The sequence below is a fragment of the Grampus griseus genome (genome assembly GCF_964374135.1).
Source record: "Grampus griseus genome assembly, chromosome: 3".
NCBI classification, from domain to species: domain Eukaryota; kingdom Metazoa; phylum Chordata; class Mammalia; order Artiodactyla; family Delphinidae; genus Grampus; species Grampus griseus.
Genome location: NC_139019.1, coordinates 167,947,018 through 168,090,531, shown reverse-complemented (window position 1 = coordinate 168,090,531; position 143,514 = coordinate 167,947,018). Strand labels below are relative to the sequence as shown.

At 51.1% G+C, this 143,514-nt stretch overlaps 2 protein-coding genes across 2 annotated transcripts; one reads left to right on the top strand and one right to left on the bottom strand.

Annotated features, from left to right (window-relative positions):
• Nucleotides 1-20,186: 20,186 nt before the first annotated feature.
• Nucleotides 20,187-51,113, top strand: ACSBG2 (acyl-CoA synthetase bubblegum family member 2). The gene is made up of 13 exons (XM_082652434.1): nucleotides 20,187-20,348; nucleotides 24,074-24,162; nucleotides 24,927-25,047; nucleotides 27,320-27,406; nucleotides 32,439-32,588; nucleotides 37,273-37,449; nucleotides 41,776-41,957; nucleotides 42,090-42,323; nucleotides 44,527-44,744; nucleotides 46,580-46,719; nucleotides 46,808-47,054; nucleotides 48,328-48,503; nucleotides 50,778-51,113. The coding sequence occupies exons 1-12, from the start codon at nucleotides 20,202-20,204 to the stop codon at nucleotides 48,399-48,401; spliced, it is 1,866 nt and encodes a 621-aa protein (XP_082508560.1). The 5' UTR covers nucleotides 20,187-20,201; the 3' UTR covers nucleotides 48,402-48,503; nucleotides 50,778-51,113.
• A 26,043-nt stretch (nucleotides 51,114-77,156) lies between these two features.
• MLLT1 (MLLT1 super elongation complex subunit) lies at nucleotides 77,157-141,708 on the bottom strand. Its single transcript, XM_082650899.1, has 12 exons — nucleotides 141,660-141,708; nucleotides 131,830-132,010; nucleotides 123,717-123,799; nucleotides 95,445-95,588; nucleotides 92,169-92,294; nucleotides 87,800-88,354; nucleotides 83,474-83,561; nucleotides 81,734-81,842; nucleotides 80,603-80,702; nucleotides 80,265-80,336; nucleotides 79,927-79,998; nucleotides 77,157-79,715 (listed from the first exon to the last, which is right to left on the bottom strand). The coding sequence occupies exons 1-12, from the start codon at nucleotides 141,669-141,671 to the stop codon at nucleotides 79,587-79,589; spliced, it is 1,671 nt and encodes a 556-aa protein (XP_082507025.1). The 5' UTR covers nucleotides 141,672-141,708; the 3' UTR covers nucleotides 77,157-79,586.
• Nucleotides 141,709-143,514: the final 1,806 nt, after the last annotated feature.

Here is a 143,514-nt window from a genome sequence, read left to right as displayed (position 1 = left end):
CCGATCTTTCTGATAAGCAACAACAACAACAAAATAATGGGTATGAATTATCAATGGGTATTAATTAAAAAGTACAACTCAAAAACCAGGGAATTCCATCTCTGCTGCCTGCTGTGGACACCCCAGATGCTGTGCTGTGTTCCCTCTGGGCCCGGTGCGTGAGATGGACGCTCCCACCAGGGGGAGCTGTGAGAAAAGTTATAGTTTTCCTCTGGAAAAATAAAAATGAGAATCACCCTGGGGAGTCTACAGTAGGAATCTCCGAACTACCACTCTATGTATCCAATCCATCCCTCTGCCTAAATTTGTGGGGGCAGGTTTCTTTGCTGTTTTTTCAAATTTTATTTGTATCGAGGTATAACTGACATGTTAGTTTCAGGTTTACAGCATAATGATTACATATTTGCATATACTGCAAAACGCTCACCACAATAAGTCTAGTTAACATCCATCACCATACAGAGTTACAATTGTTTTCTTGTGATGAGAACTTTTAAGATCTACTCTCAAGAAATAGAGATGGCCAATAGGCACATGAAAAGATGTTCAACGTCGCTAATTATTAGAGAAATGCAGGTCAAAACTACAATGAGGTACCACCTCACACTGGTCAGAATGGCCATCATTAAAAAGTCTAAAAATAACAAATGCTGGAGAGGGTGTGGAGAAAAGGGAACCCTCCTACACTGTTGGTGGGAATGTAAGTTGGTACAGCCACTATGGAGAACAGTATGGAGGTTCCTCAGAAAACTAAAAATAGAGCTACCATATGATCCAGCAATCCCACTCTTGGGCATATATCCAGACAGAACTATAATTGAAAAAGATACATGTACCCCTATGTTCACAGCAGCACTATTAACAATAGCTAAGACATGAAAACAACCTAAATGTCCATCGACAGATGAATGGATAAAGAAGATGTACATGTATACAATGGAACATGTATACAATGGAATATTACTCAGCCATAAAGAATGAAATAATGCCATTTGCAGCAACATGGATGGACCTAGAGATTATCATACTAAGTGAAGTAAGTCAGAAGGAGAAAGACAAATACCATATGATATCACTTATATGTGGAATCTAAAATATGACACAAATGAACATATCTACGGAACAGAAACAGAATCACAGACATAGAGAACAGACTGGTGGTTGCCAAGGGGGAAGGGGTTGGGGGAGGGATGGAGTGGGAGGTTGGGATTAGCAGATGGAAGCTTTTATACATAGACCGGATAAACAACAAGGTCCTACTGTATAGCACAGAGAACTATATTCAATATCCTGTGATAAACCATAATGGAAAAGAATATTTTAAAAAAAGAATGTATATATACATATATATATATACACATATATATACACAACTGAATTCCTTTGCTGTACAGAAGAAATTAACACAACATTGTAAATCAACTATACTTCAATAAAAAATATATTGAAAAAAAAAAGATCTACTCTCTTAGCAGCTTTCAAACCTGTAATAGAGTGTTATTAACTGAAGTCACCACACTGTGACTGACTTACATCCCCAGGACTTGCTGATTTCATAACTGGAAGTTTGTACCTTTTGACCACCTTCACCCATTTCTCCATTCCCCACCCCCACCTCTGACAACCACCAATCTGTTCCCTGTATCTGTGAGTTCCGTGTTTCGTTTTTGTTTGGTTTTGTTTTTGTATTCTTTTTTCTTTTTTTTTAACATCCTTATTGGAGTATAATTGCTTTACAATGGTGTGCTAGTTGTTTGTGTTTTTTTTTAAAGAAACACAACTGTATTTCAAATGCATGCCATAACTACACTGAAGGGGGGAAAAGTTCTAATCAAAGCAATTTTCTTAAAATACATCTTTTTTGGAGTATAATTGCTTCATAATACCGTGTTAGTATCTGTTGCACAACAAAGAGAATCAGCTATATGCATACACGTGTCCCCATATCCCCTCCCTCTTGAGCCTCCCTCCCACCCTCCCTATTCCACCCCTCTTGGTCATTGCAAAGCACCAAGCTGATCTCCCTGTGCTGTGCTGCTGCTTCCCACCAGCCAACTATTTTACATTCGGTAGTGTATATACGTCAATACTATGCTCACTTCGCCCCAGCTTTGCCCTCTCATGTTTTGTTTTTTATAAATTTATTTATTTTATTTTTGGCTGCGTTGGGTCTTCGTTGCTGCACGTGGGCTTTCTCTAGTTCTGGCGAGCGGGGACTACTCTTCGTTGCAGTGCACGGGCTTCCCATTGCGGTGGCTTCTCTTGTTGCAGAGCACGGGCTCTAGGCACGCGGGCTTCAGCAGTTGTGGCTCGCGGGCTCTAGAGTGCAGGCTCAGTAGTTGTGGTGCACGGGCTTAGCTGCTCTGCAGCACGTGGGATCTTCCCGGACCAGGGCTCCAACCTGTGTCCCCTGCACTGGCAGGCGGATTCTTAACCGCTGTGCCACCAGGGAAGTCCCCTGTGTTTTGTTTTGATTCTATATATAAGTGAGATCATACAGTGTTTCTCTTTCTCTGTCTGATTTATTTCACTAAGCATAGTGTCCTTAAGAACCATCCATATAGTCTTGAATGCCAGAATTTCCTTCTTTTTTATGACTGAGTAGTATTCCATTATACACACACACACACACCCCCCACATTGTCTTTATCCATTCATCTGTCGATGGACACTGAGGTTGTTTCCAGGTCTTGGCTATTGTGAATAGTGCTGCAGTGAACATGAGAGTACAGGTATCTCTTCAAGACAGTGATTTCATTTCCTTCCGATATATAACCAGAAGTGAGATTGCCCAATCATAGGGTAGCTGTATTTTTAATTTTTTGAGGAACCTCCATACTGTTCTCCACAGTGGCTGCACCAATTTACATTCCCACCAGCAGTGCACAAGGGTTCCCTTTTCTCCACACCCTCACCAACACTTATTATCTCTTGTCTTTTTGTTGAAGCCATTCTAACTGACTGACGTCTAGTGGGTGACATCTCATTATGATTTGAATTTGCATTTCCCTGAAGATTAGTGATGTTGAGCACCTTTTCATATGCCTGTTGGCCATTTGGATATCTTCTTTGGAAACACGTCTTGTCAGGTCCTCTGCCCATTTTTAATCAGATTATTTGTTTCTTTTGAATTTTAAAAACCATGGACATGTATTACTTTCATAACATTTTTAGAAATTAGTCTAAATATAAAAAGGTAATGGATTAGTCCTATAAAATACTGAGTTGACATAATACAGGGGAAGGAAAAAAAGGATATATGTTCTAAAATTTTGACAAATACAGCCAAACTGTTCTCACCAAAGCTGTACTAATGCACTCCTACCAACAATATACGAGCATCAGCAGTGGGTTTAAGATTTTTATCTTGAGAAATTTGGGGTTAATTACTTAGATAGATGATATAGCCCATCATAAACTGTTAACCTCTAAAGTCAGCCCAGAAATATCATTTTAAGATTGTAGCAGTTAGCATTTGACTACATCTAAAAGAAAATCTAACCAAAGCAGTTTACAAAATGAGTTTTATTTTTTTCACTACGCAGGAAATCTGCATGTAAATGGTTGCTGACTTTGATTCAACCACTCAATGTTGTCAAGAGCTCAGGTTCTTAATGTCCTAAGCCGCTGGCTTCTTGTGCCCCTTGCTTGTTGACTCATGATTACAAAATAGCTGCCATGGCTCCAGGCATCACATCCCCATTCTCAGCAAGAAGAGGGGGAAAGGGGAAACATCAACAATTTTTCCTCTCCTGCTGTCCTTTAAAAGCAGAAAACTCAATCACCAAGATGAATAACATTTCAATGCAATATTTAAAAAAAACAAGACGATGCCAAAAAAACCATGATGAACAAAATGTCAACATTTTAAATAAAGATAGGATGCAACAGGGCTAGAATCAGAGAGAGGTGAGACATGCAAGTACAGGGTCAGATTCTAGTTAATGATCTGAAGGATGCAGAAAAAAGGAGAGCTGGGACACACAACGGATTCAGTGTCACCCACGACAGACCAAAGATCAGAGAGGTGATGTGCGTCTAGAACTGGCATTCTCAGGCACCCTGCCTCTGACCAGTTGTGTGCCTCTGGGCAAGTTACTTAACTTTTCTGTTTTCCCACCAGTGAAATAGGAGACAGTCCTGCTGTGGTGCAGCTGCCAGTCTGTATTAAGCACCGTTTGGTTCTGGGGACCACAACTCAGAGGCTCTCTGAGGGCTGGGTTGCTCTGTGAAAAGCTGGGGTGGAGCAAAGTTACAGAACTAAGCAGGATTTCTGTGCCTCCATCACTTGCTTGCTGTGTGACCTCAGCCAAATGGCTCTGCCTCTCTGACCTTGAGTTGCTCTAATGGAGCACATCCTGAGTGTTAAATAATGCTGCACAGTCAGGATAATCTATTTATTTATTACTTAAAAAAATTTTAAAACTCCACATTTGAACGTGGACAACTCGGGGACATTCAGTACATTCACCGTGTTGTACAGCCATCACCTCTATTTGGTTCCGAGACATTTTCATCACCTTAAAAGGAGGGTCGGGCTTCCGTGGTGGCTCAGTGGTTGAGAGTCCGCCTGCCGATGTAGGGGACGCGGGTTCGTGCCCCGGTCCGGGAGGATCCCACATGCCACGGAGCGGCTGGGCCCGTGAGCCGTGGCCGCTAAGCCTGTGCGTCCGGAGCCTGTGCTCCGCAACGGGAGAGGCCACAACGGTGAGGGGCCCGCGTACCGCAAAAAAAAAAAAAAAGAAAAAGGAGGGTCCACACCCATCAGCAGTCACTTGCCCCTCTTCCCTCCCCCCAGCCCCTGGCAACATCTATTCTACTTTCTGGCTCTATGAATTTGTCTATTCTAGATTCCCCATATAAGTGGAATCAGAGAGTATATGACTCATGTGGCTTTTTCACCCAGCAAAAATGTCCTTGACGTTTATCTGTGTTGCAGTATGTATCAGAGCCTTATTCCTTTTTTTTTTTCAAGATGTTTTCTTCTTAGCTCCACGACCAGGTATCGTGGTATCCCCCTGCACTGGAAGGCGAAGTCTTAACCACTGGACCTCCAGGGAAGTCCCCAGGAGCTTCATTCCTTCTGAATGGCTGCATAATCTTCCCTTGGATGGATACACCATGTTCTGTTTATCCATTCACCCACTGACAGATATTTGGTTTGGGGGCTATCATGAATCACGCTGCTGTGAACGTTCATGTACAAGTTTTTGTGTGGATGTATGTTTTCGTTTCTCTTGGGAATACACCCAGGAGCGGGATTGCTGGATCAAATAATACCTCTATGTTTAACCTTTTGAGGACCCGCCAGACTGTCTTCCAAACGGGCTGCACTATTATTTTATTCCCACCAGAAATATAGGAGGGTGGGTATCAGGTCTTTTTTTTTTTTTTTTTTTTTTTGGTATCAGTTCTTGAACCTCAAATCCCCAGCCCTTTACTTCAAGCCACAGACTTTCCTCTCTGCTTCTGCTCTATTCATCCTCCCCCCAGCTCCCCAGGCAGTGAGTGATGCTTAGATGAAGCACAACACAAACAACACAGGACACAGGACCTGGGTTGGAGGTGGGTTGGTGCCCAGAGAAACTTTCGGATGTGTGAGCATTCCAGTATTTGACTGGTCATTGGAAAAAGTCATTTAAGGCAGGGATTCATTTGGCTTTTTGTTTCCCTTTGTCCTAGAGATCTTCTGTACCCTTTTGATGTGTGGCTCCTAAGTCCTTCTCTTTGAAGATGGATCTGCCCATTGGAGATCCTTAGGTATCTCTTGCATAAATCAACCTCTACATTTTCTGATTTCAATTTCTTCAAGATGGGGGGAGTCTCTTCTTTAGATGCTTCCTAGCCTGAAACCCCAAGCAGAGGTCCAAAAAAGTTCTTGTTCGCTTGATCTTGAAGGTCATGGCGATCATGGGATACTAGGGATGGGCCCACAAGGACAAAGGGGTGCCAAGAAAAGAATTCTTGGGTTTTCAGCAAAAGCTTGGGAACTGTGGTGAGGAAGCCAATGTTGAGAGCTCTACAACTGAAGTTTCTGATGATACAGATTATCACCAAGAAAAGCAAATTTGTTTTAATAAATAGATAGTATAAGAAAAGAAGGAAGGTGTTGAAATTTCTCACATGACCAACCAACCCACTGAATACGTGAATAAGCTTTATCAACTTTTCAATAGTCAAATTACTATCCCATCTTTAATGTTCCTGACTATCATGGAGCTTGTAATCACAAGAGTGTAGTAAGAGCATAAAGATACTTGAAGAGCACCCTGGATATAGAGCTGGTCTGCCAGTCCAGTCTAGAGCATGTTGGAGATGCCCTGCATCTGGGTTGTCCAATATGGCGGTCACCAACCACGTGTGGCTACTGAGCCTTTGAACTATTGCTTGTGTGACTGAGGAACTGAAGTTTAAATTTAAGCTAATTTATTTTTAACTGTAGCAAAACAACAGTCAATCTATCCTCTTAACCATTTTTAAAGTGTACAGTTCTCACTTTAATAAAAATTTAAATCTAGATATACACACAGGTAGACACTACCATATTGGATAGGGTAGATTTCCAGTTTTTTCCCAGACGCAATATACCATCTTGCTTAATTCATCAGTCTTTTTTTTTTTTTTAAATTGTGAATCACTATTGTGAATCACTTTTTTAAAAATGGGGGCCATGTTTTTTAAAGGCTTTATTGAATTTGTTACAATACTGCTTCTGTTTTATGTTTTGGTTTTTTGGCTGCGAGGCATGTGGGATCTTACCTCCCCGACCAGGGATCGAACCCGCACCTCCCACACTGGAAGGGGAAGTCTTAACCACTGCACTGCCAGGGAAGTCCCTCATCAATCTTTTTTTAATCACCTGTACTTTGGGCTTAGAAACAATTATTTTTTTGCCCTTGTATTGCATTGGTGGGTATAATATTTAATTAAATCATGCTGTTAGGGTAACGAGTACAACTGGCGTAAACAGGTTTGGGAATAAACACCTCACCCTCACTAAGCACACAGCTCATCCCATATGGGATAGATGCACGTGCATCTCAGAGTAACCCCACGAGGGTTCTATATGAACCAGGGCCATCTGTATGCTTTGTAAGGGGGACAGAACCTGAGTTAGTGGGTGAGTTGGTTAATTGGAGAAAGTTGGAGGTTGGCTGAGAGCTTCCCCCTGTTCTCATCCTGAGAGACGGATGTGGAGCAGATCCTGAAAGCAGCCCGAAGTGCTCGGGGTCCGACTCCCCCTTGCCCAGCGAGGGGGGTGGAGGACACCCAGGTGAGTCACCCCTTCCCCGATGTCCAATGCGGGCACCTGGGTCCTTTCACAGAGTTGCCCTCAGCTTCAGTTCGTTTTGCCCTTGGCTTTGGGGGAGGGGGAGTCTTCCGGGGTCAGCGGGGTTGGGGTAGACGGATTTTGCCAAATCAGGGCTTTTCTTTCTGTAGCTGCTGCCTCCATGCAATCCTGTTTTCTACTGTCAGACTTTTCTCGATTAAAATGTGCGCAGTGGCCTGGAATAAACTCTGTCCCTCTGCTTGGAGGAGGGGCTCCTCCACCACTCAGAGAGCATGGTCACTGCTAATGGCCAAGACTTGTGGGGAAAGAAGGGTCCCTGCTGCTACCTTAGCTGGGGCAGGTAAGAGAAAGGTAAGACAGGGTCAATGGAGGGATTCGAGTGGGAGACGATTACTGCTTTTGCACTATGTTGGGCTCATTGCGAAGCAGAGGAAAACTGAGCTTGCAAAATGGTTTATTTAGGGAGCATTCAGGATGGACACTGGTGGGAGGGGAGGAAGCAGGACTGGGCTTCCAAGGGAGAGAGAAGGTCACCTGCCCCCAGGGAGGCGGCTGGGACGGCCTCTCAGAGTTGCTCTGAGTTGGGGTGACAGGCAGGGACTTTATGCCATGACGTGGATGTGGGCTGCCCTGAGAAGGGAGTGTAACCCTACACGCTGGGGTGCTATTCAGCGGAGGCTGATCCCAAAGGGCTGGCAGCAGAGGTCTGCTTAGCATGTCCGGAAGCTGGCAGCACGCCCTTTATCCCTGAATGAGATCTGGGCAAGCACTGCAGCATCTCCCCTGTCCTCACCAAAGCTCAGCTGAGATATCTCTGCACAGGTCTTTCCCAAGTGGACTTTTCTGTGGTGAGAAACTTGTGTGTGCATGTGTGTGAGAGTATGTATCCGTGTGAAGACGTGTGAGTGCACGTGTGTGAGCATACATGTATGCAATCATGTATCTAATGAGGATGCACGTGACTGTGAGGTTGTCATGCATGTGTGTGTGAGCGTGTGTATATATAATTGTGTGTCTGCACAGAAGTTTGTATGTGTATGAGTGCATATGTATGACAGTGTGTATATGTAATTGTGTCTATAAAAGGGTGTGTGTGACTCAGTGTGTGGCTGTATGCAATTTTGTGTCTGTAGGAGGGTGTGTCTTAGGATGTGAGTGGGTATGATTGTAGGAGCAGGTGTGCATGCATGTGTGCACGTGATTGCATGTCCATATGAAGGTGTGTTTGAATGTGTGTGTGTGTGAGTGTGCATGGAACTCTGTATTTGTCCAGGACTAGCCAGGTGGCTCCACAGTCATTAGGGACCCAGGCTCCTTCCCTCTTGTTGCTCTGCCTCCCTCACTGTCCAGCTCCCCTCTTGTCCAAGGTGTCTGCTTCAGATCCCAGCCTCCCACTAGGGAACTGGGGTGCCATCTCCTTTCCATTAAGGGCATAACCCCAAAGTGACCCCCACCACCTAGGTCCACATCCCACAGGTCAGGATTTAGCCAGACGGCCACATGTCGCAACAAGGGGGTGAGGGGTCTAGAAAAGAAGGGGCAGAATGGCTCACGGCGGATGCTCACTCTCCCAGCCACAGCTGTCTCACTGCTCTGCAGAGTGACATTGGTCAGTCGTGGATGGGAACCACCCAGAAGGGTCCAGAGACAATGGAACCCTCCTTATTCTTCTCTCTTGGCAGAGCAGAATATTTGGGTAATAAGTCTTTATTTATTGAGCACCTGCTGCGATCCCTGCCAGGCACTGTTTTAGGCACTGGAATGCAGCAATGAGCAAAGCCGACGCGTAAAGCAGGGCAGCGTGATAGAAAGTGGTGAGGTCGGGGCTGAGACCCGCCCAGCGTTTAGACCTCAGCTTGAGGAACCTCTCGCGACCTCCCTGCCTAGGTCAGCCCTCCCCCCAACACCAACACCGTCTTGACCAACATACATTGGGTCTCCCTGTTTGCATGACTCTAGGTTTCCCCGCTGGCTCCGTGAGCAGACCTCATCTGGTTCTGCACATCTTCACGGTCCCAGCATCTAGCAAGATGCCCAGCGTAATTTTCATGTGGCTCCATGAAAACGTCACAATCAGGTGCAGGAGTGCAGTGCGTGAACGAATGGATCCGTGAAAAGAGAAGCAGGAAGTGCCCCAGAAGCAGGAGTGGGGGCAGGGTGGAGAGGCAGGGACAGCCAGTGATGTCACAAGAGGTGGCTGGGAGGAAGGTTCCAGAAGTGCTGTCAGGGAGGGGAAAATCCCTGCCTTCCTGCCTCTTGTCACCACCACTATCCTGGCTGGACCCGGTAAGTGACGAGGGCCGGGAAGGGGCAGCACATGTTCAGGCTCCCAAGAGGAGCAACTTGTTTATCATCTCTGTGGAAGAAGGAAACACCCTGAGTGCCCAGGTGTCTCGGCAACCAATGCCTTGCTGTGATGGCCAGAACCACACCTGGTGAAGAGTGGCAGGTGCCAGTGGTATGGGAGAGGGGCACACGAGGGTCCTCTGGGATTCGGTGTCTGACTATCATACTTGACTTTTCATGTATCAATACGTCAATGTAGCATCCAGGCATATTTCGGTAGAAGCCGGATTCACCATAGACACACATTTTGGCCTTGGGATACTCTCAGTATCTTTTTCTACTGCTTTTTTTTTTTGCGGTACGCGGGCCTCTCACTGTTGTGGCCTCTCCCGTTGCGGAGCACCGGCTCCGGACGCGCAGGCTCAGCGGCCATGGCTCACGGGCCCAGCCGCTCCGCGGCATGTGGGATCTTCCCGGACCGGGGCACAAACCCATGTCCCCTGCATCGGCAGGCAGACTCTCAACCACCGCGCCACCAGGGAAGCCCCTCTACTGCATCTTTTAACTTGTTGCTGCTGGTGTGCAAGAAAGTTACTGGTTTTTGAATATTGATCTTCTATCTAATCACCTTACAGAGCTGTTTTTATTTCTAACAGCTTTTCAGTTGACTGAACAGTCTAGGTAGTCGATCACATTGTTTGCAAAATGGCGATGCTGTCTGTTTCCAATCTTTATTCCTCTCACTTCCTTTTCTTATCTTATTGCATTGGCTAAGTGCCTCCAGAACAATGCTGACTAGTAGCAGTGACAGCTGATCTTAGTCTTATTTCTGACTTCATGGAAACTCTTCCAATACTTCTGCTGCCATTGTTAAGTATAATATTTATAGCTCTGGCAGGTAGCCTTTACCAAGAAATGGAGAGTCTTCCATTGCTTATCGGCTAAGGGACTGTCATTTAAAAATGGATATTTCATGAAATTCTCTCTTGAGGAGATGATATAGTTTCTCACACTTGTCCCTTAAATTCAGTGAGAATTTGAATGTTGAATAACTTTTGCATTGCTATAATAAACCCTACATGGCTTTTTTAAATTGTGAAACACATCTTGCGTACAAACTGATGCACAAAACATTTTAACGTACAATTTAATGAATAGCAATAAATGTCTGTGTACCTACTTCACCTTACGAGACAGAATATTATTAGAAGATAGAATATTATTAGAAACTTAGAAGGCCTCTGTGTCCTTTTTCTCATTTTCCTCCCTCGCCTGAATGAGGTAACACTGTCCTGAACTGCCTGTAGAGCTTTTCCTTCTTGTTTTACCACCTAAGCGAGGACTAATTTATGTTGCCTGCCTGTGAACTTTATATTAATAAAATCATACTGCCACCTGCCTCTTTATCAGCATCAAGGCTGGGAGATGCACCCAAGTTTTTGTGTCTGTTCCTACATTTTCATCACTGCATAGCATTCCATAAAGGAGGCATGCATTCTCCTGCTGATGAATATTTGGGCTGTTTCCAGTTTGGGGTTCTTATGAACACGGCCACTGTGATCATCCTTGTCCATGTCTCCTGGGGCTGATGTGCAAGAGTTTCTCTTGGGTATATTTATAACTGGGAGTGAAGATGCCAAGTCAGGGATATGCATGTGTTCACTTTTAACCATTAACACCACAGTGCTTTCCCAATGGGACATGTCATCTTTAGTTCCCCTGGCAGTGGAGGAGGGCTCCCATTCTTCTTTCTCTCTAGCACTTGATGCATTTTTGTACATCTACTGGGGGTGAAATAACATCTCATTGTGGTTTTAATGTGCATTTCCCTGATTACCAAGGAACCTTAGCATCCTGTCCTGGGTTGATAGCCTGTTCATGTTTCCTGCTCCGTGAACTGTCTGTTCATGGTTTGCACCCATTTCCTATGGGGTTGTCTTTTTAAAACGAAAGAGGAAGTCTTTTCATGTTCTGTATATGAATTCTTTCTTGGGATATAAACAGCCAATGCTTCATCTTGGTCAGTGACTTATCTTCACTTACTGCTTCCTGATGTCTTGATAAACAGACATTCTCCATCTGGCCAAGATTCTTTTAATCTATAGCTTGATGTGACCTTAGCTTTGTGGAAGAATCATACTGCCTCCCCTTATTAGCTGCTCGTGAATGATGAGCTGGTTTCAGGTTCAAAGGGGAAGTATTACACTGTGACCACAGGCAAGCTCAGTTTGCCAGGCTCTCGTTTCCTCGTTTGTAAAACGGGGGACAATAACAGTAGCTGCCTCGAAGGGTTGTGAAGATGAAATGAGTCAGTACGTATAAAACTCTCAGAATCGTGCTTGCAGAAAGACCCACGTTATCTGGTTTTATTGCTTTTGTTGGTTTGTATTAACCAGAGTTTAACTGTCCCTGGTTCTACAGGGAGCCTCTCAGCCCAAGAACACAGGGAAATGCCTCTCTTCGTAAGGCTCCCTCTACTACTTCTGTGTATAGAAAAGACGCTGACTGTGCTTGCTATTTTCACGTTATAACTGCCGTGTCTAGTCCAGGGTTTCTCAGTGTCGGTGCTTTTGACATCTGGGGTCGAATCGTTCTTGGTTGTGGGGTGCTATCCTGGACATTGTGGGATGTTTAGCAGCAGCCCCAGCCTCTACCCGATAGATGCCAGTAGCACCCCCAATGTGTGACACCCGAAACTCTCCAGACACTGCCAAGGATCCTCTGCGGGGCAGGGGTGGGGGAAGCACAGAATTACCACTGATTGAGAACCATAGGTCTATTGAATCAATATATATACATATATATTCATTCAGCTAATATTGATTGAACCCCAGGTGCTGTACGAGGCGTTAGGGATATAATGATCAACAAGATAGTCGCATACACACACCCATACACACACAATTACAAAGCTAGATGGTGCAATATAGGGAAAGAGGGTGTAATGAGAGGGTGTAGGGTCCGGCCCAGCCTCGGATAATACAGGAGGTTTCCCTGAAGAACGGACTCATAAACAGAGGAAGCCATAGGTAAAGATTAGTGAGGACAGTGTTTGGAGCAGAATGAACAGCATGTGCAAAGGCCCTGAGGTGCAAGGGAGCTTGGAGTGTGTGTGTGTTGGGGGGGAGGGGTGCAGAGAAGGTTCCAGTAGCTGGAGCTGAGTAGATGAGGGCATGTGGAATGAGGGGGGGGGGCGTCTCTGTATTTATCTCCATATGCCCCTTGCTGCCTGGAGGCCGGCCATGCTGCATATTACCTTCTGCACCGGGAACATGCTAAGCTGCTTCCCACCTCACAGCCTTTGCCCTCACGGTTCCCCCTGCCTGGAACACTCTCTGCAGTAGAACTCTGCGTTCTTCAGGTCTCAGCTCAGATGTCACCTCCTCCAAGAGGCCCTCCCTGACCACCCCAGCACTCTCTATCACAACGCCCTGTTCTATTGTCTCCATTCTGGTCATCATTAATCTGAATTTTTCTAAATTAATGGCAGACACACCGAACACAAAATTCACCATTTTAAAGTGCACAATTCAGTGGCATTCAGTACTTCCACGATGAGGCACAAACACCACCACTATCGAGTTCCAAAATACTTTCAACACCCCAAAAGGAAACCATACTCTCATTAAGCAGCCACTCCCCACCCACCTCCCCCAGCTCCAGGCAACTATGAATCCACGCTCTGTCTCTGCGGATTTGCCTGTTCTGGACTCTTCCCATAAATGGACTCACACACTCTGTGTCTTTTGGTATCTGGCTTCTTTCTCTCAGCCTGACGTTATCGAGGCTCATCCTGTTACCGTCTGAATTGATCTCTGTTTGTTTCCTGGCTGTTTCTCCCAATTAGAATGTCCGTTCCAGGAGGGATTTCTGTCCATCTGGTTGCCCGGTGGCTAGAGTGCTGCCCGGCACACAGCAGGTGCTCGGGAAGCACCAGGGTCAGGAGAGTGGCTGACCCCTGGGATGGAGCCCCTCCCTTCCCCCTTGCTGGGTGTGCAGGATGGGTTCTTGGTGGTGGTGAAGCTGGAAGAGACCAGCACAGGCCTGCTGATGGCCACAGGCCCCTGGGGACTCTGTGATCTGAGACCTCTCTCTCGTCGTCCCATTCTCAGGGCGTCAGCGGTCAAATCTGGGGTCAGATTGCTGGCATTCTGCACTGGGTCCACCGAGGAGATAATGACCTCTTAGACCGGAGACGCAGAACTTTCCTCTTGAGTCACACACACGTACCCGTCTGCCTGCCCGGTCACCTTCTTTATCCGTTGTCCTGCATCTTGCTTTTGAAATTTAATGTTACGTCTTGGAGAACGTTCCATTTCGGGAACCATGAATCAACATTTCTGGTGTTTCTTAATTGAGGTGAGATTCACGTAACGTAAAATCAACCATTTTAAAGTAAACCGCTCGGTGGCATTTGGTACATTCACAATCTCGTGCAATCATCTTTTCTATTTAGTTCCAAAACATTTCCATCACCCCAAAAGGAGATTCTGTGCTCATTAAACAGTCACTCCCCAGCCGTCCGGCAACCACAAACCCACTCTCTGTCTCTATGTACATTTATATAAATGGAATCACATACTGTGGGTCCTTCTGTGTCTGGCTTCTCTCACTGAGCATCGTGTTCTCAAGGTCCATCTGCGTTGTAGCGAGTGTCGGGGCTTCACTCCTTTCGGGGGTCAAATAATGTTCCATTGTACGAATGGACCACATTTTGTTTAGCCATTCACACGTTGAGGGGTGTTCCGGCTGTTTCTACCTTTTGGCTACTGGGAACTGTGCTGCTGTGAACACGGCTGTGCGTTCCTGGTTCCTGGTGTTTTCTTACACAGTTCTAGAACATTCCACCATGTGGAGATTCCATAGTGCATACTACCAGTCCTTCATTGCTGGATATTTCCATTTCTTCCAGTCTTCTGCTGTCCAAACAGGGCTGCGGTGGCCATTCTTTGTATGTAGTTGAAAATTCTGTTAGGTGAATAATACTTTGGTGTTTCCAATTTACTTTGATTTTTTTTTCTCTTTGGCTGCGCTGCAGCCCGCGGGATCTTTGTTCCCCGACCAGGGATCAAACCGGCGCCCCCTGCACTGGAAGTGCAGAGTCTTAACCACTGGACCGCCAGGGAAGTCTCAATTTACTTCAGTTTGCCCTCAAGTGGGAGTTCTATTCCCGATTTTAACTTTTTTTTGTGTGGAAGCAGATACTTTCTGAAAGTCCTTTACGGTAGCCCCAAACAGCTTGTCATGGTGCTTGGCATGGGGTAGATCTTTTATTACATTAAAAAAATTTTTTATATTTTATCAAAAATTTCACATTGGGGTAGGGATATAGGATTTTGGTGTATAGTACGTCTTTTCTTTTCTACTTTGCCAAAGGAAAACTTTATTTATAGAACATTAATTGACTGGAGGAAATTCTTCTCTGTATGCTATCACCACGTAACACATTCAGAAAAGTGATGAAGACATTTCAACAATCAACACGTAATTGATATATTATGAACAAGACCTAAGTCTATATTGAAAATGGGAAGCTACTGCTCATATTATTTTCTCCTTATATTTTATCTCTAGCAACACCTGGAAGCCCAGTGAAATTAGCCACAACATATTTTTAAATTGTCCATCCTAAGCATAGTACAGGTTTTTCACATATCAGAGAATTTATTTTTGGTGTAGAGTTCTATGAATTTTCAATCACGCACAAACAGAGCTGGCGGTGTCGTGAACCACAATGCACCCACTACTTGGCTACAATAATTGTCAACGTGAAGTTGACCTTGTTCATCTCCACGCGACCACGCCCCCCGCCTGCTGGTTTTAAAGCCAACCCCAGACAGCACGCTATTATTCCAGGTTGGGAACGCCTTAGCGACAGGGATTCTCTTCTGTAACTGAGTCCCAGAGCCGTTGTTATCACACTTTCAAAAGCTACCATCCTCTCTTCGTGTCACCTGAGATCCAGGCAGCGTTCAAATCCTCGATTGCCTCACGAGCATCTCGTTTGCGCTGGGATCCAGCCAGCAACCACACAGCGCATGCAGGTGATGGGCCCCACCTTGACTGGGGTCCCTCTGGCTCACGCGAGGGAGCCCAGGTTCGAAAGCGGTTGGTTTGGGACTGATTCTGAAGGCTGAACTGATAGGATTTGCTGGTGGACCAGATGTGGGGGGGAGGGGGAGGGGGGAGGAAGAGAGGGGGAGGAAGAGAGGGGGAGGTGGGAAGGGAGGAAGGAAGGGAGGGAGGGAAGGAAAGGAAGGTGGGGAGGGAAGGGTGAATCCAGGGTGACCCTCAGGTTCTGGACAGATCCAGTCGCTCCATCCGGACCTTGGACCTCCTTCTAGTTTCTTCGTTTGCCGCATGCTTTGGGCACGTCTTCACGTGCATGTTTATAGCTTCGTCTAAATCGGCTGTGCTTTGCTCCGCGGATTGGTCTCCTTTGTGTGTATAAGCTCCGCGGAGACTCAAGTTCATCTTCTGAGGCGCCTTTTTCTAGCTACCTGTTTTCACTGAAATACAAAGCCGGTATCTGCTAGTAGAGAACCCTGTGTAGGTCACGGGGCTCCATTCCCCCTGGTTCTGATAGAAATATTTGGAGTTGGTAGAACATTAACCGCAAATCTAGAATTTATAACAACGGCTTGATTCTTATACGGAACACACTGTGGATCACAAACAAAATAATAGTTTTCCTCGTGGAAACCACTGAAACATCACTCGCAACCAGTGTCGACCAGCTAGTTTGCTCTCCAAGGGGACAGCTGAGGATGTCCGGAGATACCTTTTGATTGGAACAGATTCATGTATTGGACTTGTGAGTTTAATTACATGCTTGGGGGGGTGGGGTTGATTAAGGAAACATGTGTGGCCAGTGTTGAATTGTCTGGGAATTTTAAAAAATATTTATTTATTTGGCTGCGCTGGGTCTTAGCTGCTTGTGGCATGCGGGATCTTCATTGCGGCATGCGAACTCTTAGCTGGCGGCATGCATGTGGGATCTTAGCTTCCCGACCATGGATCGAACCTGGGCCCCCTGCATTAGGAGCGCGGAGTCTTAGCCACTGGACCACCAGGGAAGTCCCTGTTTGGGAAATTTTGATTCAATTCACGAGCTCATTAAACAACATTTTTTAAGGTATTTATGTAATTGTCTGCTAGGGCTGCCATAACAAAACACTGCAGAATGGGTGCCTGAGTAGAAACTTATTTTCGCTCAGTTGCAGGGGCTGGAAGTTCAAGATCAAGGTGTCAGCAGGACTGGTTTCTGGTGAGGGATCTCTTCCAGACGGCCGCCTCCTTGCTGTGTCCTCATGTGGTAGAGAGAAAAAAAGAGGGCTGGTTTTCTCTTCTTAGAAGGACATCAACCCTGTTGGATTAGGGCTCCACCCTTGACTACCTCCCTCAAGTCTCCATCTCCAAATACAATCACATTAGGGGGGTTGGGGCCTCAACATACAAATTTTGGGGAACACAATTCAGTCCATGAGAATAACTATTAATTCATGTTATGTAGATGTTTAGAAAAATGTTGTTTAATAGATTTAAGGATTAACACACTGAAAGTCAAACAAGCTTAAGGAGTGGTGCTTGCCCCTCATCATACACAAAAGGCTTCAAACAGTAGTGTCTATCAGTTCCTGAGTGTGAAAGGACCCTGGGCAGCCAGGAATCTGCAGTCCTCTACCAATGGATTCATGGCCATGTGACCTTAAGCTTGATTACTAATACAACATCCTCTAAAGGGGCTGCATCAACTTTTACCACAGTATTTGAGAGCCCCTGTTATCCCACATCCTCAAGAATATAAGGTCTTTTTCAACCTTTTTGGTCTTACTTCATCTGATAGCTGAAAATTGCATTGTATTTTCTATTGTGTTTCTCTCTGGACTGAGATGGAGCATGTTTTCCTGCTTTTAAAAGTCATTTAAAAATGTGTTTTCAGAGAATTGTCTGTTCAAGCCTCTGTCCCATTTCTCATTGGGTTATTGATCTTTTTCTTATTGATTCTTTGGCGTTCTTTACATATTAAGGAAATCAGGCCTCTGTTGATTAGATGTGTTGCCTATATTTTTTTTTTCAGTTTGTTGCTGATCTTTTGATTCTGTTCATGGTATTCTCTGCTATGTGAAAAATTTTAAACTTTTTATGTAACAAGATTTACTCTGTTTTTTCCTTTATGCCCTTTGGGTTTTCACGTTGTACTATCTTTTTAAAAAAATATTTATTTATTTATTTTTGGCTGTGTTGGGTCTTCGTTGCTGAGCACGGGCTTTCTCTAGTTGTGGTGAGTGGGGGGCTACTCTTCGTTGTGGTGCCTGGGCTTCTCATTGCGGTGGCTTATCTTGTTGCGGAGCATGGGCTCTAGGCACACAGACTCAGTAGTTGTGGCTTGTGGGCTCTAGAGTGCAGGCTTAGTAGTTATGGCACACAGGCTTAGTTTCTCCGCAGCATGTGAGATCTTCCTGGACCAGGGCTTGAACCCGTGTCCCCTGCATTGGCAGGTGGATTCTTAACCACTGTGCCACCAGGGAAGTCCCTCATGTTGTACTATCTTTAAGGCAACCAACCAGATCAGAACTCTCTTGTGTGAGTTGCTTTCCTTCAGGAGACCTCAAAATGTTTTCTCACCCAAAGGATCACGTGTGGACTTGGCCCCTATATTCTAACTGTTTAAGCCACTCTTCTGGAAACTCAAAGACTGAACACCCTTTGGACTTTACAACTGCTCTATGATCTGGCATACAGGCCACTCTCCTCTCCTCCTAGGCCCAGGACAGGCATGACTAATCAACCCCAGGGTTCTGGGAAGACATGACTAAGAAGACATGGGAGTTGGCTTCAGACCTGCAGCCCCTTTGCCGGGCCTGCTAAGTTCCCTGCTTTGTGCCTTGCAGCACTGTGAAGAATGGTCTCTGTGGACCTGGAAGGGCTGAAACATCAATGACTCGAGAAGAGAAGGCCAAGGACCTCAAGGCAGGCATGAGTCAAGAACGAGGTATGCTGTGTGAGAGAGAAGGGTGCACTGAGTCAGCCATGGCTTTTTATAAAGCGGTCTGGGCCGGGAGAGTCAGGCACAGTTTCTCCCTGCCCCAGCTGCTGGCCTTGGCGGAGGTGCCCGAACCTGGGAGGCCAAGTCTCTATATGTGATGGGGAGCAGAGGCGGCACAGGCAAGTGGTTGACAGCTGGGCCCCGTCGTTCAGAGCAGAGCTCTGCTAGCCGGTGACAACGGGCGAGTCACTTGCTCTTTCGAAGCCTTGTGTGTATTGTTGGTACTGGGGGCGGGGCAGGGGGGCATTGATAATAGCACCTCCTTATTAGGATGGTGAGCCTGTGTGGGTAAAGCACATAAATATATAATATATATAATATTGTACGTTACATATTACATATATATTATATATAGTGCAGATGTAACTGTGTGTGTATATATATGTGGCAGATGTAATATGTAATTGTTTATATAGTACAGATGTAATAATATTTAGACTGAGAATATAACTATATAGTACAGATGTAATTATATACATATATAGTGTAGATGTAATTATACATACGGTACAGATATAATTATATACAGTGCAGATGTAATAATAATGTAATGCAGATGTGTATATATATATATATCATTTGTAAATAATGTGGAATTCTAGGTAATGATTCAAATACTAAAGGCTGACTCACACCAAATGATTAAAATGTTTTTAAAAGGAGTGAAATAATGCCATTTGCAGCTCCATGGATGGCCCTAGAGATTATCATACTAAGAGAAGTCAGAAAGAGAAAGACAAATACCATACGATATCACTTGTATGTAGAATTTCAAATATGGCACAGATGAACCTATCTACAAAACAGAAAGACTCACAGACATAGAGAACAGGCTTGTGGTTGCCAAGGGGAAGGGGGGTAGGGAAGGGAAGGATTGGGAGTTTGGGATTAGCAGATGCAAACTATTATATATAGAACAGATAAACAACAAGGTCCTACTGTGTAGCACAGGGAACTGTATTCAATATCCTGTGATAAACCACAATGGAAAAGAGTATATATATGCATAACTGAGTCACTTTGCTGTACAGCAGAAATTAACACGTTGTAATAAATCAACTATACCTCAATAAAATGTTTTAAAATGATTCAAATGTTGAAGGGTGAAATGGATGGACAGCTGCAGTTTACTTTGAAATGTATCAAAAAGTAAGATGGAGGAATGGATGGATAAACAGAGGGATGGCTGGATGGAGATGTGATAAAGCAAATACAGCAAAATGCTAGAAGTTGTAGAATTTGGTGGTGGGTAGAGGTCATTAGCTACACAATCCAATTTTTTGTATGCTTGAATATTTTCATAATAAACTGTTGAGAGGGTAAGGAAGAAATAAATGAAAGAGGAAGCTTGAGTAGACCAGCACTGACCATGTGACTTCACTCAAGGTGTGGGATTAATTCAGGTTCAAAAAGACAGCCCCCCCCCCGCAACTCCTGAGTTATTAAATGAATAAAAAAAAGTCTGCCACCCAACCCTGGTGACTATTTGCAGTTACTCCTGGGCTGTGGACCATTCACCGAGATGGAGAAGTCCTTATGAGGCTTTCAAAACACGGGCCAGGCCATGAGACCCCCATGACCATCCCTGAATTTTTTCGGGAGTCAGTCAACCGATTTGGGACTTATCCAGCCCTCGCATCAAAGAAGAATGGAAAGTGGGAAGTTCTGAATTACAACCAGTACTACGAGGCTTGTCGGAAAGCTGCAAGAGCCTTACTCAAGGTAAATGAGTCATTCATTCATTCCTTCATTCGTTCATCATGTATTAAATCATTCCTTTTATGTATACATACATATGGGACAAAATGCACAAGGCACCCCAAGATACAAGGTTAACTGGTGAAAAATTTCCTTCCAATCTTTGTCCCCTCTCTTATGGAGGTAGCCATCATTTTCAGTTCTTTCTATGCTATTCTGCGGAATAAATTATGTGTACATGTTATATAATTCTATAGAAGTACATTTTTACACACATGGTAGCATACTCAAGAGTCTACAACCTGCTTTTTTTTCTGTTAGCACAGTATATGTGTGTTTTAGTTAGCTACTGCTGCATAACAAATTACCCCAAAACTTAGTAACTCAAAATGACAGAGCAGGCTTCCCTGGTGGTGCAGTGGTTGAGAGTCCGCCTGCCGATGCAGGGGACACGGGTTCGTGCCCCGGTCCGGGAAGATCCCACATGCTGCGGAGCGGCTGGGCCCGTGAGCCATGGCCGCTGAGCCTGCGCGTCCGGAGCCTGTGCTCCGCAACGGGGGAGGCCACAACAGTGAGAGGCCTGCGTACCGCAAAAAAAAAGAAAAAAAAATGACAGAGCTTTATTATCTCTTGGTTTCTGTGGGTCAGGAATCCAGGAGTGATTTAGTTGGATGTTGCTGGTTCAGGATCTCTCATGAGGCTGTAGTCAAGCTGTCATCCTGGGCTGCATCATCTGTACATGGCTTCTGTACATGGCTGGCTCTTGGCAGGAGGCCTCAGTTCCTTGCTCCATGGCCTTCTCTGTAGGGTTGCTTGAGTGTCCTCACAATATGGCAGCCAGCTTCCCCCCAAATGAGTGATCCAAAAGAGAGAATGAACCAGATGGGAACCGTGATATCTTTTATAACCTGATCTCAGCGATGACATACTATCACTTCTTTCACAAGGTTAAGCAGACCTTGATACGACATGGGAAGGGATTATAGTAGAACACAAATACCAGGAGATGAAACTCATCCTGGAGGCTGGTTGCTGCATTCTGAGATCCTTCCATATTGATTTACTTATTTTTTTTAAAATCCATATTCTTTTCAACAACTGCAAATACGTATGTAACAGTATTGACTTAATCAGCCCCCTACGGGTGGGCATTTAAGTTGCTTCCAGCCTTTGCTACGATACGTGGTGCCATATTGAACCTTCTTTGTACAGTGAATTCCTACAAAGCCAATGTCCTTTAAGCCCACTCACAATGTATGAGAGAATCTGTTTACCTATGGTATTGTCAACATCATATTATCAAAACTGTTCATCTGGGCCTATTTGATAAGCACGTTAGGCAGAATTCTAAGGTGACTCCACTGAGATTCCCAACCTCTGGTGTACTTGTGCTGTATAATCTTCTCCCTGTGACTGTGGGCTATGATGGGATTTCCCTCCTGAGATGGCCAAGGTGAAGGGATTTCACAGATGTCATTAAGGTCTCTAATCTGTTGACTTTGAGTTCATGAGGACGGGCAGGTGCTCTGGGTGGGCCTGACTTAATGGGGTGAACCATTAAGAGAGATTCTCCTGCTGTCTTGGGAGCAAACTGCCATGTTTGGAGAGGGCCATGTAGCAGGGGATGGCATACAGACTCTAGGAGTTGAGAGCGGTCCTCAGCTGGCAGGTAGCAAGAGAAGAGGATCTCAATCATTCAACCACAAGGAAATGAATTCTGCAAACAACCTCCAAGTGCGGGGCCCCCAAGCTTCGGGGGAGGTCATGGTCCCCACCGATCCCTTGACTGCAGCTTTGGGGGATCCTAGGCAGAGAACCCAGCCGCGCCACCCCCCAGACTCCTGACCTGTGGAAACTGGGATAATAAATATGTGCTCTTTTAAGCTGCTACATCTGTGATGATGGGTTACGCAGCCACAGATAATGAACGCAACAGACATCTCGTACTGTAAAAGGGCACCTCCCGATGGTTCTGATTTACAGGAAATCCGATCACATTCTGACCTAGACCCAAGCTCCTCTCTCCCCTCCTCTGATGCCCATGTGTCTTCATCTAGAGACTGTGAGAGGTCGGAATTAGGAACCACCTGCTTGGGCTGGATTTCTTCTTGGCTGCCCTTACCCCCACGCCATAGTGCTGTAGCTAGTTCACCCTTCCTGAAAGATGGTCCTCTTTCCCTCTGCCCTTAGTTCTGGACTTCAAGGACCCCTGCTCTCCTAGATCTCAGGGATCCAATCAGAAAGAAGTCAGTTTATCTACACATTGATGGAGACAGTGTCCACAGTGAAGACAGCCTTCCTGCCACTAAGCATAAACATGTTGCATCACGTTCTGAAGCATCAGCAGGCAGATGCCTTCCAAATGCTTAGGTTTTCCCCGGGGACAGAGGGTCACTGCCAGCCTTGCCCAGGTGACTAAAACAGCCAACAAAATTGGAGTTTCCAGGACAAAAGGGGGGGCGACCACCAAGCATGATCACTTTCACGTCCAGGTCTCCTGATTCATCCTCAACCACGTTCAGATCAGGGCTATGCCTTCAAAAGTGCAATTTATTACCACTATAGGGTATCACTCTTTGAGTACTGTTATGATTAAAACTAAAAATGAATTCATTAGGATGGCTAATTAAGAAAAAAAAAAACAGACAATAACAAGTGTTGGTGAGGATGTGGAGAAACTGGAGCCCTCAGTCACTGTCAGCGGGAATGTAAAATGGTCCAGCCACCCTGGAAGACAGTCTGGCGGTTCCTCACAAAATTAAACTTAGAATCACCATATATGATCCTGCAATTCCACTTCTGGGTACAGACCCAAAAGAATTGAAAGCAGGGACTCGCACAGATATTTGGACACCCACGTTCACAGCAGCATTGCTCACAACGGCCAAAAGGTGGAAGCGACCCAAGTGCCCATCAATGGATGAATAACCAAATTGTGATCCGTCCATACGATGGAACGTTAACCTTCAAATGGAGTGAGATGCTGACACCTGTCACAACACGGATGAACTAGGGGACGTTAAAAGAAGCCGGACACAAAAGGACAAATATATGATTCCACTTATAAAAGGTCCCTAGAGGAGTCAAATCCATAGGGACAGAAAGTAGATGGTGAAGGCCAGGGGCTGGGGGAGGGGGTGGGGAGTCAGTGTTTCATGGGGACAGAGTTTCCATTTGGGAAGGTGAGAAAGTTCTGGAGATGATGGTGGGGATGGTTGCACAACAATGTGAATGTGCTTAATGCCACTGAGCTGTGCACTTAAAGTTGGTTAATGGTTAAAAAATAAAATACATAGGGGACTTCCCTGGTGGCACAGTGGTTTAAGACTCCACACTCCCAAGGCAGGGGATCCAGGTTCGATACCTGGTCAGGGAACTAGATCCCACATGCATGCCGCAACTAAGAGTTTGCATGCCACAACTGAGGAGCCAGCGAGCCATAACTAAGGAGCCTGCCTGCCACAACTAAGACCTGGTGCAACCAAATAAAAATAAATAAATATAGAAAAAAATACATAAAAATTAGAATAAATAAAGGGGGTATTACAGAGAGGGAGGTAAACCGGCCTCCCAAGAGTCACACACAAAAAAATCACACTCCGGATTTTCATCTCAACACGGGCTGTCCCCCTTGTGACTCCGTGGGCTCTGGGGTCTGCTTTCACCTGCCAGTGAGCAGATCCCATCCGGAAGCAAACCACCTCTGTTGCTTCTGTTTTCTGTTTGTCTGTCTGGTTTTGCCTTCCCAGCTGGGCTTGGAGCCTTTCCACTCAGTCGGCATCCTTGGGTTTAACTCAGTCGAGTGGTTCCTTGCGGCTCTTGGCGCCATCTTCGCGAGGTAAGACCTCGGGCCCGGGTCCCTGTGGATGTTGGGTGGTGCTACTCCGGGACTGGCAGCCCCAGGCTGGTTCCCATGGAGATGTGAATGGGGGTTGCAGAAGCAGCCGCAGGCGAGCCGGCGAGATAGACACACACATCCCCGTCCAACAGGGGACTAGTATCTCAAATACACAAGGGACTTCTACAACTCAGGAATAAAAACACAAAAAGAGGGACTTCCCTGGCAGTCCAGTGGTTAAGGCTCTGCACTTCCACTGCAGGGGGCACAGGTTCGATCCCTGTTCAGGGAACTAAGATCCCACATGAGACTTGCACAGAAACATCACTAAGGGAAGTAGCAAATAGGCACTTGGAAAGATCCGTGATGTCATCAGCCAGCAGGGAGATACAAAGGGAACCCACAGCAGAATGGTTCAAAGCAAGAACGAAAGGTTGCGAATGAAGGGAACGGGTGGAGGGGTGGGGGGGTCCAAACCCCGCCTCTTATTTGCTGTGGGACCCTGAACAAGTGACTTCCCTGCCCTGAGCCCCAGTTTCCTCATCTGTAAAATGGGGTACTGTGAGGGTTCCAGGTCATAATGACATCCCGGGAGCCCATCCTCTCTCATCATCACTGTCCAGCTGTGGAGGGAGGGAAGCTGGTGCTGAGGCTGCAAACTCAGACCTTCCCTGCAGACCCTCCCCCTCCCCCCACCTTCCAGGACGTTCGTTCTCGACTTAAGGTGTGTGGGGCACACTCGTGCATGTGTTTTCTTTTCCCAGGGGCTTCTGTGTTGGTATTTATGCCACCAACTCTGCGGAAGCCTGTCAACATATCATTGCTCACGCCAAAGTGAACATCCTGCTGGTGGAAAATGACCTACAGCTGCAGAAAATCCTTTCGGTAAACCCCTCCGCCCCCCATTGCTGCCTGCCAGTCACTGGAGGAAGGAGGGGGTTGTGTATGTGTGGAGTGGATGTGCGTGGAGTGGATGAGTTTAATTTCCAATGCGTATTCATTTCCTACTCAGCCTCTGTTTTTAAAAATGTGTTTGTGTGTTATTTTATATACCTTTCACTGCTTACCAGTTTTCTTTTAGAAACAGTTATTTTGAACCTTGTCATCCTTGCTATGTTCACCTCTTATAATTGTCCTCCTTTCGGGAATGCTTTTGTCTTTCTTTTCTGTTTCTTTCATAAGTCCGACCACTTCCTGTTTCACTACTTTCTGATGTCTGGCTCTCCCCTCAGGGCTTGTATGTTTGCTTTGTGTTCTTCCTTCCCAGCTGCGTTTACCCCATTACGTCCTAGGTTTTACGTTGGAAGGTTAGGGGGCAATTTTCCTTTGCTTTGCAGTGACTTTTTGCGCACAGTGAAATCTGACCCTCTCTTATTCCTTTTTTTTTTTTTTACCCCCCCTTGTGTTATCTTTGTAATGTTGCAAGAAACGTTTCCGATGACTTGTGTTTGAATGAGCTGCAGTTGCCTGAACCAGCTTTGGGCAGAAGGATCCTGAGGGGAGGGGAGTCCTTGGGAGGGGTGAGCCTCGATGGCCAGATTCACGGCTCACCCCAAGAGCCACTGCACCGCGTAGCTTGTGGGATCTTAGTTCCCCAACCAGGGATGGAACCCGGGACCCCAGCAGTGGAAGCGCAGAGTTCTAACCACTGGACCACCAAGGAATTCCTGCGACTGTTTCTTTAACACCATATTTCATCTTTCCTGCGTTACTTTTTGACATTTCTCGAGTGGAGATGTCTCGCCATGGGTGGCATCCTCTGAACGCCGTGGGCCACGTGTTTCCCCACATTTTAACTTTCTGAAATCAGGGCAGATTTGCCAGCCTCAATGGAATCCAGCCAGACTCGGGGAAACAGGATATTTTGTGCCACCAGGCCTCCTTCGACACCTAATTCCTGAGCTGGTTCAGTGAGGACAGACGTCCACTTTCTGAAATTGCTTTCTGAAAGCATGCTTCTTTGGTCCCTGGTACTCATGTCATGCCCTGTCTGTCCTGTTCGCAGCAGAACACACTGTGGGGTGCGTGACGGGTGGGGCCCTTCTCCTTCTTGCCGTGAATACCGGTTTCCGATTTGGGTTTTTCCAGCGTTAGAAGAGGTCACGTGCCCCATCCTTTCCCCTGCAGCCACCTCATTGCTATGGCTTCTTGTCCTCGTTCTGGTATATTCAACCTCACATGCATGAATTATTTCCATCTCTTAGTTTCATCAAAGATGCAGTTTGTGGGAGATTTCTTGTTCTGGTTCCTCTGCATGGAAGATTCAAAGCCAGGCTTCTGATACTCTCCTCCCAAACTGGACGTTCAGCTCCACTTGGAAATCTTTGATTCTGGGGGACAGTCACGGCTCATAACCCTCCAGTGCTTCCCTTCTTCCTTTAGAATAAACTGCAAACTCCTGCTCTCACCTCCAAGGCATGGCCTACCTGGCCCTTCCACCGCTTCCTGAATCCTCCCCCGGGCTTCTCCCTTCCATCCCCATTCCAGCCAGTCTGGACTTTTTATATCCCTCCAACATCCCGGCTACTACCTGCTTCAGGCTTTTTGGATGTCTGTTTCTTCTCTCTCTGGAAAACTCTTGTCCAGCTGTTACAAGCACTTCTGGCATCTTTTCTCTCCAGGTCATGCCAGAGACTTGGTTGTAAGGAGCGTACTGGATGTTGGAAATGACTTCTTCACTGGATTGGCTAGAAATGTCATACAGGCACACTCCTTCCTTTGCACAAACAGGGGGGGGCAAGAATCCCACAGGCCTGGGTACCTGAACCTTACAGGTCTAGGTTCAGGAAGAGAGTTCTGAACCCCCGCCAGTTCCAGCCACCTTCATGGAGGATTTCTGTAGCCCTGCTCCAACCAGAAGGTTAGCTGGATCTTGGCCGTGGAGCATAAGGTGCCAGGAGACAAAGGGCCGGGAGGGCCTCCTTCGACTCACCAACCCAAACCACAGCTCTGTACAGCAGAATTCAGGAGGCTTTGCCCTCAACCCTCTGTGATGGTTGCAGTCTACTGATACCGACCTGTCAGTCAAGACAAAGAGCAAAAGTTTTCCTGCATGGGCAGGGGGAGGGAAAGAGGCTGAGGTCTCTGAGGGAGAGAGCTTAGAATGCGCTCTTCCAGGGCCCCGTTACCATGAGGTCCGTACACAACTGTTTTTCAGATTCCAAAGACCAAGATGGAGACCCTAAAAGCAATCGTTCAGTACAGGCTGCCAGTGAAGGAGAGCAAATGTAACAACCTGTACTCTGTAAGTGTGAGAGGGGGCACTGAGCAAAGGGGAGGGCACAGCCTTGAAAGGGAAGGAGGGCACTCCCAAAGTAAGTGGGTGGTGAGCAAGGGAGAGGGTGAGGCCAAACCAGGGAAGTGGGCAGGGGCTCACAAAGGAAGTGGGCGGTGAGAAAGGGAGAGGGCGGGGCCTCACCAGGAAAGTGGGCGGGAACTCTCAAAGGAAGTGGGTGGTGAGGAAAGGGGAGGGCGGGGCCAAACCAGGGAAGTGGGCAGGAACTCTCAAAGGAAGTGGGTGGTGAGCAAGGGAGAGGGAGGGGCCTCACAAGGGAAGTGGGCGGGGACTCTCAAAGGAAGTGGGTGGTGAGCGAGGGAGAGGAAGGGGCCTCACAAGGGAAGGGGGTGAGGCTTTTGAGATAATTTTTTTCTGGCATGAAGGTTCTGATTTACCAGAAGGTGTCTGTTCTGGTTATTTATTGCTGTGTAACAAATCGCCCCAAAAATTGGTGGCATAAGACAATACCAATCATTTTATTATTAGTTGCTTTTCAGACCATTAGGGTAACTGAAAAAATACTGCATCACTGAAAATTAGATGTGCTGGAACTCACAACATTAAGTTTAAATATTTAATTTGTATTCAAACCAGAACTTATTATAAATTTACATTCCTGGTTTTCATAGATGCAAAGTCATCAACATTTTTATTAAAACCATTAGCCAGTTTCAATATATACAAATAGGGACATAGGGGTGCACATTTCTGCAATGGCTCGGACCAACAGTACTGCTGGAGCCTTTTTTTTGGGTTTTTTTTTTTTTTTTTTTTTTTTTTTTTGCGGTACGCGGGCCTCTCACTGTTGTGGCCTCTCCCATTGCGGAGCACAGGCTCCGGACGCGCAGGCTCAGCGGCCATGGCTCACGGGCCCAGCCGCTCCGCGGCACGTGGGATCCTCCCAGACCGGGGCACGAACCCGTGTCCCCTGCATCGGCAGGCGGACTCTCAACCACTGCGCCACCAGGGAAGCCCTGGAGCCTTTTTTAAACTTTTGATGTTTCATTCATAATGAATTTGCTCTGCTTTGATAGTGACTTTTAAATTATTGCATTAAAGTACTACATATCTTGATTACAAGCTTTTTCTTTTTTTTCCGCATCCGCTAAAATTTTGCACTCAAGGAGAAGCCCCTGGTCCTCACTCTGGTCCCAACCCTACAGCTGGGGCTCCCCCAGCACATTTCCCTGTCTCTCTGTGGTGTCTCCGTATGCTGCCTCCGGCATGATGACTTCAGGACCTCTGGACTTATTGGTGGCTCAGATCTCCAGAGAGAATGTTTTGAGGGAGAGAAATATCCAGGTGGAAGCTGTCCTGCCTTTAACGACCTATTCTTGGAAGTAACACACTGTCCAGCAAGGCCAAGCTGCATGAGGGCCCAGACTTCAGCTCTTACTGAGGGAGGGGCGGGGCCCCTGAAGAGTGGGTGACACCGTAAATGTTGTCGCAGTCATTTTTTGGCAAATTCACTCTGCCTCAGGGTCTTCTAGAGTCAGAAAATGCTTGGGTGCAAGCAACAGAAACCCACTTAAGCCAAAGGAGGGGGTTTGGGTTTTGCTTTTTTTTGTTTGTTTGGTTTTTAAATTTATTTATTTATTGATTTATTTTTGGCTGTGTTGGGTCTTCGTTTCTGTGCGAGGGCTTTCTCCAGTTGCGGCGAGCGGGGGCTACTCTTCATCGTGGTGCGCGCGGGCCTCTCACTGTCACGGCCTCTCTTGTTGCGGAGCACAGGCTCCGGACGTGCAGGCTCAGCAGCCATGGCTCACGGGCCCAGTTGCTTCGCGGCATGTGGGATCCTCCCAGACCAGGGCTCGAACCCGTGTCCCCTGCATTGGCAGGCAGATTCTCAACCACTGCGCCACCAGGGAAGCCCTGGGTTTTGTTTTTAAGGATACAATGAGTTAACTCACAGAAGTCAGGGCAGGAGGTCTGTGAGGGGCCAGGAGGAGCCGCTGTTAGGCCAGCAAACCCATGTCCCAAATCAGAAGTCCTAAAATGTCATGGAGTTTATTTGGTTTGCCCTCCACGCAAACGGGAGGAAAGATGTCAATGATCCTTTCTGGCCAAAACACTCACCAGCTCGTGCACCTTTCAGAAAACATTTAAATGTTAAGACCAGGACAATGCCTAATTAAGTAAGACAACCGATCAGAATTACAGACCTTTCAGAGGTTAAAAATGACCAACGCAGAAACAATATCTTAAGCCTGGATAAGTTAAATCAACTCATTTGTTAGAAACAGTATTTACAGCAGGGTTTCTCAGCCTTGTTGGACATTTGGGGTGGATAATTCTTCATCGTGGGGGCCATCCTGTGCATTGTAAGATGTTGAGCGACATCCCTGGCCTCCACCTACTAGATGCCAATAGCACCCTCCCAGTTGAAACAATCAAAACTATCCTCAGACACTGCCTAAGTCCCCTCGGGGGCAAAATCACCCCTGGTTAAGGACAATGATTTATAGGGAAGAGTTCTGTGACACAGATTAGTATCTACTTCTCTGCAAGGGTGAGTAGGACCTACCGTTTTTAGGTTCAGTTTAGGAAGACATTCATTACAACTGAGAGAAAAAGAAAGCGCCTGGGAAATCAGAAGGTGAAATTCGGGGGCAGGGGGATGGCAGAATAAGACAATTAACTGGGTAGGTTATGATGCCTGGGATGGGACTCGGGACCAATTCCAGATTGCCAAGAGAGAGGACTGGATTGGACAGGACTGGGTCTGGGGTCTACCTAATCCAAACACTTGTGGCCATGGGAGAATGAGGTCTTCACCAGCAATTAGGGGAGCATCCTTTGCGGGGGAGGGCTTGAGGCATCTCTCAGAGAAAGGACAGGGTCCTGCAAAAGGCTTCTGTGTGCTGCTCCTCTCACCATCACCCTACCCTGTTAGAGATGGTCTGGGTAAAGGTTCTTCCCTTGCAGATGGGGCCAGCATTGCCCTGGCAGGCTACAGGCAATACTGGCCATTTCTGGAGGACCTGGAGTGCCCTCTGTCTTGCAGACAGGACATTACCCTCAACCAGGGCCTCACTAGGGGCTCAGAGGTAGAATTTTTGCAGGTCCCAGGTGAAATTTGGTTCACACAGCCCAACAGTTCCTTCTGAGGCACCAAATTCTAAGCTAATTAAGAGCACAGGCTCTGGAGTCAGACAGTCTTGGGTTAGAATGATAGCTCCTCTGTCTACCTGCTGTGTGACCCTGGGCAGGTAACTTACCACCTCTGAGCCTCAGCTCCTTCATCTGCCATAGGGAGATGATGTATCTCTTATCAGTAAGGATGTCTTTGGTTGCAAGTGACAAAAGCCTAACACCAAATGGCTTAAGCATAAAAGACCATTTATTGGCTTATAGCCGCAACCTAGGGTGTGGATTTCAGGCACGGCTGGAACCAGGGGCTCAAATAATGTGACCGAGACTCCATTTTGCTCTCTTCATATCTTGGCTCCATGCCAGCCTTGATTCCCCCTAGTCCTGAGATGGTCCAGCAGCTCCTATGGCTACATCTTATTCACATTCAGATGACGCATTCATGTCCCAGCACTTCCAGCAAAAGCCCCGACCTTCACTGTGATCGGACCACCTGAGGTCACATGCCCAGACCCAGTCTAACCACTGGGGCCCAGGCACATGGGACCTTCTAGCTTAAACCAATCACAGTGGCCCTCAGCCACATCAATCTGGTAACTAATAAGTTTGAGGTGCTGAGTGGCATCTGGGAGGGCACAGCACAAATAATATTGAACTCTGCTGTTCTGAGCATTTTACATATATTAACCCATTTACTGCTTAAAACAACCCAAGCAGTTGGGTCTTGATGTCATTCCCATTTTACCTATGAGGAAACCGAGGCACCGGTGCTTGAGTAGCCTGCCTGGGAAGTGGAGGAGAAGAAGCAAACGTCTTAGGGCTTTTGTAAGACGTGCCTTTCCTCCTGCTGGGAATCACCAGCTTCGGGAGAAGCTGGTGGGGCAAGATCTGACTGGGGAAGGGAACTCCTAGGTGCTGAGGACCCCACTCACACACCCTGAGTCCCCACCCTCCATTTCTTTTGTTTGTTTGTTTCTTGGAGTAGAGTTGCTTTACAGTGTTGTGTTAGTTTCTGCTGTACGGTGAAATGTATCAGCTCTACGTATACATAGATCCCCTCTTCTCTGGATTTCCTTCCCATTTAGGTCACCACAGAGCACTGAGTAGAGTTCCCTGTGCTATACAGCAGGTTCTCATTGGTTATCTGTTTTATACATCGTAGTGTATATATGTCAATCCCAATCTTCCAGTTCATCCCACCCTCCCATTTCCCCCCTTGGCGTCCATACGTTTGTTCTCTCCACTGTCTCTATTTTGGCTTTGCAAATAGGTTCATCTGCATCATTTTTCAAGATTTCACACATATGTGTTAATATATGATATTTGTTTTTCTCTGACTCATTTCACTCTGTGTGACAGTCTCTAGGGCCATTCACAACTCTACAAATGACCCAATTTCGTTCCTTTTTATGGCTGAGTAATATTCCATTGTATATATGTACCACATCTTCTTTATCTATTCCTCTGTTCGTGGACATTTAGGTTGCTTCCATGTCCTGGCTAGTGTAAATAGTGCTGCAGTGAACACTGGAGTGTGTGTGTCTTTCTGAATTATGGTTTTCTCAGGGTATATGCCTAGTATTGGGATTGCTGGGTCATATGGTAGTTCTATTTGTAGTTTTTTAAGGAACCTCCATACTGTTCTCCATAGTGGCTGTATCAATTTACATTCCCACCAACAGTGCAAGAGGGTTCCCTTTTCTCCACACCCTCTCCAGCATTTATTGTTTGTAGACTTTTTAATGATGGCCATTCTGACAGGTGTGAGGTGATACCTCATTGTAGTTTTGATTTGCATTTCTCCAATGATTAGTGAAGCTGAGCATCTTTTCATGTGCCTCTTGGCCATCTTTTGTGTCTTCTTTGGAGGAATGTCTATTTAGGTCTTGCTTGTCTTTTCTTTCCGCAGTGGGATGACTTCATGGAGCTTGGCAACAGCATCCCCGAGTCCCAGCTGGACCAGATCATAAAGAGCCAGAAGGCCAATCAGTGTGCTGTGATCATCTACACTTCTGGGACCGTAGGCTATCCCAAGGGGGTGATGCTTAGCCATGACAACGTAAGTGCTGTCTCTGCTGACAGGGACGAAATTTGCAGCATCCAGGGTCCCGTCACTCCGGGGCAGTGGTCTTCAGGCTAGTTTTGTTCTTGACCCACAGGGCCACAGTGGCGTTTAGGGGCCCAGCACATGGGGGGATCCTTGATCTGTGGGTCATAGAGAGTTATGCAAATGCTTCCAAGGCTGGGGGCAGCATAGTGCGGGGGTTGAGATCAGGGATTCTGGGGCAGACCTGGCTCTGTGATCTTGGGCAGGGCATCTGACACCTCCAAGCCTCAGTTTCCTCATCTGTAAAATGGGTGCAATGGAACAGTCCCTGCCTCATGGGTTGTTTGAGCTCAGAACTGTGTTTGATAAAATAAATACATAAAAGGGCAGTATACACATTGTGTTTCAGAGGTAAAGCAGAAGCTGTTTTAGTTACTTGAGGAAGGCCGTGTGCTTGGGGAAAACTTACTCATGTGTGGGTGGAGTCCAAATCTGATGGTTATTTAGGTCACTGTTAGGAAAGAATAAGGAGAATACATGCTAAAAGATCCTGTTTATGGGGGACATCCCTGGCAGGCCAGTGGTTAGGACTCCGTGCTTCCACTGCTGAGGGCCCGGGTTCAATCCCTAGAAAACGCAAACTTATCTACAGGGACCGAAAGCAGATCAGTGGCTGCCTGGGGAGGGCAAGAGAGAGGCATTACAAAGGCGATGGAAATGTCCACCATCTCGATGGTGGTGATGGCTGGCTTCACGGGTGCAGACATAGTCCGTATGTGCCAAATTGTACACTTCAAATGCGGTTCCCTGTATGTCAATTACAGCTCGATAAAGTTGTTGGGTTTTTTTTCCCATAAATTTATTTATTTATTTTTGACTGTGTTGGGTCTTTGTTGCTGCATGCAGGCTTTCTTTAGCTGCATCGAGCGGGGGCTACTCTTCATTGTGGTGCGTGGGCTTCTCATTGCGGTGGCTTCTCTTGTTGCGTAGCAAGGGTTCTAGGCACGCAGGCTTCAGTAGTTGTGGCATGCGGGCTCAGTAGCTGTGGCTCGCGGGCTCTAGAGCGCAGGCTCATTAGTCGTGGCACACTGGCTTAGTTGCTCTGCGGCATGTGGGATCTTCCCGGACCAGGGCTCAAACCCGTGTCCCCTGCATTGGCAGGCGGATTCTTAACCACTGCGCCACCAGGGAAGCCCTGGTGTTTTTTTAAACAAGAAAGACAGTGATAGTTCATTTCTGTTGCACACTTACTATGGGGCCAGAGGCCATCCCGAGAATTTTACACTTTGTAAATCCTCACAGCGATTCTATGATTCTATCTGTTCTATCAGGTGGACGCTGTTTCTACAGATGAGAAAACTGAAACCCAGAGAGATTAAGCTGCTGGGCGCAGGTCACACAGCAAGCAGCATGGCAGGGCCAGGAGCTGAAACCCAGGCAGGCAGGCGCCACAATCCACATTTTCAACTACACTGTAGGTCTATGGGGCTAAGGTGTAAAAATGTCCAAAGATGCAGTCGTTACAAATATGTTAAAGCTGGTTGAAGAACAGCACACAGAGCACAACGCAATTTTGTTAAAAACTGAAAAATGGCGGCGAGTGACGTACATGTGTGTAAGTTTTAAAAGCAGGAAAGTGTCTGGCAGGACTTGCACCCAACACGCTCCGCTCTGTGAGTCAGAAAGACTGCTAGTTTTTTTTGTTGTTTTTTTTTTGCGATACGCGGGCCTCTCACTGTTGCGGCCTCTCCCACTGCGGAGCACAGGCTCTGGACGCGCAGGCTCAGAGGCCATGGCTCACGGGCCCAGCCGCTCCGCGGCACGTGGGATCCTCCCGGACCGGGGCACGAACCCGTGTCCCCTACATCGGCAGGCGGACTCCCAACCACTGCGCCCCCAGGGAAGCCCCAAGACTGCTAGTTTTCAAATGAAGCATTTCTACTTTATAAGGGCTTTCCCCACCCGCCCAGCTTAACAGCTGGCAGCACACACTGGCCTTTGTACTGGCTGTTCCCTCTACAAGGAATACTATTTCCCAGAGACCCACATGACTTGCTCCTTCACCTCCTCCGGGTCCCTGCTCAAATGTTACCGCCTCTGTGAAGCCCTCCCTGACTTCCACGTTTAAAATAGCAAAGAAAAATAAACCATCCCATTAGCCCCCAAGCCCCATTTGGCTACTGTTTTGTCTTACACTGCCATATTATACAGTCACGTGTTTATCACGAACAACAGCTCCTTGAGGGCAGGGGCTATCTGTCTGGTTCATTGCTGTGTCTCCAGTGCTTGGTGTACAGGAGGATTCAATCCATTTTGTGGACTGAATGAATGGAGCCTGATGAGGCGCCCACCCAACCCTGGCCAGCGTCCACGCTCCCAGTGGCTTCATGTCTAGTGAGATCATGTCCTCACAGAGGGCAGACAAAAGCCGAGCCCCTGGAGCAAGTCTGCCTGGATCTGCATCCTGGCTCCCCCACTTGCTAACTATGGGACCTGAGAAGATTTCCTTAACTTCTCTGGGCTTCAGTTTGCCCATCTGTAAAATGGAGACAAGAATGGTTGCTACCTCTCAGAGTTGCTATGAAGGTTAAATTATTTCCTATACTGTGTCAGTTAGCTACTGCCGTGTAACAAACCGTTCTAGAACTTAGCAACTTAAAACACCAAGAGTGTGTTATTTCTGGGTCTGGAATTTGGGAAGGGCTTGGCAAAGTGTCTTTTCTGCCCTACAGAGTGTCAGCTGGGGTCACTCAGCTGTATTCAGCTGGTGCCCAGGCTGGGCTGGCAGGTCCAAGCAGGGCTTCACTCACGTGTTTCATGGGGCTTGCACTTCCTCAAAGCATGGGGGCATCGAGGCCGTCGAACTTCTCAACGTGGCGCTGGCTCCTCCGAGGGCAAGCATGCCCTGATACAAAGGCAGAAGCTGCAGTCTATTAGGACTCAATGTCAGAAGTTTACACGGTGCTCCACTCTGTGGGTCAAAACCAGTCACTAGACCAGCCCTGTGAAGGGAAAGGAAAACAGACTTCAGCTCTGAATGGCAGGGGTGGCAGAGAATTTGCAGCTGTCTTTAACCTACCACACAGACATAAAATGCTCAGAGCAAAGCCTTGCACATTGGGATTAAAAAATAATCCCTGTCGACTATTATTTTTTAAATCATCATCATCTTTACAGCAGGAAGTCAAAGCTAGTCCCATGTTCTCAACATATGTCAACAGCTCAAAGCTTCTCCCGTTTATAGGATACTATGCCATGCTGAGATAAACACACTAACCCCTAACAGAAACCCCACAAGGTAAGATGTGTCATTAATCCCTTTCAGAGATTGGGAAACTGAGGCTCAGAGAGGGGAAATGACTTGCATAAGGTCAGAGAGCATAGAAAGGTCTGAGCCAGGATCTGAACCCAGGAGTGTCTAAACCACTGTAAATCACGGTCTACACACACCTAGCCCCTTTTCTCAACAAATGGGCACTGGGTTCCTTGGGTCACTGTGGGTGACAGTGCTTATGGGTACAGACGGAAAAGCCCTCCATCCTGAGGCCCAGAGAAAGAAGAGGGACAAATCTTGAGGGCTTACTACAGGGCGAGTGCTTTGCATATTTCATTGCACTTAAATGTAACTTTTCTTTCCTCATTCATTCATTCATTCAACAAAAATTTACTGGGCACCTACTATGTGCCGGGAAAACCGCTTTGAGTAGAACAGACCCGATGGTGGCGCTCGGGAAGACAGCCAGGGAATGAACAAAGGAAACCACTCAGACTGTGGCAAGTAGTACGTAGCGGATTAGAAAGATGCTGGAAACTTCAGTTTGGGCGATGTGAGACTGCTTCCGTGAGGAAGCGACATTTAACCAGAGTATAACATCTTGAGGAGTCAGTTGTGGAGACAGCTAGAGGATGCCCATCCCAGGCAGCGGGAACAGCCCGTGCAAAGGCCCTGAGGCGGGACCTTGCCTAATGTGTTGGAGGAACAGTGCAGAGGCCCGTGTGGCTGCATTAACGAGACGACTGTTTGCCAGAGACTTATGGCACCAGTAAAAAATATAGATTGCAAAATCATAGGTACGCTAAAACTTTCCATCAACGTATGCACCGGAGAAAGAAAAACATTAACATACTAATTGTTGGGGTATTAATGCCACGGGATTATGGGTGGCCTTTTCGTTTGTTGGACAGTGTTGGTTTTATAGTTTTATGTTGGGCACGAGGAAGCTCTGTGCCCCTTCTACAGATGAGCAAATACAGGCTGCAAAGGATTTTTAAGCAAATAGCCCAGGGTCACACAGCTAGTAAATGGTGGAGTCAGGATTTGATTCTGGGACACTTACTGAATCCTTCAGACTTCTGACTATCCCGGATAGACATTCTAACTCTAGGGTCTGTTGCTGGATCCTAGGGCGTCTGGTAATCCCCCAAAGCTTCCCATCGAATTTTACTGCTCCTTCCATCCTCAGGCAAGTCAGTGAACCTCTCTGTGCTTCTGGTTCCCCATCTGTAAGATGGAAGAATCGCAGTTATCAACCCCAGTGTGTGCAGATGAGGACTAAGGGACTCAATGTTTGTAAAGTACAAGAGCGGTGCCCAAGCAGGTGCTTTGTGTTTGTTAAATAATTGTATTTAAATGGCCCTCGGGCAAGGATGAGGCGCGCTGAAGGGTACTGGATTGTAAGCTCGACGTGTGTTCTAGATCACGTGGACGGCGGGGTCGGTGGCGAGGGACTTCCATCTGGCTTACGCTCCTGAGAAGCAGGAGGTGGTGGTCAGCTACCTTCCTCTCAGCCACATCGCAGCTCAGATGATGGATGTCTGGATACCCATGAAGGTCGGGGCTTTCATCTACTTTGCTCAACCAGATGCACTCAAGGTATTAAGGCTAAGGGCAGCCCGGAGGTGTGGATGGTTCCTTCAAGTCCCAGATCTGGGGGTTCCTTCTCCATCCTCATCTAATGCTCCCAGGTAGCAGCGTTTGAAACAGTCAGCCGCCTTCTTTTAGTTTTTATCTTTTTCCAAGTCATGGTATCCATGGTTGTGCAGACTGTACACTGAACAACCTAAGATGTGAATGGTATTGAAAGCAGAATGTGTGTGTACGTGTGTAGTTTTTTTTAAGTCAGTATTCCCAACTCCAAAAAGCTCCCCAAACCAAACGTTTTTGGCAGTAAAATCTGACCTAAACTGATGGGAAGCTATCTGGAGTCTTCATTTTTATCCCACTTATTGGGGATATGTGTATCTGCAGAAATATTAACGTGAACGATTTCAGCTGGCTTGCCAAGACACCGCCGTGGGATTCATATTACAAATGAGATAAGCACCATATTACCTTTCCGAAGGCCGGAGAATCCTAAATTCCAGAACACGTCTGGCCCCAAGGGTTTGAGATAAGGGATGTTGGACCTCTTTTGAAAAACAGCAGTGTCCTATCCACCCTCCAGAGGCAAACTCTCCAGAATTTTCAAGAGATTTCTTCCGGCATTCACCTCCAGTTTTTTTTAAAAAATGTAATAATTTTCTTGATTCATGCATTTTTAAATATTATCTCTTACTTTTCCATTGCAGTAGGCAAGGATTTAATCCTCTTACACCCCCATCTTCACTTGCTTCCCCTTTTCCCACCCTCTCAATGAAAAGATTTCTTAGTTAACGGAGCCATGCAGTTTACTACGTGATTACGTTGCCTGTCTGGTACAACCTTTTGTTTTCCCCAGAGTTAATAGTTGCCTTTCTTTTCCAATTTGGTGGAAGTTTTCTGTATACCTGTCCAGTTGCTCCATCTCAGCTGTCACATGCTTATCAGGATTTTCCAAATGTTCTGATACCTAGTGCATTATTTTCTCCTCCATCCTTCTGCCCTGAGTAGGACTGGTTGTTGTTTTAAGTTGTCCTAGATTGGGCCCCCTAGAAGCAGAACCTGAGATGGGATGGAGGTTTTTGTAATTAATTGAGTAGGAACTCTCAGGTGAAAACTGTAAGGGAGGGAGTGAGGGGAGCAAGATACGGCAAGGGGAGAAGACAGGATGTAAGTTCAGCTGGCGTGCAAGTGGAATTGCCCTTACGCAAACCAATCCCATAGGAATCTCTGAAGCATGAATGGCACCACAGTGGTACTGCTTTGAGGCAAACAAGGGGTCTGGGCTTTTGTACCCCCATCTCAGAGAGTCATTGGCGATAGGCTTACGCACTCATGTGGTGCGTAACTTCCCAGGCATTTCTGAATAAGGGCAGGTCTCTGAAAAAGAGGGAAGCTGTGGACCATTAGAGGTCTGAAGAGGACATCAACAGTAGCTTCTACAAGCTGTCATGCAGGGATATCCCTTCCTCCCACTCCTGTGCTGAATCCTCTGTTTTCTAAGGTCCTTGTGTTCTTTTTTGGGGGGTTACCTCTTCACTTAGCTGGAGTTCATCTTTGGGAGGTTTTTCATGTTAAGTAAGTGAAAGTATTCTTGTATGTCCTGACCTTGTAGACTTAACAGAGCCAGAAAAGAACTCTGCACTTTCCTCAGCTACATCCTCTGTATTTGCTTACTATGATTGCTGGAACAAATGACCACAAAACTTAGTGGCTTAAAACAACATAAATATATTATGCCACAGTTCTGGAGGTCAGAAGTCTAAAATGGGTCTCAATGGGATAAAACCAAGACATGAGCAGGACTGTGTTCTTTCTGGAAGCTCTTGGGGAGAATTGGTTTCCTTGCCTTTTTTAGCTTCTAGAGGCTGCCTGTGTTCCTTGGCTTGTGGCCTCTTCCTCCATTTTCAAAGCCAGGAGCACATAGCATCTTCAAATCTCTCTCTCTCTCTCTTATACACACACACACACACACCACACACACACACACACATACCCCTACCTCTGTTCCCACTGTCACACCTCTCTGATCCTCCTGCCTCCCTCTTATAAGGACCCCTTATGTCATCCAGTGATGACAATGGACCCACCTGGAAAATCCAGGATAATCTCCCCTAGGCTAAGTCTTAGGGCCTTTGTAATTCCTTCCAGGGGGTTCATTCTCCTGTCCTTCACATGGCTGGCTCCTCCATGTCATTTAGTTCCCTGCTTAAATATCTCCTTGACTCCTTTCGGTCACTCTCACATCCCCCATGCTCAGTATCTGAGACACATTAGACACTCCGTAAATGAATACTTTGTTTTCCGGCTGAAAACATAATGTATACACACTCGCCTACAGGGCCTGAGAAGTTCCCAGTCTCCAATATCCTTATCAACCCCTAGTACTGTCAAAAAAATTTTAAATTGTCAACCAGGAAACGAAGCTGTCTTAACAGTTTTTTTTTTTTTTTTTTGGCTGCACTGTGCGGCATGTGGGATCTTAGTTCCCCCGCCAGGGATCGAACCCGCGCCCCCTGCAGCGGAAGCGTGGAGTCTTAACCACTGGACCCTGGCTTTACATCATAAGTAACTGACAGAATGTCTTCAAAGTGGCTGTGTCATTTTACATTCCCAACCAGAAGTGTACGAGAGGTCCAATTTCTCCACATCCTCACCAACACTTGTTTTTGTTTTTATTAGTATTGCCATCCTAGTAGATGCGAAGTGGTATCTCCCATATTAATTTGCATTTCTCGAATGATTAATGGAGGTGAGCAACTTTTCCCGACTTACTGGCCGTGTGTATATCTTCTTTGGAAAAATGTCTGATCAAATTTTTAACCATTAAAAAATCTGGTTGTGTATCCTCTTATTGTTGAATGTTAAGGGTTCTTTATACAAATCCTTTATCAAATATATGATTTGCAAATACTTTCTCCCAGTTCCGTGGCTTGTCTTCTCATTTTCTTACTAGTGTCTTTTGAAAAGCAAAACGTGTTTACCTCTAGTGAGTGTTGACTCTCCAATTTATTGATTTTTTTTCTTCCATGCTTCTGGTGTCATTTGTAAGAAATCACTGCCTACTCCAAGGTCACAGAGATTTTCTTCTATGTGTCCTTCTGGAGGGCTTTTAGATTTAGCTCTTACTTTTAGGTCTGTGATCCATTTTGAGGTAGTTTTTGCGTTTGGCAAGAAGGCTCTAAGTTAGCTAAGCCCTCGTTTGTTTGTTTGTATACACATATCCTTTCCTGCATTAAATTGCCTTGGCACTTTTATTGAATGTCGATTGACCATAAATGTGCAGATTCATCTCCAGGTTTTCAGTTTTGATCCACTGAACTTTATGTCTATCCTTACACCAAAACTACACTGACTTTATTTTTCTGGCTTTATGGTAGTATGACCACCTTGTCCCTGTTTACCTGGGACTTACCCGATTTCATAAGTGAAAATCCTACATTCCAGGAACGCCTCCGGTTCTGGGCAAATCAGGACAGTTGATCACCCTACTTTGTAGTAAGTTTCAAAATCAGGTAACAAGCCCTCTGACTTTGTTCTTCTTTTTCAAAATTGCTTTGGTTATTCCAGATCCTCTGCATTTCCATATAAATCTTAAGATCAGCTTGTCAATTTGTATGAAATAGCTTGCCTATTTTTTTTTATTTTTTGCGGTACGCGGGCCTCTCACTGTCGTGGCCTCTCCCGTTGCGGAGCACAGGCTCCGGACGCGCAGGCCCAGCGGCCATGGCTCACGGGCCCAGCCGCTCCGCGGCATGTGGGATCTTCCGGGACCAGGGCGCGAACCCGTGTCCCCTGCATCGGCAGGCGGACTCTCAACCACTGCGCCACCAGGGAAGCCCAGCTTGCCTATTTTTGATAGGGATTACATTGAACCTATAGATCAATTTGGGGGAGAATCGTGCATAATACTCCACTGCATTCTTGGACCACAGTTTCTTTAGCCAATCCCCCATCATTGGCCATGAAGTCTGTTTCCATCCTGTTACAAAATGATGCACAAAGAATATCTCACACGTGCTTCTCTGTGTACCTGATCTTTCATTCAGCTGAATTCTGTCACCCACAGAAGTGAAGTTGCCAAGTTGCATTTAAAACGTTAATAGTACTCTCACGCTGCCTTCCAAAAATATTTTAACGGTCTGTGCTCTCTACCAAATCCCGAGAGAGAGCATGATAATCGGATTGGCCACTGGCCAGCCAATGGATTGGCTCCCTTGGGTCAGGAGCTCGCCCTGGTCCAATAAGCCAAGAGAAGGTTCTCCTGAGCTGAGCTGAGCGGCTGAGGAGAGATGGACATCTGGGTTGCAGGTGTGGCTAACCCAGCTCTGCACCCTGCAGGGCACTTTGGTCAACACTCTGCAGGAGGTAAAGCCTACCGCCTTCCTGGGGGTGCCCCGAATTTGGGAAAAGATGCATGAGAAGATAAAGGAAACTGTTGGCAAATCTTCAAGCTTGAGGAGAAAGGTGTTCTCATGGGCAAGAAATATAGGCTTCAAGGTCAACTCAAAAAGGATGCAAGGGTAAGTGGCGGGTCCAGCGGGGCCAGGCATACAGGGCAGTGGGTGAGGGGGCTCAGCCTTCTCCAGCTGGGTCCCATCAGCCCCCTTGTGGCCCCATGGCTATAGAGCTCTCCTTGGCATTCATGTTCATAGGGGACATGACAATCCCATGAGCTACCGCATGGCAAAGGCCCTCGTGTTCACCAAAATCAAGAATTCCCTTGGCCTGGATCGCTGCTGCATTTTTATCAGCGGGGCCGCACCCCTCAACCAAGAGACTGCTGAGTTCTTTCTAAGTCTGGACGTACCTATAGGTGAGGCGTACGGTATGAGTGAAAGCTCAGGACCCCATTCCGCGTCCAGCCCAGAGAACTACCGGATTCTAAGGTACTGGCCTCCTGGGCAGCCTCTGGGTCCTTTAGGGTCAAAGGGATGAAGATGGGAGGGTCGACAGGCCTCTGGGCTAAGACGAATCCTGACTTGGTGTCTCCAGAATGATCCCTGTTCTCCAGCCTCCAAGCCTCAAATTTTCGTGACCGTGGGAAGCCCCAGTTTGAACGAGAGCCCATGGACAAAGGGGAAGGGCTCTCAGACATTCTGTGGACTCTCCCTATTTGCCATTTGCTAGCTCTGCCTCCAGACGGCCCACCCCGGGCTCACCCACCCAAGGTTCACCTCCCTAGACCTCGGGACAGTTCATCTCCACGGTGCTTTATGTCACGCACGTCCCCAGGCCCCTCCTGGCTTTCTCCCAAGCTCAGCTCCCCTCGGGCTGCAGGATGGAGCCCAGTGACACTGACACAGTAAGAACATCCAAGCCAAGCTCCACGTGGAGTCTCAGAACCGTGTTCCTACACAGGGCCTCCTGGTTGTGCCGCTCCCTGACCCCCGCCCTGCCGCCATATTGCAAGGCTGGCTCTCCTCTCATGCTCGGCCAAGTTCCGGCTGCCTCTGAACTTAGCGAAAACTAAATTCAGTCTTCCCAATCTGGCAAAACCATCTCCTGCCTCTGACTTTACCTTGCACATCAGTATCTCCCCTTCTCCAGTCCATAATCCCATCTGGGTCTGTTTTCTGCAGAACCCAAACACCCACTGGAGTTTTCTTCCAAAACCAAAGAGTGGTCCTTCCTAAAAGAGTGTTTTTCGCTGTGCAGAACTTTTTTATCTTTACCTGGTTGAACTCATGAAACTTCTATAGCTTCTGAGTTTTTCCATATTCCTAGGAAAGCTTTTTTTTTTTTTAAAGATTTAATCGTAATTCTTAAGTTTTGGTGTTCAGAAAGGACCTCTTGTAGATCCTGGAAATGAGATACCTTGTTGATAAACATTGAAATCAAGTTCGTTTTTTTGTTTTGTTTTGTTTTGTTTTTTAGCCATGCAGTATGTGGTATCTTAGTTCCCCAACCAGGGATCGAACCCTCACCCCCTGTGGTGGAGTCTTAACCACTCGACCACTGGGGAAGTCCCCCTAGAAAAGCTTTTTTTTTTTTTTTTTGCGGTACGCGGGCCTCTCACTGTTGTGGCCTCTCCCGTTGCGGAGCACAGGCTCCGGACACGCAGGCTCAGCGGCCATGGCTCACGGGCCCAGCCACTCCGCGGCATGTGGGATCTTCCCGGACCGGGGCAGGAACCCGTGTCCCCTGCATCGGCAGGCGGACTCTCAACCACTGCACCACCAGGGAAGCCCTAGAAAAGCTTTTAATGGAGGTCGTAAGGAGGCTCTTTATAAATTTTAAGCTTCACAGGCCTGCCTTCTTTTTCCTCTTACTAAGGGAATCCCTACACTTAAACCTAAAACCACTGGCCCTTCTAACTGCCAGTAAAAAAGACCTCAGCAAGGCAGTAAGAAAATACCTCCTTTTCTGCATCTTAAAACCACCCTCCCGAGTAGTATCACTAGTGAAAGGAATTTCACGAAAATCCAGATATCAGCCGGTGCTATTCTGTCTTGCGGAAGTAACTTTAACCTCTAAAGAGATTCTGGTTGGTTGATTTACTTAAAATCAGCTGTCCTGGTCATTGCGTTCAGGTCCACATACCTGTTTCCTAGAGGGGGTTTTGTTGCTTCCTTTTTTTGGGGCCGTGCCATGGGGCTTGTGGGATCTTAGTTCCCTGACCAGGGATTGAACCTGGGCCCTCGGCAGTGAAAGCGTGGAGTGCTAACCACTGGACCACAGGGGAATTCCCCGTTGCTGTTTTTAACCCGGGAGCACTTTGTCCTTCTCCCATTTATGTGAAGATAAAAACAATCTAGATTCACTTTGCTGTACACCTGAAACTAACAACTATACTCCAATAAAAATTTCTTTTAATTCCCCAAAACAGTAATAATAAAACAATCTACAACTCTGCTGGGTTTCCCAGTTCGCCAAGTGTCTGGGAAGTTGGCTCACTTGACTGAACAAGCCCTCCTTCCACTCGGTCAACACCTCTCATGCCCGCCGGGTCCTGGGGAGGGTGCGGCAGCAGGTTCCAGCCCAGGCCAGCTGAGCAGAGCGTTAGGAGCCTGGGCCACAGACCCAGGCCCACCTGGGTGGGTGACCTCGTCTCCCCGAGCCTCAGTTTTCCTCCCTCCTGTCCCCTGGCAGTTCCGGCAAAGTCACGACTGGGTGTAAGAACATGCTGTACCAGCAGACCAAGGACGGCGTTGGGGAAATCTGCCTCTGGGGCCGGCATGTCTTCATGGGCTACCTGGAGAGCGAGGACGCGACCGTGGAGGCCATCGATGAGGAGGGCTGGCTCCACTCTGGGGACCTCGGCCGCATGGACAACCAGGGCTTCCTCTTTATCACAGGCCGCATCAAAGGTACTGGGGCTGGGCTCTGCAGGGGCCTCCTGGGAGCAGGCTCACCTTGAACGTTGAAGGCTCCCAGCCCCCGCCTTTCACGGGGCGGGCTTACACTGATGTACAGGGACACCCCAGTCCGCGCATCCCAGCTCTGTCCCTGTGCCCAGCCTGTGGCCCTCGGCAGGGAGCCAGAGAAGAAGCCCATTCTGGGCCTGAAACCTCTGTTCCCTCCCCTGCCAGTCGAGGATAACAATAACTACAGAGCTGTAACGATTCAGTGAGGATTAACTGACATGACGCAGAGCAGGGATCAGTCAACTTTTCCCATCAAGGGCCCACTTGTAAACATTCTGGATTTGCAGGACGCAGGGTCTCTGTCGTAGCTGCTCCACTTGGCCGCTGCAGCAGGAGACGACGTGCAGACCGACGGCCATGGCTGTTTGCCAACACAAGCGTCACAGGATTTTCATGTGTCACGAATATTATTCTTCTTTGGATTTCCTTCCGACCATTAAAAAATGTGAAAGCCGCGTTTAGCTCGTGGCCATACAAAAACAGGCGGACGGTGGGAGTTAGCCCACAGGCTGGAGGTTACCAACCTCTGAGGGAGACCATTTGGCATGGAGCCTGACATAGGCAGTCATTATACAATTAGAGGGCTGTGTTAGCATTATTTCCAGGATAAGCAACAGAAAACCCTTCTTAAGCAGCTTTGAGTGAAAAAGGGATGCTACTGGCTCAAAACCAGAAGAGTCCAACAGGTCACGCTTCCGGCATGGCTGGATCCAGGTGCCAAAATGACATCGCAAGGAATCTCTCTATCCTTCTGTTACCATGCTGTCCTCCGTGCTGACGCCGTTCTTAAAGAGGCTTTTCCAACTTGGTGACAAGATGGCTGCCGACGGTCTAGGTTCATCCTAACACCCAAGGGACGAGTAAGCGTGTATTATTCCCAGTCGTGTCGGCACGTTTTAGGCCTGATTCTCACTGGATCTTCTTGGGTCGCTATCACATCTCAGAATGAATCACTGTAGAGGACGGAATATGCCGACTGGTCAGACCCGGTCACATGCTCACGCCGGCAGTCCAACCCCCCCAGACCACACAAAGATGGAGAGTAGCTCCCTAAAGAAACCCAAAGGAGTCGTCACTGGGCAGATGATATCAGAGATGTCCATTATGGGATCAAACTGATTATTACTAGTGCTGTAACCACCTCGGCGAGGGTGACTGTGAGATCGTGGGATGGGAAGGAGAGAGTTTGGGTGGGTGGCACAGGAAGTAGCAAGCATCCCAGGGTGAAAGAACAAGTAAAGATTGTGTCTGGGGCAGGAGGAGGGGCTCCTGAAGAATTTCAGAGGCAGCGAGAGAAAGTGACACAACTCTTAGAGCTTGCCAAAATTAGGGGTGCGACACCCCCCCCCCAGGGAGAGCATGGACTTAGGGTCTTTGGGAGTTGCCAAATGATGGGAGAAGGAGGAAGCAGAGAGACAGGGTGTGGTCAGAAACACCTGACTATCTTCCAAGCAAGACATGCTGGAGGGCCTGGAGCAGGGTATGGGGGACCAAGAAACAGGCAAGGAGTTCGTAAGACGCTGTCCAAGTGGAATGCCCAGGACTCGGATGCTTAATGGAAATTTGAAGATGGGGGATGAAGGGCAGAGTGACTTTGGGTCTGTGTCCTGGAGAAGGACAGAGAGAGAGTCCTGGCCATGGGCGGAGGTCTTCCTCTGCTTCTGCGGTTTTCTAGGTGAGCGGTCATTGGTGCCAACCTCTGTCCCCTCTGATCCACAGAGGGGCAGGGCTTTTGGACTGTCATGGTTGAACCCAACCCCAGCCATGCTTTGTTTCAGAAATTATCATCACTGCTGGCGGCGAGAATGTGGCCCCCATTCCCATCGAGAACCTGGTTAAGGAGAAGATTCCCATCATCAGTAACGCCATGTTAGTGGGAGATAAGGCCAAGTTTCTGAGTGTCCTCCTGACGCTGAAGGTAACGTGGGTATTCTAGGCGAGAGGGATTCGCTTCTTGGTCCTCAGGGCCGGGTGCCAGGCGTTGTGACAGGGGTGTCTCGGGGCAGTGTGAGGTCGACAAGACGACTGGAGAGCCGCTGGACAGACTGACCTGGGAGGCCATCAGGTTCTGCCGGGATGCAGGCAGCCAGGCGACCACCGTGTCCGAGATCTTGGAGCTGCGAGACCCTTTGGTCTACACGGCCATCCAGAAAGGCATAAATGCCGTGAATCAGTGTACCATCTCCAATGCGCAGAAGATTCAGAAGTGGGTCATCTTGGAGAAGGACTTTTCCATCAGTGGCGGGGAGCTAGGTGAGTGGCCTGGAGAGCCAGTGGCCTTGAGACTTGGAGGCTGGTCCCTTGCTAGTGTCCAGGGCCACTGTGGGCTCTGAGGAGATGTATCTTTTTTTCTGGGAGTCACAGTGTCTGTGGGACCAGCTGTGGACCGGGAGGGGGATACGGCCGCCTCCAGCTAACTGGTGTCCAGCTCCCCACGGCCACACACACACACACACATACACACACACACACACACACCCTTCTCCCCAGGGCCTTTGCACCTGCTGCTCCCTCTGCCTGGACTGCTCTTCCCCCGCAATTCTTTGCCCGAAAGACTCCTTCTCATTGTCCGGGTCTCACCCTAAAGGCCACTTCCTGAGAGCAGCCTTCCCTGGCCATCCTGGCTAAGGCAGCTTGCCGTCCCCCCTAACACACTGACCCTACAGTCCACCGTCACACCTACTGCACCGCCCTGTCTTCTTGCTTCCCTAATAGGTCAGAGTCTGAAACTACCCTACATATTAGTTTAGCTTTGCCTATCTCCCTGCCGAGAGGGGAGGGGTCGGGGTGGGGGGGTCTTGCCTTCCCCTGAGGTTCCCCCCTGGGGCTTGCTTTCAGCACTCGGCTGTACTTCCACAGCGTGGACCGCAGGGAGCTGGGAGCATGGCAAGCATGCAGTCTTTAACAACCTGGGTTCAAATCCTGTGCCCGCCACACAGGGTTGGGACTTGTCCCTCCAAACCCTGGTCTTTTTATTTATGAGTTGGAAATGTGATCCAGGGTCAGGTGTGTGTGTGTGTGTGTGTGTGTCTGTGTGTGTGTCTGTGTGTGTGTGTGTGTGTGTGTGTGTGTCTAGGACATCAGGAGGGAAGCCCACACCCCCTGGTGACCGGAGCCTACAGGGCGTCCTGGGCTGCATATGAAACAAGTCTCAAGTTCGAGTGTTCACCCTGCCATGCACTTGCTGGGTGACCTTGGAGCAACTGGCCCTGAGCCTCACCTATTAAATCAGAGGGTCAGGGGCTGTCCCTCCGTGGTCGGGTGCAGCATCCCTGTCAGGCACAGAGCTCACTGTGCTCTCCACCTGCCGGCTCATGGAATCCTCACCGCGGCCCAAGGACAAGGCGGGGGTGGGGAGGGGTCCTCTCATCCCGGCGGATGGCAAAGGGGGTGCCCCCAGGAAGTCAAGGGCACAGCCAGCCACCAGCCCGGCCCCAGCCATGAGACCCTGTCTCCTGGTCACGCCTGGGGCACGTGGACTCTTATTGCATCCCCACGTCTGAACTGGTTTCTCCTTCCTCGGCAGGTCCAACGACAAAGATTAAAAGACATTTCATAATGCAGAAATACAAAAAGCAAATCGACAACTTCTATCAGTGACGTCATTGGCAGAGCTGCTCCCGGCTGCCCCGATGGTGAGACTGGCTTCGCTGGGCTGTGCCTCAGATGAGTCCAACACAGCTGGTCTCCCCCGAGCGGCAGGTAGGTCCCTGAGCAGAACTGCAGAGGCCTCGTGTGCACACACACCCACGCGCGGCTGCCACGGCTTCTAGGTAGTGTCTGCCCTCAACTCACGCTCTTCCTGGGTCCCAGCAGGGCATGCAAACTCCCTCCTGCTTGGCCACCAACTCTGTTAGCTGTTCTTCCTGCCTTTTACTTGTCTCGTAGAAGGAGCAGGGCAGCCTTCCCATCCAGGACCAGAACTTTTGGTGAAATGCCCAAATGTTTCATTGTGACTTATTTGGAGAAGCCCTTTTGTCAAAAACTGTGGGTGGGGGACTTCCCTGGTGGCGCAGTGGTTAAGAATCCGCCTGCCAATGCATGGGACATGGGTTCAAGCCCTGGTCTGGGAAGATCCCACATGCCACAGAGCAACTAAGCCCGTGAGCCACAACTACTGAGCCTGCACTCTAGAGCCCGCGAGCCACAACTACTGAGCCCGCATGCCACAACTACTGAGCCTGCACTCTAGAGCCCGCGAGCCACAACTACTGAGCCCGCGGGCCACAGTTACTGAAGCCTGCACGCCTACAGCCCGTGCTCCACCACAAGAGAAGCCACTGCGATGAGAAGCCCACGCACCTCAATGAAGAGTAGCCCCCGCTCACTGCAACTAGAGAAAGCCCGTGCGCAGCAACGAAGACCCAACGCAGCCAAAAATAAACAAATAAATTTATATATTAAAAAAAAAAAACAACTGTGGGTGGGAGAAGTTCTACTAGCCAGGAACCCAAGGAATGAGGTGTGTCGACCCACCCGGGGAGGTAAAGGACAGAGACTTGAGCTCCTCCCACCTACCCCTCTTCTCCCCCTTTTCCCCCAAGTCTTGTTCACAGGGAGCCCTGACGACATCAGGAGTCACTGATAGGATTTTAGAACCCCAGCTAGAGGCACAGTCCAGGCAGAGAGGAGGATGCAGCTTCGGTTGTCCCAAGGGTCACCTGTAACCCTTTAGTGGTCAAATCATTCTCTTCTGATGCCCACAGCCTACCCACCTGTATTAGTTTCCTAGAACTACCATAGGACAAAGTTCCACAGACTAGGGTGCTTAAACAACAGGAATTTTTTTTCTCAAGGCTCTGGAGGCTGGAAGTCTCCAAGGTCAAGGTGTCGGCTGGGTTGGTTCCTTCTCAGGTCCCTCGCCTTTGCTTGTAGACGGCCGTTTTCTCCCTGCATCTGTGTCCAAATTTCCCCTTCTTATAAAGACACTGGTCCTATTGGATTAGGGTCCACCCTAATGATCTCATTTTAACTTGATGACCTCCGTAAAGACCCCATCTCCAAAGACACTCCCATCCTGAGGTCCTGGGTGTGAGGACTCCAACATACGAATCTGTGGAGGGGAACACAATCCAGCCCATGACACCACTGTATCCATTTTCTTTTCTTCATTGTTAACCGATTCAACTTCTCCACACCTTTGTTTGTCAAAGTGCCGTGGGTGAGCCCAGCAGCTAAACACATCACACTCATCATTCCGCGTCTTTTGCAAGATTTCAGATTTCACTTTGTGGTTGGGTAAGAGGTCATCCGACACTGACGTGGGGGTGGGAGGTGGACCCTCTCTGCACCTGTGCTGTCCAGTATGGCAGCCACTGGCCCACAGTGTGGCCCGTCTGAACTGAGATGTGCTGTGGGTATAAAACCCACACTGGGCTTCCAAGTCAGTGTACGAAATACAGAACATACAACACCTTATTCATATTTTAAAGTACTGACTGAATGTTGGAATGATGCTCTTTGGGACATACCAGGTTACGTTAAATATAGCACCTAAGTCAATTTCACCAGTTCCTTTTTTGTGTGGCTATTAGAATTTTTTTTTTTTTTTTTTTTTTTTGCACGGGCTTCTCACTGTTGTGGCCTCTCCCGTTGTGGAGCACAGGCTCTGGACGCGCAGGCTTAGCGGCCATGGCTCACGGGCCCAGCCGCTCCGCGGCATGTGGGATCCTCCCGGACCGGGGCACGAATCCGTGTCCCCTGCATCGGCAGGCGGACTCTCAACCACTGCGCCACCAGGGAAGCCCTAGAAATTTTTCAGTTAGCTCGGTGGCTCACGTGATACTCCTCCTGGCGAGTGCCACTCTAAAGTTCATGGGAGAAGGATTCTTTTTTTTTTTTTTTCTCATTTCTAAGTGGATCCGTTCATTCTGGAATATTTCCATCTTACAGCACCTTGTGGGGTCTCAGGGAATGAACATATAATACATGTACCAAGGATCCCCACGTGATAACTTGTCTTTCTCTTCTCTCTAGCCTCCAAGAGGAAGACCCCATCACGACGTGATTTGCTGCTCTGGGCAGGGACTTGAGTCTCTCGTGTTTTTAAGAAGTCAGATTCCCCATGGGTCAGTCTCTTTGTCATCCACCTGTTGAAGAGGTACCCCCCTCTCAGACCTGCCATGCCTCTTGAAGCGACAGGGCCATCACAGACCTCTGAATTCCCATGAACCTTCAGGGCGTGATCCTGGGAAAGCTGATGGGGAGGTCTCTGAAGAACTGCCTGTTTTAAAGAAAGATCTGACCTTGTGGGTTCCAACTGGCTTTTTTTCCTCTTCGGAGGATTGACTTGAGATATCAGAGAAGAAAAGCTTTCACACGTGTGAAGAAGAACTGGGCCCCCGAACCTACTTGCCTTCCTGGGAGCAACTTGAAAACCCTTCCACTAAGTTCTGACAATAAAGCACTTCAACACCCCGTGTTCTGATTTTTGGCCAGATGCGAACGTCTTGTCCTTTGTTGAGAAGCTCAGACTCTAAAATCAGTTCTGGGTTCAAATTCTGACTGGCTGTGTGAGTCCAACCTTCTGAGTCCTGGGAGGGGACGTTATCTGTAAAAACAGACCCCCATCTCACAGGGTGGCCGTGGAGGGGCATCAAGATGACCAGAAGGGGGCAGTGTCTGATGCCCCAAAGCCCCTCACACGCGTTAAGTGATCATCACAGCACCCCGTTGGTCCCAGTTAACAGCTGGGATTCTTTTTTTTGTATATATAAATTTAATTTATTTATATTTTATTTTTGGCTGCGTTGGGTCTTCGTTGCTGTGCATGGGCTTTTCTCTAGTTGTGGCGAGCGGGGGCTACTCTTGTGGTGCGCAGGCTTCTCATTGCGGTGGCTTCTCTTGTTGCGGAGCACGGGCTCTAGACGAGCGGGCTTCAGCAGTTGTGGCTCGCGGGCTCAGTAGTTGTGGCTCGCGGGCTCTAGAGCGCAGGCTCAGTAGTTGTGGCGCACGGGCTTAGCTGTTCCGCGGCACGTGGGATCTTCCCGGACCAGGGCTCGAACCGGTGTCCCCTGCATTGGCAGGCAGATTCTTAACCACTGGGCCACCAGGGAAGTCCAGCAGCTGTGATTCTTGATGAATTCCACCTTTCGGGAAAGATGAGTTTGCTGTTGTCATAAGGTCCAAGACAGCAGCAGTTTGAAAGAAGACAGAACTTTCTTCCTCTCTCATCCAACAGTCCGTGTATGGACAGACAAAAGCTGATACTGCACGTCCACAGTATCTGGCCCTGAAAGAGTATCGGCGGGAGGAGCAGGGAGGGTCAGCCCATCAGGACAGGAGGAAGAAACCCTTCAGTGTCCCTTAAGGTTCTAGATATCCAGAGGTACCCCTTTTCTTTTAGTTTCAAACATCAAATTATAAATCAGTAAGAAATGTATGAAGACGTTCTCCTCGCAAAAAGCATTTGATGCAGATAAGGCTTAAAGCCCGCCTCCTCAATTTGGCAAGTCTTTATGTTTTTGAATATGTAAGTATAGTCGACCCTCTTTATCTGCAGGGTCCATATTAACAAGTTTGCCTGCTCACTAACATTACTTGTAACCCCCCAAATGAACGCCTGTGGTGCTTTTGTAGTCACCTCTGGAAATGCTCACAGCACTGGCAAATTCTAATGACCCAACGTGCACGTTCACGGCTGAAGGTCGAAGAAGGTGCCTCCTCGCTTCGGCTCAGACTGTTAACGTGTGTCTTTTGGGGGTCTGTTTAGTGCTCTGTGTTTTTGCATTTTTGTTGGTGATTTCACTGTTGAAAATGGCCCCCAAGTACAGTGCTGAAGTACTGACTAGTGGTCTTGAGTACAAGAAGGCTGTGAGGTGCCTTATGGAAAGATTATACACGTGTTATATAAGCTCCATTCAGGCACGAATTATAGCGCTGTTGGCCATGAGTTCAATGCTAGTGAATCATCAATATACCTTAAGGTGTTCCCAAACAGAAATACACATTACACAAGGTATGTACCGATCAGCAGATAAAAATGTTGTGACCGGGGGCCTTCCCTGGTGGCGCGGTGGTTGAGAGTCCGCTTGCCGATGCAGGGGACACGGATTCGTGTCCCGGTCTGGGAGGATCCGACATGCCGCGGAGCGGCTGTGCCCGTGAGCCATGGCCGTTGAGCCTGCGTGTCCGGAGCCTGTGCTCCGCAACGGGAGAGGCCACAACAGTGAGAGGCCCGCGTACCGCAAATAAATAAATACATCTACACGTGGGACAATTCTCTCAGCAAACCGACTGGAAACTGACAGAAGAACCCCTATACGACCAAAGCTGCAGGAAAGATCTCTCTATAACTGGGTTGGACAAGAAAGAAAAAAAAAGCATCAGGACAGGACCGGCAACCCTGGGAAGGATCTGTAAGGAAGAGAAGGTCCACACGGGCAGACCCTCGCCCTGGGGAGCCCCGCTGCCTGCTGGGAAACTCGCTGGGACAGATAGAGGGGCTGGAGAAGCCCAGACTCCACTCACGAGGAGGGCATGCATGCCGGATTGCTAACAGTCAGGGTGAGGAGAGACAATCAGAGGGCTGGCGGCTGCCGCCTCGCTGCACTTCTCCAATCCGAAGGACCCAGTGTCCTGGCCTCACACACTCCACCGCAGAGCCTGGTGTGAGATCAGGGCAGAGATTCAGTCTAGCTGCGCAGAGACAGACCGGGGCGCCTGGGGGGTGATCCGGGCCAAACCACAGAGACCACTGTCCGCACACGCACGGGAGCGGCGGATGGAACTGGGCGGACACTGTCAGCGTGCACATGGGGCGGGGCCACAAATATTCACAGCCATGAAGCACTGAATCTCGGGCAGACAGGCCCTGATCTACCTGCAGGGGACAGCCCAGAAGGCCTGGGGTCTCATCCGGGGGGGAATCGTGGAGCCCACTGTCAGCACGCACACGGCAAAGGGGGTCTGGCATTGTCGGCCTGCACACCGAATGGTGCCACGGAAACACAGAGCGGCTGGGCGCTGAGTCTCAGGCAGAAAGGCCCTGGGCAGGAGTAGGTGGTGATTCGTTTCCAGCGGGAGCACCCCAGCTCCACCCACTCTACACAGCAGCTCGGAGTCAGATCTGAGGCGGACAGGTCTTGGGAGAGGCCTGCCACGAGGCAGCCCAGGTCTACTCCACGACATAGCCCGGCACTAGGTCTGGGATGAACACGATGGAGAAAGGGATGTGACCTTGGGCTACACTCCGGGCATTGCTGTGACCACAAGGGCCTCACTTGCTTCAGCGGTCACCTCCTTGAGGGCAGGCACTCAAGGGCAAGGGAGACTCATCAAACCCAACCCTCAGGACTTCTACCCCAATAACTGGGGAGCAGACCCCACCCCAGCAGGGTGGTGACAGCCATGGAGCAAAGAGGAAGCCCTGCCCAACACCCAGCACAGGCTCTGGATACCACAACACCAACCAAAGCCCCTATCAAGGGGGTAGCTGCTAGCACACCCCAAGGAAAGATGTGGTTGGTGTCCATACCAAAACCAGCCCTTGCGCCAAAAGTACCGGACTCAACACAGTCTACACAGGGACGCTCCCACAGAAGAACTCCCCTTCAAGACCACGGTAGACAACTGTTTCTCCTAAATTCATGGAGACAGAGAAACTTAAATAAAATGAAAAAGCAGAGGAACTACTTCCCATTGAAAGAATGAGAGAAATCCCCTGAAAGAACAAATAACGAAAAAGATGTCACCAGTCTACTAGACCCCAAGTTCAAGAAAGAGATAATAACAATGTTAAAGGAATTAAGAAAGATTATTAATAGAAATGCAGATCCCTGTAACAAGGAAGTAGAAACTATAAAGATGAACCAGTCAAAATCAGACAATTCAACTGGTGAGATAAAAAGCAATCTAGAAGCAATGAATAGCAGCCGAAATGACACAGAAGAACATATAAGTGATCTAGAAGACAGAACAATGGAAATCACCCAATCAGAACAGCAGACTGAAAGACAAATTAAAAAAATGAAGATGACATGAGAGTTCTATGGGATAATATAAAGCATGCCAACCTATGCATAATAGGGGCTTCAGAAGGAGAAGAGAAAGGGATCAAAAATGTATTTGAAGAAATTATGGGACTTCCCTGGTGGCGCAGTGGTTGAGAGTCCGCCTGCCGATGCAGGGGACACGGGTTCGTGTCCCAGTCTGGGAAGATCCCACATGCCGCGGAGCGGCTGGGCCCGTGAGCCGTGGCCGCTGAGCCTGCGCGTCCGGAGCCTGTGCTCCGCAACGGGAGAGGCCACAACAGTGAGAGGCCCGCGTACCGCAAAAAAAAAAAAAAAAACAAAGTCCACAAAGAATAACAATGAAGAATGTTATATGATGACAAAAGGACCAAAACAAGAGAGGATATTACGTTCGTTAACATATATGCACCCACCGTATGAGCACTTAAATATATAATACAAATACTAATAGACATAAAGGGAGAAAATGAAGGAATACAATAATAGTAGGAGACTTTAACACCCCACTGACATCAATGGACAGATCTTCCATACAGAAAATCAATAAGGCAACAGAGGTCCTAAATGATACAATAGACCAGTTGGACTTAAATGATGTCTACAGGATACTACCTCCAAAAAGAAAAAAAAAAACCAGAATACACATTCTTTTCAAGTGATCACTGAATGTTCTCTAGGAGACCACATAGTAGGTTACAAAACAAGCCTCAGCAAATTTAAGAGGATAGAAATTATTTCAAGCATCTTCTGACTACAATGGTATGAAACTAGAAATCAACCACAGAAAGAAAAACCAGAAAATGAACATATGGAAACTAAACAACATGCTGCTAAAAAACCAATAGGTCAACAATGAAATCAAAGAAGAAACCAGAAAATATCTAAAGACAAGTGAAAATGACAACACAACCTTACAAAATCTATGGGATGCAGCAAAAGCAATTCTCAGAGGGATGTTCATAGCAATAGAGGTCTTCCTCAAGAAACAAGGAAAAAATCGAAATAAAAAATCTGAACTACCCCCTAAAAGAATTATAAAAAGAACAATCAAAACCTAATGTCAGGCTTCCCTGGTGGTGCAGTGGTTGAGAGTCCGCCTGCTGATGCAGGGGACACGGGTTCGTGCCCCTATCCGGGAAGATCCCACATGCCGCAGAGTGGCTGGGCCCGTGAGCCATGGCCGCTGAGCCTACGCGTCCGGAGCCTGTGCTCCACAACGGGAGAGGCCACAACAGTAAGAGGCCCATGTACTGCAAAAACAAAAACAAAAACAAAACCTAATGTCACCAGAAGGAAGGAAATAATGAAGATCAGAAAGGAAATAAGTAAAATAGGGATCAAAAAAAAAACCCAGAAAAGATTAAAAAAACCCAAGAGGTGGTTTTTTTGAAAAGATAAACAAAATTGACAAACCTCAAGCCAGGCTCACCAAGAAGAAAAAGAGAGGACCCAAATAAGTTAAGAAATGAAAGAGGAGAAATAACATCTGATACAATAGAAATACAACAACAACAACAAAAATACACAAGAGAATACTATGAACAGTTTTATGCCAACAAACTGGACAACCTAGAAGAAATGGACAAATTTCTAGAAACATACAGCCTGCCAAAACTGAGTCAAGAAGAAACAGATAATTTGAACAGACAGATCATTAGAAGTGAAATAGGATCTGTAGTTTAAAAACTCCCTGCAAACAAAAGCCCAGGACCAGATGGCTTCACTGGGGAATTCTACCAAACATACAAAGAAGAACTTATACCCATCCTTCTCAAACTACTCCAAAAGATTAAAGAGAAGGGAAGACTCCCAAATTCATTCCATGAAGCCACCATCACCCTGATACCAAAACCAGACAAAGACACTGCAAAAAAAGAAAATTACAGGCCATTATCTTTTTTTTAAATTTATTTTTATTTATTTATTTTTGGCCACATTGGGTCTTCCTTGCTGGGTGCGGGCTTTCTCTAGTTGCGGCGAGCGGGGGCTACTCTTTGTTGCGGTGCCCAGGCTTCTCATTGCGGTGTCTTCTTTTGTTGCAGAGCATGGACTCTAGGCACGCGGGATTCAGTAGTTGTGGTGCATGGACTTAGTTGCTCCGCAGCATGTGGGATCTTCCCAGACCAGGGCTTGAACCCGTATCCCCTGCATTGGCAGGCAGATTCTTAACCACTGCGCCACCAGGAAAGCCCCCGGGATGTTATCTTTGATGAACACAGATGCAAAAATCCTCAACAAAATATTAACAAACCGAATCCTACAATACACAAAAAGGATCATACACTATGATCAAGTTGGATTCATTCCAGTGTTGCGAGGATGGTTCAACATATGCAAACCAATCAATGTGATACACCACATTAACAAAAGTAAAAACAAAAATCACATGATCATCTCAATAGACAAAGGAAAAGCATTTGACAAAATTCAACATGCATTCATGATAAAAAAAACTCTCACCAAAGTGGGTACAGAGGGAACATATGTCAACATAATAAAAGCCACTTACGACAAACCCACAACCAACATAATACTCAATGGTGAAAAGCTGAAAGCGTTTCTGCTAAATTCAGGAAAAAGACAAGGATGCCCACTCTCATCACTTCTATTCAACATAGAATTTGAAGTCCCAGCCATAGCCATCAGAAAAGAAGAAGAAATAAAAGGTATCCAAATTGGAAGGAAGGAGATAAAACTCACTATTTGCAGATGACATGATACTATATATAGAGAACCCCAAAGTCTCCACACAAAAACTATTAGAATAAATGAATTGAGCAAGATAGCAGGATATAAGATTAATATACAGAAATGGGTTGCATTTCTTTACACTAACAATGTAATATCAGAAAGAAAAACTTTTAAAAAAAACAATGCCATTTAAAATCGTGTCAAAAACAAAAACAAAAAAACCCACCTAGGAATAAAGTTAACCAAGGAGGAGAAAAACCTATACACTGAAAACTGTAAAACACTGATAAAGGAAACTGAAAATGATTCGAATAAATGGAAAGATATCCCATGCTCTTAGACTGGAAGAATTAATATTGTTAAAATGGGCATACTACCCAAAGCAATCAACAGATTTAATGCAATCTCTATCAAACTACCCATGACATTTTTCACAGAACTAGAAGAAATAATACTAAAATTTATATGGGAACACAAAAGACTCAGAAATGCCAAAGCAATCCTGAGGAAAAAGAACAAAGCTGGAGGCATAACCCTTCCAGACTTAAGACATACTTCAAAGCTACAGTAATCAAAACAGTGTGGTACTGGCACAAAAACAGACATATAGATCAATGGAACAGAATAGAGAGCCCAGAAATAAACCCACACACCTACGGTCAATTAATCTATGACAAAGGAGGCAAGAATATACAATGAAGAAACAACAGTCTCTTCAACAAGTGGTGTTGGAAAAGCTGGATAGCTACATGTAAATCAATGAAATCAAAACACTCCCTCACACCATATACAAAAATAAACTCAAAATGGTTTAAAGACCTAAATATAAGACAGGACATCATAAAACTCCTAGAAAGAACATAGGCAAAACATTCTGGGACATAAATTTTCTTATATCAGTTTCCCAAGGCAAAAGAAATAAAAGCAAAAATTAACAAATGGAACCTGATCAAACTTAAAAGCTGTTGTATAGCAAAGGAAACCATCAACAAAACGAAAAGACAACCTATGGAATAGGAGAAAATATCTGCAAACAATGCAATCAACAAAGGGTTAATACCCAAAATATACAAACAGCTCATACAACTCAATGTCAAAAAACCCCAAACAACCCAATCAAAAAAAATGGGCAGAAGATTCAAACAGACATTTCACCAAAGAAGACATATAGATGGTCAACAGGCACATGAAAAGATGCCCAACATCGCTAATTATTAGAGAAATCAAAATCACAGTGAGGTACCACCTCACACGGGTCAGAATGGGTACCATCAAAAAGTCTACAAATAACAAATGCTAGAGAGGGTGTGGAGAAAAGGGAACCCTCCTACACTGTTGGTAGGAAAGTAAATTGGTGCAGCCACTGTGGAAAACAGTATGGAGAGCCCTTAAAAAACTAAAAATAGTGCTACCATATAAGCCAGCAATTCCTCTCCTGGGTATATATATGGAAAAAACAAAAACTTTAAGTCAAAAAGATACAGGCACCTCAATGTTCATAGCACTACTAATTATAACAGCCAAGACATGGAAGCAACGCAAGTGCCCATCAACAGATGATTGGCTTAATAAGATGTGACTATATATATATATACATGTGTGTATACACACACACACACACACACACACACATCTCACACATAATGGAATATTACTGAGCCATAAAAAATAATGAAATATTGCCATTTGCAGCAACATGGTTGGACCTAGAGAATATTATATTTAGTGAAGCAAGTCAGACAGAGAAACGCAAATATTATATCACTTATATGTAGAATCTAAAAAATAATACAGCTTTAGAAGGTACAAGACGGCTCTTGGAACGGTGCCAGGCATGGGTGCCAGGCATGAATGCAATGTGGCTTTTGATGGCTTCTGGTGGACAGTTGTGTACCAAAGGGATGAGAACTGCTGCTGGGGTCTTAAAGCACAAGCTTAATGCTGTATCCATGGGCAAACAGGCACTATGCAGGAAGTTAAGCACTATGTAGGTACTAAGCTGAAAGCTGAAGGGGTGGACTTGAATCCTTGACCTGTCCGGGCCAACTTTTTGATCCTGGGTACACGTTTTTATCCATGGATGGCTTGCTTGGGGTGCAAGTTTTGGATATCTTTTATATAAAGGTGTCAAGAGAGGTACTGGCTACAACGCAGGGAGCAAGAAGTTTTAAGCAAAGGGCATTTATGACAGCAGTCATGCATCTTAACAGTTGACAGGCAGCTGGATGGATGCTCATGGGATAGGAGAGGAAACAACTTTCAATTTTTTTTAAAGCCTATTTTATTTATTGGCCATGCTGCACAGCATGTAGGATCTTGGTTCCCCCACCAGGGATTGAACCTGTGCCCCCTGCAGTGGAAGCACAGAGCCCTAACCACTGGACCACCAGGGAATTCTCCAACTTTGAATTTTAATAAATATTTATGAACCATCAAAAAATAAAAATAAAAATAAATAAAAAATAATACAAATGAATCTATATACAAAACAGAAACAGATGCACAGGTTACCAAAGGGGAAAAGGAGAGGGAGAGAGATAAATTAGGAGTATGGGATTAACAGATACAAACTATACATAAAATAGATAAGCAACAAGGATTTACTGTATAGCAAAGGGAACTACATTCAATACCTTTTAATAACCTATAATGAAAAAATATGAAAAAGAAAAATATATGTATAACTGAATCACTGTGCTGTACACCTGAAACTAACACAGCATTGTAAATCAACTATACTTAAAAAAAAAAGTTGTCAAAGCAGTTCAATCCAAAAAAGATAGCTTTTTCAACAAACAATGCTGGATAATACGCAAATAAATAAATAACATAGAAAACTTAAGATCTTTACTTCATACCATATACCAAAATTAACTCAAAATGTATCATACACCTAAAATATAAAAGCCAAAACTACAAAAGTGTTGAGAGAGAAAAAAACATAAGGGAAAATCTTTGTGCCCTCAGATTAGGTAATGATTTCTTTTTTATTTATTATTATTATTTGACTTAAAATTTGGTATTTGTTAATTACAATTTGTATAGTCTTTTTTAATTTTATAAATAATCTTCAACAGTTTGGAAAAAAGATAATATTTGAAAACAAATGTGAAAATAATTTTTGATTTTTTACATTTAGTTTATAATTTTTATGACAGTATCTTCAAATTTTATACATTTTAAATAAACCACATTTTATTTCATTTTTTTAACATATTTATTGGAGTATAATTGCTTTACAATGTGTTTTAGTTTCTGCTGTATAACAAAGTGAATCAGCTATACATATACATATATCCCCATATCCCCTCCCTCTTGCGTCTCCCTCCCACCCACCCTATCCCACCCGTCTAGGTGGTCACAAAGCACCGAGCTGATCTCCCTGTGCTATGCGGCTGCTTCCCACTGGCTATCTATTTTACATTTGGTAGTGTATATATGTCAATGCCACTCTCTATGTTCCAGCTTAGGTAATGATTTCTTAGACATGACACCAAAACACAAACGATAAATGAAAGAAATGACAAAACTGGACTTCATCAAAATTTAAAATTCTTGCCCTTCAAACCATACTGTCAAACAAATGTCAGCTTTGAAAATGAAGACAAATGTATTTAAGAATCATGTATCTGCTAAAGGACTTGTAGCCAGAATATACAAAGAACGCTTACAATTCAATAGTAAAAAGACAAATGACTCAACTTAGAAATGAACAAAGGATTTGAATGAACATTTCTCTCAAAACATACAAATGGCCAATAAACACATGAAGAGACGATCAACACCATGAGCCATCAGGGAAACGCAAATCAAAACCACAACGAGATACCACTTCACACCTACTATGACAGCTAACATAAAAAATCTGATAATACCAAGTGTGGCTGAGGATGTGGAGGGACTGGAACCCTCACACATCACTGGTGAGAATGTAAAATGGCACAGCTACTTTGGAAAACAGTTTAGAAATTCCTTAAAATGTTAAATATGGAGTTACTACATGACCCAGCAATTCAGCTCCTATATATGCCCAAGAGAAATGAAAGCATATTCACACACAAAAAGTTGTACATGAATGTCCGTAGCAGCATTATTCATAATCACCAAATGCTGTGGAAAAGTCCAAATGCCCATCAACTGCTGACTTGATAAACACGATACATCCAAATAATGAAATACTGATCAACCATAAAAATGAATGAACTATTGATACATGCAAATGAACTTGTGCGAAGTAGAGAAAGCCAGACACAAAAGACTACAATGTTGTATTATCTCATTTATGTGAAATTTCTACCAAGGGGAAAACTACCTTGACGGATCACAGATCAGGGGTTTCCTGAGGCTGGGATTAGGAGCAGGACTGATCTCAACAGGCACAAGGGAAGTTTTTGGGGTGATAGTGTCCCCAAACTAGATTGTGGTGATGGTTTCATGCTGTATGAATTTATCAAAAGTCGTTGTACTGTTACAAGAGGTGAATTTTACAGTTTGTAAATCATAGCTCAAAAAATCTGGGAGATGGACTTCCCCAGTGGCACAGTGGTTAAGAATCTGCCTGCCAATGCAGGGGACACGGGTTCAATGCCTGGTCCGGGAAGATCCCATATGCCATGGAGCAACTAAGCCCGTGCACCACAACTACTGAGCCCGCACACCACAACTACTGAAGCCCGCAAGCCTAGAGCCCATGCTCCGTAACAAGAGAAGACACCGCAATGAGAAGCCCGCACACCGCAACGAAGAGTAGCCCTCGCTTGCTGCAACCAGAGAAAGCCCACATGCAGCAACGAAGACCCAATGCAGCCAATATAAACGCATAAATTTTTTTTTAAATCTGAAAAAAAAAAATCATCGGTGGGGCTGGAAGAGTATGTTCCGAAAACAAGCCCTAGTTCATCAGTCCAGAAGGCTCCATCATCTCTACAGCAGCTGACAGTGGAATCACGCTGTATCTGCTGTGACCAGGAAAACTGCTTATACTCAAGAGGCCGCTGAGTCAGGAAACTGCCGGCCAAGGCAGAAAGCTGATGCCACTGCTGCTGGCCCCAGAAGCACCTCGGCAACCAACCTGTCTCTCCCTGTTACATGTGGCACTTCCAAATCAGTCATGATTAGCAGAACCCAAGTTATGTCCAGAAACTTCCCTGCATGGGATTCTGGGGAATACAGTTTTTAGCTTTCTAGCTTCCGACTGTTAGAATGGGGTTGGGATCCATCATCCTCCAGGCAGTAGTGGTTGTCCTAGTGGCTTCTCTCAGGTAACATAAGTTCATTTGTGCATATCAATAGTTTGTTTTTATGGCTGAGTAGTATTCCATTACCTGGATGTACCACATATAACCATATGCATATCTTCTTTGGAGAAACGTCCATTCAAATTCTTTGCCCATTTCTGAACTGAGTTCTTTGTCTTTTTATTGTTGGCTTACAAGAGTTCTTTGTATATTCTGATTACAAGTCCTTCATGCTGTTTTAATGATTATAGCTTTATAAGGTGTTTTGATTTTGGCAGGACAAGACCTCCTTTGTTATTTTTTTCTTGCAATTTACTATCTATGTAAACTATTTTTTAAATATTTATTTATTTTACTTATTTATTTTCTTTTTTGGGGGGGGCTGCATCGGGTCTTAGTTGAAGCACGCGCGGCGTCTTCATTGAGGCGTGCAGGATCTTTCGTTGTGCTGTGCAGGCTTCTCCCTAGTTGTGGCATGCGGGTTTTCTCTAGTTGTGGTGCACAGGTTCCGGGGCATGTGAACTCAGTAGATGTGGTGCGTGGGCTTAGTTGCCCCGTTGCATGTGGGAACTTAGTTCCCCAACCAGGGATCGAACTCGCATCCCCTGCACTGAAAGGCGGATTCTTTACCACTGGACCACCAGGGAAGTCCCCCTATGTAAACTTTAAAACCAACCTAAGTTCCATAAAAATTCCTGTCGGGATTTTTAATGAAATGGCATTTATATTGATTAATCTGTGGAAGAATAACTTCTACAATGTTGATCCAGCCTTCTCATTCATTAATATGATGTCTCTTTCAATTTATTCATGTCTTTTCTTTAGTAAACCTTAATAATTTTGTTTTTTGGCCGCATCCCAAGGCTTGTGGGATCTTAGTAACCTGACCAGGGATTGAACCCATGCCCCCTGCAGAGAAGGCACAGAGTCCTAACCACTAGACGGCCAGGGAATGTCCTAAATGTTAATAATTTTATCTTTAATTATCTCGTATAATTTCTGGTCAACTTAATTCTACTTTATAGTTTGTGTTTCCATCGTGGATGTGATTTCTCCCTTTTTCTAGGTGGTTAGTGTTGATATATGGGAAAGCTGGGTTTTTTTGTGTTAATATTATAACTAGACACTTCACTGTCAATGTATTTCTCAAAACATATCGGCTTTTTTTTTTTTTTTTACAGAGATGAGCATATATCTTCAGCAGTATTTTTTTACTTACTTTTCAATATTTATCCCTCATAAAGGAAATACATATAGCTGATTATATTGTACAAAAAATGCTCAAACTCAGTAGAGAAATACACGTATTTTCTCAACGGTTCTCATCCTGGCCTCACTGTTCCCTTAACAGCTGTTCTTTAAGAAATGACAGGCTACTAAGTTCAGAAAGGCTTTTCTATATATATATAAATTTATTTATTTGCTTTTAATTTTGGCTGTGTTGGGTCTTTGTTGCTGTGCACGGGCTTTCTCTAGTTGTGGTGAGCGGGGGCTACTCTTCGTTGCGGTGCACGGGCTTCTCATTGTTGTGGCTTCACTTGTTGCAGAACAGGGGCTCTACAGCGCAGGCTAAGTAGTTGTGGCGCACGGGCTTAGTTGCTCCGCGGCATGTGGGATCTTCCTGGGCCAGGGATCGAACCCATGTCCCCTGCATTGGCAGGCGGATTCTTAACCACTGTTCCACCAGGGAAGCCCAGAAAGGCTTTTTTTTAAACTTATTTTTTAATTTGTGGTAAACACAAAACTTACCATTTCATGTTAATTTACCATTTAAAAATACATAGTTCAGTGTGATTAAGTAGATTAGATCATTGTGCACGTTGCAAAACTGAAACACTATTCACATTAAACAACTCCCCACACCCCCTCTCCCCTGGCAACCACCATTCTACTTCCTGTCTCCATGAATGCCACTAATTTTAAGTACATAGTAAGAGTGGAATATGTATCATTTTGCAACTGGCTTATTTCACTGAGCATAATATCCTCAAGGTTCATCCACATCATAGTATGTGTCAGAACTTCCCTCCTTTTGAAGGCTGAATAACATTCCATGGGACCACATTTTGTTTTTCCATTCATCTGTCAACGGACAATGGGTTGCTTCCTTTTGGCTACTGTGAATAATGCTGCTGTGAACATGGGTGTGAAATCTCTCTTCCAGTCCCTGCTTTCAATTCTCTTGGATATATACCCAGAAATAAGATTCCTGGGTCATATGGTAATGCTATTTAATTTTTTGAGGAACCAGAGAGGCTTTTAAATGATTTCTTAGTTTATCAATTCAACAGCATCCAACAATATTTGAAAATGCAGCCGTACACACACAGGAGACTATCTATAGATCATGCCTGGTGGGCAAATGAATGCATGAACCCCCAGGCACAGTGACTCAAAGTCCTTGACCTTTGGGAGCCCTGGGTCCTGCTGACCCTGCCTTGCTTTTGGAAACCCCCTGCTTCTTTGGCCTCCATGACATCACACCTTCCGAGCCTGCCTCCTCCATCCCCCTACTCTTTTTCAGGCTCCCTCGTGAACTCCTTCTCTGAAAGCCAACAATGAATGCTGAGCAGTGACTCTGGAATCCCTCTAGCTTTCACACTGGAACCCAAGACTCTGCCGCCAGCTCCTCCCTGGAGACTGTCACCTTGGGAACCATGGGCTGTAGGGGCACAGGGTGAAGGGGCTTCTTGGGTGGACCCCTGCCCCCTAAGACTGGCCTCTGCCAAGGCGCAGCAGGCTGTGTTGCCAGGATGGATGCGGGCTGCGGAACCCACAGACAGAGGGGTGAAAATGCATTGTGGGTGGAAGGCGGGGGCTGGGAGCCCAGCTCTTTCAGCTTCCACCAGGGATGAATCCCTGCACGTGGGCTGTTGGGGGGGGGGGCGCCGAAAATACCAGAAAACAATTCTTTACTAACACGGCCAACAGGACCCCACGTGATCTGGCCCGCACCCCCTGTCTTGTCTCATTTCCTTCCACACCGCCCACTTTTCCTTATCCTCCAGCCCCAACCGTCTAGGTCACATCACTCTCTTCTCAGATGCTTCTTGCTCCCTTTGCCTGGTCAACTCCTACCCACTGTTCAGAGAAGCCTTCCCCAACCACCCCGTGATCCGGGGGGAGCCCAGTGCCTCCCCATCGCTGGTCACTCCCCGCCCTCCACTCGGCTGCAACCTTGCTTGTATGAATATCTGTCTGCCCAGTCCCAGGAGACCAGGTGCCCCGCAGACAAGTGCGAACAGATGTGAAAGTAACCTGGACACCGTGTCCTCGCCCAAGATGCTGAGTTCAACGAAGGAGAGACCTCACCCGCCAGTAATGAAAGCCAGTGGTGGCGGGCTCCTTGGGCCCCGGCTGTGGTTGGTGAGGCTCCCAGACAGACCAGTTTGAGGGCTGGGCCCCGCAGAGACGACCCAGGGTCTCTGAGCCGGCTTTGGGATCCCTGAGGTCCAGTCAAGATTTTTTGTTTTGGATAGGGGGACACTGTTTCTCTGCCTGGACGCTAGGCTGGGAGTCTGTGTGTGTGCAGGTGGTCACTCGCTGTCAGAGGCGCCTGGTCCCGGAGGGGAGGGGTCTAGAGGACCAACAGTTGGACTGAGTTGCCTGCTTGCTGGTGGGTCTGCTGCTGTCCTCTGCTCTCTGGGCCAGTGCATCTGTCTGTCCACCTGTCCCTGTGTCCTTTCACCATCAGCGAGCCCCTGTCTTTCTCACTGTATCCCTCACGCCTCTCCCCTCACCCCACTCTCCCTCGACTTTCTCTGCCTGCATTGAGACAGGCTGGGACCTGGGACCCTTTGCTGCAGTGCCTGCACCTGGACACACCTCTCTTTGAGCAACAAAATACAAGGAAGCCATATGGGACTAAAAACTGCGTGCATAAGCAGGTGGGGCAAATTATAAACAACAAGATACAAAAAGACCAAAACCCCTCACAGCACCACGAAGCAGGTGGGCCGACCGCCTGAGCCACCACTCGCGCCCGACCCCTGGACCCACACCATATAAGGAACCAGCAAGCAAGAGAACTTGTGACTTATTTTTTGCTCCTTCCTGCTGCAGCAGGGGCCGCAATAAAGCCTTGCCTGAATCTTCCTCACGCCTCCTATCAATTTCTGTAGACTAAGGAAGCCAAGATCCCTGGTTGGTAACACCATCAGCGCCACACCCCCGCCCCTGTGCCCGTCCTCCCCCGTCTTTCTCACCTACCTGGGGTCTGGGCCTGCCCTCACACCACCGCCGTTGAACCACAAAGCGGGATGACGGGGTGTACCTGCTGGCAAGAGGTCTCCTTCGTCAGAGAGGCATCCATCACTGTGGTGGTCTCTGGCACGGCCATCAAGTACGCCAACTACATAGCGCTTGGCTCCAAGCAGAGGAACACTCTGGCACCTGCTAGCCCACATCAGGTACCACGAGGAACGGCAGCGCGCTAACCAGGCCTTCCTCAAAGTGCCCTCCTGCGCCTGCGCACCGCCCTCTTCCCCTCCTGCGCCTGCGCGCCACTCCTTGGCGCCGCTTCGTCCCTGCTGCGCCTGCGCACTGCTCCTTCCTTCCTGCGCCTGCGCACCATTTCTTCCCTCCCGCACAGGTCCCTCGTTCCCCTCTGTGTCTTTGGCCGGTTTCTTTAAGGCTTCCTGAATTCGTGGGTTTGAATCTCAGCTTCACCACTACCCGCGTATTCTTGCTCAAATCACTTAGCTTCGCTCATCAACATGTGTACATTAAATTCGTGTGATTTTTTTGTGGGGAAAAAAAACCTACTTTTGTGGGGAAAAAAAACCTTTCTTTAAGGCTTCCCTGGTGGCACAGTGGTTGAGAGTCCGCCTGCTGATGCAGGGGACACGGGTTCGTGCCCCGGCGCGGGAGGATCCCACATGCCGCGGAGTGGCTGGGCCCGTGAGCCATGGCCGCTGAGCCTGTGCGTCTGGAGCCTGTGCGTCTGGAGCCTGTGCTCCGCTGCGGGAGAGGCCGCAGCGGTGAGAGGGCCGCATACCGCAAAACAAACAAACAAACAAAAAAACAGGGCTTCCCTCGTGGCGCAGTGGTTGAGGGTCCGCCTGCCGATGCAGGGAACACGGGTTCGTGCACCGGTCCGGGAGGATCCCGCGTGCCGCGGAGCGGCTGGGCCCGTGGGCCGTGGCCGCCTAGCCTGCACGTCCGGAGCCTGTGCTCCGCAGCGAGAGAGGCCACAACAGTGAGAGGCCCGTGTACCACAAAAAACAAAACAAAAAAAACCTACTTAGCATCACTGTGCCTCAGTTTCCCCATCTGTAAAATGGGGTATTATAGATAGATATAAATAATATTAAAATTTTAAAATTTATATGTGAACAGATCCATTTTATAGTTTAAATTTAAAATGTATTTCTTATACTGGCATTTTTACATAAATATATTAAAATGTATAATAGCACCTAGCACAAAGATTTGCTACAAGGATTCCGTGAGTTTACGCATAGCAAATAGATCCTGGACTTCCCTGGTGGCTCAGTGGTTAAGAATCCGCCTGCCAATGCAGGGGATGCGGGTTCGATCCCTGGTCTGGGAGGATCCCACATGCTGTGGAGTAACTAAGCTCGTGTGCCGCAACTACTGGGCCCACGTGCCACAACTACTGAAGCCCGCACGCCTAGAGCCCATGCTCCACAACAAGAGAAGCCACCACAGTGAGAAGCCTGCGCACCGCAACGAAGAGTAGCCCTCGCTCGCCGCAACCAGAGAAAGCCCACACGCAGCAACAAAGACCCAACGCAGCCAAAAATTAAAAACAAAAAAGACAAAAGACTCAGGAAGTCTTTCTTAAAATATAAATTAATTATTTTTTAAATAATAGCTCCTGGCACACGAAGCATTGCATTAGCATTAATTATTCTTCTTACAGTGGCTGTTATTAACTATGTCTCTTCTCCAGCGACTCTCATCCACGGCCAGGTCGTTCTTGATCACCCTGACTCCCCAAACTCACCACCCAGACTCACTCTCTATCACACACCCTTTTAAAATTTTCTGCCCGGCCCTACTGGCCCCCTGCGACCATGGTTGTATCATTTATTTGTTTAGTTGGTCAATTCCATGAGGGCGAGGGGCTGCACTGCCTTGTTCCACATGGGCCCCAGGATCTAGGATAGCACTGGCCCCTCAGGTGTGTGTTCAATGAATAAATGCCCACTTTCCAGATTCGGACAGGGCATAAGAGACTTCCAGGGGCTTGTCCAGTCAACATAATTAAGTATCCAGTGAGTACACAGTGATCCAGAGAAAACTGAAACAGGAAGGGGGTGGACTACTCAGGGCTGGGGTTTGAAATTTTAACATATGGTGGCCAAGGAGAACCTCTATGAGAGAGAAATTTCAAGAAAGACTTAAATGAGGTGGGGGAGGGTGCTACGTATCTGGTGGAAGGTGCTCGAGGCAGAGGTAATGGGGCAGTGTTAGGGCCCTGGGGCAGGAACATGGCTGGCAAGTTGGAGGAACAAAGAGGAGACCACTCTGGCTGGAGCAAAGTGAGGGGGTGGGGGGAGTGGGAGAAGGTGAGGGCAGGAAGGGGACACGGCCTTGGGGGCTGCGGGGGCAGGTGAGGGGAGGACCTGGGGCTTTTACCCCGAGGGAGCCCTGGAGGGCTGTGGGCAGCCCAGAACCGAACCTGACTCAGGTGCTCACAGGCGCCCTTCGGTGGCTTCAGGGAAAACAGACCGGGTGGAAACATGGTTGAGGTTGAGATGAAGATGCTTTGGACCTGGATGGTAGTGGGGGAGGGGATGAGAAGCGGTCAGATTCTGGAGGCAGAGCCTTGACGGATCGGGTGTCTGAGAGAATGAAAGGCGCGGAGGATGGCCGAGATTTCCGGCCTGTGCAACTTGCAGGATGGAGCTGCCGGTAACTGCGATTGTGGAAGGCTGGGGTAGGGGATGACATCAGGGATTCTGTCTGGGCCGTGTTGAGTTTGAGATGCCTGTTAGACGGGGACACAAGGAGTGGGCAGTTGTAGCCGAGAGTCTGGAGTGGAGGGGAGAGGCCCCACCTGGATCAGAGGGCATCACCTGGTTCTGCCAAGATGAATGAATGGTGCGCCATCTTGAATTTTCAAGTCAATCCAGACAACAGCACAAGTAATCATGTGTGCAGGCATAGCTGAAGCTACGAGGATGTTCACCCTGACATGTTATCTAATAAAAATGGAGGGAAGAAAACAACCCACCTAAGTATCAAACAATAAGGGGGATCATTGAATGATGGTCGGGCGGCACGGGGCTCCCTGATGGACATGCTGCGGCAGGTGAAGCCCACCATGTTCTACGGCGTCCCCTGGGTTTGGGACAGATTGCCGGATGACCTGAAGACCAGCCAGCTGGCCTTGACCCCGTTCGGAAGACTGACCAGTGTGCCATGGGGCTGGGGCTCAGGGTCAACAAGAGTCGGCTGTCCAGAGGAGGCTGGGGCACAGGTGCCCACCGAGGTGCCCGCCTGGGCCGGGAATGGGAGTCCAGAGAGATGGCAGGTGGATCTGCGTGTGGCCCCCCTGGCCCGTAGGAGGCAATGGGGGTGGGGACCCAACCCCCCAGGGTCGAAGCGAGAGTGACACGTGACCTCAGAGGGGGAGCCCCCGGCCTGGGGAGCTGGGTTTGGGGGCTGCTGGTGGATGCAGGGGCGGCTTGGGAGCTCCCTGACCCCTCAGCCCCAAACAACAGTGCCCGATCAACGTGCACACGCCGTCGCCTTCTGCCCGCAGCTCAAGAGCCTGTCCAGCGGGCTGTCAGATGTCGTTTACGACGGAGACCCTGCGGTCATGGAGTTCACTGGGCAGGCAGGGCATTGACACCGTGAACGTCGAGGTCACCTCAGTGCCAAGATCCTCAAGTGGACCGTCCTCAAGCTGGGTGAGGGGGTCCGGGCAGGGTCGCTGCGCCCGAGGCCCTGGGGTGCTTCTTAAAATGCCATCTCCCTAGCGGGGACCCCCGGTGCCTCTGGGGAGTCTGATACGCAGGGGAGGCTGCGTCCACGACAGGATGGAAGTTCTCCTGGCACCCTGGGATGGGCCTATTGCACCCTTGTTCTCGGGGCTCCCCAATCAAGGCCTCCTGCCGTTCCGATGCCACTTGGCCCTCTGTGTCCTTAGAGCAGACTCGGCCGCTGACCCCTCGTCCCGTGGTGGTGGGGACTCCTGGTAGGGGTGGAGGGAAGGCCCCACCTGGAACCTGATGCCTTTACAGGGGTGACCATGAAACCGAAGAGGGCCGTGGTGCCCAAGGAAGCCTAGCTGAAACGGAAAGATTTTACAGGGAATATGACAAAGCCTAGGGGCCGGGAGAGCACTGTGGGCTCCTTTCCTCTAGGAAGTGACTGCCGACACCCGCCCACCCCCTGCCCACCCGCCTCTCCTGCTGGATGATAGAGAAGCCACCTTCTAGAGGGAAGGGAACTGCTCCCAGTGAGGGAGCCGGTCTGAACGAAGATGCCCCTCTCTGGGGAAGCGTTTTAAATGTAGGAGAATAATAAGCTTGGTTTCACTAGAGCCGTGGTTCTTACCTGGGTGATTCTGCCCCTCCTCGCCCGAGCCCAGGAGACACTGGGCAACATCTGGAGACATCTGTGGTTGTCACAGCTAGGCAGGCAGGTGCTCCTGGCAACTGGTGGATGGGGGGCCAGGGATGATGCTCCACACCCCACAGTGCCCAGGACGGCCCCTCCCGGAAACGTCCATAGTGCTGGGGTGGGTGAGGAGTTTCACGCTGAGGGCTCCGGAAGAGACAAAAACGGACGCGATAAAGCTCATGGGTGTCTTTACTTTGAAAAATACGGTTCTTCTTTCAGTGAGAGGTTGAGGGGTTGCTGCACCCCTTTTGAGAGATGGTGCGGGAACACCTCCTAATGTTCACGGTCACCCTGAGGTCCATCTGCGGAAGGGATCGACCAGCTCCCGTTTATACGGCGAGGGGGCCTGGCTGGGTTCAGGGGTTCACACACTGGACTTGGGGTTCAAAGGGTACATACTAAATGCCACCCTGCACCCGACCCATAGAAAAGACGTAAGGATTAACTGGTAGGCGTGATCGTGCTACACAGCAGGGCCTCTGGCTCAGAGAGGGGAATGGGGGGGAGGGGGGGCACAGCTGAAAGCAAGGCTCAGAGGGAGGATGATGAGGCCGTCACAGCCCAGGACACACTCAAGGGAACCCTCCTTCAATAGTCGTGTTTACAGACTCCGCTGGTGGTGCAGTGGTTGGGAGTCCTCCTGCCAATGCAGGGGACACGGGTTCGAGCCCTGGTCCGGGAAGATCCCACATGCCATGGAGCAACTAAGTCCGTGCACCACAACTACTGAGCCTGCATTCTAGAGCCCACAAGCCACAACTACTGAGCCCACGTGCTGCAACTACTGAAACCCACGCGCCTAGAGCCCATGCTCTGCAACAAGAGAAGCCACTGCAATGAGAAGCCTGTGCACAGCAATGAAGACCCAATGCAGCCAAAAATAAATAAATAAAAATTTAAAAAACCAAAAAAAAAAGAGTCGTGTTTACAAACAAGGAACATGAAATGTCCAGAGAGGCCAACATCAGGAGACAAGAGGCTGACACAGAAGAACTGACACCCAGGGAAACAGAGCTATTTCCTTGGATGGGGACTAGGAAATCACATCCAAGAGATAAGCTAGGGGAGCTGGTTAGAGCAGTTTGCAGTCTGACGGGTAAAGGACTTGGGGGCCGTCACTTCTGTGCTCACAACAAGAAGAATGCTGAAAAACCGAGAATTGACACTTCTTGGGTCCGTCAGTGAGTTGAGGTCGCAGAGCAAACCCCTACCCTATAAACAGGAGAGGGGTGGATACACGGACACTCTGCTTACCTGGGGCAGAAACCACTGCCGGAGCCAGTGTCCGGTGGGGTGTGGAGCTGACTCACTGCTGGAGAGTGAGCGTGGATGAGCTTGAGGGGTAAGAACGCCTGGAGACCCAGGCTTGGGGCGGGGGGACGCACATTTCAAGAGCCCCCCAGGTTCTCACAGTGAAGATCTGAGAGAACAAGTAAAAACAAAATCAACTCTGGTGCTTCCTGCAGAAGGAGGGGGAAAGTAACTGTTTTGAAACACGTCTCAGAGCACTCTGTTCTCCTTAACAAAGGCCTGCCCTCAAGGGAAACTGTCTTAGCAGGGCCTGACCAAAGTGGGTTTTACCAGGCTTTAATTGACCTGGGGGAAGGGAAACACCCATCTCCAGGCCTCTCTAGGCTTCCTCTCACCTAAGGATACCAAACGAAACAAAACAAAAAGTTGAGAAGCACTTGTGAAGGTCACGGTCCAAGGGCACAAGCTCCCTAAAAGGTGGAGGCCACAGAACGCTTCCCGTCACACATTTTACCACCACACCAATAGGCCTCCTGTATAACAGGGTTTTACAGATAAAAAGGACTGCAAGGCTCAGACCCTATTTTAATTACAAAGAGTCACTAGGGAAACCCAGGGTTTCAGGATAGACAAAAACAAGAACACCTCTAGCTACAGCAAACAGTGAATGCAGCCTAACTCCTGGCCAGAGGAACATAAACCCTCACCCTGAAGGCCTGTTCAGCTCAGTTCCTTTTCTCCAGTATACTGGGTCTAACTTTCAACAGAAAAATTATAGAACATTCTAAAAGGCAAAAAACAGTCCGGAGAGACAGGGCAAGGGTCAGAACCACACTCCAAGGCAGCGGAGATTTTGAATTTATCAGACTGTGAACCTAAAACAACTATGATTAATATGATTAACGTGCTACAGCTAAGGCCCTACTGGATATCATGCAAGAACAGATGAGTCATGTGAACACGGAGATGCAAACTCTAAGAGAAAATCAAAAGGAAAGGCTAGAATTCAAGAACTTCCCTGGTGGCTTCCCTGGTGGCACAGGGGTTGGGAGTCTTCCTGCCAATGCAGGGGACACGGGTTTGAGCCCTGGTCTGGGAAGACCCCACATGCCACAGAGCAGTTAAGTCCGTGCACAACTACTGAGCCTGCACTCTAGAGCCCTCTAGCCACAACTACTGAGCTCGTGCGCCACAACTACTGAAGCCCACGTGCCTAGAGCCCGAGCTCCACAAGAGAAGCCACTGCAATGAGAAGCCCATGCACCGCAACAAAGAGTAGCTTCCACTCACCGCAACTAGAGAAAGCCATGCGCAGCCACGAAGACCCAGTGCAGCCCCCCAAAATAAATAATTTAAAAAAAACCAGAAAATTTTAAAAAAAAAGAAATCAAAAACTATAATAGAAACGAAGAATGCCTTTGAGGGTCTCATTAGTAGACTGGACCAGCTGAGGAAATAATCAGGGACCTTGCAGATACGTTAATAGAAACTTCCCAAACTGGAAAGTGAAGAGGAAGAAAAAAGAAGGAAAGAAAGGAAAGAAGGGAGGGAGGGAGGGAGGGAGGGAGGGAGGGAGAGAGGAAGGGAGGGAGGAAAAGGATATCCAAGAGCTGTAGCACAATTGCAAAACGTGTAACATATGCATAATGGGAGTTGGTTAGAGATCTGAAAGGTGAATAATCCTGGAGGTTCCAATCTATGTCATAGGAGGTCCAGAGAGGGAGAAGAGAAAAGGGGAGGAGCAAAACCTGAAGACACAATGGTTGAGAGTTCTCTGGGAGTCCACCAGATGGTACCCAGGATATGTTTTTTTTTTTTAATTAGAATTAAAAACAATGTTAATGTGAAACTTCAGAACACGATAAAGAAAAACATTTTACAATATAAGCTGATTCGGTTATATGGAAAACAAACATGCAAGAATATCTGGGAAATTTCTTTAAAAATATTGAGGGCTTCCCTGGTGGCGCAGTGGTTGAGAGTCCGCCTGCCGATGTAGGGGACACGGGTTTGTGCCCTGGTCCGGGAGGATCCCACATGCCGCGGAGCGGCTGGGCCTGTGAGCCATGGCTGCTGAGCCTGCGCGTCCGGAGCCTGTGCTCCGCAACGGGAGAGGCCGGCATACCGCAAAAAAAAAAAAAAAAAAAAAAAAAGAATATTGATGAAGGGGGACTAGACCTACCAGATATTATATAAATTACAAAGCAGCGGTAACTAAAAGCTCAGTGATGGGCATAAATAGATATGCAGAAGAGAGAAGTCAGGGACAGACAGAAATATATGCAGGAAATGAGTAATGCATCAGTGGGGCCCTAGCTCACGGCAAACTGGAAGGTGAGAAAGAAAAAAGGAGAGAGGGAATAAATCATGAGAGAACTTTAAAAAAATAGAAAAATCATCCTAGACAAGAAGTAACAACCTCTAAAGCCATTGAAAGGAAAGACTCCAGCACGGTGGGAAATGCCATAAACAAAACCTGCAGGCAAACTGGGGGGAACAGAATACATTGCAAAGTCCTACATTTCATATTCCATAAGGAGCTCCTAAAAATACACATAGACACACAAGCACACAGACATAAATACCAAGAAACTTGGTAGAAAATAGGCAAGTCCACTGCCAAAGCTGTTAATCATAGATGCTATCACACACCTGCACGTGTATAGTTATGTGTGGTCACGGAATTAAATGAGGGAAAATGGTCTAAATGCCCACCAGCAGGACTAGTTATGTAAACTACTGTGCGTTTACACAACATGCTAATTTGGAATGAACTCTAAGATATATTAAGAGAAAAGGATGCATGTATGCTGCCACTTGTAAAGGAACTATGTCTTCTTCATGCACAGATGGCTCTCAAGAGCTGTATAAGGAAGTGGAGAAGGAAAAGAAGTAGGAACGAGGTTCACTGCTTACTGCACATGTGCCCTTGAAAACTTTGAACTTGTGCTTGCATCACCCAAATATACATTTAGAATTTGAAAAAAAAAAAGATTTGAAAAAATTCAAGGCAAAACATTGAAAAGGGCAGAGATGTCATATCGATAGAAGAAACAAATCGCTAAAATGTAAGAAACTGTTCACAGGATACCCACAGGGGCAACAATGAGACTGAATGGCTGACTTCTCCACAGAAACAATGGAAGCCAAAAGACGATGGAGCAGCACGTGGAAAGTGGGGACAGACCATACCTGCCAATCTACAATTCTATACCTAATGCAAATATCCTTACAGAATAAAGATGAAATGAAGATGTTTATAGATGAACAAAAGCTGAGGGAATTCATTGTTGCACTAAATGCAATGCTAGTGAGATTTTTTCAGGCTTAAGGAAAATGATTCCAGAGAGAAACACAGAATGAAAGAAGGGGACCCCAAGGAATCAGTATATGGATAAATACAAAGAAAGATTGACTGTAAGCAACACAATTAACACATACCTGGTCTTGAGTCTCAGGGAATGCACCTACTAGCTGTATTGTTGTAGGCGGGTCAACGCTTGCAGGCTGTTGCTTCATCTCTCGGTGGGGATTCTGACAGCAGTCCCTACCCTCATCGAGTGTTTGTGGAATCTGTGAGACAACTCCCAGCCCAGCGCCTGGCTCGTAGCAAGCCCTATTGTATTTTTACACATAAGTCGTCCTTTACTGTGTCATGGGGGCCTGGGAGCGGTGGGAACCACTCTGGACCCTCTTTCACTCTGTGTCCCTAACTTAGGAGCTCAGATGAGAAACTGTCCCCAAAGGCCTGCAGAATCTCTGGTAGGAAAGACAGGGCAGGGAGGCCATAGCCTTGATGTTGGAAATGGAAGTTCTGGCTACTGACTAGAAGAAAGAAGAAATGCTCCCGAGTGCCCTGGTGTGGCCAGCCGACCCCCCAAGTGGCTGCCAACCCACAAGAGTGATTTTAATTATCCGCTGTGGGCAGAGAGTATGGGCCTGCAATGCCGACCACTCAGGAGTGGAGCTTCTGCTCCGCTGGTGGGACTGGAGCCCACAGAGTGGACAGGGCTGCTCAGATAGGGCCTGGGAGAGCCGTCTCCTTGGGGTTCACTCAGCTTTGCCACACCAAGTCCAGAGCAAAACCCACCACAGACAAACTGGCAGACAAGCACCCTGGCCCCTGGCAAAAGATGTCTCACATTTTCTGTCTGGCTATCATCCATCTACCCACCTATCCATCCATCCATCCACCCACCCCCCCCCACCATCATCCACCCACTCATCCACCCACCCATTCGTCCACATTGTGAAGTTAGGCTTGCTTTTTAACGCAAAACTTGCTGCCTGCGTGCAAGGGAAGAACACACCATCAGAAGCAGGACCAGACACTCAGTTCTCCGCCATCTCGCGCCTCTTGGGTTTCTGGTGGTGCCGACTCTCTTCCTACGGGATGCCAGCCTCGCTCACATTCCCTGTCCCCACTCGTCATGCCCAACAGGCTCGGTTCCAGCCCTCTCTCCTCTTCCTGGTCATCGGTCTGGAAGCACTGGGACAGGGAGAGGAGACGAGGAACCCCATGGTGCTCTGTGGCTCCACCCACCAACCCCACAGCGGGGGGGGGGGGGGGAGCAAGCAGATACATGAAGCTGAACAGATCTCTGCTTTCCCATCTGACTTTATTTCACTTTTTTTCTATAAAACTCCTCCATAATTTCACAATTTAACAAAAAGTTTAAAATCCAGGACAGAAACAATCCTGTAACTTATTACAAACACAATTCTCCTTTATTCCTCTTATCCAGGAGTTGGTCTCGGGCCGATGAGTGTCCTAGTTCCTAGTTAGACACATTCTTTGTAAAAACCCTTGTGGGTAAGAAAGGTATTCGATACCTTTTGCTTTCAGGCGTCGGTTTACATTTTCTTCAGGAGATAGCAAAACACCGGGGTTTGCACTGGGGTCAGGGGGCTTAACACTAAACACACGGCAATCACAAAGTGCCGGCCCCTTCCTATGGAAGCGTCCCCAGAGCCCTGGTGGGCCCAGCTGCCGGGCAGCTGGGGGTGGGGTGGGGGGAGCAGCTGGGAATGCCGTGGTCGGGGCCCTGGCTGCCTGGCACGTCCATCAGGTGGTCACATGGCCAGCACTGGGGCCTTCTGGCCAGAGGAGGTAACAGAAATGGGTTGGTGCTTCCAAAGGCCCTGGAAACAGCAGGCAGGGCCAGATGCTGCTGCTGCTGCTGCTGCTGCTACTGCAAAGGGCAGGCCCGAGAGCCCGGCCTTCCTCTAGCTGCCTCAGGGGCAGAGCCTGGCTCCTGAGCAGAGGGCCGCCCGAGTCACAGAGCCGGGAGGGCCTACAGCCCCTCCCAGGAGATCCTCCGGAAGGAGAAAGACTGGGGCCCTTGGGCTGAGGCTCCCACCCGCGACCCCCAGCGGCCTCTGTGCACAGAGGACCAGGCAGCTGCTGCTCCCGGCCAGTCCTTTCTGTCCAATGTCTTAGGGTTTCCAGAGAAGAGAAGTGCCCCACTTCGGAGTATTGTTGGCCTGCCTGGAGAAGGGGACGGTGGCAGCACGGAGCCTGCCACACAGGCCTGCCCTCTTCCTAATACCTCAAGGCAGTGGGGTTGGGAGAGAATCAGAGCAGATGGCGAGGAGTCACGGCAGTTTCCTCTGAAAGTTCTCGGGCCTTCCCCGAGTCCTGGGATCTCACCAGGAAGGCTGGCGTTCGGGGAAGCCTTGGAGGCGGGGCTCCCGAGGGAGTGTTTGGGGTCTGCCTGACAGACAGACAGAATCGGAGCAGTGACAATGGTCAGGGACCACAGGGAAGGGGAGCGTGGCACGCCCCACGTGGGAATTCACAAACTGGGGGGAGGAGGGACCGTCCGACAGTGGGTGGGAGAGAAGTGAGCCTGGCTCCAGCCCTGGCCTCCTCTCCTGGAGCCGGTGGGGACCAGGGGAGCCTTGAGTCGAGGTCCCCAGCCCCCAGGAGCCCACCACAAGGTGGGCTGACTCTGTGAGGGCGTTCTGGCCGGGAGGGAGGACCTGGCTTGGCCCTTGGAGAGTTTCAGGCGTGCGAGGAGTTGGGTCTCCAGCCCTGGACCGGCGTGAATCGCAGGGGTGGGAGGGCCTGTCGCCGGCCGGGGCCCAGGCACGAGGGGCTGGTTCTGAGTCCTGACGCTCCTCAAAAAACTCCACAAACTATCCCGTCTTATTTGGCAAAAGCTCATTTTTTCCAAAGTTCGAAGACTCGGTCAACAGAAGGAAGAGGATCCTATGGAAGGAGGAAGAGGACGAGCCCCAGGACGCCGACCCAGTCTCAGCCCGCGGCTGGCTGGGGGCCGGGAGGGCGGCTCCTGGAGACGGCGGCGCGCAGTGTTCACTGCCCCGGGAGCGGCAGGAGGCGTCCTCCCTGCACCTGGATAGGGTGAGCTGGCGCTCCAGCCCGGCCTTCAGCCCGACACCAAGGGCAGCGGAGACATCGCAACCTACAAGTCCCGCCTTACACCCCCCACCCCCACGTGCACTGCTGCCCTGGAAATGCACACCCGGGAACCGCTCGGTACCTACAGTGCAGACATATATATATAATAGAGAGAGAACTATACAGCACGGAGTCCCAGCACAGTGAGAGCCGACACAGGGCCGTGTCTGGCTGACGCGGAGGACGAGCCGGGCCCGTCCTGGTGCGGCAGGAGCCCTCTGAGGTCCTGGGGTGCGGCGGGGTGTTCCGAACCGTTGGGGGAGGCCGGAGGCAGTGCCCCAGCCTCTCAGAGGGGCCCGGGCAGTGAAGCTGGGCCACACGCCCCACCGAGGAGCGAGGCCCCCACTGCAGGGCACGTCTCTTCCCCCTCGGGAGTACACAAGCCACTTTCCAAGGGGGGCCCAGGTGACGGCCCCAGGGTGTCGGGGAGCAGCAGCGCCGGCCTGGGCCCCTCGGCCCCGGGGCTCCCGACGAGGAAAGTGCAGCTGGCCGTGTGGGCCGAGGACAGGGCGGTCACTAAGGCAGTGCTGCGGGCGGGCAAGTTGAGAGAGGAGGGAAGGCGGGGCCCAGACGTGGCCTCCCAGGACCCCGGGGACGCGGCCCGGCACCCGGCCCAGGGTCATGTGGCCACCGCCTCCAGGTAGCTCTGCAGCTTGCGCACGGTGGTCTCATCCAGGGAGAAGAGGTCGAAGTCGAAGGTGGTGTTGGTGACGTTGAAGTGGCCGGTCTCCTCGATCAGGTTCACGATCTGGAGGGTGGTGGCAGGTGGCTTCAGTGTACAGGGCGCTAGGCTGGCGTGGACCCCGCCCCCCACCAGGCCCTCGAGGAGAATGGAGAGTGATTCCCTGGGGCTGCCTAACGGGGTCAGCAGCCCACGGGCCTCAGGGGCACCCCACCCGGGACTCCTCTGAGATGCTTTGCCTTCCGGGGGCCGCGGCGTGGGTGGCTGCATCCAGTACCTGCTGCAGCACGTTGCGCTCCCGCAGCGCCATCAGCCTCCGGTGCAGCTCCACCAACTCGTCAGTGTAGGCCTGGGGGACAGAGAGGCGCTCAGCGCGTGGCCCCGCGTAGCCCTGTGACCACACCCACGTCAGCTCCAGGTTGGTGCTGTCGTAGGCCCTCCCCACTCCCCCAGCCCCAACCTTGTCATAGCCCCCCCCACCCCCGCCCCAGCCCTGCCTTGTCGTAGGCTCCTCCCCCCTCCAGCCCCGCCTTGTCACAGGCCCCTCCCCATCCCAGCCCCCTCCCCACTCCAGCCCCCCCCTTGTCGTAGGTCCCCCCACCCCCCAGCCCCCACCTTGTCGTAGGCACCCCTCTTGAGGATCTTCTCGGGCTTGCTGCAGGGCTCCGGGCTCCGGCGGCCTGACGTCTGCAGGGTGACCCCAGGTCTGTGTGAGGGCCAGCCCACACCCCCTTCCCCAGCCCCCAGGGCCACCGCCTTCCCTTCCCAGGCCCCAGGCCTGCTTGTCCTCCCTCCTCTGGCCCTGGACCCAACTCTAAGGGCAGCCCCTCCTGGGCAGCTGACGATCTCTGGGGCCTGGGGGTGAAATGACCTTCCTCTGCGCCCACCACCCTGAGCCTCAGACGCTTGGAGAAACCCCAGGCCCAACCCTCAGCCGGCCTCTAGGACGCTACCTTGCTGTTGGGTGGGGGCGGCTTCTTGGGTGGAGGGGGCTCCCGGCTGGGTAGGCAGGAGTCGGCACTGTTGTCGCTCTCGCTGTCACTGAAGCTCAACCTGAACGCAGACACGACACCCTGTCAGGCCACCCTGTGCTCAGGGGAGGGGGCCCCACCCTGCGAACAATGCTCTGGGGCTCTGGGACGGACTCGGCCCCTCCCTGGGGCCAGGCCAGCGCCCGGCGCTCCCCCTACAGCTCAGGAGACCCCCTCAGCCAGCTCTAGGCGGTCACTGCCGGCTTAAAAGAAAAGGAAAGAAAGAATGCATCTGAGCTGCCTTCAAAGAGCAAAGAACCCAGAGACAAGCACGCTGGCTCTGAGAGGCTCTGGGATCCCGGCGGGGCGCGCTGCTCACTGCAGGCTCAGAATGCTGGTGCGGTGCGGCACCCTGCAGGACAGTCCCCGCCAGCGGCAGCCTGAGCCCAAAGCCCCGGGAGGGAGGGAGGGTCACAGGTGCCAGCGTGGTGACACCAGACGCCCGCCCCTTGCTGGGCGGGGCCCAAACCCCGAGTCTGCTGAGCCCACCCCACAGTCCTGGGGCCAAGGCTGGCACTTGCGCTGGGCTGGAGGCTGAGAACGCACAGCCATCCCTGAGGTGGGCTCGCTCCCAAGGCCTGGGGGTGTCCAAAGGAGGGGCCTCGGCTTACCCCACTCTGGGGGAAGGCCACACGTCATCTTCCCTGGGCCAGTGCACCTGGGGAAGGGGGAAGGGACCCGTGGCCCGAGCCCGAGAGCAGAGGAACCAGCCCCCACTGTCCCATACGCCTGGGACCAAGGCTGGTCCTCGGGCTGCTGGGCACCGCCTTGCCCCCCTTCTCGGGTGGTGATGGACTCCTCTCCCTGAGCGTCCTGCCCCTCCCTGCCAGGCAGTCACACCCTCCAGCGAGGGGAGGAAGGATGCCCCCTGAGGCCCCCAGGCCCACCTCAATGCCTAGGCAGGGCACCGCCCGGTGGGCTCAGAGGTTCCCTTTGCCTCACCCCGGGGAGCCCCCGTCCTGGCCCACCTCCTGGAGGCCCCACGATTACAGCAGGGCCAGGCAGAGCTGCCCCGGTGCGCCCACGTCCACTCCTCCCCTCCGGCCCAGGCACCTGGAGTCCCTTCCTGCGTTCGTCTTGCCAGCAGCCTCCTCGCCTGACGAAGAGTCGTCCTCGTCAGATTCCTCGGACTGCAGGTCCTCCACCATGGAGCGCAGGGGTCCTGGTGAGGGCCGCGAGGAAGGGTTGGAGGGAGGGAGGGGGAGAGAAGGGGGTTCAGGGCTCCACGTGCACCCCAGAGTCCCCTCCACCCCCAGGGCCACATGGAGCTCCTTGACGCCACGACCCCCAAAACACACCCAGGCAAACCCACCTCGGAGGTTCCTCTGGCCCGGTGGGGCCTGCCGCCTATCTCCAAGCACTGCGCCTGTGGCCACCCCCTCCTTAAGAGACCCCTGGCTCCCCCCACCCCTACCTTCCTGGCCCTCCTCACAGGCCTCTGGGCCCTGGCCCAAGACAGGACCGCAGGGCCCCTCCATTGCAAAGGGAAGGAGCAGCCCTCCTCGGCTCCGGCTGCTGGGATCAGAGCTCTGCCTGCAGGCAGGACGAACCAGCCCTGGCTGAGAAGGGCGAGGCGGCCCGCAGCATGGGCCACAGAACACCAGCCCCCCAGCCTGCGCCCCTCCTCGGGCCTGCCCAGCCCCGTGGCAGGCCCCTCCACTGCTCCCGGCCCACCGTCCTCCCCTTTCTCCAGAGACACTCGGTTCCAGTCCCCTACAGACGGCATCTTGGTTTATATTCCTGTTACCAAGGCAACAGAGGGACACAAAGCCCTCAATTACCTTGGTCATGTGATCCCGTGCACGGCAGGTTTCCCCCTCCCTTCCCCGTAGATAAGAACCGTTGGAGAGAGTGTGGGCTTGGAGCGCCCCATCCCCCAGCCCCCTCAGGACTGCGTGTCTTTATGTCAGGCCCCCGGACTACGCTCGCCTCCCCCAGCTCTCCCCCACCCTCCAAAAGGGACTGCAGGCCGTGGAGGAAATTCTCAATCCGATCCACCAGAACAGGTGCTTCCAGTGCGAGGGTGGGCAGGGGTCGACGGGCCAGGGGGCCCTATCCACTCTGGGGCAGGAAATGGGTCTGGTGCCGCCTCCCAACAAGTACCCCAGGCGGCCTGCAGGGAAAAGGCAGCACTGCAGGCTGCGGGGGCCTGGGCCGAGTGCTGGCCAGGCACGCGGCAGGAGCGGAGTGCTTGGCTGGGTGGCTGAGGCAGAGGAAGGGACCCTGCGCTGGCCAAGTGAGCCTCCATCTGGGAGGAGCTGGAAAGGAGGCTTCCGGCAAGGGCAGGGCCCAAGTCACAACAGGGCCCTCCACCGCAGACCCACAACGCACAGCTCAAAGCCCTGTCGCACAGATGGGGCAAAGCTGAGGGCCCAGGCGACGGACAGCTGGCGGTCGGGTCATCTGTGCCAGTTTTGCTTTTAACACCGGACCCCTGAGCGTCCACACGCCTGTGGACACGGATCTCTAGGGCCCGGTCCAGGCAAACAGCGTATCCTGAAGTGAAACCCTGGGCAAGCTCAGCCCAGGCCCAAGCCTCCCTACCCTCCCTCGCGCCCTGCCCTCGGGTTTTTCTGGCCGTGGCGGCAGGGTTCAGACTCAGGGTGTGCTGAAACTCGGGCACGAGCAAGCCCACATCGGGAGATTCCTTGTGAACCCCTGGACTCCATACCAGACCCAGTGCCCCACTGGCCTCCGGGAAGGTCAGGGGGCTGCTCCCAGAGCAGTGAGCCTTTCCACCGGAAACCAGCCCCATGCGTCCCCACCCCGGCTCTCTCCTTTCCCAGCACGCACCTTGACTGTGGTTCTGAGATGGCTCAAAATCCGAATCTGAACTGGAGTCGGAGCTGGAGCTGGAGTTGGATGGGCTCGACTGGGCGGACTTCACCCCACGGCAGCGCAAGCGGGGGGCAGCAGGGAGAGAGGACAACAGTCATCTTTCAGTCCAAAGAAAAGGAGCCCTCCGGTGGCAGGGACAGCCAGGCAGGACGCCCCAGATACGCACTCCAAAGGCCGCCAAGGCGCCAGGCCCCGGCACCCGAGACCCTGATCCCATCCCACCTCCTCCCCCAGCCCCAGGATGCCGCCGGTGTGCATTCAAAATGCAACCAATGACCTTTCTTTTCCCACTGAGGGACGGTAAATCTCCAGCCACGCCTGGTGCTCCCACCTGCCTGCGCAGGAGGACGGGGCTGAGGCAAGCTCTCGCCGCAGGGGGATTGGAGGCGGCGGCAGGCGACTGTGGCTGCTCTCACGTGTGGGCCCTACCCTCCTCCGGCGAGACCACAGCTGGCTGGTGTGCGCTGCGGCGCTGCGGCCAACAGCTGGAAGGTCCGAACAGGAAAGGTGGGTGCGTTCTCATCCTGCCCCTCATTTCCTCAGTCTGTCCTGAGGCTGAGTAGCGACAACAAGCTGTCTCCCTGTCACTGGGTGCCCCTGAGGTGATGATGAGTGAGTGTGTGGGCAAGTGACAAGCACTTGAGGACACAGTGGACTCACAGCTGGCCCCACTGCACCCAGAGCCGGTCACATCCCCCTTCTCCTCTTCCTTTAGCCCTGACTTGGCCACCAGGGGGCAGTAAAAGCCCAAACTAGGAGCCCAGGCCCTAGGATACTAAGGCGTAAGTAGCGTGGGGCAGCACCTCCCACTTGAGAGGCCCGCGTGGGGAAGGGGCTGAGCCAGAACTGGGTGGCGTCTGCTCTGGGCCCTCAGGAGAAACCAACAGGCTGCTGCACAGGTATGCGCAGCAGAGTGATAAGCCCAGGGCCGGGGGCTGGGCCAGACTGGGCTCCAGTGGGCAGTCCATGGCTCAGAAAGCCTGCCAGCCCAGGGCGCCCAGACGCCGTCCAGCCTTCTGTCCTCGGGGACTGTCTGGGGGAGCTGAGCAGCCTGAGCACCTGGAAGGGGCCAGGAGACAGGCGGAGGAACCCAGCAGTGTCTCCTCAATCCTGGCACGTGCCACAGGAGAGGAGACCCCAGGAGAGGAGCCCCTCCCGCTGGCCCGTGGGCTGAGGGCAGCCCCTGCTCCCGGAAGGAGACCCGGGAAGGCTCAGGTCTTTCCTCAGCAGACTCAGAGAAGGATCCCACTGCCTGGGCACAGAATGCTTCCCAGCTGAAGAGCTGAGGGCTCCCTCCTCTGGGGTCCGCCACCGCCCAGCCTGACCCGCTCTGGGCCCTCCCAGCACGCCCCTGCCAACGTCCCCGACTTGCTACCTTCACACGGGCCAGTGGTGTGCCCTGAGGAACCCTCCCCGGGAAACCAGCCTAGACTGCCATCAACCACTGTCCACTGGGTGGGTACCACTCAGACCAGTGTGTGACCCTCCCCACCCCCAAAAACGGGCCTGGAGCCACATGGTCCCCCCTGCATGCATATCCCTCAGTTCTTATTCTGGCTCGGAGGTCCTGGCTTCTGACCTTGGCTTTCTCACCAACCGGCCAAGGCAGCCCGTGGTTTTAAGCCTCAGTTTCCCCATCTGTAAAAGAGCTGCCCTGCTGGCCTCTGCTAAGCACACGGAGGTCGATGCCGATTGCGCTTCCGACCTCTGGGGCAGGGAATTCGGACAGAGCTCCGGGGCAGGGAAGACCTGGCTGGGAGGCCACCAGCACGCAGGCTCGGGCCAACAGGCTCAGGAAGGTCCAGGGCAGGGCAGCACCTGCTCTGTCCTGACGTCCCAGGCCAGGTGGGCTTCTCAGCCACACTCGTCCCCTTTCCTTCCACATGAATCCAATAGGCGGGGTGTGGAGGGGAGGGGGGAATCGGGAAGTGGTTTCAGCCCCAAGAGCCTAATGGTTCCTGGGGGTCACAAAAGCCCTCGAGGGGCTGCTGACGTGTCCTGGGGCTCAGGCTACACAGGGCGTCCGGAAGGAGGGTGGAGGGCCTGCTGTGCTCCCAGTGCTCCAGGGCCTGTGACTGAAAGGGACTGAGTGTCAGGAACCCCACAGCCAAGGAGACCCCAGAGGAGCAGCCAGAGGAGAGCCAGAGGAGCTGGGGGGCTTGGCCCGGGACTCAGACAAGGAGCTGCCTGGCCCCTCTGAGGGCCGAGGGGGAGGAGGAGACTTGGGCTCCACGCAGCGGTCAGAGCTTTCCGGCAGTGGCGCCCACTCGGCCTCCAGCGTGGGACGGCCGGAGACAGGCAAGGGCAGCTGGGGAGGCCCGGGTCTGGAAGGCCGTCTCGCCCCCTTCGCCATGGCCACGTGTGCCTCGCCAGGTCCCAGGGTCAGGACATGTGAGTCACTGTCCAGCAGCCCTAGAGATCCCCCGGGCATGCTGACGGCCCAGACTCGCCGTTCAGAAGTCTCTCAGCGCGTGGGATGCGCCTCTTCAGCCAGGAGAAAGCCCTGGGCTTCCTTGAGCGATTCCAGCCTCAGGGCCGTGGTGGCCAAGGCCACAGACACTGGACACCCAGCCAGCCCCACCCCCCCGCACGGAGCAGGTGGAGGGAGCTGCCCACAGTGGCACGGGTGCTCACAACAATCACAGCAGGATGTCAGGGTGGACACCCGCGGCCAGGGCGCCAACATTCAGCCGGGGAGGCAGGGCTCAGGGAGGCCTCCACCTCTTCCCTACACAGGGGCACCAGCCTTGGGCACAGGAAGGTCTCTCTGGAAGCACCTGAGGCGGACAGGAGGGACGCGCACCACACCAGAGCTCCGGGTCTGAGCAGATGGAAGAGAAAGATGCTAGATGGGGCGCTATGAAGCACCCAAAGAACCTCCGGCAACCGAGAGGTGGCTGGGAGGGCCCTGGACTCCCAGGAGTCTCCAAGTAAGAGAGACGTTCCGGGGTCCTGCCATCCTCAGGTTCATTGGCAGACAGTCTCCCGGGCGCAAGAAGCGCTGGGCATGTGACATCACCAGCCCTGTGTGTGTCCCTAATTGTGGGGATGCACTGTTACCCATGAGCCAAACTGTCACCCCCAGCCACCTCCAACGAGGTGCCCCTGGAAGCCGCACGCTCACGACATCGGTGCTACTGACACAAACCACCTCTGGCTTCACCTCTGGGAACCACCTGCAAAGTCCCAGTGGCTCTCTGAGCAGCGATGCTGGAGACAAAGCTTCTGCCTTTGAGAGTGAATAAGAGTCTGGGAACTACAAAAGGCCACTGAGGGCTTCCCCGGTGGCGCAGTGGTTAAGAATCCGCCTGCCAATGCAGGGGACACAGGTTCGAGCCCTGGTCCGGGAAGATCCCACACGCCGCGGAGCGGCTAAGCCCGTGCGCCACAACTACTGAGCCTGCGCTCTAGAGCCTTCGAGCCACAGCTACTGAAGCCTGCGTGCCCAGAGCCCGTGCTCCAGAACAAGAGAAGCCGCCGCAATGAGAAGCCCGCGCACAGCAACGAAGACCCAATGCAGCCGTAAATAAATACTTAATTTTTAAAAAAAGGCCACTGAGGGCTGGGGCTGGTGATACAGGTGAGGGGGTCAATCGCTCACTCATCCATCCGTCCATCCAGCTATGTATCCATCCATCCATCCCTCCAAGTCCCTGTTTGCTGAGTACCAGAGGCCAAACAGCATGCAGAAATGACATAGCCCTCCAAGGCCCAGAGAGGTTTGGCTACCCAGTCAACAATCTGGCCCCTAGCTCCTTTGTGACTCAAGCCGTCTCTGATGGTGACATTCAGAGCCGCATGGAAATGCTGCTGCAGGAAAAACCCAGAACCTCTGGCTCCCGGACCCAGAGAGTGGGATGAAAACACACAGGGACACCACATCACGAGTGGAGGGAGGGGGTGCCCTGGCTGACCGAGCCTGCGGCAGCCGGGTAAAGACTCCATGGTGAGACACAATCGCCCACTCTGACCCCAAAGCGGCCAGTGAGACTCCGGCCCACACAGGGGGCAGCCCGAGAAGAGCTGTGAACGCAGGTACCAGTATCACGCTGAACTGGGACCCTTCATCCCAAGCACCGTCCACACAGATCTCGCGAGGCGGTTTCGTCACCCCCAACGTAAGGGGAAACTGAGGTCTGGCAAGGCAGAGGCTGCCCAAAGCTACATGGAGCAAGTGGGCGCCCAGCCTCCTTGTAACCTCTGGGCAGCTCAGAGCCTGCAGAGAGAGGATGAGGGTGGGGTGTGGGAAGGGGAGAAGGGCGGGGGAAGGAGCCACCTCACCTCGGTCTTGAAGGAGGCCTCGTCCTCCGAGTTGGACTCCTCCGCCTCCGGAGGCTTTTTGATCTCCCTGGGCTCGTTCTCAGGCTTGACCTTCTCCGCTTTGGCACCGCCCTTGTCCTTGGCCGGCTTTTTGTCCGAGAAGGAGGAAGATGAGGTGCGGGGTGAGGTGCTCGGGGCGCTCCTGGACCCCTTGGAGCTGCTCTTCTTCTGCTTTTTGGCGCTGGGCTTGGGTGAGTCGGCGGCGGCCGGCCGCTTGCTGGAAGACTTGGGCGGGGGCGGCGGCGGGGGCCCGCCTTTGGGGGACATGCTCTCCAGTTTGGTCTCCTTCAGGGCCATCTTGGGCTCCTTGAATGCGGCCTTGGGCGGCGGGGCCTTGTCCTCCTTGGGCGGCCGGCCCTCGCCCAGCTTCCGCGCGGCGTCCTTGGCGCTCCTGGCCTGCTCGCGCTCCGGCTCCTTGCAGGCGCCCCTGCTCTCTGAGTCCTTGCGCGGCCGCTCCCGGTGCTCCTTGGTCGTCTTGTGGGCCTTGCAGGCCTTGCCGCTCTCCCTGCTGGCGTCCTGCAATGCCGGGCGGGAGGGGGACACAGTCAAATGGCATCTCGGGGCCGCCCTGCTCCGCCTCCCACGACCCCTACAAAGTATAATCCACCTGATTCAGACTCAGCTAGAGAAAATCTTCCATAAAGCGAAAAAGTAAGGCAGCAGGTGAGAGTTTTAAATGGAGCTGTCCCTTTAAACTACTAGGAAGTGTCAGCAGGTCCCAGGCGGCTGCAGGCTAAGACTCCCCTGAGGGATTCAAGAAGAGTACACGGTGAGTCAGATACAGACAGGCAAGCCACACCGACCCACTCCCGCTCCAGCGCCTTGCAGCTTCCCGCGGGGCTGCTGCGGCGCGGGGGCTGGGGGCGCCAGCAGGCGGGGCCTCTCCTCTGTCCCCACCAGAGCCAGGTGCCTCCCCAGGTTGCCCCCACCCTGCCTGTAAGGCCCGGCTCCGGCCCGGCCTGGCCTGGCCCCAATGCATGCCAGCACCGCAGCTCTTTGATCGCCCTTTAATCTCCACATTGAGCATTAACTGAGCGCCTGCCAGGTTCCCAGGCACTGCGCATGACTAACGGCTCCTAGACGTATCCCGGAACCCAAGCCGCCTGGGCAGCTTTTCTAAACCATGTGCAATGCCTCAACCTCCGCCTCGGAAACCGAGGGTTGAGGGTGGAGCCTGGACTCTGGCATTGATGAGCCAGGTCAGGGGGGCTCCCACCGGCAACAGAGGCAGTGAGTGGCCCTGCACCGGGCCGCCGGGAAGGCGGGCTGGTGGCCTCCAAGCCTGCACGCCTGCGCTCCCTCTGAGCAGGAGCAAGACCACCTACCTCACCAGGCGACAGTGTAGGGTGGGCAGGGCGGAGAGGGCGGACAGCGAGTGCACAGTCACCCCGCCCCCAGGCAGGAGCCCCGTCTGACACCTTGGCGGGCCTGCTCCTCGCCAACACCGTGTACACCGCATCACCACCTCGCCGCACAGCCAGGGCTGCGGGACAGGTGCCCGCTGCCGTCCGCTGCCAGGATTCTGCCCCCAACTCTGTGGGACAGGTGCACGGCTGGGCACCACCAGCAGCTAGACCACAGGGGCCCACCTGGGCGGGGCCCCCAAAGCAGCCTCCCTCTACCAGCTCACCCCAAGTGCTGAAGGGACGGGCGAGCCAGGTGAACACCCAGCAGCTGGGCCTCTGCTTCCTGCGCTCACAGTCTCCAAGGGTCCAGCGACAGAAGCCTCCCAGCAAAGAGCCACAGGGAAAGACGGCACAGCCTAGAACCACCTCTGACCTACTGGAGTCCCCGTTTTCTTGCGGATCCACTACCCACACCAGTGCCAAAGGTTCAGGGCCAGCCCCACGTGGCCATGGGCTCCTGCCACCTCCCTGGAGAGAAGTCGGCCCTGTGCCCTGGCCCCGGCCGTCACGTCACCACGGCAGCAGGAAGGGGTGCTCACACCACGAGCACCCCTTTAGAAGCCTGTGTAAAGGGGCACCCCTGGGAGGCTGCTGTGTGGAATGGGGCCAGTCTCTGGGGGCTCCACTCTCCAGCACGCTGTCCCCCCAAGGAGGGAGGCAAGAAGCAGAGACCTCCCACACCATCCTGGCCTCTTCCTGCAGCGCCCATGAGCCCGCCTGGGCTGCACAGTCCCAGCCCCGAGAGGTGCAGCGGAGCACCCCTGATGGGCACGACTGCCGACGGCCCCCTGCCCGGAGCGGCAGAGCCTCCCCGCTGTCCAGGGCCTGCCCAACTAGCAGGGGCCTCGGAGCGGCGGCTCTTCACCCGGAGCGCTGTACGGACACCCAAGAGCACAGGCCCTCTGAAGTCACACACTACGTCTGTAGCATAATGTAGACGTTCCTGGGGCAAAGCTCCACTGCAGTCATGTTCTCAAAGCTGTCGAGGACCCAAAATGATTAAGAACCAAGTGTTAGAGAAAAGCCCACCAGGCCAACTGGCTGACATCAGACAAGGAGAGGCAGGGCGCCCTGAAGCTATAGGCGCACGAGTCCAGGGGGCAGCGGGACCAAAGGGAACAGCCACCTGCACAGTGAGCCTTCAGGGGGTCCCGGTCCTCTCCTAGGAGGCTCCACTTCCTGCCTGCCAAGCTACCCTCCGGGGGTCTGTGGGAAGAAACAGAACCACAGGGACCAATCCACCTGGGGCTGCAACAGCCAGACTCTCCAGCGGCCCCAAGGCCCTACAAGGACCACGCCCCTCCCTCCTGGCCCTTCTGCCTGGAGCATGCGGTCCAGCCAGTCAGCCTCTGCAGGTCCAGGCAGTGGAGAATCCGTCTGGGGGAAAGAGCCGGTGCTTCCTCAGCTGGAAGAAGAGGCCGATGACTCAGAGGCAGGACTGTGACAATGGGCAGAGGGGGTCTGTCAGAGAGCCATCAGCAGAAACCTTCGCAGGGACCCCCTATGTCACAGCGTTCAGGGGCTGCAGAAAGATGCTGGACCGGGAGGGGTGAAGAGGAAGGACCCTACCTGCAGGCCGCCCAAGCCTCGCAGATACACCCACTGGCTTGGGGGGGTCCCAGGGGTTTCAAAGACCTCAGCAAGAGATGCCACCAGCACCCCCAGCAGACGTAGCTCTGTCGGCCACTGGAGTGTCCTCACCACCTGGGAGGGGGCACTTCTCAGGTGACTTGCAAGCAACAGGTACAGAAGAGATGGCAGTTCCCACTCTTCCTATTTTGCACCGACTTCCGAAAAACCGTGGGTGGCTCGGAGAAGCTGCCAAGATCGTTAGCAAGAATTTTTCTTCAAGTCCCGTGAGGTTCAGGGAAAGACCTAGGAGTCCTGTGAGGGGAAGGCCCTGGAGCCGCACTCTGTACTTGAAGACTCTGGCCTCACGCGTCCAGAGGGCTTAAGTCAGACAGATCTGAGGATTTCAGAGACCTAGTGGCCTTGTGGAAAGTGCCAGAAAGACCTTGCCTGGCTGACGTGGCCCTCCTCCAAGGTTGCTGATGAGCATAAGGCTGTAAGACGGCCCAAGAGTTCAACCTGTCCACCTCAACCAGGCCCCCGACACCCGATAGGGAGTGAAGCAAGAAAACTGCCAAGATGAGAAATGGATACACTTGCAGGGTTGGTGGCGAACGACTAGCAGCTGCCCTGAGAGCCAGGCAGAGCTTGGCCTCGGGGACACAGCTGTGTAGGTGGCTGCAGCGTAGGACACATGCCCACAAGCTTCCAGGTCCACTGCGGGACCAGCCCGAGGGCTCCGGAGGCCACTACGGGACAGCTGAGAGAGAGAGGTGTCGGGAGGGCAGAGTGCCACCTGCCTGGCTGGCCGAGAGAAGACGAGGAAACGTTTCTTCTTGAGGCGAAACAGCTGGCTCCGCCACATGGTTCCACCCGGCCCTTCCCCCAGGCGAGCTCTCTCTGCCCAGAGCTGCTGCCAAGGAAGGAAGCGGAGCCTGGAGCAGCCGCGGGAGGGAGCGCCAGCCCCTACGGATGGGGAGTGCCAGTAACGCCCAGGAGGCAGCGGTGGACACGCTCTGTCCACGGCCCCCAGCCACGCCAGCCTCTTGGGGTTCTGTCCGAGTGGCCCTAGGCCCTCAGACTCGGTGGACGGGAGAACGGGGCAGGCTCTCTGGCCTCAAGAGGAACGGGGGAAGAACCTGCGATCATTTGGCTGTCTGAGCGGTTCAGGAGGGCAAGCCTCCTGATGAAGGGGCAGAGCAGCCGGGCGGAGCACAGAGATGTGCTCCGAGAGAGGATGCCAAGGGAGCGAGTCCGGGGACGGAAGGTCCAGCTCTGCGGAGGGGCGCCCTGAGCCCAGGCCCCGCCACTGGGCCCCAGCGCTCCCACATGACTGGGCCTTCCGCCTCACTAACCTTGGAGCCGTGGGACGGTTTGGTCTTCTTGGGGTCAGAGAAGGCAGAGAGTGGAATTGTGGGTAACATGGGGTAGTCGGGGCTGGGCCTGGACACCGTTTCTGCTCCTTCGGGCATTACCATCACCTAGTGATAAAGAAGAGACAGATGTTATCAACGAGCAAGGAGGCAGGCTGGAAATTCGATCGGCAAGAGGAAGCCGGCCTGCGGAGCTTCCCTCCGGGAGGGGCCGAGTGCCGAGCGCTGGAGCCAAGCGGGGCCGGGCAGAGCGCGAAGAGAAGCCGGGTCCCAGGATGGCTGGGCGCGGTGGGCCGGGCCGGCCGAGAAGACGCGGAGCTGTGGCCAAAGCTGCCCCACACGCGGCGGTGCAGACAGACCAGAAGCACGGTTGGCATGGGCGGGAAGCCGGCCGGACACCCAGAGCAGGCAGCTGCGGCGGAGGGGGCAACCTCTGCGGGATGTGTGTGCCCGATGTCCTCCTCCACCATGAGGCGGGCGGGGTGGACAGACAGGGAGAGTGCGGCCAGGCCAGAGGAGAGCTGCGTGGGGTGGGCGCGGGGGGTGGGGGGGAGGGCCCAGAGGAGGGAGGGTCCAGGGTCCTGCTAGGAGGTGCACGGGGAAACACCTGCCCGGCTCCAGCCAGGCTCCCGAGGCCCCGGCTGAAGGGGGAGAAGGCGGCGGGCAAGTCCTCGAAATACTGACACCGCAAATTGACCCTAGTAGCAGTCAGCGCTCAGAGGGAGCCTTCCAGACGCTGATGAGACAGAACAAAAGAATAAAGCGCACACACACAGAAAGAAGCAAGCATTTAGCCTGGTAGAACAGCCCCACGAGTAACCCTGAAAGCCTGGGATTCCCCGAGGAACCAGCGTTTCACCTGGGGGGGGCCAAGGTCACGCCTGGCTGCGGGGACGCCGGGTTGAAAGGAGGGCGGTGGAGCCCCTTGCCCTCCAAGCCCTGCAGCGGAGCCCGAGGCGGTGCTGCTCACGGGAGCCTGTCCGACCACCACGCTCTGAACCAGACACCCAGAAGCCGCCTGCCCCACCAGGCCCGGGATCACGCTGTTGGCGACCCGCACACTCCAGGCCACAGGGAAGCAACGGAGAGCACAGCCCAGGAGAACGGCGGGGCCACGGGATGCCTTAGTGCGTCCACCCACAGACCTTTTTCTTCTATTTTCGCTGCAACTTCTCTCCCTTCAAATGAAGGTCCCCAACCAACCCTATCCCAGGACAACGCGTGGAGGCCTCCCGTGTCGCTGCCTGTCTGTGACAGCCCTTTGGGGCACATGGCTCCACGGGGACCTGTCTCACCCCTGGCCTCTGAAGGAGCCTCTACCTCTGCGCAGCTCAACTGCCGACGGGGCAAAGGATGAGGCACAAGCTGAGGGGCCGGGCAACCGCCTGGCACAGCGGGAAGCAGCTCAGGTCACCGCTGATGGTGTCTGAGCCTCACGCGAGGAGCGACAGGGCTCAGGCAACCCCGGGAGAAGGGGCCGCACAGAAAGCAGTCCTCATGGGCTCACCGACGGCCCGCTCCTCCTGCGCTGGCCTCCTGCGCTTCCAGCGCCGACATCAATGTCAATGCAGGCAGGCTCCGGGCCCATCCGCCACGGGATGGCAAAGGCAGCGCCACTGGGACCCAGAGCCCCAGAATGGCAAACAGGGACCAGGACTCAGGGCTCGGGAGCCACCGTCCCATAAAGGTCTCGGGCAGCTCCTAGGACCAGAAAGCACTGCCCTGCCATCAGCCTGGGGCGTGAAGCCCGCAGCCCCAAAGGGCGACAAAGTTCCTGACCAGACAACCGGCTCTCCAGGCAGCCCCAAAGGGCCAGAACAGCAGCCAGCAGAGACCACAGGGTGGCAGCTCGCGGGCCTCCCTCCCTCCCTCCCAAACTGCAGGCCGCGCCTGCCCTCCCCCGCCCCTGCGCACCTCCTCCTCCCTGCCCTCCAGTTTTATGTGTTGATGATGCTCACTGAACCTGCATCTCCTCAGAGCAAAGAAAACATCTTTTTTTTTTTAAATTTCAAAACGTTTTAGTTTTTAAAAAATAAAATAAATGACTATAAATGATACAACCAGTTTTCCCATGTGACTCTAAAGGTTAAAAAAAAAAAACTTTACGTGGGGAGCCAAGGTCTCGGTGCCTGGGTCCTGGGACTCTGAGAGGCCCGTGGACGCTCTGTGTGTCTGTCTCCCAAGGAGAGGTGACCGTGAAAGCTTTGGGGGAACACCCGGGAACACCTCGGGAAATACTTTGGAAAATATTTGGCAGCGAAAATAAGGTAGAGAAGCAGAGCTGGGGGAGGACCGCTGAACCCAGCAAACTCAGGGCCAACATCTGTGTAAGCTGACGCTGCACCTCCCGGCTCTGTGACTGGACTCCGTCAGCCATCATGTGCTAGATTAGAATCGCACGCTAATCTTTTGCTAGGAATACAGCGTAACTTAATCACGTATTCTGCGATGAATACGTGATTGCTTTCATATTATTAAAAAAGTTTATAGAAAGACCCAACTGAATTAAGTGAACAGGAAGGGACTGCTCCCCAGAGCCAAAGAAACCCAAGCCAAGCGCCCTGCACGCACTGGGGAGGTGCGCCTGCCTCGACGACACACACGTGCGCACACACAGGCTCTCGCGCCCCCAGCCCGACTCCCCCATCCCAGGCTCGGGATGTCCGTGTGCTCAGCCCACCGCCCTCGGCGCAGTCCAGTCCTCCTCCACGACCGAGCACCCGACCCAGCTCTCCAAAGGCCTTGCCACGTGCAGGGGGATCACTGGCCACACAACTTGCTACGGAGACCTAAGTTCTGAGAGCCTGTGTCACCAGGACAAAACCGCCAGGAGCGCGCATCAGCAGGGAGCCCCTACAGAGCCGGGGCTGCTCCCCCCACCCCCCATGACACGCCCCCGCGAGGCCTTGCTGATCTGGTTAAAACTGGCTCCGGCTCCAAGCTGACAGATTGGCCTCGCGCCCATGCCTGCCCCCTCCCCCCACCCCGCCCCACCTCCATGGAGGACAGTGCTAATTGCCCACAGCCAACAAGAAGCTACAGGGTAACTAGAGACTAGTTAGTCACTCGCAGCGGACAACACCCTAGCGCAGACTCAGGGCGCCTGGGTCCCATCCAAAGCTGCTGGGCGCCACCCGTGCAACCTGCCCCTCTGGGTCTTGGGTGCCCAACCACACGCTGGAGAGCCCCGGGTGCCCCCAGCACCAGGGCCGCCCAGCGCTGGGGGCCATGTTGGGGCACGTGGAGCGGCACACTCACCCCGCCGGCCATCAGCAGCTTGTACCGGAACTCCACGGTGGGGTTGTTGAAGGTGAGCTTCTCACAGCGCAGGTGGTTGACGGGAGGGTTGCCCTCCAGGTTCAGGAACAGGTCGTAGGTGAAGCAAACCTTCCTTGGCTCCTCCTTAAACAGAGAAAACAAAAGGAAGTCTACTCAGAGGGCTGGGCAGGAGGCTGCAGGGCAGCCGCGGACCAGGCGGAGGCACTCCTTGCCGCCGGGCCTGCCCCCCGTCCCCTCGGACCCTCATCTGCTTCTCTGTGTGTGTGTGTGCCTCCCCATCGCTCCGCTCATGCAAAATAAATCAACTTACTATTTGCAGAGCGGCAAAGCAGGCACCACGACAGAAATAAAGATCATCAGGATGATATTCTCAGCTGGTTAATGAAGCAGTCCTGCCGATGGTGTGCGGAGTCCCACACACACAATCCCCCTCAACCCTCAGTGCTCGGCCCATGGACGGGGAGGACGATGCTCCAAGACACACAGCTGCTCAGCGACAATGCTGAGACCGGACCCCAGGCTCTAGGACCAGGATCCTGCAGCCTCAACCCCCGGCCCCTTTCCTGGAAGAGAAATTTCTCCAAAGACATACAGGCGGCCAATAAGCCCACGAAAAGATGCTCAACACCATTAACCGCTAGGGAAGTACAAATCAAAACCACAAAATACTGCCTCACACCCACTAGGACGGCAATTATTTTAAAAAAGGAAAATAACAAGCCTTGGCAAGGATGTGGAGAAACCAGAATCCTGGTGCACTGCTAGCAGGAAGGTAAAATGGTGGTCCCTCTGGAAAAGTGTATGAAAGTTCCTCAGAATGCTGAATACAGAGTAACTGCATGACCCACATATCCCCCCTAGATGTATACCCCAAAGAAATGAAAATACACATTCACATAAAAACTTGTATGCCTGGGCTTCCCTGGTGGCGCAGTGGTTGAGAGTCCGCCTGCCGATGCAGGGGACACGGGTTCGTGCCCCGGTCCGGGAAGATCCCACATGCCGCGGAGCGGCTGGGCCCGTGAGCCATGGCCGCTGAGCCTGCGCGTTCGGAGCCTGTGCTCCGCAACGGGAGAGGCCACAGCAGTGAGAGGCCCGCGTAACGCAAAAAAAAAAAAGCAAAAAAACCCAAAAAACTTGTACGCCTATATCCACAGCAGCATCACTCACAATAGTCAAAAAGCAGAAACAAACCCAAGTGTCCATCAACAGGTGAATGGATAAACATATTGTGGTCCATCCATGTAACAGAATGGTATCCAGCCACAAAAAGGAATGAAGCACTGACACGTTACCACGTGGATGAACCTCAAAAACACGATGCTCAGTGAGAGAAGCCAGACACAAAAGGCCGTGCAGTGTGTGATTCCATTTACACGAAGCGTCCAGAACAGGCATATCCAGAGACAGAGTGGCTTCATGGTTGCCAGGGGCTGGGGGAGGGGAACGTGGAAACTAACTGCAAATAGGGATGAAGTTTCCTTCTGGAATGATGAGACCGTCCTGGGAACTAGAAAACTGTGATGACTGCACGACACTGTGAACACGCTAAAACCACCAAATTCGTGTGCTTTAAAAAGGGTGAATTTCCTGGTATGTGAATTACACCCCAATTTTTTAAAGTGCTATCCGTGGAGAAAGAAAACTAGGAGTACAGGGAGCCAGTGGCAGCCTCTCAGCAGTGCACAGGAGGTGAGGAAGGAGGGCAGGTTCGGCAGGGCTCAGGAAGGAGGGGCAGGGCAGCTGAGCCCTCTCGCTGGCACTTCCCGGGCTGGCTTCTCTTTGCCCCTTCCTCCTGCGGTGGTGCACCAGGGCCCCGGCCGCCCCGCCATCCCTGGGCAGATGGCGCGTGGTGAGCTGGTGATGCAGGGAGCGGCAGCCTGGCTGGCCACACGCCCGCTTCTGAACAAAGGGGACAGGAGTGAGGTCCTGCAGTTGCACTTAGACGACTCTGTCCCCCCATCCAGGCCACAAAGGTAGAAGGTGCATCTGTCACGCGATGGAGCCGCAGACCCTGCCCTCCAGGAGCTGCCAGGCCTTCTCAAGCCAACCTGACGCCACCGACACCGACCCGGCCCCTCCCCTGGCCCCTGGCCCCAGGAAGAATAGGTTTCTACCTCGCCCATCTGCACGAGACTTGGAAATCAGTCCCCTTGTCCAAGGTGGACAGTGACCTAGTTTGAGGCGATGAGATAAGGGAGGTCAGCCTAGGGAGGGCTTTCCTTTCCAAATCAAAAAAGTGCAAGAAAGTCTCAGCATTTCTCTTCTTCCTGCCTAACTGTGAGACAGTACACGGTACACCTGCAGGCCGGCATCAGCCACGGCACAAGTGTGGAGGGAAGCCGAGAGCACCCCAGGCGGGCAGCCCTAGTGCCACAGAGCTGCTGCCTCCCACTTCTTGTTAAGGAAGAGAAAGCAGCCCCTGGTAACCACTGTTACGCCCCTCCATGCAGCCAGTGCCCCTCCTCTGTGTCCACCCATATGGAGGCATTTGTCACACTGGGTGTGTGTCCCCACCAAGCTGGGAACCCCTGGAGGCAGCAGCTGTGGGGACTCCTGTCCTGCACCCCCCTCCCCAGGTGCTGGCCCTGGGGAGGCGCTCCATATTCGCCAAAAGAATGAAATGTGACCACTGCTGGAGAGGGGCCTGACCCAACAGTGGGGGCGGGGAGGGGCCAGGAAGGGCCCATGGAGGCTGTGACAGGCTTGGAGAGCAGCTAGAGGGTGCACAGAAGCATCACAGGCCACAGTGTCCTCTCTGGGACCCTGAGAGCCCACGTGGCTGCAGCTGGAGGGGAGGGTGGACAGCAGTGGCAGCAGGGGACCCAGAGAGAAGGGCCCTGGCCGCCACTGAGAGGGTGAGCCTCATCCTGGGGGCAGAGGGCTCTACGGGGGTTGAGGCTGGGGAAGAGAGAGCACAGATTCGTGTGCTGGGGAATAAACAGCCTCTGGCCGGCAGAACGTCTGTCGAGACTGGGAGCAGGGCCTGAAACTGGCAAACAAAGGAGGCGGGTGGAAGCGAGCGTTTGTCCCGCTTTCCCACTAGGTAAACACACAGACGATAAGAGGGGTAAATGGCACAAACGTATCCCGGCTACTACAGGAAGAAGGAACAAGATTACCACCCATCTGTGACTCCTGACAGGTCGGTCACCCAGGCGCTGTCTGTTAACCCTGCCAACCTCACCAGCACGGACTCCCTTCCCGGGAAGACCTCACCTCCAGATTCAAGTGCACGTTGTCAGGGAAGACACAGATCAGGAGACTGCTAAATGCAGACACCACGGGGACGAAAGCAGCAACAAGGCAGACAGTACCAAACTCTACGGGACAAATGACGCAGCTTCTCCAACAAATAAAGTGCAAAGAAACAAAACAAAAAAAAAAAAGAAAAAGAAGGCAGAAGGAGAATCTATAGATTCAAAGAGACTTAGGAGACAACCGCCTGAATGACAATGTGCAGGTCCAGCCAAGATCCTGATTCAGACAGGAAAGATCTTTAGGCTGGGGATTAAAAAATCGATAATTTGCAGGCGTGACACTGGTACTGTTACACTACTAGAAAGCAGCCCTGGGACTTCCTTGGTGGCGTAGTGGTTAAGAATCCACCTGCCAATGCAGGGGATACAGGTTCGAGCCCTGGTCCAGGAAGATCCCACATGCCACTGAGCAGCTAAGCCCGTGTGCTGCAACTACTGAGCCTGCGCTCTAGAGCCCGCAAGCCACAACTACTGAGCCCGCGAGCCACAACTACTGAAGCCCGTCCGCCTAGAGCCCGCGCTCTGCAACGAGAGAAGCCACCGCAATGAAGAGCAGCCCCCGCTCACAGCAACTAGAGAAAGCCCGTGCGCAGCAACGAGGACCCAACGTAGCCAAAAGTAAATTAATTGATTTTTTTAAAAAAAGAAAGAAAAAAATAAGAAGCAGCCCTTATCTTTTAGAGCCACAGTCTGAAGCGCTGACACGTGAAATGATGATGCCTGGGATCTGCTCCAAGATGACGCAGGCAGGAGGCGGCAGGCCACAGACAGCTCCCAGGGGCCCATCCCATCACCCCGTCCACTCCTGCAGGTGCTTCCAACTTTCCCCGGTCACCTTCCGAGTGGACATAGGGCAGTGAGGCTACAGGCTAGGAGGAGGAACTCGGCTGAGGGCAACTGTGTGTCAGCAAGGGGAGGTCAGCAGACAGCTGGCTGTCCCCCTTGCAGGGCACAGGGTCAGGCTGGGCCTGGGGTTCGTCTCTCCCTGCACAAGGCCTGCCCTCCTGAGCCTCGGCTTCCTTACCTGTAAAGGTGGGAGGATGAGCTACAGCCACAGGGCTCAGCTCTGCGCCATCAAGAGACGGAAACCACTGTTTTCACCAGGAAGAAGCGGAGGCTTGACGAGGGCACGTGGAGATGCAGCCCATACATGGGACCCCCGCTGCCAAACTTGGGCGCCCGAGGCTCAGAACCAGGACTTCCTCTTGCCTCTGCCCTCTCTGGGTGACACCCCCTCACCCACCCCACCCCCCACCAGCCGCAGCCTGGTGGTGCAGCTGCAAGGCTGGTCCAGCCACTCCCCCAGTCCCTGGCCCCTCAGCCAGCCCCTCCTCGTCTCCTCTGGACCACTCGCTGCCCCTACCACCCAGGTGCTTCTGCTGCGGCCTCCTCTCAACCCATGGAGTTTGAACCGGCTCCTGGCTCATCCCCAACCCACTCCTTTAAAGCCCGCCAATGGCTTCCCTCCGAGGGCCTCCTCTGACCATCATCCCCAATCACAGCCTTTGTCACGGTCCACAGGATGCATGTCTGTTTTCTGTCCACCACGCTTCTGGACAAAGGGATCCCTTCTGTTCCTATGGGGCAGCGCTGAGCAAGCACCCATGTATGCTGAATGTACCCATGTGCTCGTCTGTCCTACAGAAACTTCACGGGTGCCCGCCATGTGCCCACAGCACGACCAGGGCTGAGGAGGGTCTCCAGTGTCCTGAAGCCCTCAGGGCAGCAGCGATGCTGCCATGACGCCCACTGCTCTGTAACATAACTCCGTGGAGTGTCCCTGAGGCCAGGCACTCTTCCAAGCACAGGTGCTCTTACTGTCCCCATTTCACAGATGAATAAACTGAACCAGAGGCAGAGCACACACCCAGTGCCAAGAGGCCGGTCAGCAGGGAGCCAGGACGCCCTCCAGGCAGGCGGTATCCTCTGGAACCCCTGGCTCTTGGAGCATTTCTCACACCCACACAAACCAAACAGGGCAACGCGCTGGCCCGAGACAGCGCCCAGGAGGAGTTCTCTGGGATGCCCAGGTGAGCGGTGAGGAGCAGAGCCAGGGAGTGGCATGTGGGCTGGGCAGGGGCCTCCCCCAGCACCCAGCATGTGCCCCAGCGCACACTGATGATCAGAGCTCCCTCGGGACAAGACCTGGGGCCTGAGAGGCTTAGGAACTTCCAAGAGGGTGGCGGACCACTTCCTGCCCAGCCCCCAGGAAACCAGCCTCCTGAGAAAGCCAAGAGGCAGGCAGCACTACGGCACCCCAAGAGCCAGCAGCACACTAGGTGAGGGGTGGCCAAGTTCAAGGTGTGCAGGGTAGCAATCCCAAGAGTAACTAACATACTTAGTCATTCCAGTGGGACCCCTGGACCCTCGGGATCCCGAGGCCGGCCTCAGGGGTTCTCAGGCCAGGCCCTGGGCCACTGGCCACTGGCCAGCATCCCTCTCTAGCCTCAGCAAACTAAGATGCGGAGGAACTGGCCAAACTGGTGTCAGCGCCCAAAGCCGGCAGCACACACATCTGTCCACTGCATGGGGAGTGCGGGCCACGGGGCCTGTCCGGGCCAGCAGCCCCCAGCCCTGGGCCGGCTGACTGAAGTTCTGCATTGGGCCCCATCCACCACCTCAGAACCCACCCCCGGGGCCATCTCCAGGGCCCCCCTCTGCTGCAGCTGGCAGGGCTGGCCCAGAGGACCTCCAGGTCAAATGGAAGGCTCCCGCAGCCTCACTAGCCGAGGAGGACCCCTGGTTCCTGAGGACCCTGGGGCTGTATCCTCTGCCCTCCCTGGTCCCTCGGGCCTGTTCCACGTTCCCTGTGAGAGGCCCCGGGGTTCGCATATGCTGAGCTTAAAGGACAACCAGGTAAACCTGAATCTGACCATGGCTCTAGACCTAACTGGCAGTTTACAGGGCTGTAGTCAGCAACATCCCTATGGGACCACAATACAGCGTCTGAAAGTGCTTTGCAAGGGAGAGAAAGGGAGAGAGAAAGATTTAAAGACGCTTAAGAGACACAGCAATCAGTAGCAACGTACTGACTTTATTTGAATCCTGATGTGAACGAATTATTTAAAATATATATACGTGAGACAGGGAAACTCTGATATTATTGGATATTTGACAATATTAAAGAATTACTGATTTATTAATTTCTAGATTTGATAATACTGTTTTAGGTTTGTTTGTTTTGTTTTGTTTTTAAAGAGTCTTATCTTTTTTTTTTTTTTTTTTGCGGTATGCGGGCCTCTAACTGTTGTGGTCTCTCCCGTTGCGGAGCACAGGCTCCGGACGCGCAGGCTCAGCGGCCATGGCTCACAGGCCCAGCCGCTCCGCGGCATGCGGGATCTTCCCAGACCGGGGCACGAACCCGTGTCCCCTGCATCGGCAGGCGGACTCTCAACCACTGCGCCACCAGGGAAGCCCAAGAGTCTTATCTTTTATAGACACGGGCTGAAACATTTACAGAGTAGAAAAAAATAGGATGCCTAGCACCTGATTCAAGACATGCTGGGTTACATAGCAGAAACTAACACACAACGATGCTCCAATAAAGATGTTAAAAAGAAAGAAAAAGAAAAAGAAAGACATGCTGGGAGCAGAGATGAGAACAGCACCGCCTGCAGGTGAGTAAGTGCTGAAGCTGGGTGGTGGGCGCTATGTGGTGGTTTGCTCTGCTGCCCTCTCTACTTCTGCATCTGTTTCTTGGTTTTCTATATTTAAAAGTTTAAATATACACTCCTAGCACCCCCAGCCTTCCCCACAGCTCCGCATTCGAGCATCTACTGACTACCTACGTGGGCTGCCTGTATCCTGGTACTGGGGACAAGGGTGCAGGCAGGCCCGCGGCCACCCTCCCACTGTCCCCAAGATCCTCCGTGGCCGCAGGTTTACGTCTCCCCCATCCCCCCGCCCCTGCCGCCGCCCTGCCGCCAGCAGTCCTGCCAGCCCTCCCTGGGGTCAGGCGCCAGGCGGCAGGTTTTACTCAGCGCCTTATTTCATCCTGCAAAAGCTCTGAGAGTTAGTCACTGCTCTCACTGCCCCTCGGGCAAGGAAACTGAGGTTTTGCGGCATTTAATCAACTGCCAATGCTACACGGAACCAATAAAGGCCGGACACCGGGTCGGCACACCACAGCCTCGGGCGTGTGCAGACCCCGCGCTTCTGTGCACTCAGCTCCTCCGGCCTGGCCCGCGGGTCCCCAGCCCAGGCCGACCAGAACGGGGCTTCCAGGCGGCAGGAGAGAATCGCAGACCGCCCGGGAGACACAGCGAGGGAAGCAACGCCTGAAATCCCACTGCCAGGATCGAGTCTACCCGCCTAGTAAACAAGTGTTCAGGGAGGGCCACTGAGGCAGCCCGCAGGAGTGACGGTGGCCCTCAGCCGGGGAGGGCAGGTCCATGATGGCTGGTCTAAGCTGAGGGGCTCGCTAAGCAGACAGCGCGAAGAACTCGGCAGAGCTGTGGGTACCAGCACAGCAGGGTCCACAGATATTCAGTTTGAAATTGCATCTCTCTCTCTCTCTCTCCCTCCCCCTCCCCCCCACTCACTCAAACACATACACACAGAAGATGATGTTGTTTCTGGAAGGTGACTTACAGTGGTGACAGTGGCCACTTCAAGGAAACAGGCTGGAGAGGAGACCCGGATTCCTCGCAGCCTCCACATATCACCTTTGCAGTTAGAAGTACGAGAAAAAACTTTTAAAAAGCATTAAGGAAAGCAGTGCAATGTGGGCTGAAAACCGTGGGCTTTGGGGTCTTGAGACCTCCCGGGTGTCACACCGTTGCCTTGCTGTGTGGCACTGGACCCGCCACTCCACCTCTCTGAGCCTCGGTGAGAGGAGGAAATAAACCCCCAGGGTTCTGGGTGCACAAGGGAAGGCAGGAGGAGCGGCTGTGACTAGCTGGTAGCACAGCATGGGCAGCAGCTGTCAGGCGGCCCAGGAGGCCAGGAGGCCGCCCCGCGGGTGACCTCGGTGCCTGCCAGGGCCGGCTGCACGAGGCACAGTCACTGCAGTGCTGCGGGAGACAGCCAGAGAGGCAAACCACCGAGATGCCAGTTAGGATGGCCCGGCTGGAGGTCAGGGGTGCCAGGGACATTCTCTTTCCTTGAAAATGTACCTCTGACATCTGAACATAATGGTGCATGCCCACTGAGGGAGGCTCAGACAGAACACAGTGACCCAGGGGGCAGACTCCGGAGCCCGCTGGCTCCTGCACTTGCTGGGGACATCGAGCAGGTGACATCATGCAGGTGACACCACCAGTTCCTGCTCCAGCTTCCTCACCTGTGAAATGAAGTAACAGACCCCAGAAACGCTGGTCATCATTCCACAACGACGTGGACAAGCTCCAAGCCCTGCTGCCCGTGGAGGAAAGCAAGAGCAAACCCACAAATCCAGGACAGGGGGAAAGCCCACTGCTCTAGAGCAAAGCCTCACTCACACACGAAATGTAAAACCCACGGGGGAACGGCTGGAGACACACACCACCACTCACCCCTTAGGAGCAAAGAAGCTGGGGGACGGAGACATGGAAAGGGAAGAGTTTCGCTTTTTTTTTGCTCTGCATGCTTCAGTGTCGTCTGAATTTTGGGTAACCTATATTCTGAATATATCAGTGTATTGATAATCAATTAGAAATTAAAACAAGGTAGCAGAAAGGCAAAGACTACAATTTAAAGAGCTTTGTATGGAAACAAATACTTTTATGCTTAAAGTTAGCTTCTATTATCTGGAGCCCTAACAATGGTTAGGCCCCAAGCGAACACCAAAAAGGGTGAGAAAGGAGCCAGCAATACGAACACACACGTAAAATGGCAATCTGGCAAGGAAACCTGGAACAAAACAGACAAAAAAGAAGAAAGGGTGAGGCGTCCTGGGACGAGCCCATGAGTGCTTGGAGCCCAAGGGACCCAGGCTTCGCTGGTCTCCTCCCTGGACCTCACTGCCCCCCATCTAAGACCGCCCCCATCCCCAGTGCTGTCAAGACAAAGAGACACAAGAGCCAGGTATGCAAAAACGCGGATCAGCTCAACCTGGGACTGAGGCTGCCGGAGCCGAGGCTCCATCCAGGAGAGCACCCGGGCTGATGTGGAAAAGCCCCTCCCACTGCCTGCACCCCCCTCACTTTGGGGGGCGACAGTGCAAACGGCTCGGTTACACAAGTGGGTCAGGCCGCACCTCTTCTCTCACTCATTCGCTCTTTCAAGGCGTGCCTCTCCGGGGCTCCACACCCACCCTCTAGGAAATGCAGATGCTTCTGGGGTCCCACACGGAGGAGTAGAGGGATGCTACAGAGAAAGATGAACCGAGGCACAGCTGGCCGGCATCCACGCGGCCTGTCACAACTTGGCAGCCCCTGACCTCTTCCCTGGTCTCCTCCCATCTTGTCCCCTCTGTCCTGGCTCCTCGGGGATCCACCAGTGGGGCCGACCCCCCCGTTGCTTCGACCAGCAACTGTCCCCGGTGCAGAGCAGCCGAGGGCTGCCCGCCCCCTGAACCCAGCAAGGCCCCAGAGAGCCTGGGAGCCGAGGGGTGTGCGGGGCTGGTGGTCCCACCAGGGGCGAGGGCCTAATCACTCAAGACCCACTCTCGCCCGCCATCTCAACCCACACTGAGGGCAAGTGGGGAAAGCCCGACCTGCCGCCACCAGCAAGCCAGGCACCCAGAGCCGCTTCTGCCCAGGGGGGCTGAGGACCTGGGGGCCAGAGCACCACCCACAACATGTCGCTGGTTCTGCCACGCTGCCCACACTGTCGTCCCCCCAGCACAAGTCAGCGGGAACGTCAACGACGAGGCCTCTGAGGGCTTCCGGCTCAGAAGCCGGCCTCGCTGTTTCAACTTACTTTAAAACAAACAAACAAAAAATCCTTTCTGAATAAAACCACGCAAAATTCCTAATAAAACGTACCAAGACGCCCCTTCTGTGACTTCAGCTAACGGCATCTGAGAAAAGTCACGTTAAGTCAGTGATGGTGAGCGCTCAGTGTCCAACAAGAGCTTGCTGGGGGCGGGGTGGAGGGCAGGGAGGATGTCCAATATTAGCAGAAGCCACCAGAGTAAACTTCTTCACGTTCTGCATTTCTGAAAATCGGGCTGTGTCCTGAAGTCAGCAGGCACCCAGGATGTGTTCTCTTTCTCCTCCCGAAGTGTGTCATTAAGCGGACGGTACATCTCACAATGAAGGGGGGCAGAGACCAGAGGAAACAGGGCCAAGGTCAGCTTCGGGGAAGTTTTCACAGCCCAAATGGCCCAGCTGAGGGCTCCACACCCATGTGTGCCCAGGCCAGCGTTCACTCCCTAACAGACGTCTGCAGGGCACAAGCGAGGGCCGCCGGCCCGACGTGGGATATGACAGAGCAGGTGTCTCTGAACTCAGATGACCTCTCATCCCCACCCTGCCACTGACCCTCTTCTCTCCTCTTGGTCTCACCAATCACTCCAAGCCAGAAACTCAGGACTAAGGGGCAACCAGCTTTAATTTGAAAAAGAAAAAAATGAGATCAGCTCGTCCGCACCTGCTCCCACCCGAGACCAAGCCCCCATGTCCCCCTTCACGTGGATACTTCAGGGCCCCTGAGCCCTAGACACCGACCCTGCTTCCCCAGGACACGGACAAGTACTTCCCGCTTGTCAGCCACTGAGTTATTCCCAGGAAGGCCTGGGCCAGGTCTGCCCAGTCATGTGACCGTGCTGCCACCAGACAACCTGGGACAGGCCCGGGAGAGGCGCCTCACCGCGGAGTCTGAGGCCAAGGCCGAAAGATCTCGCGAGCAAAGAGGCAGATGGACCCAGAGGGGTCAGAGGGATCGAACCCTCGCTGAGGGGCTAGAGCACACCCACCTGCCGCGCACGGGCCTGAGGGGTCTTTTACACAGCGAGCGTGACCGCATCACACACAACCGGGCTGATCTCTCCAATGCCCCCCAACGCTCTCGCCCCTCCCACCCCGGCCTGCCTTTGAACCCGCGTGGCCCCAACCCTCACCAGGAAGAGTGTCTTCCCATCCGCTGTGTCCCGCGGACTCCCACCCACCCGCAAGGCTCTGAGTAAGCCTGGCTTCCTAAGGGAAACCTTTCTCGGCACCTCCCCCCCGCCCCCTTCTAAGTGGGTCCCTGCGACGCGCTGGCAGCACTGAGGACTGGTGCTGACCTCGCTGCCCTCATCCCTGCTTGTCCAGCACCTCTTGCGCTGTCGGTCTGGGCGCTCCACCAGACGTGGGACCGGATCCACTTTGGTCCTCATTGTGTCCTAGACTCGGTAAATATCTGTTGCTTGAATAAATCAATGAAACTGCAGCAAAAACAAAACAAAAACACCCCCAAAACAGGAGAAAAGCAATTCCCCCTCCTCACTGTAAATAAATAAACTTTTCTAAAAACCCTCAACTGCAAAGAATAAATGACAATGGCATCGCCTTCTAGATACCATCTTCCTACAGGCAATTTCCTTCTGCCTCTTTAAACAGCTGTTTCCGAACACGCTGCCAGTGGGTGGCCTGCAAAAACAAAACTCATGGGTTTTTAGATTCCCTTCGCCAGACCCAAAGTACAAGCCATTAAAGAAAAAACAATGATAAACTGGGCTATCAAAACGTAAAACTTTTGCTGGGCAAAAGATACTGTTAAAGAGAATGAAAAGACAAACCACAGGCTTGGAGAAAATATTTATAAATCATGTACCACATAAAGAACTTGTATCCAGAGTATATAAAGAACTATTCAAACTCAACAATAAGAAAAAAACTAACCCAATTAAAAAAAAAAAAGACAAAAATTCTGAACACTCACTTCACTTCTCCAAAGAAAATATATGAGTTGCAAATAAATACATGACAAGATGCTTAAGTGTCATCAGCCATCAGGGAAATGCAAATCAGAATCTAATGAGACACTACTTCACGCCCACCAGGATGGCTGTAATCAGAGAGACAGAAAGTGTGGGCCGGGATGTGGGGACATTGGAACCTCGGACGTTGTTGGTGCGAAGGTAAAATGGGGCAGCTGCTATGCCACACAGTCTGGCAGCCACTCAGAAAGTTAAACACAGCATTACCGAAAGACCCAGCGATGCCATTCTTAGGTATATGCCCAAGAGAAATGAAAACATATAGGCTCAGAAAAACTTGTTCACAAAACAGCTAACAGGTGGAAACACCCCAAACGCCCATCAGCCGATGAATGGATACACAAAAGGTGATCCACTCTGAATGGAAGATATTCAGCCACAAGAAGGAATGAAGCACTGACACATGCTACAACATGGATGAACCTTGAAAACATTACACTAAATAAAAGAAGCCAGTCACAAAAGGCCACAGAGTGTGTGATTTTATTTATGTGAAACATCCAGAACAGGCAAATCCACAGAGACAGAGAGTGGATTAATGGTTGCCAGGGGCTGTGGAGGCGGGAATGGGGAGTGACTGCTAATGGGGACGGGGTTTCTTTTGGGGTGATGGAAATGTTCTGGAATTCGTGGTGATGGTTGCACTGTATGTTTTTAGCTCTGAATATGCTAAAAACCAATGAAATGTACAGTCAAATGGATGAATTATATTGTATATAAATTATATCTCAATAAAGCTACTGAAGAGAGCTACCACTGTCTGCCCATTAGAAAGGCAAAATGGGGGACTTCCTTGGCGGTCCAGTGGTTAGGACTTTGCCTTCTATTGCAGGGAGTGTGGGTTTGATCCTGGTCAGGGAGCTAAGATCCCACATGCCTCCCGGCCAAAAAACCAAAACATAAAAAAGAAGCAATATCATAACAAATTCAATGAAGACTTAAAAAAAAAAAAAAAAGGCAACAGAGCTTATCAAGTGCTGGCGAGAACACAGGGCAGCAAGACCCTCCTCCACTGCTGGTGAGGGTGCCAAGTGGTAGCCACTTCAGATGGCAGTGGGCAGTTTCTCATAAAGTCCAACCTACCGGTACGGTGTCACCCGGCAACCCCCCTCCTGGGTATTTACCCAAGGGGACTGAAAACTTACATCCACACAAAAAACTGTCTGCAAACGTTTAGGGCAACTTTCTTCATAATCACCAAAAACTGGAAACAACCCAGATGTCCTTCAACCAGCAAATGGATAAACAAATGCAGCATTATCCACACAACAACGAGGAATGAACTATTCATTCATGTGACAACACGGATGAATCTTAAGTGCATCTCACCAAGTGAAAGAAACCAGACACAAAGGGCTACATATTGTAGGAGTCTATTTATGTGACATTCTGGAAAAGGCAAAACTCTAAGGATGGAAAACAGATGAGTGTTTTTGAGGGACTGAGGGTGGGGGGAGGAGCTGACTTCAAAGGGACAGCGGGAGGGGGTCTGGGGAGGAGCGAAGGGTTCTGTGTGGTGACGCTGTGGTGGATGCATGACTCTATCATGTCAAAACCCAGAATGAACTTCACTGAAGACAAATTAAAATGGTGATAATAATAATAACCAGATGAGTGGGGAAAGGGAACCCCAGACAGAGCGCAGACAATGACTAATGAATCTAACTGTATACACACGAATGACACAACCATACCAGCAACGATGGAGGAAAGGAGCTGCAACAAAGAACTTTTCACTGGATCCTGGAAGGCTGAAGACAGAAACTGCATGCAGACACCGTTACTTTACTTCTCACAGGAATATGGCTTAGAGATTCTGAAACTACTTTCCAGATACACTAAGGTTAAACAAATAAGCAAGTACATTGCAGGTAAGGAGAGCCAGGTGTCTCCCTGCAGAGAAAGAAGTTAAAATCAGCAAGGGTGGGGGTGAGTGGTGTTCGAGTGAACTTGGTGGCGCTGGACTGGAGGTGGAGGCAGAGGCATGAACTGATGTTTACTTTTGTGTTTACATATACAGACAGCATCGGGATGAGCACAGGCGGGGCGGTTAGTATACATGCATACACTTCTCAGATCTGCCCTCTGAGGGGCCTAAAAGCAGTGACGCCCCAGGAGCAACGAACACGCTTTGCTCCCAGATCTAGGTTTTTAAACACCCTTCTCTAATAAAAGGGACCAAGGCTCCTTGGATAAAGGGCTGATTCTAGGGCTGGTGCAGGGGAAAAAACCAAGATAAGCTTGGAGCACCTTGTGGTGCCAGAAAGCGAGGAAGCACCCCAAAAAGCACAGAAACATGATGCAAAGGCCCAGGGGCCAACCTGAGGGAGTCCCCACCCACCAGAGTGAGAACAGTTTGAACCACCAAACAAGTAACGATAGGCCTGGATTATAACCCCCCCAAAACCCCACAAAGATTCATGAATCCATACTGATATAAATAAAGGGCTGAATAAATAAATAAACGCAGAAGGGACAACTACCTTACAGAACAATTCCAGCTAATAAATGTAGAAGGAATGAGTGAAATGGAAATCACCATAGATGGATGCCAAAACTAGTGGATGAAGCTTAAAAAAAAACAAGTGATCTGCATAGTTTCAAAGTATCTCCCCCAAATAGATATTAGTTACTGTGGTGTATTTAACTCTGCCCACCAGGATGTGGAGCTTAATTTTTCTGCCCTTGAGTGAGGGCTGGCCATAAGCGACTGACTTCTAACAGTATGGAAAGGGACAGATAGTAATTTCACAGGAGAGACTGGCAGATGCCCCTTAACCAGATCAAGGTAACAACCCTAGTAATAAGTCAAGTTGGTATCAGGTCCACCCTACTATGAGGTAATGATGGGGGTGGGGCATGGTGGGGGTGGGTAGGGTGGGCTCCTCACCTCTGTGGTCTTCTTACCAAAACCTACAACCCCAGCCTAATCATGAAAAAACAAAACCAAGTTGGGGAGCATTCTTCAAAATGCCTAGCTAGTATATTTAAAAAACATCAAGGTCATGAAAGATAAGACTAAGAAATTGTCACAGACGGAAGGAGGCAAAAAAGGAGACACAACCACTAAATGCAAGGTAGGGTCCTGGATGGATTCCAGAACAGAAACGGGGAAATCCAAATGAAGCCTAGTAACAGGAAGTACTGCACTAATGTTAATGTCTTTGTTTTGATCACGCACGGTGGTCACATAAGATGTTAACACTAGGGACAGCTGGATGTGGGGCAGAGAGGAACTCTCTGTATGATCTTTGCAACTCTTCTGTGTTTCTAAAGTTATTTCAGAATTAAAAGTTAAAAAAAAATTCGTGACGATGAGCCAGTCCTTCCTGGTTGGGTTACTCAAGACACCTTTATGCACACTTGGAGCAACTTGGGTTTGCAAAGCTACCTCTTTCTTTGACTGTGAACGTTATGGAACCTAAAGACATATCAAGTCCTTCCAATAAAATCTTGTGTCCAAACTTAGATGTGCAGTAAGTGTAAAGCCAAATTTCAAAGACTTAGTATTTTTTAAAAGGAATATAAAACAGCTTGCTAATATTAAAGTACTGACTACACATGTTGAAATGCTAATATTTTGGATATATTGGGTTAAATAAGTTACAGTACTAAAATTATTTCACCTGTTTCTTGTAACCTTTTTTAATGTGGCCACTAAAAAGTTTCGAGTTACATACGTGGCTTACATATCTCTACTGGACAGCCAGGGCACAAGATATAATTCACTTGTTGGAACAAGAAGGGCTTCAAGGACCTCAGGACACTTCTGGGACAACGATATCTATCAAGGGAGCATTTCAGCAAGACTCTGTTCATTCAGTTGGTCCTAGGATACTTTACTCATCCTGGACACGCTGTCTTGTCCAGGCATGCTCTCTCAGGCCACAACCAACACCCCAGATCACTTTCCAAAGGAACAACTTAGCCACAGCTCGTAGGGTTTTCTGGGTCACATGTGATCAGAGGGTGACCATCTGGATCCCCCTGGACGAGTTCAAGCTCCCAACCCAGAGAAGTTCACATCACACATTCATTCTGCCCAGCAAATTCTGTCAGCATCTAAAAGCGGGCACCTATCCAGGATTCCCAAAGAACTCTTACAACTCAACAACCAAAAAAACTACCCAATTCAAAACTGGGCAAAGGACATGAACAGACATGTCTTCAAAGACGATATACAAATGGCCAAAAAGCACATGAAAAGATGCTCGGCATCGTTAGGCACTAGGGAAATGCAAATCAAAACCACAATGAGATGCACTTCACACCCACTAGAGATTGTGTGAGGGTTATAGGAGCTATTTGTAAAATGCCTAACACAGCCCCTGGCCTATTATCATTCAATACTTTTCTCCCAAGTATAAAATTATCTGAGGTGTAACAATATTATAAGTAATATTGCTCAATAATTATTATATCTCCATAAGTGTAGAAGGAGCATATGAAAAACGCTCAACAAACTAGAAATAGAAGCCACAGATGAAAAGCCCACAGCAAACACCACACTCAACAGTGAAAGACTGAAAGCTTTCCTCTAAGATCAGGAACAAGGCAAGGATGCCCGCTTTCACCACTTTTATACAACACCTAGGAAGTAATAGCCAGAGCATTAGGCAAGAAAAAGAAAAAAAAAAAAGGAAGAAAAGAAGAGAGGCATACAAATTGGAAAGGAGATAGTAAAATTACCTCTTATTGAAGCTGACATAATCTCACACATAGAAAATCCTAGATTACACACACAGACACAAAACTGTTAGAATTAATAAATTAGCAAAGTTACAAGATACAATAACACACACAAAAAAATCAGCTGCAGTTCTATACACTAACAACGAACAGTGTGAAAAGGAAATTAAGAAAACAATTCCACCTACAACAGCATCAAAAAGAATAAAATACTTAGAGATTAACCAAGGAAGTAAAGATTTGTACAATGAAAACTATAAAACATTGCCGAAAGAAATTAGACATAAATGAAAAAATACTCCATGCTCATGAATTCAGAAGACTTCATATTGTTAAAATGTCAAACTCCCTAAAGCAATCTAGGGATTCAATGCAATCCTGATCAAAATACCATTGACAGGGCTTCCCTGGTGGCGCAGTGGTTGGGGGTCCGCCTGCCGATGCAGGGGACACGGGTTCGTGCCCCGGTCCGGGGAGATCCCACATGCCGCGGAGTGGCTGGGCCCGTGAGCCATGGCCGCTGAGCCTGCACGTCCGGAGCCTGTGCTCCGCAACGGAAGAGGCCACAACAGTGAGAGGCCCGCGTACCAAAAAAAAAAAAAAAACCATTGACTTTTTTTTTTTTGCAGAAATATAAAAATTTACCCTAAAATTCATATGGAACTTCAAGGGACCTCAAATAGCCAAAAAAATCTTTAAAAATAAGAACAAACTTGGAAAACTCACACTTCCTGACTTCAAAATTTACTACAAAATAGGGAGCCCAGAAATAAACCCACACATTTATGGTCAATTAATCTATGACAAAGGAGGCAAGCATATACAATGGAGAGAAGACAGTCTCTTCAATTAAGTGATGCTGGGAAAACTGGAGAGCTACATGTGAAAGAATGAAATTAGAACGTTCTGTAACACCACATACAAAAATAAACTCAAAATGGATTAAAGACCTAAATGTAAGACTGTAAACCATAAAACTCCTAGAGGAAAACAGGCTGAACACTCTTTAACATAAATTGTAGCAATATTTTTTTGATGTCTCCTGAAGCAAAGGAAATAATAGCAAAACTAAACAAATGGGACCTAATTAAACTTAAAAGCTATTGCACAACAAAGGAAGCCATCGACAAAGACAATCTACTGAATGGGAGAAGATATTTGCAAATGATATGACTGATAACGGGTTAATAGCCAAAATACATAAATAGCTCATACCACTCAACATCAGAAAAACAAACAATTAAAAAATGGGCAGAAGACCTGAGTGGACATTTTTCCAAAGGGGACATGCAGATGGCCAACAGGCACAGGAAAAGGTGCTCAACAACATTAATCATCAGAGAAACGCAAATTAAAACCACAATGAGATAGCACCTCACCCATCAGAATGGCTATCATCAAAAAGAACACAAATAACAAATGTTGGCAACAATGTGAAGAAAAAGCAACACTTGTGCACTGTTGGTGGGAATGTAACTTGGTACAGCTGCTGTGGAAAACAGAATGGAGGTTTCCTAAGAAACTAAAAATAGAACTTCCATATGACCCAGCAATTCCACTCCTGGGTATATATCTGAAAAAAAAATAAAAACACTAATTTGAAAAGATACGGCAGCAGTATTTACAACTGCCAAGATACGGAAGCAACCTAAGTGTCCATCAACAGATGAATGGATAAAGAAGATGTGGTATACACACACACACACACACACACACACACCATGGAATACTACTTAACCATAAAAAAGAATAAAATTTTGCCATTTGCAACAACATGGATGGACTTGGAGGGTATTACGCTAAATGAAATAAGACAAACACTGTATGATACTACTCATATGTGGAATCTGAAAAATAAAACAAACTAGTGAATATAACAAAAAGGAAACAGACTCACAGATATAGAGAACAAACTAGTGGTTACCAGTAAGGAGAGTGAAGAGGGGAGGGGCAAGATAGGGGTGGGGGTTAAGAGGTACAAAACAAGCTATGAAGATACATTATACAACACAGGAAAAATAGTCAATACTTTATAATAACTATAAATGGAGTGTAACCTTTAAAAATTGTGAATCATTACGTTGTACACTTGTAACTTATTTAATATTGTACATCAACTATACTTCAATTAAAAAAATGTTTTTTAAACACTACGAAGCTATGGTAATTGAAACAGTGTGGTACTGGTCATAAAGACAGATATACGGACCAATGAAATAGACTAGAAAGCCCAGAAATAAACCCTCATATATGTGGTCAAATGATTTTCAACAGGGCATCAAGACCATTCAACAGGAAAATGACAGTCTTCTCAACAAATGGTGTTAGGAAAACTGGATATGCACGTCCAAAAGAATGAAGTTCAACCCTTACCTAACACTGTATCTGAAAATTCATTCAATATGGACCAAACACCTAAATGTAAGAGCCAAAGCTATAAAATTCTTAGAAGAAAACATAGGGCAAAAGCTTCACAATACTGGATTTGATAATGATTTCTTGGATATGACACCAAAGGTACAGGCAAGAAAAGGAGAAACAGACAAACTGGACTTCATGAAAATTAAAAACGTTTATTCATCAAAGTACATGACCAACAGAGTGAAAAGGCAACCTACAAAAAGGAAGTAAATACTTACAAATCATATATGTGATAATGGATTATTACCCAAAATATATGGAGAACTCATAAAACTCAACAACAAAACAAAACCAAACAACCCAATTCAAAAATAGGCAAAGGACTCAAATAGATATCTTTCCAAAGAAGATATACAAATGCCCAATAAGCACATGAAAAGATGCTCAACATCACTAATCATTAGAAGCAGCAAATCAAAACCACAATGAAGGAATTCCCGGGCGGTCCAGTGGTTAGGACACGCTGCATTCATGGCCGAGGGCCTGGGTTCAGTCCCTGGTCAGGGAACTAAGATCCCACGAGCCGTGCAGTGTGGCCAAACAACAACCACAAGGAGATACCACCTCACACATTACTATTGATGCTATCAAAAAAAAAAAAAAAAAAAAGAGAGAGAGAGAGAGAAAGGAACAAGTGTTGACAAGGATGTGGAGAAACGGGGAACCCTTCTGTACTGCTGGTGAGAATGTAAAATGGTACAGCTGCTGTGGGAAACAGCATGGTGGTTCCTCAAAATATTAAAATAGATTTACTATATCTATAATCCAGCAATTCTACTTCTGGGTATGTATCCAAAAGAACTGAAAGCCCACAACACTGTAAATCAACTATACTTCAATAAAAAAATTAAAAGAATTGAAAGCATGGTCTCAAAGAGATATTTGTATATTCATGTTCACAGCAGCATTATTCCCAGTAGCTAAAACACAGAAGCAACCCAAGTGTCCAAGATAGATGAATGGATAAGCAAAATGTGGTATATCCATACAATGGAATATCGTTCAGCCTTAAAAAGGAATGAAACAATGACACACACTACAATGTGGATGAACCTTGAAAACGTTGTGAATACAAAGGACAAATATTGTATGATTTCACTCACGTGAAGTACCCATAATAGGCAAATTCACAGAGACAGAAAGTAGAATAGAAGACTGAGGGTAGGAGAGGTTATTATTTAATTGGTACAGTTTTATTTGGGATGATCAAAAAGTTCTGGAAACAGATAGCAGTGATGGCTGCACAACACTGTGCATATTCTTTTCTTTTTTTTTTTTTACTTTTTTGGTGAATTTTTTATTGTGATAAAATATATGTAACATGATACTTAACATTTTAACCATTTTCAAGTGTACAATTCAGTGGCATTAAGTATATTCACGATGTTGTGCAACCACTGTCACTATCCATTTCCAGAAATTTCTCATCATCCAAAATGAAAACTGTGTACCCATTAAACATAACTCCCCCAGTCCCTGGTAACCACTATTCTACTTTCTGTCTCTGTGAATTTGCCTATTCTAGATACTTTATACAAGTGGAAGAACATAATATTTGGCCTTTTGTGTCTGGCTTATTTCACATCGTGTGTATTCTTAATGCCACTGAATTATACATCTAAAAATGGCTAAAACGATAAATATGTTACTGACACAGATACACCACAAGCCACACATGACAAAATCAAGCTGAGCTACATCAAAATCAAGAACTTCTGCTCTTTGCAGGACACTAAGAGACTGAGAGACTGAAAAGACAAGCCATAGATGAAGAAAATATCTGCAAAAGGAAGGTTTGATAAAGGACTGATATCCACAATATCACTATTATACAATCGATATATTATACACTCTATCACAGTTATACACTCAATAGTAACAAAATAGACATCCCAATTTTTAAAAATGGTCAGACACTTTGAACAGACACCTCATCAAAGAAGTTAAAGGCAAATAAGCTATGAAAATACGCTCAATGCCATAAATCATTAGGGAAAAGTCCAGAACCAGATGGTTTCACTGGTAAACGCTACCAAACATTCTAAGAATTAACAACAATTCTACTCAAACTTTTGCAAAAATAGAAGAGGAAGGAACACTGCCTAACACATTCTATGAAGTCATAATTATTACCCTGATACCACAGCCAGACAAAAATACAAGAAAACTACTGATCAATATTCCTTGTGAATATAAAATTCTCAAAAAAATACTAGCAAACCGAATCCAACAGCACATTAAAAAAGATTATATACATAACCAAGGGGAAATTTATCCCAGGAATGCAGGAGTGGTTCAATCATTGTTAATATACCACATTAATAAAATAAAGGAAAAAAACCCACATGATTATCTCAACAGAGGCAGAAAGAGTTTGAAAAAATGTTATGCCCTTTCATGAAAACACTCAGTAAACTAGGAATAAAAGGGGACTTCCTTAACCTGATAGAGGGCATTTATGCAAAAAACCACTGCTAACATCATACTCAGTGGTAAAAGACTGAACATTTTCCCTCAAAGATCAGGAACAAACTAAGAAAGACCACTTTCATCATTACTATTCAACACTGTATTGAAGTCCTAGCCAGATCAATGAGGCAAGAAAAAGAAAAAAGGCATCCAAACTGAGAAGAAAAAAGTAAAACTATCTCCATTTGCAGGTATCTTTTATGTAGAAAATCCCAAAGAAGCCACAAAAAATTACTAAAGATAATAAACAGATTCAGTAAAGTTGCAGGGTACAAGATCAACACACACAAAAATCAGTTATGTTTCTATATACCAGCAATGAACATTCCAAAAGGAAATTAAGGAAACAATTCCATTTACAATAGCATGCAACAGAGTAAAATATCTAGGAATAAATTTAACCAAGAAAGTAAAATACTTGTACACTGCAAAGTACAAAATGTTTCTGAAAGAAATTAAAGAAGACCTAATCAAACGGAAAGACATCTGTGTTCTTGATTGGAAGACTTCAATATTGTTACGACGTAATGTCTCCAAAGTATTTACAGATTCAATGCAATCTGTATCAAAATTTCAGTGGCCTTTTTTGCAAAAATGGAAAAGCCAAGTGTCAAATTCATATGTAATCCCAAGAGGCCCACAAAAACCAAAATCATATTAAAAAAAACAAACAAAAACCCCCAAAGTTGGAGGACCCACATATCCTGATTTCAAAACTTTCTACAAAACTACAGTAATCAAAACAGTACGGTACTAGTATAAGGACAGACATAAAGACCAATGGAATAGAGAGTCCAGAAATAAAACCAACCATACATGGCCAGTTGATATTCAACAAGGATGCTAAAGCCATTCCACAGGGGAAAACAATCTCTTCAACAAATGGTGCGGGGACAACAGAACGATCACATGCAGAAGAATGAAGTTAGACCCTACCTCATCCCACACACAAAAATTAACTCAAAATGGGTCAACTATCTAAACATAAGAACTAAAACTAGTATAGGGAAACATAGGGGTAAATCTTCATGACCTCAGATTTGGCAATGGAGTCTGAGATTTGACACCAAAAGTGTAACAGAAGAAGAAAAGTAGATAACTTGAGCTTCATAAAAATTAAAAACTTCTGTGTATCAAAGAACATTATCAGAATGTGACAAAAACCCAAAGAATGGCAGAAAACATTTGCAGATCACACATGCAGTAAGAGTTTAATACCCAGAATATATTAAAAACTCTTACAACAATTAAAAAAATAAATATTAAAAAAACGGGCGAAAGATGTATACAGCCATTTCTCCAAAGATACATATATGGCCAACAGCAGGTGAGATGTTCAACACCACTGTCATTAAGGAAATGCAAATCAAAACCTCAACGTGATACCACTTCACACCCACTTCGATGGCTACCACAAAACAAAAACAGGAAATAACAAGCACTGTTGAGGATGGGGAGAAATAGGAACTCTCCTACATTGCTGGTGGGAATATGTAGAGAAGAGTTTGCCAGGTCCTCAAAAAAGTTAAACACAGAATTACCACATGACCCAGCAATTCCACTTCTAGGCATACGCTCCACAAAACTGGAGACTGGAACGCAAACATGTACACGTCCACGCACGTCCACAGCAGCATGAGTCACAGCAGCGAGCAGGCGGAAACAGCCCAGACGTCTACAAACAGACGAGTGGATAAACAAACTGTGGCAGAGTGGATCTTCAATATTCGTGCGTTCCCTGTTTCTGTATTCAGCTACTCACTAAAATTACCTATAAACCCAAAATCAGTCCTCGTGGCTTTCGTGTCCACTTGCAGACAGGCACCGAGTGGTGAGAAAGCAGCTGGCTGCAGGCTCGTCCCCGGCTGCTGTGAAACAAGCTGCACTCGGCCTTCCTGTGCAGTTCTCACACTGAACGAGTGGCCTTTTCACCACGTATGTAGTGCCATCTTTACCAAATTTTTATGCTTCTGCCATCTGAAATGGCCCCAAGCACAGTGCTGAAGTGCTGTCTAGGGTTCCCAAGCCCAGGAGGGCTGTGATGTGCCTTACAGAGAAAATATGTCTGCTGGACAAGCTTGGTTCAGGCATGAATGACGGTGCCTGGGCTGCGAGTTCAATGTTAGTGAATCAACAGTGTACAGTAAATAAGGAGGTTTCAAACAGAAGCACTCAGGAAACAAGGTTATGTATCCACCAGTTGACAACACTGTGACCAGAGGCTCGCAGGAACTTAACCCTTTAGGCCCCCTGTAGCAACCCTTCAGTTTTCACTAACTCAATGTTCCTGGTGACCTTACAGAGAGCATAGCTACTTCGAGTAACGAGAATCGACTGTATATGCGTGTGTACCTCCATACCGTGGAATACTTCAATCAGCCATAAAAAGGGATGAAGTACTGGCACATGCTACAACTTGAATGAACCTCGAAAACACTATGCTAAGTGAAAGAAGCCACTCACAAAAAGACACGTTGTATGATTCGTTTTGTATGAAATACCCAGAATAGGCAATCCATAGACGGAAAGCAGATTAGAGGCTCCCGAAGATGAGGGTCGGGGGGACGGGGAGACGAAAAATTTGAAACTGGAGAGGCAGTGGCTGCATAACATTATGAATGCATTAAATGCCACTGAACTGTACACTGTAAAACGCTTAACTGCACGTTACGTGAATTTCACCTCAATAAAAATTTTATTTTACAATTGTGGCATCATAGAAAGATATCTGGCATTTGTCCTCAGTTCCCGGTCTTGGAATTTCCTGAGTGACGGGGTGACAGGAGCGTCTTTTGTTCTACCGAGGCGGCTCTTGGTGGGTCCCTAGATGGTTTCAGGATGGGACTGGTCCCCAGAAAGACCAAGTCTTGATTAGAAGCTCATCCCCCCTCCCGACCTCCAAGCTCCGGGGAGGGGGAGGGCTGGAGATTGAGTCAGTCAGCAGTGGCCAATGACTGACTCATGCCTACACAACGAAGCCTCCATAAAACCCCTCAACATGGGGTTCGGAGACCTCAAGGAGGGCAGGTGAGCGTGGAGGTGCCAGGAGGGCGGTGCATGGGCCCTCTGCCTCTCTCCCACCTGGCTATTCCTGAATTACATCCCATACACTAAACCGGAAACAGGGAGTAAAATGCTGATCGGAGTTTTGTGAGCTGTCAGCAAATTCCAGAACCTGAGGGGGCTGTGGGAACCCCCGATGGATAGCTGATCCATCAGAAGTACAGGAGGCGCAGCGCAGACCTGTGGCTGTCGTCTGAACTGGGGACAGCCCTGTGGGGCTGACCCCTGACCTGCAGGTCTGCGCTAATTCAAGTGGCTAGTGTCAGAAGCGAACTGAACTGCTGGGCACTCCAGTGGTGCCTGGAGAATCAGAGCCAGAGGAGAGGTGCTGGGAAGGACACCGTGCATTTGGAGTCAGAAGCATGTGAGTAAAAACTGCTCAACGGACGTCCTCGGTGGCGCAGTGGCTAAAGACTCCGTGCTCCCAATGCAGGGGGCCCGGTTTCCACCCCTGGTCAGGGAATTAGGTCCCACATGCCGCAACTAAGAGCCCATGTGCGGCAACTAAAGATCCCACATGCCACAACTAAGACCCAGCGCAGCCACATAAATAAATAAATATTTTAAAAGTATTAAAAAAAGAAGACACAGAGATTACTTTTATTAAGTCAGACAGACCCACCCCCCACACTGCTTCTTTTTTTCGCTTGGGGGAAAGGAGGGCTTTATCTGTAAAAGAACATCCTGCCAACAGGTCAAACGGAACGTGGCCTCAGATTAAGTTTTAGCGCCAAACACCACATAACACAGAATTTCTCCAGCTAGCGCCACTGAGGCTAGAACGCCTCACGCTCACACGAGAAAACATCCCGCGCCTGAGAAAGTGTCCTTTCTGCTCTGGGTGCAGATCCCCCCACTGTCCGGAGAGGCCACATGTCATCCTGGGGCCTGAAGGCCTCAGAGGCCGCCTGCTCCACTCACCCCGCTCACCCAGGTGGACCCAGCAGTGACATCAACGACACACGTGGATGAAGCCCTTACTCTGTGCTGGGTACCGGGCCACACGCTAGCTTCCATCACTCTGAATCTTCCCAACAGCCTGAGAAGCAGACACAATTAGGAATCCATCTCGTGGACAGAGAAACTGGGGCCAAGAGAAGTGGGCTGTCCACAGTTGCCCCGCCTCTTCTTAGCAGGACAAAGACCAGCTCACCTTACTGACAGCTGGACAGTAAGGCAGGGCTGAAAGCCAACCGCAGCCCTTGCCTATGGCAGGGGGGAAAAGTCACCAGCAGACGCTCTCACGATGTCCCTGGTTCACATGCATCCCACGCCTACAGAAGCTGCTTTTGCCATGAACCAGCACTCACTTTTCCCCACACGTCCCTCAACAGGGACCCACATTTAGACAACAGCTGTACCACACGATACATAAAACAATACTGTCCCTGTCACCCAGAAGCAAGTAAACAACAGAATTCATGAGGAGCTGTCATCCCGGGTCACGCCTGTCTCGGGTATTGAAGCAATGGGTGTGCCTGTGTGAACACACGCTCTGCTGGCCCAAACCCCAGCTCTGCCAATCATGGTGCAGCCCTGACCACACAACCGGGCATCCAGGCGCCCCTTCATCCAGACTGGGGAGATCACCATCCTCTGGGGCCTGTCCGGGTACTAAGTAATAAGCACCGCTCAGCAGAGCGCCTGGCACAGCACACACACCCCACAGGACCTGTGACAGGACCTGCACCCCTTCCCGCTATGGGCCTTGCAGCGCAGGGCTGCCCGCTACAGCCCTGAGGGCAACGCCCCCACCAGGAACAGAGGATTCTAGTAACAGGATGCAGGGCACAGGAGAGCACCTAGCACTTATCCTGAGAAAGGGCTCACGGGGCCACGCCGGACCCAGCACCCAACCCTGCAGATACCAAGGCACCCACAGCTCAGCGCTCCCTCCCAATGGACTCGCTCTGTCTCCTCAACCACTCAGAGGGGCTACAATCAGCATCCTGTTTGCACAGCTTCCCCATGGGGGGCCCCAGGACTCACCCCAGCACTGGCACCCCGCCCCACGTGGACGCCCCCTTCTCCACGCTCCCGGGGCAGCAGGAGGCCTCCCTGAGCATGGTCCCTAAGCTGCAGGGCGCCAGGCCCCTCAGGGTGCAGTATCCATCCCCCACCCATGCGGACAGGCTGGGCTCTCCTCTCAACAGTGGCCAGTCACCGGGACTCTCAGGCCTCGACGCCCAGAGAGCCTCGGGATGACCCACAGGCCCCGCCGCCAAATCCCGCTGAGCCGCACCCGCTGAGATGTCCCTTGGTGCTCAGGGGGCCGCGGGTGCCCACCTGAGCTCCACCCCAGAGGCCTCTGACGCCACGGGCTCTCAGAACAAGGGGCTCGTTAAGTGAGTGGTGGCACCCTCGGGCCCCCCAGGGGGATGTCCTTCCTGAAAGATGGCAGAGCCGCCCACAGCCAGTCTGGCTGGACTTGTGGAGGAGCAGCAGCCAGCCGGCCACCTTGGAGCCAGCGAAGGGCACTGCTGGCCGCTTGGTGGCACCTGTGAGGATCAGCAGAGGCACGCTGCCAGGGAGGCAACTGTTAAATGTTGGTTACTGGGCTCAAAAAAAAAAAAAAAAGCTATGGCCTGAATGTGTCCCCCCCCAATTCCTATGCTGACTCCCACCCCCCACGTGATGGTGCTGGGAGGGGCTTAAGTCACGAGAATGGAGCCCTTGGGAATGGGATTAACACTTCCAGAAAGAGCCCCTAGGCCCCTCACCGCTTCCACCCTGTGAAGGCACAGCGAGAAGCCTGTGACCCAGAGGATGGAGGACAGCCCTCAGCCGACCACGGCGGCACCCGATCCCAGACTTCCAGCCGTCAGGACGCTGAGCAAACAATTTCTGTTGTTTGTGAGCCATCCCATCTGCAGTATTTTGTTGCAGCAGCCTGAACGGTCTATGACTATTTCTACTTTTTCATTGTAAATGTTTAGAAAATACATATGGAGAGAAATAATACAAAACCCCGCTGTGATCCTGCCACCCAGATTACCTTTGTTAACATCTTTCACGTATATAATTCCTTTTTTCTATAAATGACACACATATAACTTGCTTTCCTCATTCAACAGCATTAAAAGCTCTTTCCCCCAAGGTCATCAAAGATTCTGTTCAGAAGATGCATAAGTGCATCCAACCAACAGCCCACTGTCAGACGTCTAATAACTTCCAGTTCTTTGCCCCTCCTCCCGCGAGGTGACAACCCCTCTAGGACAGGTCATAGACTCCGGCCCCACCCCAGCACGTGGCGGCTGAGCCGGGGACCCTGCCACTTTCAGGATGACTTATGGCGACGTGCCCCGGTACTCCCCCACCTGCTGCCGCAACGTGCCCGGCTCCCCAGCCCTGCCACCACGGGAGGGATGCGCGTGACGCTCCGCCCGCCGGCACCCAACATGCAGTCCCTGCTACACATGCCGACATCCACCCTGTCACCCGGCGCTGCCGGTCCCACTGGCCCTTGTGTGAGCTGTGCATCCTCCTTGCCGCTACCCGGGCTCCTACCTTGTTCTTGAAGTACACCTCGATGGGCATGATGAAGCCTGCGTAACCCGACTCCTCCACTTTGTAGGGGGGCTCCTTGCACACTGGAAAGAAAGGGAAAACCGCTGTCAGCGCTAGGAGGCCAGCTCCCCCAGCATGGGAAACCCCAGGCCCCGTTCCATGCCAAAGGGGTCAAGAGGAAGAGAAGCAGCGGAGCAGGAGAAAGGTGACCCCGTGGCGCCAGGGTGGGAGAGCGCTGGGGAAGCGGCACGAGACCAGCTACGGCAGCGCAGCCAGCACTGGCCACTGGCCACACAGGTTCAACTGACTGAGGGCAGCACAGCAGTGCGGCTCAGCGAGGTGCCGGGCCAGGGGGCCCCTGGTCTCCCAGCAGGGCAGGCACTCTGCTGTGCCCTCCTCCTGCCATCGCCCACTCAAACATGGATACTGAGGCCCCACTTGGGGCCAGGGACACGGACGCCAGGAGATGGAGATGGACATGGCCCGGTCCCAGCGGGGGCTCGCCTGGGTTCCACCTCAGCACCTAAGCAAAGCATTCCCAGGTGAAGAGTGATGAGAGAGGGAGGGAGGGAGGGGGAGAAAGAAACTAAGAAGAACAGTAAAATAGAGGTAAAACAATCTCCCGCAGTCTCACCCTCCAGGATGAACTGTCAATGTTTTGACAGGTATGCTGTCATTATGCAATGACAGCATTGAGAACAATATTGTTCTCCCGCATGTAAGAAAAAAAATCAGAACTGTACAGATCAAATCCCCCTTGTCCTCCGCCCCTCCCTCTCCTGAGGCAACCAGACCGGGAGATAGGAAAAAATAGGGAAAAACCTTTACACACGTATGTCTGTACTGTAATTCTTAAGGGGGCCAGAAATTGCCAGAAAACAGTGCATTGGAACATAATGAAACATGACTTTTTAGGGCTTCCCTGGTGGCGCAGTGGTTGAGAGTCTGCCTGCCAATGCAGGGGACACGGGTTCAAGCCCTGGTCTGGGAAGATCCCACGTGCAGCGTAGCAACTAGGCCCATGAGCCACAACTACTGAGCCTGCGTGTCTGGAGCTTGTGCTCCGCAACAAGAGAGGCCGCAACAGTGAGAGGCCCGTGCACCGCGATGAAGAGTGGCCGCCGCTTGGCGCAACTAGAGAAAGCCCTCGCACAGAAACGAAGACCTAACACAGCCAAAAATAAATAAATTAATAAATTAATTTTAAAAAAGAAACATGACTTTTTAAAAATTAAAACCTCGTAAGATTTTTCTTAAAAAAATCATTTAAAATATCATATACCTCAAATATCTCACGTGTCTCATCTATCTGCGCAAACAAAACTGGTGGGGGGTGGGTTTAGAGTAACTGGGGACCCTCAAGGCCAGGGCTGGCTGGACAGCCTTGCACAGGACCCCGCTCTGCAAACCACAGGGGCGGGGCTCCAGGGAGCTGCGCGGACTGGCGGGTAAGCCGGCCCCAGGGGCTCCCCCTGCCCCTACGCCAGCCACTGTCCTCCAAGCCCAGCTCCCGCTCCCCCCACGCCCCCCAGGAGGGCTCAGCCTGCGCTTCAGGCTCCAGTCCCCACAGCCCGGGGCTTGAGGCATGCTCAGCTGGACGGACTTCCCTGCCAGGGGCGAGGGGGGCCGTCCCGACCGGGCCGTAGGACCCACCGCCCCCGCAGCATAGCCTCCCGTGGGGGCAGCAGTAGCCCGGCTGCCTCGGCTGAGCGCCCTGAGCACTGTCACCTGACCTCGGGGCCTGCACAGAATCATTACTGCTACCAAACGCTGCACTCGCTCATTCGTGCATTCACTCCACCACTATCCGCGCCCGACAGTGTCAGGTGCCCGGCTGACGCCAGAGGCCAAGGGGACACCTCTGGTCCCCAGGAGTAAGCTCAGTCACCTTCAGTCTGACGGTCAGCCCACCTGGAAGTAAGGAGTGCCCCTGCCTGCAGGCTGGGTCAATGGGCGGTGGCCCAGGCAGCCCGGGGACACTGTGGGGTCGACCTCGGCCCCAAATCCCTATTTGAGCCAGCTCCTACTCTGCTGCTCCTCGGAGAGCCTCCTGGCGGTGCTGGCTGGGCATGCCGGAAGCAGCCCGCCCCAAGATACCTCCTCGTTCCCTCTGAAGCCCGTGGCTCCCGGCGTCGTGCAGGTCAGGGCCCCAGCTGTCCACCGCTCCCCCGAGGACGCCTCAGCCCCTCCTGCCCCTACGGCTCAGTGGCTCGCCCGCCACCAAGCGCTGTGAAGGCTACCTCCAAACATCTCTGGGCTGCACCCCGCTGCCTGGCGCCCTGAGCCTCCGCTCCAGCCCCTCACCAGCCGACCTGCCTCAGGCTTGCTCCCAGGCCTCTTCTGCAGAGGCCGCGGGAAGGACCCCTCTGAATCACAGATCTGTGTCCCGTGATGGCTCCTCACTGCCCTCAGGACCAACTTCCAGCCGCTCCAGGGGGCCTGCACGGGGCTCCATGCCCTCCAGGCTCATCTCTCACCAGCCCTGCCACGCTGCCCCTCTCAGATCACAGACCACTTCCTCCGGGACCCCTTCACTGAGCAGCAGCCCCCGTCCCCCATCAAGTTCCAGGCTGCGGTTCCCTCCTCCGGCCCCGAGCGTCCTGTATCACTGGGTCTCAGCACTCCTTGTGCTTACTGTCTCCACCTTCCTCAATCCTACACGAGCTCCGGTTCATGCAGTGTGACACTCCCAGAGCCAGCACCATGGCCAGGCCTTTTGGAAACATTCACTACATATCTGTCAAATACTGCTGAGCGGGCCACATGTCACACCTCTGTCAGGTCATCTACTGAAGTGAGAGGCCTGTCCAGGGACAGGAAGAAATGTGGGCAGGGAGGCCAGGTCACGGCCCGCCTCTCCCCGAGTCTCTCGATCCCGTTTGAGCAGACTGAGGGGGGGTTTCTCCACCTGCATGAACCCTGCCCGCCTAGTGCCCAAGCCCCCCCACTGTGAGCGTCCTGCAGTCTGCCTCATGTGCCCCGGCCTCGCACAGGGCCGGGCACCTGCTTGCTTGCTGAATTAACCTGCATCCAGGAAGGAAAGAGGAAGCAGAGAGGAAGGGTGGCCTGTTCTTGCTGCACAATCCCCCAGCAGAGGAGGGAGGGACCGGGGACCTGCCTGCACCCTCCACCCCAATGTCCATCTCCCCCCGCCCACTCCCAGTCTGAATCCCCTCAGCCATGAAGGCCCGAGTCAGGGCCCCCTCCCGCAGGGACAGCCCTGGCTTCCCTCGGCCTCTGACCCCCAGGTCACTTACTTCCACTCATGTCACCTCTGATCTTCATCTCTCTACCAGACGACAAACCCCTTCAGGGAAGGGACCCTGCTTTGCATTTCTCAATCTCTCTCTAAAGGCCTCTCGGAGGACGGGCACTCCCAGGCTGAAAGCCACCTTATCCGTTCAGAGACGGGGCACAGGGGCCAGAGTACAGGCTTCCAGATGTGGGAGACCGAGCAGATGCCACCGGCCTGCCTGCCGTCCCACCTGAGGGCCCATGGCAAGCAAAGTGAGGCCAGGAGGAAACCAAATAATGCCGGGAGAGTAACGGGGAGGGAGGCGATGTGAGCAGTCAAGAACTTTCTGGAAGGCAGAAAGTGGGTGAGAGCATGCCGGGCAAGCAAACAGGAAGAGGAAGCTGCAGCCGGGGACATGGCACAGGCGCTGCAGGGGGGGCCTGAGCCCCGGGAGGCCTGGGCTGGGGCATCCGCAGGTGCAGTGGGGAGCGGGTGGCTAGGGGTTTTTCTTGGGGTGATGAAAACGTTCTGGAATGAGAGAGGTGATGGCTGAGCCACTGTACGAACACAATAGACACGAGGATTGTACACATTAAGGGTGAATTTTATCATGTGTGACTCATACCTCAGTAAAGCAGTTATTAAAAAAAAAAAGCCAACCAGAGCGGCTGTGACTGGAACAACAGCCCTGGGTATCCCTCCTGCGACCTTCCCCACCCCACCCCCTGAGTCAGGCCCTTCTCAGTCAGGAAATTGGGGGACCCACTCCCTAACCAGAAACCGCTGGTAAAGCGAACCCATCCTGCCCTGAACAGAGCACTCGGTAAGAGTTCCCACTTGGAGGAAAGAGGCCAAAGAAACAGGAATACTTTGGGGACCACAAGAGAACTTGGGAAAAGGAAAACAAAAACAAAAACAAAAACCTAGAGTCAATGCCCTCAGATGCAAGACTTGCTCAACAAATGAAAACAAAATACTTTTAAAAAGGAAAATTAGAGAGTAAGAAAGGGCTCTTAGACCTTAGTACAAATATAGTACTTACAACTTTTTAATTCAACAAAAAGACCAGAAAATAAATTCGATGGAATCTCCCAGAATGTAGAGCAAAAAGACATTTTTTTTAAAGGGTGAAAGGTGCAAAAACAACTCAGCAGATTAAACAAATGTCAACAGCAGCTAATATTCATAAAGCAACTACTGTATGCCAGGCAGTATTCTCAGCACTTTATACATTTACCTCATTTAATCCTCCCAACAACACTGTGAGGCAGATGCAGTTGTTCCCATTTTACAGATGAAAAGACTTAAACATAGACAAGTTATATAATAAGCATCCTAGAATGCGAAAAAAGAAATTAAATAGGTGGAAAGAAATTGTCAAAGAAATAGAAGCTAAAATGAAGGACACCAGGACTTCCATGGTGGCCCAGTGGTTAAGACTCCACGCTCCCAACGCAGGGGGCCAAGTTCAATCCCTGGTCAGGGAACTAGATCCCACATGCCACAGCTAAAAGAGCCCATATGCGGCAACAAAGATCCCTCACACAGCAACGAAGATCCAGCATGCCGCAACTAAGACCCAGCACAGCCAAATAAATAAACAAATATTTTTAAAAATAGTAATAATAAATAAAATAAAATGAAGGACACCACATGTCCAACATGATGAACAAACACACAACCAAAAAAGACCCCGGAAACAATGTCATAAAAACCATCTTAAGTCCTTCTAAAGACAAAACAAAAAACTAAAAAACAGGTCATCTGCAACAGAACAAGAACCCAATAGCATCAGACTTCTCAGAAGACAAAGAAGCGACACTTCCAAAGCTCTAATGACAGTAATTCTCCAACTAGAACGTTACACCCAACTAGACTACTATTCAAGTGTGGGAACAGAACAAGGGCACTTCAAATACACTAGGAGTCAAGGAGTTTATTCCCCACACACCTTTCTTTGGAAATTGCTTCAGTAATTAATCTCCTGGGAAACTTCTTGAGAAATTATTCTAGTAAAACAGGAAAATAAACCAAAACATAAGGGTATTAGGTAAATCCCCCCAGGAGAAAAGTAAAGGAAAGTCCCAGCGTGATGGCTAAAGAGGAGCCAGTTCTGACTAGAGGAGGAAGAGACCAGAATGAAATATCTCGAAGGGGAAAAAACTCCACTGAATAAATGACATGCTGGGGAGGATGGAAAAAAGGCAAAGCACCTTTGATGAAAAAGACACAATGCAAGGATGGGAAGAGAAGCAAAGGGTCAAATATGAAGCGCAGTAAACGGGGCCAAATTTTAACCAAGGATGATAAAAAGAGCCCATCTGACCTCGACATGAGCTTGAGCGTTCTCCTTGGAGTGGCCCAGGGTTCAGAGAGCATCCCGACCAGCCCGACAATGGAGAGAGTCGCTACGGTCAGTGCCCTTTGCCAGCTACCGACTTCTAGACTTAATCTCTAATCCTGGAGTGGAGCAACCTTAATGAAGTCAAGTGTAGCTCTCAGAGGGAGGGGTGTAAGGTTCAAGGAAGACGGGGTGCTCCTGCCCTTCTCTTCCTAAATGAAAAGTCAGGAGACCTTGGCCAAAGTTGACAGCATCGAAGAATGCATTCGTTCTCTCAACGAATACTTAGTAAGCACCTAAGTATTACTTAGGATACAGCAGCAAACTATATGGCCAGACACAAACCCCTCACTTGTCGGGGATGAAAGAGGGAGAAGCTTAGGAGAAAGTCTAACCCTTCACGCTAGTAAGTTAATAAACAAATGTGAAAAATCTAGAGATAAGAAGCAAATTTGCTTCTACTGCTTTAAGGTGTTAAGAAAGGACACGACCCAGAAAGGCCTAGAAGTGTTGCCCCTGGGGTGATACCACCGCTGATGAGTTGGGAGGTGGGAACATCCCACCTGGCACATCTCTGCTGGGTCTGTTACGGGTGCATATTGTGGTGTAAAAGATACTTTTTAAGCACATAAAGTATAATTTCAGAGGCTGGAGCCCTATAAGAAATTCACTGGCTGCTTCACCTGATCTGTTTTTCACTGACCACTAAGCAAATGGCGAGTGAGCATTTACCATTCGATACCCGTGACGCAGGTGCCCTCTGTGTAGAGGCCGCACCGACTTTGCAAACACGCACGATTCACCTACTGAAACTCTGCCTGCAAAACGACACTTCAAAAGAGTGCACTTCACTCAAAACCCATGTTTCAGACATCGGGAGCTCAGAGAATGTGCCGCTTCCTCGTGACCACAAACAGGTGACTGGGCCTCTCGGGACCTCAGTTTCCACATCTAGATATGGGAGGGGATCCTGGGGGGCTCCCTGCATCGCACAGCACAGAGCGAGGGCAGGACAAACGTAGGCAGCTCTGAGTGTTACTTCTAGCGGCTGCTTGGTTAAGGACCGGAGGGGAGGAAGATGAAACCAGCAGCTGAAAGGTGGATAGGAGTCACCATCTGAGGCCCCTCCCGGAGAGAAAGGGAGGGACGGGAGAGGGAGGTGATGAAGGAACCGCAGTGGCAGCTGTCTGGGAAAGCAGGCACCTGGGCCAGGAGGGGGCAGCCCGGCTTCTGCTCTGCGTCCGGACACAGCGACCACGGGCTCCCCCAGAATGAACAGGCGTGACCAAGCGCCAAGAAAAACGGGCATATGCAGCCCACAGAGCATAGACTCATGCTTTAAAGCACAGGCAGCTTACCTGGCCCCCTGAGCTTGCTTCCCCATCTGTAAAAGAGGGTCGCGGGGTGAACGAAAAGAGCTTGTGAGCAGGACGTGCCTGATAAGTGGCATGTATTACTACTATTATTATTAGCAGGTGCTTTACAGATACCTGCTGTTGCCAGGAACAAGATGGGCTCTCTCCAAGAGGCTCAGAGACGGAAAAAGGAAAAAGGGAGAGAAGCTGAAGACTCAGGAAAGGAGAAACGAAGGAAAAGGAACAGCGGAAAGCTGATGGAAGAATCCAGAAGAAAAAGAATCTCGAGCCAGTTCTGAACCAGGAGTTTCTACTCCTGTAACACACGTCACTTCCCCACTGGACAGCAAGACACTTGCCGGCCCAAGCCCAGGCCCCCAGCAGGTCCCGGAATGGGCTCCTGCTTCCACCCGAGGCTCCATGCTGTCACAGCATGACCCCCGGCCCCCTGGCCACCTACTGTGGGTAGAGGGGGCAGCAGCCCAGCAACGGCTCTCCCAGCCCTGAAGCCCTTTCCGAGCACAGAGTCCTTTGTTCCTTTATCAATGCATCCATTCGAGAACTATTTTCAAGACCCCTGTGACGGGCTGGGCTTCACATGGGGACCGAATGGTAAAAACAGGAGACAGGGCCCGGCCCCCACAGAGCTCCCAACATCGCCTCCAACTTTGCTCCAAATTCCCCAGGAAGTGGTCTCTGATCGCGTGCCCTGGGTGAGTTCCCGGTTCTCCACCCCGTCAGACAGCCGGGCCGCATGTCACCCTGTACTTCGCAGATGGCCGGGCACTCTGAGGGGTGAAGCCTGGGAGGAGGCGGCGGCGAAACGCAAGCCTTTTCTGCTTTTGCCCCACATACCACGGGCTCTCTAAAGGGCATCTCTCCTCCAACGTGGGCCCAGTAAGCAGCTTCCTGCTTACTCACCAGGGGGTGTAAGTCGCCCTTCCCACCCTCAACCACAGGGCTACATTCTCTGGAAGCTTCTCAGAGCCTGAGTCTAAGTGATGACACAAGATGCTGTCACCACCTCCGCTGGGTTTTCCCTACAGCCAAGTCCGCGGCCAAGGGAGAAGCAGAAGGGATGGTGGAGGCCCTGTGTGGAGGGCGAGCTCTCACCTCGGGCTGCGGGGTACAGGCCACCTGCTCCCCAGGGAGAGGGCAGGCGGCCAGGGTGGGGACACTCACCACGCTTGGGCTTGGGGAAGCTGTCGTGCAGCCGGAAGACCACCTTCTCCACGAAGTGCTGGATCTCACACTGCTCAGGGCCGCGGACAAACACCATCCAGTCATGCGTGAAGCCCTCCGTGGTGGGCTTCTTGCGTAGTTGGGCACGATGTCCCAGCTCTAACTTGACCTGGACAGTGCACTGCAGGGAGAGAGAGGCGGGCACAGGGTCAACGCAGAGCCCAGGGCAGGGTGCTGCAGGCCGTGCCCTCCCCCTGGCCCCCCGCGGCCTACAGAGCTCGTAAGTGAAGGGAGTCTGCGAAGGGGCAGCGCGTTCACAGGAGCAGGAGCCTACACGTGCTCAGGTGGGCGGGGCCCGGACGGCTGTGCATACCTTCGCTCCCCAGGAGGCCAACGGGGCCCCCCCCCCCGCGCCTCCTCCCCACCCTGCCCCAGGGCCTTGGCACCTGTGGTTCCCACTGCCTCGGATGCTCTCCCCCAGGCCTCCCCACGGCTGGCTCCATCCTGTCACCGAGGTCTCGGCTTGACTGTCACCTCCTCAGAGAAGCCCTCCCTGACCACCCAACCTGAAAGCACCCACCACCACCCCATGGCTCTTTATGACACAGTCTTCTCAGCAGTCTCCATGATCAGACATCATCTTGCTAGCAGTCTGCCTGCTCTCCTCTTGCACTGGCTCACTGCAAATGGCTCCCTGCCCGGAGTAGCAACCCTCACCAAGATCTCCTGGAAAACAGCAGCGTGACCCGTGGTGCCACTGCAGTCGCCCCTCAGTACCCATGCGGGATCGCTTCCCGGACCCGAGGATACCAAAATCCACGGATGTTCAAGTCCCTTAGGTAAAAAGGCTTAGCACTTACATGTAACCTACGGATATCCTCCTGCATACTTTAAATCATCTCTAGGTTACCTATAATACCTCGTACAACGTAAATGCTAGGTAAATAGTTGTAACCACATGTAAGTGCTATGTAAATAGTTGCTGGGGCACAGCAAATTCAAGGGTTGCTTACTGGCACTTTCGGGAATCGTTTTCCCGAATATTTTCGATCCACAACTGATTGAATGTGCGGATGCAGAACCCACGGATCCGGAGGGCAGACTGTACCTCGTTCTACGAATGAGGCAACCAAGGCTCCAAGAGTGAGCTGTTGAGTGGCACACACGAGGCGCCTGAGTTGTAGGGAGATTCAGGCCCAGGTGTGTGTGTGTCACCCAAAGGCCACTCCCTTGGCCAGTGTGCCATCCTGCCGTCCTTGATTAAAGCATTTTCATTCTCCACCATCCCACAGAGTGCCTCCTGGAAAACAGAGACCCCTGGGGTCACCTGAGTCACCTGCACAAACGCTGGCTTTGTTTTCAAAGCAGAACAGCGGTTCACAGTGAGAATGGGGGGCAAGTGTGAAGCCAGCTGGGGACAGGTGCAGGTGGGTCCGCGGCCTCGGGCTGCCCTCCTCACACATATGTTGGCCACTCACCTGAGACAGGAAGCAGCTCGTGCCGGCCCCCCGCCACACACACACACTAAGCAGGCAGCCCCAACCCTTCGTAGAACTTGCACCAGTGAGGCCAGCTGAAACCGCCGACAGGGACCCACTGTACACATCTGCTCTGGCCTGTTAAAACCCTCTCTGGACTTCACAGAGATACAGTCTGACACCTAGTATCAAAATCAAGAACGTTACAAAGAAAGCAGAGGCCAAGTGGACACTTGCTCCTAAGTACTGAGATAACGAGGGACAAGCGGGCCAGTGGCCTGGATCCCACGCATCCGGAAGGAAACTCCCCTGTCGGGCTCAACAGCCCAGGCCCAGACCAGAAACCTCCCTCTGCACTCTCTTTCTCACCACCGGACCCCAGGCACCCCTGGGGCCACAGTCCCTCCAGGACCTGCCTCTTCTCTGGGTTCCAAAACCCTGTTCAGACCCACCACCGGCGTACTCCCCACTCTTCCACCCCTCGCTGCTCGGTCACTGCCGGGAAAGCATGGCCCGCCGCTCTCGGTCAGAATCGAGTCCGCAGGCCTCAGCATACCTCCCATCTCACACCTGTGCTTCCTCAAGTCTGGGGTATTCCTCGTTTACCATGCTTTCACCCAAGATCAGAGAGTATGTCACAGAGCCGTGCAAGTTTCCCGCGCTGCAATCCCCTGTACGTGCACACACACATGCTCGTGCACAAAGAAGATGCTGCTAAGTTCTGGCCAGGCCTTAGAGGCTGAGAACCGAGGAAGCACAGGAAAACGCACACATCCTGCATCCCAACTCAGTCAGACACCAGCCATCCCCAAACATACCGGGAACGTCCACTCCCATCCACCTCTGCTCCTTCCGGCCCGCAGCCGGGGGCGCCCTAACTCACTTCTCTCTGATTGGAATTCCACTTGTCCCTTAAGCCCTGGCTCAAGTGCTACTCTCTCCAGAGCCTCTTCTGATAGATCCACACCGGAAACCAACCAGACCCTGGTCTCCACAGCAGTCTGTGTACAACCAACTCCGCTGTGCCACTTCATCCCGACCCTGCTCCTGACTGTTCACTGCTGTCTCCCCCAGGGCCACATCCCACCCGTCCTTTTAACCTCTATCCTGGAATCACGCTGCACGAGGCATCAACACTGGATTAAACCAGAGAGGCTTCCTAGATCAGTGAGTTCTAAGTGGTGCGTTGGTTCCAAGAGGGAAGGGCCAAGGTGACAGATAAGGACAGGGTGGCCCGGACGCATGGACTGGCGGGAGGCAGTGGGTACTTAGCGAGACAACTGTAAAAACAGGGCAGGAGCCCCCCACCCCGCCGGCACAGGACGACAGTCCCCGTGGGGCTGCTTGGGAAAAGAGCAGAGAGCCCCGGGACCGGTCCACTCGGGGGAGGGGTGGGGATCCGGATGGAGCATTTAGATTCCACACTAGAGAAATGACAGCCAACCGTACGCAGGTGACGGATTGGAGGAAACAGCATCTAAGTGATAAAGCACCCCAGCAACTGTGTACACAGTCTGGGCTGAAGGCAAAAAGGACAGACAGACCAACAACAACAAGCCTGCTGGGAGGCAACCAGAGGGAGTGGCTGGAAAAGAAGCCTGAAACAGGAGAACTGGGAGGACCCAAGGGCGGATGCAGAAGGAGAGACAGGCGACCGGGCAGCTGGGTGGCTGTGATGATGCCCATGGAGCCCGGGTGGGTGGAGCGGGGGTGGGGGGTTGGGGACATTTGGGGGGAAATACCCCCCTGACAGCTGGAGAAAAGGCCTGGACGTCTGGATAAACAAGTCATGCTCGAATCAACCACAAGCTTCTATCCGCAGAACGCTGCTTATGGACAACGTTCAAGATAAACAACCCCCAACAATATTTACATGATCCCAAATAGGCCATAATCGCCCCGTACACTTACGGGTGTGTAACAAACTCTGCCTTTCTCTCTGACCTGTTTTCACACTGAGGAGTCGGGAGACAATCCCTGGATTATGGGAAACCAGATCCACATAATCACAATGACAACAGGACACTGTTGAATGGCTTCTGGTATCAATACTTTCAGAGTTAACTCCTAGGTGATGAGATGCCCCCTCAGATTCTGCTGTTCACCAATCCGGAGATTAACAACCCTGCTCCAACCCCAGCTGCCTTCCCGGCATTTCTCATCACGTGGGGTTCCTACCCAGGGCACATGAGCAAGCCCGGCAGAGCAGTGATTGTGAAAGAAGGGAAGACCACAGTTCCATCCGAGGGGGAAAATGGAAGCGCCAAAAAGACGCTCCAGAGGCCAAAGTAAACAGGAAGGTTCTGAAGCGCGATGGGTAATCTTTGCAGCCGGCGGGCCGTGCCCAAAGCTCCGCCCAGGCGGCATCTCTGCCTCAGGGGCCAGCGCCAGCTCAGTCCCGACACCCCCAGACCCCAGGTGCCAATGACTGCATACGCCAGTGCACACAGGAGAAGTCTCCCCTGAATGCTGGAACCTTCTAAGAAGTAAAGATGGTGGAATATCACAGATTTGGGGACACTATATTAGAAAATAAATCATTGATTCCGTAGGACACTCAAGCTACACCGAAGCGGAGGCAAGTAAAGCTGAGCCCTGGCCAACTACTCCGACTCGGTGAGTCACGGTAATTCCACCTCCGACAATTCCACCTCTGCAGGCTCTGCCCCCTCCTTCCTTACTCCACCTGGACTCCTTCCCTGTCCAGCAGAACTAGAGAACTGAAGCAGATCAGTCAGCTGCTTCTCCAGGAAGGGTGCCTGCTGGAGAGGCTCACTGTTGGCTGGATTAATAAGCCCGAGCTGGACTTCCCTGGTGGCGCAGTGGTTAAGAGTCCGCCTGCCAATGCAGGGGACACGGGTTCAAGCCCTGGTCCAGGAGGGTCCCACATGCCACGGAGCAACTAAGCCCGTGCGCCACAACTACTGAGCCTGGGCTCTAGAGCCCGAGAGCCACAACTACCGAGACCGTGTGCCACAACTATTGAAGCCCATGCACCTATAGCCCGTACTCCGCAACGAGAGAAGCCACCGCAATGAGAAGCCCACACACCGAACTGAAGAGTAGCCCCCCTGCTCACCGCAACTAGAGGAAGCCCGTGTGCAACAACGAAGACCCAATGCAGCCAAAAACAAAATGAAAAAAGAAAAACTAATAAATTAAAAAAAAAAAAAAAAAGCCCGCGCTGCCTGGAGTGACGTCCCTCACCTGCCCCGCGGCTGCTGGGAGGCCCCTTGCAGAGCCTCCAGAGGGAGGGCCCGGCCTTGGTCACTGCCACGTCCCAGCATCTTGAGGGCCACTTCGCCACCCACTGCCCCCACAAAAGCCCAGAACAAAGGGGCACTTTCCAGGCTGCTCCAGAAAGAGTTAACTATTCTACCTCTGGGAAATCGTCCCTAAGACCTGAGATGAGATGGAGTGGCACGAGGGCTCCCAGGGCCATCTAGGGACAGTTAAGCTTGGGCTGAGGGCCTCCACTGGGCACTGCCCTCGCTCCAGGCCAACTGGCGGCGGGCACTTGGAACCCAAGGGCCAGAATCCTAAGTCCTGCGAGCCAGGCAGACGCATCAGCCAGCACAGACCCCTGCAGGTGTGGAAGGGGAAGCCCCACCCAGCAGAGACAGAGCCAGCCTGGTGTCAACAGCCCTGCTGGCCTCACAGCCCTCGCTTCCCGGGATCCTTCCCACATCCCTCGAACCCTGCCCTCAGCCCGGCCCCAGGAGACAGGTCTTCAACAAGTGTATCTGTAAGATTTCCCCGGATCTTCTGGTGGGAATTCTCTTTACCAGATGCCCCCCCCCCGCCGTCCCCCCACCCCGGGAATTCCCACTTTACCAAGTGGCCTAATTAGGCCTGGAGTCTGGCTACTGCAGCTAATTCCCTCAGATGCGCAATCCCCTCCCCTCCCAGGAGGAGGAAGCACCCAGGGGTCTTTTCCCTGATCAGCCTGGGACGATTTTGCCAAGTCTGATGACACCCAGCAGGGTCACTGGCAACGTGGTCCACACACCCACAAAGGGGGACAGGGGCTGGGCCCACAGAGCGGCAGCCACACAAGCCCGAAATAAGCGCTCTTCACAGAACTTTCTCCCTCTAGACCCAGCGGGGGGCTCCCGGGAGCAGCCACTGAATCAGAGCACAAGACAGGGAGAGGACAGCCGTCCCTCTGAGACAATCCTCTCAAGTGGAGACTGCCTGACCGGAGGCTGGGACCTCTCAGGACAGCCGCAGGAGGCCCTGGCCCTCTAATGCCCGGCCCACGGGGGCTGGTGGCTGCCCCTACACTCTCTTAGGGCTCCATCCGGCCTCAATTCTCTGACCCAGGGCACCAGGTTAATGACAAAGGGACAAGAAGGGGCTCAATGAATGTGCCTCTGGAAACTCTCTAAGGTAAGTGTGCAGACCGTGAGGGTGTGCAGATACACCCACGATCTTTAGGGCTGTCAGGCTGCTGGGAAGCCTCACCCCTACCAGCCCACCAGGGAGGCCTGGGACAGGATATGCATTAAATATGTAGGAAACGCACACAGACATGTAGATGATGCGTCGGCCATCCCCAGAGTTCTCCAGAGAGCAGTCTTGGGAGATTTTGAACACGAACAAGCCCAATAAAGGCATCTGTCACCAGGCCAGGTGGGCCTGGTGACAAAGGCAGTGATTCCTAGTCACTTTTATTTAACCAACAGTTGGCGAAGCTAAGTGCAAATCTTCGCATTACAAACTACGAGGGACCCAAAGGGGAGCAGAACTCTGGTCCCCGCTCTCAAGCACTTTACAACATGCTTCACAACTTTAAAACCTGGCATCGACCTGCTGTGACAGCTTCAGAGCCAGGTGGGGGAGGACCCCATCACCCTCTCATTAGCACTCTGCACAGTCCTGAGGTTCTCTATGCAAGGTCTGGGGGAAGAGCGAGCGCTCCCCCTAAACATCCCACCAGGCCTCGACTCCTTGCAGGGCTGTCCTGGGCCTGCGTTTGCACATCCGTGAAATGGGCCTTCCCCGTGAGAAACAAACCTCCCTTCTGCAACAGCGGAGTATGGTCACAGGCAGCTGTTCTCAAATCCAAACTTTGGAGATGAAGAGTCAGCGTCAGTTCAACCATGTGGCTCAGCGGGTCGGCCGCCCACCTCGCAGCCAGGCCCAATGCTTTTGTGAAGGGAGGACTCCCTGGTCCTTTGGGGAACAGGACTCCCCAGACGCTGATACCACTTCTAGCTCCCTAGGCAACCCCCCGCCCCCTGAGGCTCCCTTCCCAGCCTCCTTTCCATCTTTTCAGCAGCTGCTCAGTCTGTAACCACGCCCATTCCTTCCCCACCATCCTTGGAGATAAATCACATGGCTCCCAGCCATGACCCCTGCGTGAGCAAAGACCTGCCCCCCAAAATACATCACCATGTCCCCCCTAAAAAAAAATACAAATCCCGCAGACGACAGACGTGTAAGTACAGGCTACAGGTCAAGGGATCAAACAGGTGGGGGTGTGGTCAAGGCAAAGGGTACCAGAATGACATTTTCCCGGGAGCCAGAGCCAAATGCAGAATCCCCCTTCTCAGCTGGGCCTGGAAGTTCTAGAAAACACAACAGGAAGGTCAAGAGAACCAGTCTCCCAGAGCAAGCGGGCCTGGGCGAGCGGGGGAAGCCCTGTTGTTTCCCATCACACTGAGGCATTCACAGGTTTGGGGCATCGTGGGGGAGACAGAGAAGGCTGACTCTGCTGGATTCACAGCGTCTCCCCCGCCCCTTCTCTCCTGCCTCCCCAGGGGCTGCTGCCCCCTAAGGAAGGGACAGAGCTCCTGGGCCTCTCCCAAATTTGCATGAGAACACAGCCGGGGATGAAGAGTCAGACGCCTGGGTGGCTCAAGCTTTCCTCTGGGACCGGTTTCACTTGTCGATACGTGTGCAAGGATCCAGACCAGCGCTGTCGAGTGGAACCTTCTGCCCTGATGGAAAGGTCGCCTCTTCGTGCTACCCAATGAGGTGGCCGGCACCTCAGGAGTGGTGGTTCCTGGGCACTTAAAATGTGGGTGGTGCAACTGAGGAACTGACTTTTTCGTTCTCGTACTTTTAAGTTTAAATAGCCACCGAGTGCTAGCTGCTGCCGCGCTGGGCAGTGGCGAGGTACCTCTCTTTGGCCCAGGGTGCTCGCCTGCTCCCTGCACCCCCAGCAGGACGGCTGTCTCCCTCTGTCACCGACCCAGAACGCCGCCCCTTCTCACCGCTCCGCTCATACAGATGACAGCCACCCAACCAGCCAGGGCGCCACATATCACAAGGGGAATGGACACAGCTGGGCCTGAGATGTTTCCCCGGGAGGCCCGGCGGGTGGGGTGAGGGGCGGGAGCCATGCTCTACGCCCACAGGGTGCCCAGCAAGACTTCCCCAGGGGCCAGCTTCCTTGAAAGTGGACACTGAAGGTTTATTTTGTTTTGTTTCTTAACTCAATACAGATCGGAGGCAACGAGCTCTGTCCCTTCAAGGGAAATGAACTCACACCACTCTGCAGAAATCCCCCATTCAGCTGTCATGAACTATTCCCTACTTCTCAAGAAAGAGGTACAACACCAAGGCTGAAAGGAAATCGCAGTGAGAGGGTGCCCCCAAGCACAGGCCTCAGTGATCCTGCGCCACCAGGCGGCTGGGATGGGCGGGGGGGAGGTCTCCCACCCCCCAACCCTGAAACCCCACGGCCACACAGCACCTTACGAGCCAGAGCTGCCTGAGTGGCGCCGGCAGCCAGGGATGCCCCAACCTGCCCTGACTAACAGCGGGGATTTCAGCTGCCAGCCCCACTGCCCCCACACTGCCTCTCCTGGCTTCGAGCCCCTGGAAGGCAGGGGCAGCAGGGGAGGGTGAAGAAATAAATGATCCTATGTCGGGGGTCGCAATGGTCCAGGGCTTGGGGAGGGGTAAGGGGCTTGGGTACTGAAGAGGAGAACAGCCTTGGGTTCGCCAGGACTGGCTCAGGGTTTCCAGATAGAAGGGAAAGGGGCCGTGGGGAGAGTTTAGGGAGGCTGGGGAACACCCTAGGTTTGCAGCAAGGCTCTCGGTGGCGGCTCCAAGATGCTGGGGAAGGCAGGGAAAATGGGGTGTGCTAGGGGGAGAGGGTAGTGGGTCAAAGTCACGGCATCAGACTAGGGGATGCTGGGAGGAAGTGGGCGACCCTGAACGTAAGGAGAGAGACACATGGGTTCAGGAGAGACTGCAGGTCTCTGCAGGGAGGATGACTATGGTTACAGGAACCAGAGAGAGGAGACCTGGACTGGGGGACAACGTGGGGAAGCGTAAATCAGAGTCACAGGGGCAAAGAGGGCCCGAACTGAGGGGAGTGAGGCATCTGGTGTCTGAAGGGCGTGGAGGCTCCAGGTCCGAGCAGAAATGGTCCCTGGACCTGGTCAAAGAGGGTCTGAAGGTGAAGAGACAGACCCTTGGGGCCCTGCGGTCCATGGGAGAGTGATCAGGGCCTGAAAGCAGAGGGGGCTGAGCAGCAGAGTGGGTCAAAGGCATCTGAAGAAGAAAGCCCAGGTCCAAAAAAGGGGGCCACTCAATGCAGGCCTGGGTCCTGGTGGGAAAAGACCCGGGACCCTACCAGGGTTTGAGGAGGAACAGATGCTCAGGCTGAGGCAAGGGCAGGACCAGAGGGGAGAGAGGTCAGCGTGAGCCTGGGTTCGAGGAAGGAGGAGGCTGCAGACCAAGGCCCCAGGAGTTGTGGGGAACTCAAACCCCAGCAAAGGTTTAATGCCGGGAGTTTGAGAGGATTCAGGGCCAAGGGGCCAGAGGAGGCAGGAGACACCGACTGGCCCTGGATTCAGACAGGAAAGGGGGTACAGGCCGGATCAGAGGAATCTAAGGGGCCGGGGGGGCTGCGGGGACTCAGGACTGTGCCGGGATCCCGAGGGATGTCCCAGGGGGCGCTGGGTCGGACTGGGGTCACAAGGGGCGTCCCAGGGGGATGTGGGCCAGGCCGGGGTCCCGAGGAGCGTCCCAGAGCGTTCTGGGCTGAAGTGGAGATCACGGGGGGTGTCTCACGGGGATCTGGGCCAGACCGGGGTTCCGAGGGGCTTCCCAGGGGACTCTGAGCAGCGGGGGACCGGGGTTCCCAGGGGGGTCCGCGGCGCTCTGACCCGGCGGGGGTGGCGGATGGGGGATGGGCGCCCCCGCCCCACATAAAGGCCCGGGGAGCTGCGGGCGCGCACAAAGCTGGGCGGGCGGGCGCCGAGCGGGAGCGGGGAGGCCGGGACCGAGGAGGGTCGGGCCCGGCCGGGCGGGCGGGTAAGGGAGGGAGGGAGGGAAGGAGGGAGGGGGCCGGGCGGGCGGCGCGGGCCGCGCTGCGGCGGCGCGGCCGCTCCTCACCTGATTGTCCATGGCTGGCTCCCCGCCCCGCCCCCGGGCCCCGCGTCGCTCGCCGCCGCCGCTCAGCGCCGCCGCGCCGCCCTCATTGTCTGTCAGGCGCCGCCGCCGCCTCTCCCGGCCGCCCGCCCGCCCGCCAGCCCCGCGGAACCGGAAACCACCGCCAACCCGGGTCGCGCACCGACTGCGGGCCCCCACCGCCGACTCGGGCCCGCTGCCCGGACTGACAGCTGCCTAGCCCAGTCGACGACGCGGACGGCGACTTGTGGGGCGGGACTTCCGGCCTGGCGGGGGCCTGCCGGGCTGCGGTCGGAGGGACGAAGACCGCAGCCAATGGGAGGCCCGGACCGGAGGGGCGGGAGGAGGGAGGGAGGGAGGCGCGAGGCGAGCCCCGCAGAGGGGAGCGCGAGGTGTGCGCCGCACGTGGAGGGGGGCGGGGGCGGAGGCGGGACGGGAGCGCCGCGCCTGCGCACTGTGGCCCCAGGGGCCGCTGCCCAGTGACCGGAGCTTCCCGGGGCTGAGCCTCCCCCGGGCCCCAACCTCCCCGGTAGGGAGGAATCCCCAGGGACACTTTTGTTTCCTGGCCACGTGTTGCTGCTGTGTGATGGAATGAGACCTGGGCTCTGGAACTGCAGATTAATTTTCCAATCCTGGAACTGTATCATGGTCAACTCCCTTCTTACCCTGAATCTCAGTTTGCGTCTGTAGAATGGGGACCATCACGGTGTGATGCTAGTACGTGGTAATCTGAATGATACAAATCTAAAATCTGCTGCATTAACATAACCGAGAAGTTCTCATTTTATCCACGAGATTTATCATGCTAATCCCTCCAAAAACCGTTTTTTCATTTACCCATGATAATATACCGCGACTTGTAAACTGTTTATATCGAATGTAAACATATGGCCCCATCTTTTTCAGGATCCTGTAAGCCACTTGTCTCTTGGACCTTAGGACTTCTACCTACGATGTGCAGTTATTTTAAATCCCTTCTTATAAATAGAAATCAGGGTTTTTTGTTTGTTTGGCTATTTTCCCCCCTCCACTTCTCATTTAAGTGTCAGGCAAGTATTCATTAGGTGGTGTGGCCTGTGCTTTGCGCTGAAGAACAGCGCCGGAAAATCAGTTATTTTGGGATAGAAGTAAGTCCAAACAAAAACTCTGAAGAGGGCCAGATCACTGTCATAATACATAGTAACACCGTACTTTTTAATCTAGGGCAGGGCGAGCTGGTTCGTGGGGGGAGAGGGGAGGGTGGAGGTCATGCTGAGAAAATATGCAACAACTTTTTTTTTTTTAGATATTCTTCATAATTATACCTAATCATCATCTATTTTGTTTATTTATTTATTGTTTTTGTTTTGTTTTGTTTTTCTGTGGCCGCGCGTGGCATGTGGGATCTTAGTTCTCCGAGCCCGTGCTGCCGGCAGTGGAAGCACGGAGTCTTAACCACTGCTCCGCCAGCGAAGTCCCAGCAGCACCTTTAATGTGGGTACAACTTTAACTTTTTTTTTTTTTTAATCCTGTAACTGAATGTAAGTGGATCAGTGGTTCTAAGTGGTCCTTGAACCAGGAGGTTCAGCATCTCTGGGAACTTTGTTACAAATGCAATTTATGGTTTCTCTTGATTTATGGAATCAGAAACTGGGTGTGTGGCCAGCTGGGGGTGGGGTAGTGCAGAAATTTGTCTCTGAAGGAAGCAGGCAGTGAAGAACCTTTAAGCTACAGTTGTTTCAAAGAAAAGCTTCAGGAACTCAGCCTCCTCCCTCTTACTCATCTGGAAACTATCCTTAGATGAGATTCTTAATTGTTGGGGGTTTTCAAAACTACCTCCCTGGAGCTCTGACTAGATCAG

Excerpts from the sequence above, each read along its gene's own strand:
- MLLT1 (XM_082650899.1), bottom strand. Across the intron at positions 123,800-131,829 it reads CTTCCCCAAGCCCAAGCGTG|TGTGCAAGGAGCCCCCCTAC; the intron begins GTGAGTGTCCCC and ends CTTTCTTTCCAG. Across the intron at positions 83,562-87,799 it reads AGGCCTCCTTCAAGACCGAG|TCCGCCCAGTCGAGCCCATC; the intron begins GTGAGGTGGCTC and ends CGTGGGGTGAAG.
- ACSBG2 (XM_082652434.1), top strand. The coding sequence starts at position 20,202 with ATGACCATCCCTGAATTTTTTCGGGAGTCAGTCAACCGATTTGGGACT. Across the intron at positions 20,349-24,073 it reads CTGCAAGAGCCTTACTCAAG|CTGGGCTTGGAGCCTTTCCA; the intron begins GTAAATGAGTCA and ends TTGCCTTCCCAG. Across the intron at positions 32,589-37,272 it reads TGATGCTTAGCCATGACAAC|ATCACGTGGACGGCGGGGTC; the intron begins GTAAGTGCTGTC and ends CGTGTGTTCTAG.